This window comes from Phoenix dactylifera, chromosome 5 (genome assembly GCF_051530095.1).
Source record: "Phoenix dactylifera cultivar Ajwa chromosome 5, Ajwa_hap1_PhDact_Kaust_v1.1, whole genome shotgun sequence".
Classification (NCBI taxonomy): domain Eukaryota; kingdom Viridiplantae; phylum Streptophyta; class Magnoliopsida; order Arecales; family Arecaceae; genus Phoenix; species Phoenix dactylifera.
Window position 1 is genome coordinate 1,400,044 of NC_143194.1, and position 142,940 is coordinate 1,542,983.

Genomic DNA, 142,940 nt, shown 5'->3' on the forward strand with positions numbered 1-142,940 from the left:
ATCGACATATTGAATGTATGTATGTATGTATGTATGTATGTATGTATGTATGTATGTATGTATGTATGTATGTGTGTATGTATGTATGTATGTATATATATATATATGTATGTATGTATATATATATATATGTATGTATGTATGTATATATATATATATATATATATATATATATATATATATATATATATATATCTTATGCTGGTGACCTATATAGGATTTCTTGGTGTTAGCTCATGCTATGATTATAACTCTCTTTTCAGAGCCACAGGACATGTAGCTTATGGGATCGATCCGGAATTTTGACGGGAGAGTTAGTTAGACAAGGTACCTGATACTAGATATATCTAAATCTTGAATTTTGAACATTAATTTATTAACAAAATATTTTATTTATCTTAAATTCACATCTATTGGTAATAAATGATTGATTTAGATCTGTGAATGGACTCTAAAGTTTTATCTTAGGGAATATGCGTCGACCGTGTTACAAGCCCCACCCCAGGGGTGGATTCAGGGTACGACACAAAGATAAAACTAATAAAGTTAAATAAGATAAGACTTATCGTAACCCGCGTGAATTTGCTCCTGCTAACACTTTCTTGTATGGGTAATCAATCAAATTGGTGTATGCATAACAGACATGGGCATCAAAAACTATTACAACTCTAGAATGGCTTAAGCAGTGTAACCTTCGTACTTCTAAGGACTCATTTGATTTGTGGAAATAATTTTTGCTTATTAAAATATTTTTTATGTAAAGTTGATATTTAGATATATGATATTTGGAAAAGTAGTTTTTGCATATTTGGTTGACTATGAAAAATTGGCACATTTCAGAGTAGCTTATGTTTGGTTGAGCATCTATTTTTCTACAGAAAATTATGTAAAATATTTATTATGACCTTAAGATAAATTTTATTTCATTCTATCTAAAAACATAAGAGTATTTTTTAAAAAAAATATAATAATTTTTAGCGGACAAAAATTAAATTTTTTCATATCCTATGTATATATTCCTTCATATAAAATATAAAAAATTTATTCACATAAAAAAGATAATTTTTTTTCTAAAAACTTCAACCAAATATAAAATATTTTTCGATTTTCTATGGCCATACTTTTTTTTTTTTTTTTGGACCATACTTTTATTATTTCTTTCTAGCAAACCAAACGAATCCTTTATAAGCTCTACGCGGGGTCAAGCGTCAACCCAGAAAAGTTTAAGGTGATGAATGCTGAGTTCAGCGGGCTCGAAAAGCATGCGCGTAGCGGCGGCTTCAAATCTTCTTTCCCATTTTTCTGTCCCACTCTATGTTCCACCTTTAATTAAATGACAAGTGTCAAAATTTAATAAATGGGACAAAAGAATTTATTACGACACACAAGGCATAAACGTCCTCAACCCAACTACAGTAATTACCAAGAAACCTTCACGCCTCCTGAGATGGCACCTAATAAATTCTTAGGAAGCCCCACAGATATTACAAGATGGATACATGAAACTGCAAACTTTCTTTCTCAACCTCAATCAGTTGTAGTAAAAATTATTCTTAGGAAGTGTTGGGGGGAAGAATAAGTCGACACACTAGCATGAACGTCCGAGTAGACCTTCTGACCGGAAGGTGTCCGAGCAGACCTTCCGACCGGGAGCCGTCCGAGCAGACCCTCCGACCAGAGGACCTGAAGGCGCCCGAGCGGACCCTCCGATCAGGAGACCTGGAGGCGCCCGAGCAGACCCTCCGACCAGAAGACCTGGAAGTGTCCGAGCAACGCTACCGACCCAAAGATGCCCGACTCACGCGCTGTGGACACATCTCTCCGCAGCGCGACCGAAAAACTACGCCAGGCCTTTGTCAACAATCAATGCGTATGATTCCTACAGGCACTCAGTTTACTCAACAATTAAAGCGTATGGCCCCTGCAGGCACTTAGCTTACTCAACAATTAAAGCGTATGGCCTCTGCTGTCTACGGACATCGAGCCCCCTACGACAAGCCTGCTTAGCTACGAATGACTCTACGTTAATTTAAAAGCTTCGGCCTGATCTCCTATAGTAACAGCATTGATTCACACGATCGAGCATTAATTTCTATTGCATGCCCAATCATACGATAGACCGTTTGTACCGTCACATCACAGGTAACTCAGCCCCCCTCTATAAAAGGGAAACTTCTCCATTTTGAGGGGGGGAGGGGAGAAAAAACTCTGAACACTCACTACACCGTTCATACACTTGCCCCCTCTGACTTAAACATCGGAGGGCCGGCGCCGGGAACCCCGGCCACTAGCTTCTTGCAGGTTTTTCCGAGGACGCTGCACCCCGCCGGACCGCCGCTCGCCGACTCTCACCAGAGCTCCTCCTTCCTAGCCCAGTGGTCGCCCCCGAGTCCAAATTCCAGCAACAGGAAGTAAAGTAATGGCAGGAATAACAAGTGTACTAAGGGCTCGTTTGGTTTGCGGGAAAAGAAGGGGGAAAAGTGTGGTCAACGGAAAAGTAATGAGATGCCTCTTGTTTGGTTGGAGTTTTCAAAGAAGAGAGATGGGAAAGTTGTATTCCCATTAGAATATGATTCCCACATTTCATGGAAAAGTCTTTCCCCTGAGAAACATGGGAAAGTATGAGGTGGGAATCACTTTATTTTTATTTTTTCCCAGAAAATCTTCAAAATTAAAAAAGCATTAAAGACCTAATTTTTATTAAAGACATAATAGGAATTATACATAACTTTTCCAGAAAAGTGGATGGCCAACCAAACATAAACACTTTGGAAATTTGTCACTTTCCCATGGTCAACCAAACATGCCAAAAGCACTTTTCTGGGCATCCTCTTTCTAGAAATCATATTCTTAGGAGGAAAAATGCTTCATACGAACCAAACGAGCCCTAAGAGTTTCATGGAGGTTAAGAAAAGAAAGCAGCATCATTGAATTCTATATACCTGGCATCATATTTAATACTTTGGAGCCCATTCTTGGTTATTAAAGTCAGAGCATATATCTCCATAATAATCCTTAAACCATTGGATCATTCACACAATCCATGATAGGATCCACTGGAAACTCCACGGAGGCGAAAGAATCGAGGAAAGGAAGGTCGGTGAGCTCCCCCACTCGATCTTCTGCTTGCACGACTGATTCTGAAGAACTATTATTACTCGGTCCTCCATCGGCCGACAGCGTCTTAGCCTTTTTGATTCTTTCCACAGCTTGTATCATTCCTTTTGTAATCCCGAGTCTTATAAATGACACAGAGAGCCAATTCATCCACTGATCCACATACAGGAAGTCAAAATAATAGGACGTGAGAAAGACTTGCCTATTGGCCTATCTAGCTTGCATCTTGAGAGGGCCTACCCAAATTCTAGCTTTTGGGCTGCAGGAAGAAAAAAATACCTCAAATGGTTCAAGAGAGCCTACCTAACTTGCATCTTCAAGGTCTTTTTTTTTTTTTCTTCCCACAGGATTTAGGCTGGGAGGTATTTGGTTGATAGAGCCATGTTTAAATGGGCTACCCAATCCACAAACCCTGTAGAATTTTCAGGCCAATCTTATAAGGATAACCAAATAGATCTGTTTGGAAAATCCAACATGATTGGGTCGAATTTTCTATTAGATTCATAGAGTTGGCAGTCTATTTGGTTAGAACCCATGCAAACACGTACCTCCCTCAGCCTGAATTCTGCGGGAGGGGGGGAAAAAAAAAAAGGCATCCATGGCTCTTTTTTGTCTTCTCGCAGTCCAACAAGCCCACAAATGGAATTTAGGCTAAGATTAGGATTTTAGAAGAATAAGGTTGGGAAGGCCAATAGGCCAGATTCCTGTAGGAAATCCCGCCCAAATTTGCTGGATTTACTAAATAGGCCCTACATAATCAAGGATTCGTGCAGTTATGTCTCTTCTATTTTTGATCGGGAATTCAAGACCCAGTCTATAGAGAAAGTGAGATGAGTGATACAAAAGTAGCTGTTTCGACAGCAAACAAAATGTTAAAAGTCAAGGTAAACCATACTTCTCACAACACTACTAGTATATGAGATTTTCATAATATCCACAACATGTGTACACCAGTTGTTATGTTGTTAAGGTTTAAATGTATGTAATGCCCCACGTAACATTTCTACTATAGATTTCGAGCTTAGTTGCATTATTATATGTAAAATAGTTGTTAAATTTAAATTAGTATTAACTTGCAATGCACTTGTGAAATTGCAATCATCACTGATTAAGAAATGAGTAATATAACATATATTCTCATGCACATGCTTAAAATCTTTTGATCCAAATCAAAATAGACTTAAAAAAATCTGGATCTCATCCTTGGATAAGGGAAGTTATGATCGCAAAATTGGGATCCATATCATCAATCTTGTAGTCCCATGGATCAATAAGATTCAAATTGAACATTTTATTTGCATATTAAACCATGCAGAATCCTTTTTCTTTAGTTTAATTAGAATATTTGTCTTTTAGAATCATTTATTTATTACAAATAAGCCTCAGGTTTTGGACTTCTAAAATGCAAATAAAAAGAAATTTTGGAATTCATGGATTTAAATGCAAGAGGAAAATTTTGTCTTTTTTGTAACCATCTGTTACAACTATTTAAATTTTGTTAATATTCTACCTAAAACAATAATTGAACTTTTTTTTTTTGCAGTGGAAGCATATAAATATCTTGAATTACCAAAGATGATGTTTGTTTTATTAGACATGCTATAAAATTGGCTTCTAGTGAAGAAACTATATTTCTATAGGCATGACCTTTCATTCTTCACTCACTGAGTCATGCTCCTCTGCTGAAGCTGAGTATCGCGCCTTAGCCTCTACCGCATGTGAGCTCACTTGGCTCAAGACCCTTCTCCATGATCTTACTGTGCCTCATCCTCAACCAGTGATCCTTTCTTGCGACAATCAAGCTGCTCTCCATATTGCTCAGAATTCTGTCTTTCACGAACGTACCAAACATATTGAGATTGACTGCCATATCGTTCGCAAAAAATTACGTGCTCTCCTCATACCTACTACTCATGTTCCTACCGGTCAACAATTTGCCGATATTTTCACAAAAGCCTTGGGTCGTGAATATTTTCAACATTTACTGCGCAAGTTGGGCATTATGGATCTTCATGCTCTAACTTAAGGGAGAGTATTAAGAACATGAATGCCAAAAACTTGAACATACAAACTCTATAAAATTTTAGTGCAATCTTGCAAGAAGTTCCTAGCAGGGAGAAAATGCTTATTGTGGATGATCCCATGCAACTCCAACTGTGCTGCACGTAGAGAGATTTCAGAAGTGCATTGCTCTAGCAGATGTGCCCATGCAGAGAGCACATGCGGCTACACATACCATGCATCTCAGTAAATGATGCCTTGCTGGCATTGCATGCATGGGATTATAAAAAACGATTGGAGACAGTCATACATATTTTCCTGTTGGCCTGGCCACGATATACAGGTACAGTCTTATATATTAACATATCAATATTTTTTGTTTTGGAAAGAAAAATATTAGCAGAGAAATAACAAGGTGAGTTTGATCTAATATGACGTCAATCTGGTGGGCTCAATTTTCTTTTTAAAAAAAGGAAAAAAAAATCTCCAAAATGGTCCATAGTTAAGATCATTCGGTTTTTAGAACACAAGCTTCAAGGTACGTACTCATCAATTTGTTTTAGAGCAACTTGATTCATATATAAGATTTAATATGATTGATTTATTAAATGCTGCTAGAATTTTGTAATTTATTAATTCGAGATTTATATTTGTATTACTTGCATGTTTTAGCCTCTATATCGATATATAAAAACACCACTCATGTACTTCATCCCTCTCTATAATTAATTGATTTCACACATAGTAGAGTGGAATTAGTAACACAGCTAGATGTAAATAACGATGGCATATCCAGGTATGTACTCCCTTACCCCATGTGGAATTCGGCTGGAGGCTGGTGTATACTCTTTCATTGCCCACTTTTTTCGTGTCCCCTGGGCCCCTGGCATCCTCCCTGGAAATAGATTAGATGCTGTATAAACCCAAACTCCCTCTTTTCGAGATCTCTTATCTCTAGCTTCCCATCAGTGACCAAACTCGCCCTTATGTTTCCGCATTCCGGAGAGATCCTTTGGGAGTCCGTAGTAGATTTACCATTCTCATTGTACTTTTTAGATTCTTGTGACTCAGCAGGATGTACTTATGTTAGAGCTATATGAATCGCCGTTGCGTCTCCACGCACAAACAGACACGTATGTTTCAGTTCATTTGGTGCAACGACGGCAAAGATAGAAAGATGGAGAAAGGAGGAGATCAAAGACCACGAGGTTCTTTTGAGATCAAAGGCCATGCGCCTAAGTTCTTTTCATCACCCAGTTCTTTTGAGAGGAGGAGGAGGAGGAGGATTATTAATGAATACTGACTCACCGTGGAGCTCCTCGGGCTTATAATTAAAGAGATCATTCAACTGTCTGCCTTCGTCGAGGCTGCTAAGCAATGGCCTTCCTGACACCTTGTTCTCCAGGTGATGAAGATGCTCTCTATGCCTGTTAAGGAGCCACGGTTTTGGGCAGCCGCGGGGCTTGATCATCTTGGGGGATTGGTGTATGTCTTCGTTAGAAGAGGCAAGCAGTGAGGTGAATGGTGTTGGTTATTAAACTTGTTTTTTAATGTTAGTAACTAATGGTTTTATTTTATGTAATTGCAATATATTAGTATGGTAAGGAGTTATATATATGTCTTTTGGGTTTTTAGTCATATGGAAGTTACATGTCTTTTGGATTTTTAGTCATCTGGAAATTACATAGAGTTATAATGAATTTATTTAAAGAGAGTTATTTGAAATTTATTCGGGGTTATGTATGGTCAATTCAATTAGAAAGGTTAAAAGACCATCTAATGATGCCTATAAATGTCCATGTACTCTAGTTGTTTTTCAAGTGAGTGGAATACAAGTTATTCATGTGTGCCTAAAATTCTCTCCACTTTTTTTCGTAGAATAATTTGTGAGTGTGAACCCTCTTGATTTCCATAGAGAAGAATGAAACTTGGGAGCTCACCACTCTTCCGGAAGGGCAAAAGGCAATCGGAGTCAAATGGGTGTACAAGGCAAAGAAGAATTCAAGAGGAGAAGTCAAGAGGCACAAGGCAAGACTTGTTGTCAAGGGATACAACCAAAGGCCTGGGATCAATTATGATAAGCTATTTGCACCCGTTGCTCGTTTGGAAACTGTTGGACTAATTATTTTTTGGCGGCATAAAACAATTGGAGAATCCAACAAATGGATGTGAAGTCCGCTTTTTTGAATGGTTTTCTTGAAGAAGAAGTTTATGTGAAACAACCTTTGGGATATATTGTGAAAGGGCAAGAAGACAGAGTTTTGAAATTAAAGAAAGCCTTGAATGGCTTGAAGCAAGCACCAAGAGCCTGAAATACCAAAATTGACAAGTATTTTCAAGACAACAAGTTCACCAAATATCCTTATAAGCATGCCCTTTACACAAAGGTCAATGATAATGGAGATATATTCGTAGTTTGCTTGTATGTAGATGACTTGATTTTTACCGGCAACAATTCTATTATGTTTGAAGAATTCAAGCAAGCTGTCTCAAGAGTTTAAGATGACAGACATTGGCCTTATGGTTTACTACCTTGGCATTGAAGTGAAGCAAATAGAAGATGGAATTTTTATCTCTCAAGAAGGTTATGCTAAAGAAGTTCTCAAAAGGTTCAAGATGGATGATAGCAACTCGGTGAGCACTTCCGTGGAATGTGGAGTCAAATTATCAAGATATGAAGATGGAGAAAAGGTAGATTCTACATTCTTCAAAAGTCTTGTTGGAAGCTTAAGATATTTGACTTGCATAAGGCCGGATATTCTTTTTGGAGTTGGACTTGTTAGCCGGTATATGAAAGCTCCTACTTCATCTTATTTGAAGGTGGCCAAGAGAATTCTCCGCTACATCAAAGGTACCCTTAATTATGGCCTATTCTATTCATTTGTTGATAACTTCACACTTGTTGGATATAGTGATAGTGATTGGGCCGGAGATGTGGATGAAAGAAAAGGTACGACGAGATATGTTTTCTTTATGGGAAGTGTGGCTTTTACATGGTCTTCCAAAAAGCAACCTATTATTGCACTTTCTACTTGTGAAGCGGAGTATGTTGTCATCTCAAGTTGTGTTTGTTAAGCCATTTGGCTAAGGTATTTGTTGAAGGAGCTTCATGTGTTACAAGAAGAACCAACGGAGATTTTTGTGGACAACAAATCAGCAATAGCATTAGCCGAGAATCTGGTGTTTCATGAGGGAAGCTAGCATATCGATACAAAGTATCATTTCATTAGAGAATGCATGGCTAAGAAGAAAGTGAAGCTCAAGTACATGAAGTCTTAAGATCAAATTGCCGATATTTTCACTAAGCCCCTCAAGAGTGAAACTTTTTGCAAGTTAAGGAGTTTGCCTGGAATTGCAAAACCAAGTTTAAGGGGGGATGTTGGTTATTAAACTTGTTTTTTTAATATTAGTAACTTATAGTTCTATTTAATGTAATTGCATATTACTTTGGTGAGGAGTTACATGTCTTTTGGATTTTTAGTCATGTGGGAGCTACATGGAGTTATAAGGAATTTATTTAGAGGGAGTTATTTGAAATTTATTTGGGGTTATGTATGGTGTAATAACCAATTCAATTAGGGAGATTAAAAGACCATCTAATGATGCCTATAAATATCCATGTACTCTAGTTATTTTTCAAGTGAGTGGAATACAAGTTATTCATGTTTGTCTAAAATCCTCTCCACTTTTTTTTATAGAATAATTTATGAGCATGAACCCTCCTGATTTTCAACAAGTGGGAGTTTAATAGATACATATCATGCATGCCAGTTGTTCGTGTATTTCTAGTCAGCGCAACTCGCGGGCGAGTCGGTGAAGGGAAGCCCCTCGCCGTCAAACAAAAGGGAAATGGCGGCACGAAACAAAAAGGGCTCGTTTGGTTCGCGGGAAGTATTTTCCCTCCTAGGAATATGATTCCTGGGAATCAGATTCCTAGGAAGAGGATACCTAGGAAAGTACTTTTGACATGTTTGGTTAACCATGGGAAAGTGACTAATTTCCAAAGTGCTTATGTTTGGTTGACCATCCACTTTCCTAGGAAAGTTATGTATAATTCCTATTATGCCCTTAATAAAAATTAGGTCTTTAATGCCTCTTTAATGCTTCTTTAATGCTGAAGGGTCTTTTTGGGAAAAAATAAAAAAGGAGTGATTCCCACCTCATGGGAAAGTAACTTTCCCATGTTTCTCATGGGAAAGACTTTTCCATGAAATGTGGGAATCATATTCCCATGGGAATACAACTTTTCCATCTCTCTTCTTTGAAAACTCCAACCAAATAAGAGGTATTTCATTACTTTTCCGTTGACCACACTTTTCCTCCTCATTTTTCTGCGAACCAAACGAGCCCAAAGGGAAGCGCGGGGATGGGGTTTTCTCGCTTCTGACATTGAGGCCCACATGCAGGACGTGCTATTAGCTCGGTGGTGGAGCGCGAACATGTGAATGATCGTACTGGCACTGTCCACATCCCGTCTTAATACTTCCGTAATCTTGACTCCACCTCTTCCCTTCCCCAAGGTAAAGGCCTATTAATGTTGGTGGAGACAAACAAACCCTCTTGCCACCGTGCTAACGCAAAGTCAATGCAGGCGCATTGACTTCTTTTAGTATTTGAATGTACATCATATCCGTACTTCTTATCTTTATGCATTGCATATTATATGGTAATATCTTTTAAAATAAAATAACAAAGGTCAGCTGGGCCAAATGCTGCTGGATGCATCGGCAGCGGTCTACAGAAACTGTATTTCATAGAATTGAAAGAACTAGAATCTCGCACTTGCGTTGCATGTGCTTTTGCTTGAAACAATATCTCCTGATGTCAGACCCCTCCGCCGAATGTAAGGGAAGCTGCAGATATGATCAGGCCTTTGCTTCAGCTTCTACGGGTGGCGTGCCACAGAATCCAACATGCCTTCCACAATGAATTAGGCCATGTTTGGCACTGTTGTCAGCGGTAAAGTTTGTGTTTGTAGAGCTTTGAATAGTAGAATTTTGAGGCCGGCTTTATACGGATTCTTGGGTCTCTCTCTTGACCTCTAGATTTTCTGCCTTTGCAGCTTTCGAACTATTCTTATCCTGATTGATGATATCCATGTTGAAGAATGTTTTTCGTTAAAAATTTATTTATTATTTGATAATTATAGTTTTTTAGGAGTTGTAAAATTTGAACATCTATTCGATAACCAAACTAATAAAATAGTTTTTAGCATGAGGAGATAATGACAAAAGATATTTTGTGCGCTTTACTTATTTAATTATTTATACTATTAAAAATATTATTTTGAAGTATTTTCTATTTTTAAATTACTTATTTTTATGTTAAATCTAAATAATATGATAAGTAATAAAATTTTAAATTTATTATAAATAGAAAAAAAAATTTATATCATATTATAGTATTATAATAATAATGTGATTATTATTAAAAATGATATTATTTTAGTATGTTATAATAGTATTATAATTAATCTGGATACTATAATAGTAATGATGATAGTTATATTATATTATATTATATTATATTATATTATTGTACCATCAAAAGTTATTACCAAGTATTTTTAATCAATTTTTGTAAATAATTTTTTAAAAAAAATTATTGTTAAGACTCGAATCATGGTTTTTCAGGACAAAATAGCTTCCAAACATGAGCTTTTGCCTGAGTTATAAAGTCCTAATAGCTTTTTTTCACTTTTTGGAAGAGGGATAAAGCTATTTCAAAATTTTTATCTACTATCTGAAAAGCATCCAAAAGTGCTTTGAAGAGCGCTTTTAACCATCCAATAGCGATGTCAGTCCTAGTCTGTTATTGTTTAGCAATTCCTGTGCCGGTGGTGGGTCAGTAGAAGGCAATTAACAATCAGTTGCTAGCTCAGTAATATTATGATGGACTGACTTGATGGCATCTGAGCTGCTCTCTGTAATGCATTGTTGACTGCTTGTTCTGATAGCATGAATCTCTAAACAAGGGGTATATGCTCTCACAAGATTGCAAGGGATGTTGGTGTATTTTTGCCGCTTTACCAGGTTGCAGATATAGTTCAACTCCTTCTAGTGTTGTTGCTTTGAGAGCCTTTGATGTTTGCTAACGGAATCAGGTCTCCAAGAATCCAAACTATTGTCGTCTATTAAAGTCTGGTCTCTGAAATATATGTAAATTAAACTTTTAAGACATCATGGACAAGTGCTCCTTGTCAACACAGAATCAATTGACTTGGAATTAGAATGACAGGCATTCAATCTTTCATCTTTTAGAAAAGATCCCTTGGGAAATTTGTGCTACTGAACTTCTAGCAAAAGTGACCTATGCAAGTTAAAATCGGCGGACGAGCTACTTCTCAAAAATCAAAATAAGAAACAAATTAAAAGCAATCTAGGGTGCAAGGGTGACTCACATTATTCCAAGTGCTATGCACACATTCTGGTCCCTTTTACTAAATTATTGTGATCGATGCAATAAACCTTCACCCTTGAGATGTGGGTAATTTCTGGGGTATTCATAGCAGCTTGTTTGTTACAAGAACAATTTAACAACTTGGCTGGATCTCATTGTCTTCTTTTCCCACGGATTGGATTGATTCATTTGGTAGAACTTTGGCCACGCTGGCTCCATGTGGGAGAATGGGGGAGAAACTTCTAAATATTGGGAGATCAAGACAAGTTTGCTTATGTTTTTTGTCATAAAGCCAAATCCTATAGGATGTGTGACTATTTGTCGTATGTTTGACTTGTGCCGATAGGTTAGAGCCCAACGCCTTGAGCTATCCTTGTTAGTTAAAATAAATAGAATTCATAGAACGTGTCCCCCAACCTGCTCAGTCTTACCTTCGCAGAATCCTAAATCCTATTATACCTAAACTCAAATGAAATCTGCTTCACTCTCCTATGCCTTGGAAAGAATCTAAGGGCTCGTTTGGTTCATGGAAAAAGCAGAGGAAAAAGTGTGGTCAATGGGAAAGTAACGAGATATTTCTTGTTTGGTTTGAGTTTTCAAAGGAGAGAGATAGGAAAGTTATATTCCCATAGAAATATGATTCCCACATTTCATGAGAAAGTCTTTCCCATTAGAAACATGAGAAAGTTACTTTCCCATGAGGCGGAAATTACTCTTTTTTTATTTTTTTTCCAAAAAGACCCTTCAGCATTAAAGAGGCATTAAAGACCTAATTTTTATTAAGGGTATAATAGGAATTACACATAACTTTTTCAAAAAAGTGGATGGTCAACCAAACATAAGCACTCTGAAAATCTGTCACTTTTCCATGTTTAACTAAACATGCCAAAAGTACATTCCCAAGCATTTTCTTCCTAAAAATCGTATCCTTAGAAGGAAAAATGCTTTTCGCGAACTAAACGAGCCCTAAAGATCAGAAAAATGGAGGGCGAGGGGCGATAGTACTCCTCCAAAACATGTCTTGCAAGCAGAAAGTCAACTAGCTTGGACGACAGGCCTTCCTTTCCCTGATGGGGTTGCATCCATGGTCTGACTATTATTGCGAAGTTAGGTACTTTAGCTCCGACGGCCATGATTTAACTCCAAACCATTCAAGGAGGTACGACGCAGGTATTCCAATTCAACGAAGCCATGCGCCTCCTCATGTTGACCTTCATTAGAGGAATTATTCTTTATCCCCGCCTTGGTCAGAGTTCAGAGTCCAAGCCCCGAGGTAGACCGGGCCCCTGCTTGCAGAACCGAGTCTCTGTTAATTCGCATTCTTGGCCTGTCCAAATTGAATTTTCTCGACGTAGTGATCATATTCTGAAGGTTAATGGTCCATTTTCCACACACCATCCTTTAATTAATCCGTCCACTTTTAAATGCCTTTTGAGCCTGTTGAACCCGGCTTTCAAGCTTATTGGATAGGACGAAGGACAGGCAGCGATTTCCGGCCGTTTGAGCGTACTGCTTCTCTATTTAACAAGCAAGAAGCTTACGGCAGCCCTAGCCGAAGCAAGAAGCAGACAATTACCGCAAGCATATAGAAAATAATTAACACCAAACAATTTGGAATACTGCATAATTGTTTAACAGAAAAAAAAAAGAGACATCTCGAGTAGCCGGTTACGATGAAAACAAGACGTATATAATTTGCCGACTTTAGGCTGAGATGCAGCACTATGATGTTATCGACTAGAGATTAAAATCTAGTATGCGGTGGTCATCACGAGCAAAGTTGCAGCCATAGCTAGCTCAATACAAAGAAATCTGGCGTTTGGAGCTAATTGGTCGATGATAGAAATGTGATATATACGATTTGATAGCTTCAGGCTGAAATATGGTACTATAATGTTGCCGACCATAGTGAAATTATGGCGTGTTTTGTTTGGCATTGCTATGTAACACTAATTGGTAAATAAATATTTAGTTACTAATTTTTTGGCATAAGAATTTCATAGGAGCAGCATTTTAGTATTAGATATTATTGGGTTATTGTATGTATGTGTGTGTATATATAGGGATTTCTTATTGCTAGCTCATGCTATCGCTATATCTCACTTTTCAGAGCCACAGGACACGTGGCTTCATGGGATCGATCCAGAATTTTGGTGGGAGGGTTACTTAGACAATGTGCCTGATATTGGATATATCTAAATCTTGTATTTTGCACACTAATTTATTAACAAAATATTTTATTTATGTTAAATTCTCATCTATCGGTGATAAATGATTGATTTAGATAGCATGGACTCTAAAGTTTTATCCTAGGGAGTATGCGACCATGTTACAAGCCCCACCCCAGAGGTGGGTTCGGGGTGCGACACAAGGATAAAACAAACAAAGTTAATCAACTTAAATAAGATAAGACTAACCCTCTTGAATTTGCTCCTGCTAGCAGTTCCTTGTATAGGGTAATCAACCTCATTGCTGTATGCATAACGGACACGGGCATCAAAAACTGTTACAACTCTAGAACGGCTTAAGCAGTGTAAAACCTTTGTACTTCTAACAACTTGTTTGATTTGCAGAAACAATTATTATTTATTAAAATATTTTTTTCTGTGAAGTTGATATCTGGATATATAATACTTGTAAAAGTAGTTTTTGTATGTTTGGTTGAATATAGAAAAATGACACATCACAGAGCGGCTTATGTTGGTTGAGCACCTACTTTTTTACGAAAAATAATGTAAAATATCTATTATGCCGATAAATCTTAACCCATTCTATTTAAAAGCTTAAGAGTATTTTTGGAAAAAAATTATTTCAATTTCCGGCCGATGAAAATAAATTTTTTTTATATCCTAGATTTCTTTTCCTATAAAATATAGAAATTTTATTCACATAAAAAAGCTCTTTTTTTTCTAACTACTACTTTCTCGATTTTTTCTGACAATACTTTTTTTATTTCTTTCCGGCGAACTATACGCGGGGTCAAGCGTCAACCCAGAAAAATTGAAGGTGATGAATGCTGAGTTCGGCGGCTTCGAAAGGCAGGCAAGTGGGAAAATGGGCAACGCACATCAGACTACACGTGTCCCCATACCGTGTCTAATCTTTTACTCCACAGATATTACAAGATGGACACATGCGACTGCAAACTAACTTTCTCAACCTCAATCAGTTGTAGTAAAGATTATTCTTAGGAAGTAAAGTAATGGCAGGAATAACAAGTTAAGCGTACTAAGAGTTTCATGGAGGTTAAGAAAAGAAAGCAGCATCATTGAGTTCTATATACCCGGCCTCATATTCAATACTTTAAGCCCATTCTTGGTTATCAAAGTCACAGCATACATCTCCAAACCATGGAATATCGTTCTCCAAATCCATGATAGGATCCAGTGGAAACTTCACGGGGGCGAAAAAATCGTCGAAACTTAGGTCGGTGAGTTCCCCCATTGGATCTTCTGCTTGCACGATTGGTTCTGAAGAAGTACTCGGTCCTCCATCGTCCGACGGCGTCTTAGGCTTTAGCTTCTTTCTACAGCTCGTCTCATTGCTTTTATAATCCCGAGTCTTATAAATGACACAAAGAGCCAATTCATCCACCTACAGGAAGTCAAAATAAAAGGACGTGAGCAGTCTCATGGGCTAAATTTAATGACCATGGTTAGTCGTTTGGTGCAAGACATGGGGGTACTCTACTCGACACTTTTAAATCTAAAGATGCATAAATAACATGAGCACTGTTTCCTAGGCTTCTCGTTGAGGCTCTTTTTGCACTGGTATGGCAGTGCATGCATATGTTGGGACTTGGGAGGGAGGATGTCGATTATTCATATGCTGGCATATATATTAGCTTGTAAAGTCAATGCTTTAATCTCAGGGATAAGGTGCTTAGTACGTAAAAATATATAATTCTTGGTCTCGAAGAACATAAATGCCAACAACTTGAAGGTACAAACCCTATAAAACTTTAGTGCAATCTTGCAAGAAGTCCCTAACAGGGAGAATATCTTATTGTAGATGATCCCAAGCAACTCCAACTGTGCTGCACTTGGAGAGATATATGTGCCCATGCAGAGCGCATGCGGCTACACATACCATGCATCTCAGTGAATGATGCCTTGCTGGCATTGCATGGGATTATCAAAAACGTTTGGAGACAGTCATACATATTTTCATGCTGGCCTGGCTATACTATGTACAGGTACAGTCTTATTAACATAAGAATATTTTGTTTTGGAAAGAAAAATATTAGTAGAGAAATAACAAGGCTAGTGAGTTTGATCTAATATGAAGTCAACCTGGTAGGCTCAATTTTCTTTATAAAAAAAAGGAAAAAAAATCTCGAAAATGGTCCATAGTTAAGATCATTCGGTTTTTAGAACACAAGCTTCTAGGTACTCAATTTGTTTTAGAGCAACTTAATTGATTCATATATAAGATTTAATATGATTGATTTATTAAATGGTACTAGAATTTTGTAATTTATTATTTCGAGATTTATATTTGTATTACTTGCATCTTTTAGCCTCTATATAGATAAAAACACCACTAATGTACTTCAACCCTCTCTATAATTAATTGATTTCACAAAAAGTAGAGTGGAATTAGTGACACAGCTAGATGTAAATAACGATGGCGCGCATATCCAGTTATATACTCCCTTACCCCATATGGAATTCGGCTGGAGGCCAGTGTATACTCTTTCATTGCCCACTTTGTTCTTGTCCCTCGGCATCCTCCCTGGAAATAGATTAGATGCTGTATAAACCCAAACTCCCTCTTTTCGAGATCTCTTATCTCTAGCTTCCCATCGCGCGCATCCCAGCGACCAAACTCGCTGCTACGTTTCCGCATTCCATTAACCCAAATGGGACTAGTGAAGTAAAGTCTTTCCTCTCCTTTATCTGGAACACCTGTCACGTCTCCACACACAAACAGACACATATGTTTCAGTTCATTTGGTGCAACGACGGCAAAGTAGAAAGATAGAGAAAGGAGGAGATCAAAGACCACGAAGTTCTTTTGAGATCAAAGGCCATGCGCCTAAGTTCTTTCCAGCACCCAGTTCTTCTGAGAGGAGGAGGAGGAGAAGAAGAAGGAGAAGGAGGAAAAGAAGAAGAAGAAGAAGAAGAAGCAGAAGCAGAAGAAGAAGAAGAAGAAGAAGAAGAAGAAGAAGAAGAAGTAGAAGAAGAAGAAGAAGGAGAAGAAGAAGATGGAGGAAGAGGAGGATTATTAATGAATATTGACTCACCGGGGAGCTCCTCGGGCTTGTAATTAAATAGATCATTCAACCGCCTGCCTTCGTCGAGGCTGCTAAGCAATGGCCTTCCAGACAACTTGTTCTCCAGGCGATGAAGATGCTCTCTGTGCCTGTTAAGGAGCCACGGTTTTGGGCTGCGGCGGGGCTTGGCCGCCACCTGCTTCCAGATTTTGCAGACGGAGCGGGCCGTGCGGAAGGCTTTGTGCGGTACGCGGAGGAGGCACTCCCGAGCAATTTCCTCCTGCAGGCCTGGTATTAGATCCTCCATCGTCCAATAGAGAGACTGGGGAGAAAATTAATTCTGAAAGGAGAAGATAGATTAGAAGAAGGAGGAGGAGGAGGAGGAGGTTGGAAATTTGAGTGAGAGATTTGGAAGTGCTTGTAAAATGAGATGCTAGGGTGTCTGTGATCAAAGCCAACCCTTGGCTTTTTCTAATCATGAGTATTCGATATGTCAAAGCTGATTTTGTGGGTTTGAGATAAGATAGTTAATTAGACTAAGGTGATTAGAATAATGTATGGATGAGCAATACCAAAGATGAGAAGTAGGTGTAAGTACGTTATCAAGACATTTTTGGTAGAATGGGCCTACAACAGGGTTCAGTTTTATCTCTCAATCTATTTACACTTGTCAAAGCAAGTTAATTGATGATACTCGTGTTTTATTGTGGTCTACTTGGTTTGCCCAGACCCAATAAATTGTAGGATGGGGGTTAGGATGGAGATGCAAGAGGGTGATCCTTGGTGCAATGATAAGGCTGTTGTGGGGTCACCTGCGGCCATCTTCGGTTGCCTTTATTAATTTAAAGAAACAGGCACTCGTAGCGGCTATTAGTGCTCGTAAAGCGGCGCTTCCCAGCTCTCGACTTATATATTATTGAGTGATCATTTAGCTTGAGATCACATTCCACTTGTTCCTCATCCTGTTTGGTATATCTATTTAGCTTGAGATCTGATCATTTAGACGTTCATTTAGCTTTGACGAAAACCTACGCGTTGCAATCCGAATACAGTGCAAAAGCGTATCCAGTGGCCCCTACACGTTGAGATCGGACTGGCACTCTCACACAACCCGTCTAATCTTGAGTCACACCTCTCCCCAGTGTTGGTGGACTCTCTTTCCCAAGGTAAAGGCCAATGGTATTATAAACTTGGAAAATAAGGATTGAGTTGCACCATATATTAAAGAATATACAATAATGATGTATTTGGTGAATCAAATACATGGTCCAATAACGAACCGAACTATTTTAACATAACATTTTAATTAGTTGATAATATTAGCTGAATATTTTTTGATGGACTCTCTTCCCCAAGGTAAAGGCCAATGTTGATGGACTCTCTTCCCAAGGTAAAGGCCAATGGTGGTGGACTTTTAAGCTCTTTTTAGCGAACCTAACACTCGTTATGTCCCACTTGGTTCCTCATCATGTCTGGATGTAAGGTAACCATTCATTTAGCTATCACGGTACCTTAATGGATGCGAATCCTTCTAAGTACTGTGTGAACGGAGATGGATCATTTAGCTTGAGATCAGAATTCACTTGATTCCTCATCCTGTTTGGTTTATCTATTTAGCTTGAGATATGATTAATTATTTAGGCGTTCATTTTAATTAGCTTTGACGAAAACCTACACGTTGAAATCCGAATGCAGTGAGAAGCGTTTCCAGTGCCCTCTACACGTTGATTGTTATTGGAAGAAGACCCGGTGCATTCCGCACTCTCCACATGCAGCCTGTCCGTCTTGTTCCCTCTGTGAATCTTAAGTCCACCTGCCCCCAGGGTTGGTGGATTATCTTCCCCAAGTTAAGGGCCAATGTTGGTGGGCTCTCACGCTCTTTTGACTGGGCTTTCAGCGTCGTGACATCGAGAAATTATAGCCTGCATCATTCATATCAGCGGTGCACTAGAGAAACAAACCGTCTGCCCTCGTGCTAATGTAAAGCATCTAGTGGACTTTAATTGTAGCTATGTATGAGAACGATAGATATCTGGGTTAGAATATGCTAATGCATGAGCATGCCTTTTTTTAATATTTAAATCTACATCATATCTGTGCCTCTTATCTTTATGTTTTGTATGTACGGTAATCTCTTTTAAAATAAAAATAATAAAGGTCGGTTTGACAAAATCCTGCCGAATCCACCGGCAAAAAGGGCCGCCATCGGCCAATCTCAAGATCTTTCGGTTTGGCTTTTAATCTTCTGTTGTTAAGAAATTATATTCTGCACCACGTGCACCACGCCTGCGGTGCACTAGAAAATCATAACTGCAAGGGGCGTAGGGTAGCAATATAAGATGAGCGCATAATGCATGAGGTTTATAGAAATCGAGATGCATGATTGATACAGTGCACCACCATACACGTGGTGCCCGATATAACATATTTCCGTCTTTTTTTTTTTTTTTTTTGGTGAAAACGGCAATTTATATAGCTCTAACGTGAGTACATCCTGCCAAGTCAAAAGAAAGTAAAGAGTACAATGGGAGCGGAAGCTCTGCTATATATGGACGTCCACAAGAACTCCCCGGAATGTCGTGCAACATAGGAGGCGACCCAGTCTGTAGCCCTGTTTGCCTTCCGAAAAGTATGCGCAACCTGATGCTCGCCCAACTCAACAACCAACCTGCGTGTGTCGCGTATCAGTGGATGACCATCCCTATACCTGTCTGCACGCCGTATCCACTCGATCACCGTCGATGAATCTCCCTCGATGTACACCCGCTCGGCACCGAGCACCCGCCTCGTATATGATATCACTTCCCAAGTAGTCCGAAGCTCTGCCCCAACTACGGTAAGACCTGGTGCATGACGACCCCCTTCTGCAACCAGGCTGCCACGATGGTCTCTGATCACAAATCCAACCCCTCCTGACCTCCCATCCGCCGCCACACTACCATCAAAGTTCACCTCGAGAAAACCAGAGGTTGGGGGCACCCAAGAAACAAAAGTAAACCTGGGCGTTGTAACAGCGAAGCGAGTACCCCATATGTCCCCGGCCGTCCCAAGAGAACACATAGCAGCGCATGAGATCACCTCTCCAGCCTGAAGCACTGCTCTAACCACCACCAACCTCGGCGAGGACCTCCTGCCCTCAAACAAGCCCGCATTCCTGTCCAACCAGATGTGGTAGGCCAGATATGCTCTAAGAACCCTTGCCTCAACAGAGCCGCCGGAATGAATCTTTCAACAACTGCAGCAGATCCTGTATCGACACCACCAACTGGGGAAGAGAGACAAGAGACCTCCTCCATATCTCTCTAGCCCTCTACCGCCCCACTAATGTAACAAATGGCTAAGCATCTAGTAGATTTTAATTGTAACGTTGGATGGTTATGTAAGGAGGGTTGGCTTTGGAGTCCGAGTTAAAACAGATGGCCATGGAAGTGCCATTGTGTGATTGTGTCTTGCACCAGAGAAGAAATTAAGCTAACAAGTTACTGGCTTGACCAGCACAGATGCCAAAATTAAACCCTCGGGTCTGGACCGGGTTCGGGTGGCTCGAACCCAATGAGTGTAGATCCTTCCGCATCACAATGTGTATATCACGTGATGGCTGCAATTTTTTTGTTTTTTGTTTTTTTTTACACTTAAACCCCTCCTTCGTCCCTCAACTTACCTAATAGCTTTCGGTTCTAGAGTGGGTTTGGGACCTTGTAGGATTTCTCATCTCTCGCTTCTTTCTCCAGGGTTCTCCTTCCCTTCCTTCGCTTCTGATTGTGGGCTCCTGATTCTAGGGTTTCGATCACAGCCGCTCGAGGGATTCTAGGTTTGCTTCTCCTTCGTCTCGAGTCGATTTGATTGGATTCCTGTGGGGGAGTGGACGGCAAGATGGTGTTCCAGATGCAGCCGTACGGGATCCAGGCGATGCTCAAGGAAGGGCACAAGCACTTGTCGGGGCTCGACGAGGCGGTGGTCAAGAACATCGATGCTTGCAAGCAGCTCTCGGTCATCACTCGCACCTCCCTCGGCCCCAATGGTGAGGGTCTCCACCGCTTAAAATCTCATTAAATGTTAAATTTTCTTGGCCCAAGATTTGATCTTTTAGGGATTTGTTTGGGGTTTCGAGGTCGCATTGTTACTTTCATAGTGATTCTATGAGTGCATTGTACTTGTTCTGTGATGAGGTTTCACTTTTGTCGTGGTGTAATCTGCACGGTTTCTGTTGTCTTTAATCACTTGCAGATATGAAAGTAAATCTAAAGAGAATCGAGTTCCAAATAATGTAAAGTTATATTTTTTTTTAAAAAAAAATCTTTTCAAGTTGTTGGGCGCATGCATTTGTAAACCTGAGTAGATGCTGGAAGCTTTATTTTTTGGGTTTGTATATATTCTATTTCCAGCATTTCTTGTGGAACTTACTTGAGCTTCGGACGAAGGCAGCTTATATGATTTTTGCTTTTTTTTTTTGAAGATTGTCTAGTGAACGAATACTGTTGTACTTGATTTGATACCTCAGAAGCTTGTCTTTTCTCTTAATTTTTGGGTTGGGTTTGCTGGTGGAGGGAATGGTTTATTATTGATGAAAAATGTTTCTTCTTTATTTATTTCCGGATCTTTACTATCCAATTCAAGAATTTCTTATGGAATTTATTTGGCTTCTACATGCTTAACTTTGCTTTAGAGTAACTTATTGCTTCCTGTTTTGCTGGAAAATTGGGAAGAAAGCTGGTAGTTTTGGTGGTTTAGTGATATTTCATGTGTTGTTTTCTTGAATTTTTGCATGACATGCAGAGCAGAAAATTTTGAAGACTATTTTGAGTTTTCCCAAATTTCATGAATGGTTTCATCCTTGGTGTGGATGCACGTGTATAATGGTGTTCTGTGATTATTGCTGGCCTGATTATGGATGTACTATGAGTTGGGTTTATGGTTGTATCCATTAATTTTTTTAATAATTTATCCAGGCATGAATAAAATGGTTATCAATCATCTGGACAAGCTATTTGTAACAAATGATGCTGCCACTATCGTGAATGAGCTAGAGGTCCAGCATCCTGCTGCCAGGATTTTGGTGCTGGCAGGAAAGGCCCAACAAGAGGAGATTGGTGATGGAGCTAATCTTACAATTTCTTTTGCTGGTGAACTCCTTCAAAATGCGGAGGAGCTTATCAGGATGGGGCTGCATCCCAGTGAAATAATTAGTGGCTATACAAAAGCGATCAATAAGGTTCTTGCTGCTTTTGTGAAATGTTAATGCTGTTAATTCAATATATCTAAGAACCGTGGTGCTCATATGTGCATTTTATATCTTAATGCTCAGACGGTGAAATTATTAGATGGGTTGGTTGAGAAAGGATCAGAAACCATGGATGTGAGAAACAAAGATGAAGTATTTTCTCGAATGAAAGCTGCTGTTGCTAGCAAGCAGTTTGGGCAAGAAGGTATTTTGTGTCCTCTTATTGCTGATGTGAGTACCTCAACACCTGAGCTCATCCATTATTTTGTTGGTTTTATCATTATTATGAATGACATGTTGCATGTCAGGCATGCATCCAAGTCTGTCCAAAAAATCCCGCAAACTTTAATGTAGATAATGTTCGAGTTGCAAAGCTGCTTGGAGGTGGCTTGCACAATTGTACGGTTGTTCGTGGGATGGTCTTAAAAAATGATGCCATCGGAAGTATAAAGAGAATGGAAAAGGCAAAGGTAAATAGTATAATTGTTTCTTAATTAATTTTGCCTTTTTTGGGTCTTTTGATGTTACACATATAGCACCTCTCGAAATGTGGTTTATTTTCTGGTGATATTTGGTCTAAGATCATACCATGGGCATGGGTGGCAAACACGACAATTACTATTCATTTCTGTCGCTTCATCATTTTCTTTTCTAGAGTAATTGATTAAAATGCTTTAATATCTCCATTTGATTATGTAAACCTTGAGGTGTACATAACATCCTAAAACTACATAACTTTGTTATTTTAGAGTGCAAGACATGTAAAAATTTATGAGATCATCTCTTCATTTCTGTTTCTTATTGAAACAATCAAAACCTAATGCTCTTGTCATAGTGATGCAGATAATGTGTTGTTATGTAGAAATTTACCTGTCAACCTTAAGGGGTTTTTTTTTGTTGGCCTTTTTTGGGAGAGCCTGGCTTTGAGTTGTCAGTGTAGGTGAGCTCCAAAAAAGCCTTTTTGTAAAGGATGGGACGAAACCCTGCTGTCCTGACTCATTATAGGGTTCCATGCATGCAATGCAGGTGCAGGGAAGAATCCCTATGGAGCCTGAGTCTAGCTATAGATAAAAAGATAAAGCTATTACTTCTATTTTTCCATGCTACTTAGGGAAAACATGAAACTAAATAATAAAAAAAATACGATCTAGCATGTTTTGTTGATTTTAAGTAGTAGGCTTTGAAGTCCAGCATGCACTAGACTCTTGACCTTATTTTAGTATGGCATGGGAGGCCTCAAAGCCTAGCATGCATGTGGTGGACTTCAAGGCTTTCCTATCAGACATATATATGAGTTGCACTACATGCTTTATGTTAACTCCTTGAAAAATGATTGATCATTCAAAATCAATGATAGTTTATCTAAATTCAAGATTCAAACCATTGAACATGTTCCATGCTATAAAAAAAGCCTACAATTCAAAATTCTTGTGTTTTGGTGTTTTCTGATCTAATCATCAAGTTGGCGTCAAAGTGGATGGTTTAAATGGCATGATATTGTGTTTTACTATGATCAAATCATCAAAACCTAGTGGATTTAAATATAGCTGTTTTAGCATATGTAGATTATTATTTCAACTTGATGCATAGGTTAGAGAATTCAGAAATATGAATTTTTAATTTTAGGCAATTTTTTTTAGTATAGATTATGGTCAATAATTTGGATCTACAATTTGGATGAGCTATCATTAATTTTAAAATCGTTATGTCCTTTTTACAAGGAATTAACCTAAAGTGTATAGTCCAACTCTATATGTGTATGCATATGTATGTATATATGTATATAAATCTATATTATATATATATGCATATGTGCATATAAAGATATGATCTGGTTCATTCTTATGGTAATTGAGTTCTTTTTTTGATAAAATGGTATTTGAGTTCTTTAGTTGGTCTTGACATGCTAGTATGTGATATTAACAACTGTTTGCTACAAAAACATGCCTCCTTAATAATCATTGTCGCATTTGGTAGTCGTTGAGCGGGAAAATTGGGTCTGAATTGTTCAAGATGTTATAGATATTTGCTTGAAAAGATGCAAGCATCAATTCAAAAGCATTATTTTCCTCTCTTTGAGGGAACTTGGTCTCCTAGGGTACAAAGAGAAGTATATATTGCATTCTTGTTGCTTGACATGCCCACCTACTGTTGAGGTAATGGTGGCAATTTTTGACCTGGCCCATTTACCCGATCGACCTGCCTAACCAGACTGTTGGGTTTGTGGGCTAGGTACTGGTTGGTCAATCTGTACTCACCAGCAGGTTGTATCGGGTTTGGATCAGGGCCCTTGAACCTATTGCATGTCTGTTTTTCCTTTTATTGGTTTCCTATGACATAAGTAAGAATTAGATTACAAGCTCTGACATGTAATGCTTAATTGCACACTTCAGGGTTGTGCAGTATGTGTTTCTTAGCAAGTTAACTTTACATAGTCCAATTGTATGTATTTGTATCTGTTTTATGCTTTACTTGTGGTTAGGTGTTGTGCATGTTGTCATATCCTTTTGTACCAAGCCTGTTATCTCTATTGGAGCACTAGTTCATTATCTTAGCATAAAAAATGGGATATCCTACTTAACCTACGAGACTAGATATAGTTAAATGGGAATCTAGGAATCTAGCAGTTTAATAACCATGAGACTACAAGTTAACTACCATAGTTCGCCGTACTGGCTAGCACCGGATGGTATGGGGCATACCGTACTGTACCAATTCGGTATCGGTATCCGGTATGGGTGGTGTACCAACATTCAGTAACCAAAAAGATTCCGTACCGTACCATACCATACCAATATAGTGATAGTGTGGCACCAGTACGGAGTTCGGTACCAAGATAGCGAACCTTGATAACTACCTTCTCTTTAATCCTCTGACATTGTTTTCTGATATTTAAAGCATTTATTCAACTTCTTTTGGTGCTTAGTCTGCTTACATAATCATTTTAATGATGCATTCTTTTTGTAGATTGTGGTGTTTGCTGGAGGTGTTGATACATCTGCAACTGAAACAAAGGGAACTGTTTTGATTCATAATGCTGAACAGGTAGTATTTTGACCAAGGATTTAAATACCAAATCTTGCTGCTTCATACTGGGCATAACATACCAGACATGTAAAGAATTGAAACATGGTATTCCCCTTGTACCAAGTGTCAGTGATGTGATGTAATGTATTGGCTCTTGGTACTGCCTATATGGGTATTGTTGTTCTCCCATTTCTATATTTTTTCAGTTTTTTTTCACTTTTAAAAGGTGTAAGAAAAGTTTTTAAGTACTACATGCGTATTATGGGTCAACCAGCACTGATGTAGTCACATTTGTTTGTTGTAAATTGCCTCTCAAAACTTTGGAAAGTCTTAGACGGGTGTTCTTAAATACCATTGGTGATTCTATCTAGATACTTAAATCTCAATTTTTCTTTGTTATTGTCTGTTATTGCAAGTTGCAAATGACCCATTTAACTTGGTGCTTTCTTTAATAAATAAGCAATTATCTATTATCTAGCTTAGATTTTTTGAGGTAGTAACAAATTGAGATGTGAAATTGCATAATATTGATTATTCCAAGCGAAAAACTAAACTATTTACTAACTAATATTTTATATCACAAAGCAACAATATTCGTGTATTGATGCTCTATCAGGCTATACATGTTGATACTCTATGATATGATATTATCATTGGTATAGTAAGGCATGCCAATATAGGTAGACAACATATTAAAAAGCCAATATATATTACAATCGATCAATTTCCTATTGTTAGAAAATTTAAACATCATATCGTATTCTTTTGTGTGCCTAATATGAGAATGCTCATTCATATTGTACATATCGTAGATGCATACCTTGTCAACAGGTTATCGGCATGATATAGGGGTGTTTACCTTCATACCATGCTAATGCGTATGATCGTGTCAAGTGCATTGCTTAATACTCCTAGATATGTTGGTGTGATATCTCAACTATACTAGTTCCCCCATGTACCAATGTTGACACATGTACATGTGCGGATGTGCATAACATGTTAGCAAAACCAGTTAACCTTGCTTTTGAGAAATCTAAGAAGCCAAAGGCAGAGGGAGAAGGAGGGGTTGGGGGGGGGGGGGTAGAAAGAAAAAGGTTCAAAGGGTGAAGGGGCGGGTGTTAAAGTGGGAGGACGTTGGCCATTGGTGGGATGTGTTAACTTACCAAGCATAGAGTTCAAGGGTACATGGAGGAGGCTTGCTGTAGACATGGTATCTCGGAGGTAGCATGGCACTTGAGCGGGTTACTGCAAGAGATTGGGCATGTGACGAAGGAGAGGTGTTTAATCTGGGCATTGAAAAATGGATTTCTTTTTTCATTGGAAAGTCCTTGGGTTAGTTTCATTCCACTGAATCTCCTCAGGATAAGAAACTTAGTTCTTCTCCTTAACTTAAAAAATGGGGAAATGAGAGATACCAAGTATAGTTACAAGCAGTTTCGATTGCATATTCTGCTAATAGATGAGCAAAATTGTTGGTTATCGAAGGAGCTCAGATGATGGAAAATGGGGAAGGGGGATTGGTGTGGTTTAAGGGTTATTGTGATTAACGAGGGATAGACCATTGGTGGGGCTCCAAGTTAATGCCTGGTAAGTGAGGCATAGATATCTTCATGAAAACTACTAGTCTAGCATTGCGTTTCTTCATTAAGGAGCATTATATGGATGGTTGTCATCCATCAGCAAGATTCCCTTGCTGTGGGTTACAAGCTCATTTTCATACTAAATGTGGAGTATGGCTTTTATGCTAAGTGAGTATATTCACTCAAAAAGACTGTACATGCAATATGGAATTATGCCCAAGTTGCAGTTGTCTGCCCAATTTTATGATCCTTTTTAGATGGCTCCTTGTATCCCAAAATTTGGGGGTAGGGTGTGTCCAACTCCTAGACACACCCATAACCAATGGTTGTAGCTGAACCCACGTAACATGCATGATAGCATATGCTTTTTTCATAATTTAAACCAATGTTTCAAATATAAGGACTTGTTTGGATATTCCTACGGGATTGGGCTGAAAATTCTATAGGAATCATGCCTATTGGCCTATCTAGCTTGCATCTTTAGAGGGCCTACCCAAATTCTAGCTTTTGGGCTGTAGGAAGAAAAAAAGACCTCAAATCAAGATCCGCCGTACCGGGTCCGGTAGGCGTACCGGTTGCCTACCGGACCGGTACCATTCCGGTTCGTACCGAAATCGGACGGTACGAACCGGAAAGCTCTTCCCCGCCGGAGCCGGGGAAGACGAAGAGAAAAAGAGAGAGCGCGGGGAAGAGAGGGAGGGAGAGCACCTTCGGCCGCCATCGAAGAGCCGCGGAGGGGCGTCGGAGGCCGGCGGGGGGCGAGGGAACCCGCGGGGGCGCGGCGGAGGCCGAGGTTTTTAATTTCGAAATAGTGGACGCGGTTGCGGCCTCGGCCTCCGCCGCGCCCCCGCGGGTTCCCCCGCCCCCTGCCGGCCTCCGACGCCCCTCCGCGGCTCTCCGATGGCGACCGAAGGTGCTCTCCCTCCCTCTCTTCCCTGCGCTCTCTCTTTTTCTCTTTGTCTTCTTCGTCTCCGGCACGGAACCGGCCTGTACCGGTTTTCACGGCTCCGGTGTACCGGTAGCTGGCCGGACCGGTTTGTACCGGCCCGTACTGGCCGGTTCGGCATACCATGCCTCAAATGGTTGAAGAGGGTCTATTTAGCTTGCATCTTCAAAGTCTTTTTTTTTCTTCCCATGGGATTTAGGCTAGGAGGTGTTTGGTTGATAGAGCCATGCTTAAATGGGCCACCCAATCCGCGAAACCTGTAGGATTTTCAGCCTAATCTTATAAGAATAACCAAATAGATCTGTTTGGAAAATCCAGCATGATTGGGTCAAATTTTCTATTAGATTCATATAGTTGGCAGTCTATTTGGTTAGAGCCCATATAAACACATACCTCCCTCAGCCTGAATCCTGTGGGAGGGAAAAAAAGACATCCATGGCTCTTTTTTTTCTTCTTGCAATCCAACAAGCCCACAAATGGGATTTAGGCTAAGATTAGGATTTTAGAAGAATAAGAGTTGGGAAGGCCAATAGGCCGGATTCTTGTAGGAAATCCCGCCCAATTTTGCTAGATTTACCAAATAGGCCCTAAATAACCAGGAATTCCTGCAGTTATGTCTCTTCTATTTTTGATCAAGAATTCAAGACCCAGTCTATAGAGAAAGTGAGATAAGTGATACAAAAGTAGTCATTTCTACATCAAACACTAGTAGTATATGAGATTTTCATAATATCCACAGCATGTGTACAACAGTTATTATGTTGTTAAGGTTTCAATGTATGTAATTCCCCACGTAACATTTCTACGATAGATTTTGAGCTTAGTTGCATTCTTATATGTAAAATAGTTGTTAAATTTAAATTAGTATTAACTTGCAATGCACTTGTGAAATTGCAATCATCACTGATTTTTAGGATGCTTTTTGATCCTAAGTTTATGTAAACTAGTTACAAACTATATTTATTTGTTGAAAACAGTCTGTGAACTTGTATTAAGAAATTAAAAAAAATAGTTGTTAAAGAAATGAGTAATATAACATATATTCTCATGCACATGCTTAAAATCTTTTAATCCAAATCAAAAAGACTTAAAAAATCTGGATCTCATCCTTGGATAAGGGAAGTTATGATCGCAAAATTGGGATCCATATCATCAATCTTGTAGTCCCATGGATCATAAGATTCAAATTGAACATTTTATTTGCATATTAAACCATGCAGAATCCTATTTCTTTAGTTTAATTAGAATATTTGTCTTTTAGAATCATTTATTTATTACGAATAAGCCTCAGGTTTTGAACTTCTAAAATGCAAAAAAAAAAAAAAATTAGAATTCATGGATTTAAATGCAAGAGGCAAATCTGTCTTTTTTGTAACCATCTGTTACAACTATTTAAATTTTGTTAATATTCTACCTAAAACAATAATTGAACAATTTTTTTGCAGTGGAAGCATATAAATATCTTGAATTACTGAACATGATGTTTTTTTCATTAGACGTGCTATAAAATTGGCTTCTGGTGAAGAAACTATATTTCAATAGGCATGACCTTTCATTCTTCAGTCACCTATATTTCAATTAACTCGCTTTTTTAAATTTCACATTTCTTTAATAGTTGTATATTTTTTGTTTTTTGAAGGAACTTGGTAAAATCTCATGATCCAAGATTTGATCCTTGATCCAATTAGATACAATTTAAGAGCTCATCCTGACCCTAAGAACATTTTTTCATGTTCAACACTGTAATGTGTCAGCCTTGATCAGCACTGTAACGAGACATGATAGTTTTGTCCTTGTTTCTGGAACTACAAAATTTTAATTTGTAATTGCAATAGTAAAGAAAAATCTCTCATGGACTATACAACCCACTTGCATCACCAATAATTCTTTTGAATAATATATAAATTCCGATTAATTAAAAGTAATTTTTTGTGTAAATCAAGAAAGCCCATTGATTTGCTGGATTATCTGGGGTTAGATGAATAAATACTATGTTCTATTAAATAAATAGTTTGTATCTTGTGTTACAAGTGTGATCTCAGCATGATAAAAGCTTCAATTGCAGAGGAAATACATTGTCAGTCAATTTAACTATTTGTGCGGTTGCCAAATATAGTAGTATGCTTATTTGAATATAAGTTGTCACGTTCACGTGTTCTGCCTTTTTCCTTGGACACTAAAAAAAGGGAATCTTATTAGATCTTTGGTTCATGCTTATGAAATTTTAATGCTATATCTTTTCCATTCACGATAAATTTCTTCTTTTTGTCTGACTGCCAAGCTGTTTCGCGTGCAGTTTTCCTTTTTTTGAAAAAAGTAAATACCCGCAAACCAATGATGTGTGCTATTTTTTTTTAATAGTATGTTTTTTTTCTGTATAACCTCTCCGCACCAACCCCTTTCATTTCCAACTTCTCTGCTTGGTTCATCTCTCCCTTCTCTGACTATTTCAAACTTGATCTAATGCAATCTGGTCAGTTCGTCTCCTCCCCACATTAATGGACCAGACTTGTGACTGCTGCAGTTGTTGTCAGCAGGGTATGTGGCACTCCACGAGTTGAGTAGTGCTGAGCCAGGAGATCGCTCTCGTCTTCTTCTCCTTCTTTCTCCATGGCCATGCCCTACATTTTTCCCTTTGACCCTTCTTATCATTTCTCCTTCTTCCTTCCAAAGGAGTGTTTATTGTATGCTGGTCAATTTCCGGACTGATCTAAATAGAAATCCAATATGGTTAATGGCAAGATCCAGATAATGATGCTTTTTCTGTTCTTTATTTGATTTTGGTAAATATGAATCAAAACAAGTTGAGAGGTTTAATGATTCTTGTAATGCGTTGCTTGTCATGACAATTTGAGAACTTTAGTATTCAGTCATTTTGTGCGATTTATTTTTGCTATGGTGATAGGAATTAAAGATTTTAATGTGCTTGTAATTGTTTTTATGGAGATCATCTCTGCATGTGAATATTTATGTTTCTGCTTATTTAACATGTTTTTCTAGGTTCTGCTATAAAAAGTTGGAAAATGACAATGACTACCAAACATGAATCTTTTGCCAGAAGTTTAGGAAAAGAAGAAACATGTGTTTTTGGTTTCATTTTTTAGAAAACAGAAAAATGACAACAATGCCAAACATAAACCTAGTTTCTAAGTTCCAAGGTTTAAAAAGTAAGCATTTTTTTTCTCAAAATAGTTGCATATAACCATTGGACATGTGACAATTGGATGATGATGATGGTGGTGTTCGTGGTTGGTAAGTGATAACCTGACCTTGATGGAAAATATGAATGCTGTTTGCAGCTAGAAAATTATGCAAAAACTGAAGAAGCCAAAGTCGAGGAGCTCATTAAAGCAGTTGCTGACTCAGGTGCTAAGGTGGTCGTCAGTGGAGCTGCAGTTGGAGACATGGCATTGCATTTTTGTGAGCGCTACAAGTAAATGAGCTCTTCTTCTCATACTAAATGTCATTTATACCTTACTAGCATACAATTTTGATGGAACTATCTCTTGGATGAGCAGTGTTATCTAATTTCTATAGAATAAAATTTATTTTTTTAAAAGAATTTTCCCTTCTGTTTCTTGCATTTCTTTTTTCTTTTTATATCAATCTGGTGATTAATCTCAATACATGGACTACTGTGGCAGAAATATGTTCCGATCGTTTTTACTTCTTAAAATTCATGTAAGTCCTACATATAGCTAGTAGTCTAGTGCCAATATACATTGGTTTGTCTTATTTTCATTATTCAGCTGAGACCTGTATGCTTTAAGGTTGTATTTTCTTGAGTGCCAGGGAAGTTTATTCTGCTATTATATTTGGCCTTGGAATATGATTTTTCATTTTTAGTTCCTTGTCATTGTATGAGGTTGATCAATTACTATGTGGGTTTGTGTGGGTTTAGTGTATTTCCCATCTCTTTCTCTCTTCCCCCCTTTTCCTCTCTCTTGGTACATCATTTTGATCCCAGGTTTTCAATTTCTTCGTCATTTCTTGCCTGATCCTATTTCATTAACTTTCGATATTTATGCCTTTCATACCTATGTTTGAATGCTTGTTTGCATTTGCAAATGAGAATTTCTACATTGTAATCTAATTGATAGCAAGGTTCAGAAACTTGATTTTAGTTTCAGTTTCGTTTGAGCCTGGCCAAATGAATTTTTTCAGTGTAGATGGTTTTGACAGTTAACTTTAGTTTTGGCACACCAGTCCCAGAGATTATAGAAAATCCCAATGTCATGAGAGTTTTGGGAAATATAAATGTTAAAACAAGCAAAAAAATAAATTAATATTTGTTTTGGAGCATATTGTGTTATCTGGGATCTTTTGGTATATCACAATTGTATCTTCTTCTGTGAAATGATCAAAGGGTTGCACTTATTTAAAAATAAAATGCTCGAATAAACCTTTCACATTGTTTGTGGCAACTTAAAAGTTTGACAATCTACATAATTGGGTTTTGTGCTTTGGGTTACACTATTTAAAACAAGTTTCTTGTCAAAATCTCTTGATATCCTTGTCTCAAAAACATCTTTAAATTGGAATCTTGATTTTGGCAATAATGCTTCTTGGAATTCAGAGAAATGAGGAAATGACAAAATTAGCACAAACTCCTATATCTAAATTATATTTAGCATGTTAGTTTCAGCATAAACTCGGAATCAAGCCTGCTTTAAGATCAGTTAAGCCCAAGACTGAAAGGTCATGATCTCAATTTCCAATTTTCTGCTGAAAGTTTAAACCATGTTTGTTAGGCTTGTGCATTGTGCATTTTGTTTAGACCTGTGCAAGTATACTTGCATGACTATATTATTGTGAGAATTTTCTTTTTTTCTTTGTGTTAAACGTGGTACTGCGTAGGTGAAAATAACCAAGTAAAACAAAAACAAGAGGGCTAATCTCATCTACATAATCCTATATCTAAATTAAATTTAGCATGTTCGTTTCAGCGTAAACTTGGAAGCAAGCCTGCTTTCAGATCAGTTAAGCTCAAGACTGAAAGGTCATGATCTTAATTTCCAATTTTCTTCTGAAACTAAACCCATGCTTGTTAGGCTTGTGCATTGTGTATTTTGTTTAGACCTGCGCAAGTATACTTGCATGACTATATTATTGTGAGAATTCCCTTTTTTATTTGTGTTAAATGTGGTACTTCATAGGTGAAATTAACAAAGTAAAACAAAAGCAAGAGGCCTAATCTCATCTACATAGATGAGTCAAAGGAATATTTTATCAGAGTTTTATAATGTTTAAAAATCAGTTGTTTATTTTGATTTATGCTTTCCTCAGATTCTTTTGACCTAGATGACTTAAGCAACACAAGGGCCTGCATGAGCTTAGATGGTTTATTTGTGCATATGGAGACATTTTCTCATGCATTTTCCTTTGTATAGTGAGTGTGTGGCTCATATGAGACGTCACTGGAATAGAGCTTTTCTTTTTGGTGCAAAACATCAAAGCTCTGACTTGTAGGTATCTGATGATATATGAAGCCAATGTTACTAATTTCTTCCATCTCTTACAGACTCATGGTTCTAAAAATTAGCTCAAAGTTTGAATTGCGGAGGTTTTGCCGTACAACTGGTGCTGTAGCTCTTGTAAGTTTCTTTCTTACCTGAGAGTCTTTTTCTTTTTTAATTATATAAGTAGATGGTGCTTACTATCACATGTAATACTTTGCTTTGATTATAAACACAGCTGAAACTTAGCCAACCAAATCCTGAAGAGCTGGGATACGCTGACTCTGTTTCAGTGGAAGAAATTGGTGGTGTTCGGGTATTGTTGCCATATCTACAACAGCCATCATCTTTATTAATGTTTTGAAAGTTCTTTTGGTTAGCTTGCTTTCTTAAACATCAATTGTCTCGCCTTTTATTTAAATAGGTGACTATTGTGAAAAATGAAGAAGGTGGAAACTCAGTTTCTACCGTGGTCTTACGAGGTAGTACAGATAGTATATTAGATGACCTTGAAAGGGCTGTTGATGACGGTGCTAATACATACAAGGTGAATCTTGAAATATAATTTCTTTTTATGGTAGGAACTTCAGCATTAAGATAACGAGAAGCAAGGGCATAAGTGATACATCTTATTTGCATTTTTACACGTTATGTAAGTTTGACCTTTTTCACTCCTGCTAACGCAGTCTTTCCATCACTCAACAGGCAATGTGCAGGGACAGTCGCATAGTTCCTGGGGCTGCTGCTACGGAGATAGAGTTGGCAAGAAAGTTGAAAGAATTTTCCCTTAAAGAGACGGGGTATTATTTCTTATTCTGCTCTAATCTTCTTAAATATGCTGAAAGACAATCTGATGGAATGTATAATCTAACAAGTGTTGTTGCTTTTTATTATCCTTTCTTATCAAATGTTTTATTTTGTGTTACTGTCAATATCCTTCTTTGGGATTTCCAAGTTTCCTAGCACTGTAATGTTTGATTTGTAATTATGTATGATAATGATATCTCCAGATTAAATATAATTACTACCAATCGTTAGTTATGTTTATATCATTATGCAAGCCTACACATAGTTTAGAGTAAGGAAATGATGTACCAAAATATGCCTTGAAGGCTTGAACGATGGCATAAGATAAAAGGATTAGGATGGTCTTGGTTTTATAGGATTGTCCTTTGTGCCCTTTAAATGTCTTTTTTATGTTGAAAAGACACCAAAAAATTGTGGTAATAAGATTAACTACTGAATGGGGGAAAAATATCTTGTGATGGATTTCACCTCCATACTCGTCCCTCTCTTTTTGTTTCTCCATTTTCTTTTGCTCCTATTTTGTGTCTTATTCTCTCTCCTGAAATCAAAATCCTGTACCTTTTATGAATGCTTTGTGGGTTAAGGTGGCATCTTGATGCCAATAAATTCTCTCATCCTCCCTCCCTCTGGTGGTGTCTCTCACCTTGGGAAGAGAAGAAAAACCCTCTTTAAAGTTCTTCATATGCAACTTCCAATGCGATAGTTAATTCTGTATTTTTGTTTTGTTTTTTGGCAATGGTTCGCAAAGGCAAGCAGAAAATTTTCACATGCCAGTGGTCCTGAAATTTGTCAATTCATCTAGTAATTTTGATTCTTTTGTTGCAGTTTGGATCAGTATGCAATTGCAAAATTTGCTGAAAGCTTTGAAATGGTACCTAGGACCCTGGCTGAGAATGCTGGGCTGAACACTATGGAGATTATTTCTTCCTTGTATGCTGAACATGCTGCTGGAAACACCAAAGTTGGTATTGACTTGGAAGAAGGTGTCTGCAAGGATGTCTCAACCTTGAATATCTGGGATCTCTATCTCACCAAGTGAGCCTCTTCTCATTGCTTTTGGAGTCATTGAGCATTCTTTTGGTTTGCTGCAGTTGATATCTTGGCTTTCTCCTAATCATGTTTTTTAAAACTTAAAATTTTATGCCATCATGGAACATCTGCTTTTAGCTGTCTGATTAAAACTGCAATTTCTTAGTAGCTTTTTTTTTTTGTTTTCTTTAGTTAATTTAGGATTTACGTGGACACTGCCTAATCAGTTATTGATGCAATCATTTTAGAATAATTTAGATGGTTTTGAATGCATTTCCAGTATTGATTCTTCCGATTGCCACAATGGTGTCAAATTTACTCGGTAAATGTATAACTGGGATTGTCAGATAGATGGCTAAACTAGGTGCATGAGGTGACCGCAAGGAGGCTATCATTGTTAGAGTTTGGTATGTCAAAAGCAATTGACAATTTCATAGACACAGATGTGCTGCTTTTGGAGAAGTGGCAACAAGAAGTCGTTCTTTTAGATGCTTTCGGTGGTGAGACAGAGATTCATTTCTTTCTTATCTAACCATTTGCTGTAGACATGATCAGTTCGGATATTACGAGTGAAATGTGTCTTTGGTTTATCTGAATGAGCTATTCTTTGAGTCAGAAAGAAATCTTGATGGTAGTTATATTCAAAAAATGTGCCCTCTGTGGTAAATGGGAGGCGCTGTCTAGGCATGTGGGCAGGGGAATCCTCGTCTTCTCAAAAAGTGGTTGTTTACCTTGGAAGATATTTCATGTCAGATTTGAGGTTTGCTATCTTCAGCATCTCTTAAATATATAAATGATCCAGAAGTGACCAAGGAAGGCATGAGGGGTACTATTGCTGTGAGTTTGATAAGATTTTTAAGGTAACCGTTGGGCCACATGTATCAATTATATTAAGCTGATGCAAGATACATTTGCTACATACGGATGCTTTTGAAAATAAAAATTTCTTATTCATATTCTCACAGACTTACCTAGAAGGATAATTCCCTACTTATAATTTATATTGGCTCTTCTCTATATATATTCTTTCACAGCAATCGTTTAATTGTTTGATTATTTCACTTTTTTTAATTATGTATATATGGATATATTATGCTTGTATTCTGAGCTATAGCTTTGTGCTTGTACTGAAGTAGAATATTTTTGTAGCTTTAGTACATAGTACTTGGTATAGGCGTCTAGTAAAATTATCCGATCCTTTGGGCAGATTCTTTGCACTCAAATATGCTGCAGATGCTGCTTGTACTGTTCTCCGGGTTGATCAGGTGAGCTCTGTTCCTATTTCAAAGTTTCCTTATGGTATCATTTTCTATATTGCAATTATTGTCTATTCTAACTGCTGCTGTTTCTCCTCCTGCGCCTGCACCATATATATTGATGTTGAAACATATTTTCCTTGGGCAGATTATAATGGCAAAACCAGCAGGCGGCCCAAAGAGAGACCCACCGGCCGGGATGGATGAGGATTAATGATGTGCATATGGGTTGACTAATACCAATTCGCCAGCTATGTAGTAACTGTAAATGGTTTTATGTATTTTAGTAGGTGAGGACGGTAGCAAATTTTGATTCCCATCCAGGGAAACCTGGTACATGAGCAGCTCAACAAGCCAACCACTTGCAATGTCAATGTATTCTGAATCACTTTTAGTCTGATTTTTGCAGTTCTATTTTTCACATTACAATGCTAGATCTTCAAGGTTGGGATACTTCATTCTTTAACACATGCATCAGTTTCGAACGTGAAATTAAGTGATATTATTGGTTTTTTCTCTATTTTTTTTTGCTTTGTGGTTGATATAGGTACATTTGCTCATCGACTGTCATTTGATGCCATTTTTAGCAGTAAGAATATGCCCTCTATTGTCGGAGGCATCCTGTATTTTTTCCAAGGCACACTTAAATCTCATTGCTTTTGCTAAACTTGATGTGATTGAGCTGCAGTAATCACTCCAACAAATCTTCCACAGTTTGTGGTCCACTTCATGGATCTTAATTTGCCATTGGTGCATACTCAAATTTTCAGGAATGCAATAATCCTTTGCTTTTACAACTCGCATATTTGTTTTGGCACCCTATACTCTGGAGACCTTTGCACGCCGAGATACAGTGTATATTATAAGTTAAAATTGTGGTTGCATTCAGTTTTAGCTATGCTAGTCTTAAATGATATATAAATTCTCTTGTAGCACCTATCACTCAACAAGTAGCTTGGTAACCATCTCTGTGGCTTGTGAACTTTGAGTTTCGGTGTCATCCCTAACTTTTTCTGAAATTAGAAACATTTCTTAAATGAAATTAAGTGAAGTTGCCTCTTAGATGTTTTATTCATAGTGTAAAGGAAAAGGCCACTGATCCTGGATCGTTAGATTGTGTACTGGAAAACACACGGCATAGGCTAGCTGATACTTTCACGACACCAGATGACCCACCCAGACTAGCCAGCACAAAGCCAAAAAGACTCCAAACAGTAAACAACCGCAGCAAAACAACGTTAACCCCCACCCAAAGACAAGCAAACAGCAGCAGAAACAGAACATAGCAAACCATCAGCACAGAATAATTAAAAATCATCATGCCAGACATCACCTCCAACATCCCAAAGTACCTTACCTGAACTCACCGTCGCCAAGCGATGCCTACAGAAGGCTTCGTTCTCAAAACATTTTTTTCTGGCTCTCGTGCCTTCCCATTTTAGCAATCAAGACCTGAACATCATAAAAAATTTGACATTTGAAGTATCCTCAAAGATTAGAATTCCTTTGCAAATTGGGTGTGACCCAAAAGCTGCACCCTTTCGGTATTCTCATCTCAGGATTTTTTCTCTCTCTATTTCAAGGTGTTAACTGCTCATTTTCTTCGAAATTACCAAAATTTTCAGCATTCCATGTATGCATAAACCGATTTTCTTGAAGAAACCAATGGCATATTTCTTCATGTGATTTATTAGATAAGAAGTTAAGAACCAAAAACCGAAGTTTGCATTGCAAAGGCTGCTATAAAGAGATCAAGTGCGTCACTTGGAAGATATTTGAGGTAACCATCCGTTGCCTGGCGTGGTGAGGTGAACCAATAAAATTGTTACAAGTGGCCAACTGATATTTGAACAAAAAAGAGAGAAGGCCTGGATAAAGACAAGGACGCAAACTATCCTGAAGTGAAGATATGAGGCCCCTGTAATGTGTGGAGGGAGAAGAGAAGTCTCTCATGGCCTCTCTGCTCTCCCTCCATCTCCCCAAGCCCAATCCCCATTCTCCCATCAGGGCCTCCTCCTCCTCCTCCTCTCCTTCCACCACAACCACCACCACCACCCCAGCTCCTCCACAGAGTCTTGAGAAGAGGTTTGGCCGGAAAGGAATTAAGTTCACCGAATCCGGCGATGTCCCCACCGTCGAGCTGAGAGTAAGAAACGGGAGCTCGCTCCACCTACGCATACCTGATGGGCTTATCACATCCTACAAGCCGAAGGTCTACTGGAAGGATGAAGGATTCGAGGAGGTGCTTCACACTGTTCGCGGCGGCGGGTCGGATGCCGCTAGCTTGGTGAAAGGTGGACTTGGTTTGGTTCTCAATGACGTATCAAGACTGAATCCTGATGGTTCTCCTTGGAGCGCTTCCCAGTGGGCTGTGAAGGATTCCGACTCGGATTCCATTGATGCAGTGCAGGTAGCAATATCCTGTTCTAATGCTAGTTCAGATACTGCTCCTTTTTTCTGATGGAAGATATTGTTTTTCTTATAAAGTATGTTCTGTAATTTTTGATGAATTTGAAAAATCTGAGCCCATCTTTTTTCGCGCTCTTCTTTTTCTTTTTTTTTCCTTTTCTTTCTTTTATCTTGATATTAATATTTTTGAGAGAATATTTTGATATTAATAATTGGAAAAATTCGATCTAACAGTTTAAAGCAACAAGAAGAGCATGACATTCCCCAGGGACTGTCTCAGAGAATTCCACAAAAAAAAAAAGATTGATTATGCTTAGGATAGTGCTAGAGATTCTGAATTTAGAATCTTATTGCTCAAAAATTTCTTCTCCATGTAGAATGTCATTTCCCTTTGCTTGGATCATTGGCTGAGTTTCGGTGCTTTAGCCTGTTAGCTAATTCTTTATATCCTTATCATCAAGAATTTATTAAAACAATAATTGCATATTTATTATGGTATACTTCATAATTTTATAACTTTTGGGTAAGTATTATCAGGATATTACCTCTTGTGGATAGGAGCTCCATTAGAGAACATGGTATATTGCAGCCTTGCCCTCTGTGGAGTGATAGAAAGATGGGCAGGATCTTAAGATTAATGAATGCAGGGATCCGATCTTTTCAGTCCTAATGCCCTTCTAGTTACAATTTGATTATTGATGGTGTTGTCAAATATTTTTTATGTTTAATCTGTTTTGAGGTTTGGATTTGTTCCATTGCTATTGTTCTCTTTGCAGAATGAATAGTTGAGTCGAGTGGGAACCTCTTTTTCTTTGGCCATCTTTTGCAGGTTGAATTGAGCTGCACAAATGGAGATGGCTCACTCCATATAACATACATTGTATCTCTCTATCCCCTCAGCATGGCAACCGCAGTCGTCGTAAAGAATAAGGGAGCAGAGTCTGTAAAGCTCACAAGTGCCATATTGAGCCATCTCAGGTTTAAAAGCCGGTATGGCTCTGCAGTCGAGGGGCTCAGGGGCTGCTCCTATTGTGCACACCCACCTCTGTCTTCTAGCTTTGGTATCTTGTCTCCAGCTGATGCAATGGAACCTGAACCTCCCAGTTGGTACTCCTTCCTGGGTTCTGCTTTCAGCAAGGATATTGACAAGGAGGTCAAGGATTCATGGACTGTAGAGGATGATTTGTACACCATCTTGAGGGGCAAGCTTAGTCGAGTCTATACTGCACCTCCAATGGAGAGACTGAAGCGTATATATAGAACTCCACCCTCCAAATATACAACTATTGATCAGGTATTGTTCCTCTTCTCATCTAGGATTTTTTTTTTTATCTCTTAATCTTCATTTTTTCTCTGTTAAAATTATTGAAGTAGATAAAACCCCCAATAAGAGTCTAATATTTCGGTAATTAGTTTCTAATACTGAAGATATTAATATCTTTGAAATTGGTTCTCTGTGATATTGAGAACTAGGACAAGAGGAAGCATGGCCAAATCTGGTGAGGACAGGATTCTAACCCGGTTCACTGGTAACTAGCACTCAATGACTTCACTGAGCAAGTTGACACCTAACTGTGAATAAATAGCATACCTTAAAATATATAACTAATAAAATTGTAGACAATTTTAGAGGACTATTATGTACTACATGATTAATGTATGTGCAACAGTAGCTATATCAAAGCCAATTAAAAAAATAGATGCAGGGTGTGAAGTATGAAACATTGTGTCTGGGAAAATGTAGAGTAAGCACAATCCATCTATTGCCATGGCAAATTTATAGAGACATGGTCATCGTATAATAGAGAACTTCCATTATTAATCTATAAAACGTATCCAGAAATTGGTTTGCTTGGATTAAGATCATGCATGCATGAGCTATGTATCGCTTCTGCAAACAAGTTTTTCCTTTAATTATTCTTACATAATAAAATGGTTGCTTTTATGTTGTGTGTGTCTAAATGAGGCTAACTTTTTGCCTTCTTTAAACCACAGAACATGACTGGATTCTAAAATCAGAATAATACTCAGAAGCCATAGTACCATCTGACTCTCTTGTATTGTCTTTTCTTATTATATGACTAATATATTTGTAGACTAGCAGTTGTTACCTCAACCTCTTGTGATTTTCAAAATGATCTACTGTTTCTTTCTAGTAGAATCATCTAGTGAGTAGGCAGGGAGTGTTAGTTTGAGAAAAAAATTAATAGAGAGGAAGGTACTCCTGAACTATAATTCTAACATCTAACCCTTTTAAGAAACTAAGAGGAATCTCAGATCGCTTCGTTGCATTTCTTCACAGAATTCTTGAAGGATAGAATCGTTTCATGCACAAATAGACTAATATAAGAACACTCTGGACATGTTGACTATTATGTTTAACCAAATGAGGGTATGCGTTTTCTGTCAATAATAAAGTACATGAACATATTTTACAGGGTAGCGGTCTTGGATTTAGGGTGATAAGGATGGGGTATGATGACATTTACTTATGTAGCCCTGGTTCTCTCTCTCAAAGATATGGGAAAGACTACTTCATCTGCACTGGTCCTGCTTCAATGCTAGTACCTGTGGTTCTGAATCCTGGTGAGGAATGGAGAGCAGCACAGGTCATCGAGCATGATAATTTGTAATATTTTCTATGAAATTGTAATATAATGTCTTTGATTTAGGGTTGGTTATTTTCTATTACCAACACAAATTGTATTTATTACCTCCAATGAATAGTAATTGTAATATGATACTACTTTCTCATGGTGCGACTTAATGGTGAGTGTAATGGCACAATGATGACTATATCTTGCAACAACATGTTTTCTTATGAGAATTATTCAACATTATGTGTATGGATGAATGAAATTTGATATTTGTGAAGATCAAAACAAATTTGGGATCATCAAATCCTTTGAGGAGGGGGGGGGATGCATTTGGAGAGTGAACCTTGATGGATCAAGCAAAGTCATCAGTGACAAAAGGGAAGATTCCTTCTTTTCAGTTCCTCAAATTATTTCCTTTTTGATGGGAAATCTGGAGTTCAGGCCATGATCCCTTTAGTGTATTCAGTAAATTAAAATACAGTACTTAAGAGTTACATTGTGGAGCTGAGGAGTCAGTGGACCACGTGCTCTTCCAGTGTATATGGGCGAGATCGACATGGCAGTGGGCTGGGATCCCGCAGGGGGCCCGGAGTGCGCGGCTACAGTTTCTTAGGATGATACGGCAGTGGCTAGCCAGTTTATGGACACGCGAGGAGGGCATTAGAGCTACTTGCACAGCACTTCAGATCTGGCTGGCAAGGAATGCCCGTACTCTCGGTGAGCGCAGGGTGTCACCGAGGTTTGCGGCAGAGTTTGCTCGAGCACAGGCCTCGGAGATCAGACCCGCCCCTTATACAGATAGACCTTTGACAGCTCGGGACACCTCGGGTTCCCCCCTTGCTTCGGCAGCTCCTCAGTTGGTGTTTTTTACCTGGGAGCCCCCACCCCGAGCTTCCTCAAGGTCAACTTTGATGGGTCGGTTTTGGATGGCGGCACGCGAGGCGGTGCAGGCTTTGTCATACGGGGCCCGCATTCTAGGGTAGTGGCCGCAGGAGGCTGTCAGCTGTTCGATATATCGGTTCCTGGAGCAGAGCTGCGTGCAGCCTGGGCAGGCCTTCGACATGCGCGGGTAGTATTGCGGGCCAGCTCGCTTATTTTGGAGGGTGACTCGGCCACTGTCGTCTGGTGGATTCAGAGGGGATTGGGGGGTGAGGGCACAGACCACCCCTTGATTCGCGATATTGTGATGATGATGAGTGAGGGGGGGGGGGGCATTCTGGCCAAGCATGTATTCAGGGAGGCGGGGCAGCCGATTGGGTGGCTGCCTACGCGGCCCACCACTCGAGGTATGCCCTCTGGTCGGGGGAGGCGGAGCTGCCATTGGCACTCCGTGAGGTATTGTATTTTGATCTTATTGGGTGTATTCGTACCCGTACTGTATGAAGCACCCGTATTCAGCAAAAAAAAAAAAAAAGTCATTTTATCCTTGAAATTTAAGTAGCAAAAATTAGTTTTCACCTTCCAAATCTTTTGAGGCCAAAATCTTGGTAATATCCTAGAACCCATCCCTGGAAAAAACACCTCTTTTTGCCATGGTGGTATTGAACTGCCTCATTATCAACTATTTCATGGTCCTAGTTTTAATTATTCTGTACAATATTCCATAGAATTGGAGCTTTTATCCGGTGCTCCGGAGAACATGATGGAAGTCAAATTCTTGGTATTCTTGGTGACACTGCATCAAGATCTCCTAGGCTTGGAGTTTACTGTCACTGGAACCAAATCATCAATCTCTCCAATTGTCAGGCTCTGTTATAAGCCACCTCAAAGCACACCTAATGCGACTTATGCTGTTGGGCTGCAAGATTCAAATTACCATAGCAAAGAGCCAATGATGTCAGAATTCACCACCAGCAGAAAAGGATCCTTAATCTCAAGCCAATAATTAGCTCAGAAAGCACTTCAAGCATTGTTCTCTAGTCAGAAAACTAATGATGAGAAGGACAATGAACAACAAACCAATGAATTAAGGATTCAAAACAGAAGAACCGGAGGGAGAAGAAGATGATGATTTTGTACAGATGACAGAAAATGAGTAGGATCTACACCAGTGCATCAAGAGAGTTAACAATCATTGGTAGTGTTCACAATCTGATTAGTTTTATGTTTTCAGCCCTGGATCAAACCATGGATGCTATGCTCGATATGCATATGTCTGCATAAGCCCACCTGCCACATTTATACCTATAGTTCAGGGTCCTAGAGGCACATGGAGGGGAGCTCGGCACTTGCAAAAACCACAACCTCTAATCAAACAAGACAATATAGATCGCAGGGGGTCTTCTTCTGTGTAAAACAAGGCTGCTGTCTAATTACTACGAAAATTTATGCGTCGTTTGGAAGGCTACTTATATGTTCAGTATTTTCATTACAAAACTTACAAGTGCTCATAATTTTTTTATCTTCATTTAGATTGAGCAGTGAACAGAATTTCTCATCATTTGTGAGTAGATTTGAGAAAAAGGGTCAATTGATTACAAGGGGGGAAATTTGGGAAACTTGAAGTGCAAATGAGATCATACTAACATGAAATAAAGTGAGAGTTGACAGGACAAGAACTGCAGTTAGTCTCAACATTTACAAAGAATAGATAAATAGAGAACCTGGAATTGCATCATGTTGTGTAACTAAAAGCTATTAAATCTTGGAGATTAACGTTTACTATAAGCATCCTGGTAGCTTGACATTTGGGACAACACATCCTGCAGGGGTTGCTACTGCAGAGTTTCAACCACTAATGAATGGTTGGTTCTGTATTAAGACAGAAGTAACATTTATTTTGCTGGAAAATGTTAAATGCAACTTGCATCATTATTCCTTATCCTATTCAGAAGAATCAAAGATAATTTAACAATAGATTGATCCCTGCAAATGTGGCTATTGCATTGAAGAAAGGGATAGCTATGACAACTTCATTTTAACAGATATTCTTTGTAAACATCACCAATTATTCTAAGCCACAAGAACTTGAAAATAAAAGTGCCAATAAAGGAACCATGTACAAAGGTAATGCAATAGATGATTGAGTTGTGTCTGGATAACTGCTCAAGCATTTCAAAAAAGATATTATTTCACTAACTGCTTTGCTCTTCGTAATGCTTGAAACTTTTCAACGCCAGATTAGGAGTAAATTGCTTATAAGCAACTTCAATGGGTGAAAAGTTTTTAAGAAATTAATATATTGAGTCTTTCACTTGTCATGTAAAGCTCCAATACGTTATACATGCCTTCCAACTGTTAGAGTCAGGACTTCAATTCTATCTAGATGCAGTTCTACAATTATGTCAAGTGCACAAGTAATGCATTTAGCCAGTCTAAATTACATAATCATCAGTCAGAATTGTTCATTAATCTCAGCATACAGCGAGAGGAGCATGAAAAAGATAACATAAAGCCTACAAGGAGATATTATGTCGGAACAACATCAAAGAAAAGCTCATCATTTTCAGTTCTCAATGCAGACAAAATAACAGCAACAAGAATCAAGAAAAGGCTCCAAGTAAATCCCATAGCTGCTATTCCATACTTTAGACTTTTCTTGGTTTTCACCGAAACCTTAAAATTATCTTCGTAGTCTTCTCTGCATATTTTGCAAGCACTATTTTCTGTAACATCACCAGTGGATGACACTGATTCAGTGCCATCCGGCACAAGTTCTTCATTCAGAGTAAGGGTATGCTTGCCCAACAACATCACTTTCTCATTATTCCTTTTCTCTGCTACCTCGGATTTTAAGTTGTGAGTATGACTATCTCCATTTAATGATACCATTGGATTCAATTCCACTTTACCTGAACATGGACTTGCAAGAATCTGATTATGTTGTTGGTCAGGGCCTCCAGAGCTGACATTAGCTGAGTTTTGAAGAGAACGCATAAGCTTCCGTGGAGTTGTGTATATTTTTACATCATCAATGGTGAGCTGCGGCCGAGACCTCTGGAACACCATCAATATCATTACACGAAGTTTAAGTTTATGTCAACATAACACTGTTAATCAGAAAAATCATTATGCTTCAACTCGCATACCTGAGGACTAGGGGTAGTATCTCTTGTTACTGTGCTTGTGGCACTGCCCTGTATAAATCCAGAAAATGCCTCTGATTGTTCTTTATTTGTGACACCCAGGTTGCCTTTACTAGACAGCTCTAGCTCAGCTTTTGCATCACTACTTTCCGAGCAGGCTTTGATGAAAAAACCGTCCTTCAGAGATATATCCACCCCACCACCATCATTGTTCCAGAGTCGCCTGTTAGTACGCCTACCACATTCAAAGTTACAAGAAGACTGCCCGACCGACAAAGGTGAATCAGTGAACACTTCATACTTAATGCAAGAATCGATAGTCTGCGACTCTGGAGAAGCAAATTCAGAATGAGAGCCACTGCCCCTGGTACCAAATGGACTCTTATCATTTCTCTTACGAAAATTTGTTTCAGGGATGGGGCTTGAAACAATTTCATGTCTAGAACCTTTCTGTCCAGATATCATCTTTGCAGTCTGTAATGCCTCAAACGCTGCACCCCTGACAAATGGCATGCGATCATTTTGACAATGCTCCATGACATCGACTACTTTAGCAAGTTCTGAAGAGATACTCCTTGGATCCACACACTTCATCAAGAAATTAACCATCTGAATGGCGGAGAGACGCTTCTGGGAATTACTCTCTGCAGCGCTGATGGATAAAATCTGTAAACCAGACCGCACAAGCGACCTTGCATAAGCTTCAGCTATCAGACCATTGTGTTTCACCAAAGCCATCACCAGGCCCATATGAGCATTCGTTTGGGTCACCTTCTCCTCCAGAGCCCCAGCAACTTTTAGACAAACATCATTAACCATATCATCCAAGGCAAACCTCCAGTTATTTGATTCCACAAGAGCCTTCAGACATAGCGCCGCGCCAGAGGCAGTACTTTCTTGTCGACCCATCAAGGAATCGGATAGAGGCTTACACAGAGAAGAAATTATTCTCGTCTTCTCATCATTTGGGGTTGAAGGATCAATCCCATACCGAGCAATTGCAGGGACAACTTTGGAGCAAGCTTGGTGCAGTGGAAAGGATCCTCCACTCGATGACAATGTGCGCATGATGGTGGACATGATGTTGCCAATCTGTGGCACGATGTTACGGCCATGAACTCTGGCCAGAACCTCATAGAGGGATATGGTGCATTCCCCAGAGGATGAGCCAGGCCCCTTGGTGTCGGAGACTTCAGCAAGGAAGTGAGGGATGGCCTTGGAATCCAAATCCTTGGCATAGGACTTTAGAGCTTTCATGGCAGATCTACGGCTGTCAGCATCCTTGTCGAGGTTTGCCAATTCTTGTCGAAGCAATGGACTAAGGCTTCTGCCCATTGACGAAGCTATGAGGCAAACACAAAGAGAATTAATTAATTGATTCAGTATAACCTTAAGTACTTCATCCTTCTGTTGTTAGCTGAAAAAGATGAGCATCTAAGAATGATCAAAGATATGAGATGGGTCATCAAGAATTCAGGGAGAAGAACAACAAAAGAAGCAATTCGGAAACAAGCAAGTTACACGTGAGCAACACATCTAAGTATCTAACTCAATAAATTGAACTGAGGATTACCTCAGTGGTCATTCCCCCCTGAATCATAACTAGAGGTTCAGGGTTCGAATTCTCGAGATTTCAGACCCATGTAATATATTACAGACGTGCTTCCCTCCCTTTCTCTCAAAGATTCAGCTCAAGAAGGGATTGCGCGGTCACTGAAGTCAATAACGAAACCAAGCCTTAATTTTTCCCTGTGCGCTCATGTTTAGCTCAATTAAACTTGAATTGTAAAGCATATGTAGATCAAAACTATTTTTTAGATTTAGTTATTAAAAACCAAAATTTATTGGTACAATAAAGTCATTAAAAACTTAGATCTTAACCTAACAACGAAAGTTGATATATATATATATATATATATATATATATATATATATATATATATATATATATATATATATATATATATATATATATATATGAATTTTCTGAAACACATCAGTTTATGTTCCCATGGGTTTCCCAAACAAGATCTTCTTTCTTCTTCTTCAAAGCTGAGCTTGAGCAGAGCCCTGCTTGCGCTCGCTGGAGCTCAGCATTTTTGCAGCTTTAAATGGGATGGGACAGAGAAAGAAAAAAAAAAAAAACGGAAACTATCTTCGCAAATGGTTTTCAGATGTCTGATCTCTTCTCCTATTTAAAAAAATCCCATGCACAAACTGATGTATGAGAAATTGAGAGGGTAGATGAAACAAATAATTTGGGCTTCAATAGACCCAAGGATACTCAAACTTATACAAACCTAGATCTGGCAAAACAATGAATAACCAACAAAGAATAAATAACTATTTCTGTAAACTACTGACCTGATTTGGAGATCAAAAAAGAGCACAGAACTTGGTATCTTTTTTTCTGTTAATTGATCATAACTTATCTTCAGTTTTGGTGCTCAGATTTGTGGATTGTGGGAAGAGGAATAGCTGAGGAGACAACGGAGAGATGGAATTAGGGTGCTTCAGATCTGGGTAAAAAGGGGTTGAGAAGAATTCAAACGAGATGGGTAAGAAGTGAGGAAGCAATTTATGAGGGCTAGCTGGGTTTTAATTTAGAAAAAGAGGAGGAGGGAAGGTCCAGGTTTGGTATCCGAGGGAGGGTACCATGGCATTTGAATTTTGGCCACGAAATTACCCCGCCATCCCCTGTCTGAAAAGCGCCGATATTTTCCAAACCGTTGACTTGGAAATTTCCAGCTGGTAATTTTCATCGGACCTTCCGATTCGTGCGCTTGACATGATCTTAGATCAGGACCCGCAGGAAACGTTCTTCGGATTCTCCATATAATTCCCACGTTGGCTTGTTTCTTAATCACAACTCGGCCACAGAAATTTCACTGGGATACTCAAAAGCATTTTTATTTTTATTTTAAGATAAACATGTTGATATCTTTTCAAATGTCCTTTGCACAAGAAAAATGGTGCTAGACTTGGATCCACTCATCATTTGTCATTCAAACATGTCTCATGTGCAAAATTATTAGGTATGTTTGAGTGTCGAAATTCTTTTAGCATGATGGAATATTAATGCTAATAAAACATCCGGCATTGCAAGAACCATACTGATTGCATAGATTCAATATGTATAGACTGTTATGTACTTATATCCAAATAATCTAAAAATAATTCCTTCCATATAATAGAGTAATATATAAAATTGTAAATGATGCTTGATAATTAGATAGTTGGTCGAAACAGAGCAAATGCAACCTATATTAAAACTAATACCCCAATAGATAATTGGATAATCATTTATATTTACATTCATGAATATATATTCCATCGTTTCCTTATAGAAATCTCATACAACTTTTTTTTTGATAAAATAAAATTTCATACATGTTTAGCATAATAAATGTACTTCATACTCATATTTTGCATGCCATAATATTTGCATACTATATTTTTGCTTCAAATGTAATATGCAGCTTAGATATAATTAGAATCTAGTATTTCTATAGAAACTATAGCAGTTGATTCTTAAAGAACCATAATGTAGAGAATTAACATGTTTAGTTATTCAGCTAGAAGGTTCATCACTTCGAATTTATTTATGCCCAAAAAAAGTTGGGGAAAAATATAAATTTTAATAACATAATAAACTTATCAAACATTTGATTATGGATTTGAATTGATCAGATATGATCCTAACCCAACCCTTTTATATCCTTGCTAATATAGTAAGATGAAAAGCGATATTACTCTCCTTACAATATATTCTATAATATCTTTTGTTATCATTGTCATTTTGACTCGCCTAGCTAGTTCAAAACTTTTTGATAAGTTTTGAGTCAACAAAAACATGCAAAAAAGAAATCACATTTCAACTCCAAATAGCAATCAAAAGAAGGTCGCTAGATACGCACTTTATGGATAACTTGCCTTCATCTCAAAAGGAAGCTCCCTTTTCTTCCTCTCCTTGAGAGAGAGAGAGAAAAAAAAATGAAGGGAGGCTTATGTTACTCGAGCATAAGTATTTTGGATGCATCACCCGGGATTCAAACCATCATTGGTTACTAAGCATAGAGGTGTAAGTGTGTGACCATAGGGACAAGCATGAATTTACCAAGAGAAAGCTTTTATCACCTACCAACACTAAAGTTCTTTATAACAATATCATTGCCATTATTTTTTAAATGATGCGAAGAAGGCACTCTCTTTTTTTGGTTAATATTATCATACACTAGCATTTAGCATGTGTGATGCACATGAACAATCTAATTTGGTGTCTATAATAAATATTATGATCTTTAAAATGAATGGAGGAACAAAGATGTCCCAATCTTCAATGCAATTTTTTCAAGACAAATGAAGAATAAAGAATAAAGGAGAAGAGGTTTGCAGCCAAATTTAGACTACTTAAGTTAGAGATTGGCTACTTTGCTTAGAAATGATTTATCCATCTTGTATGCAGAAAATGATGAACTACAAAAATATCTTGTTTCTTCATAATTTGCAAGATGATATGTAAATCAAGTTACCTTAATTGTAAGCAATCTAGTTTAGATTTACTTATTTGTTGATAATAATACGAGTTCGACTGAGATACAAATTCTTTGTTGTTGAGCCCAATGGTAAATGAAGAGTGTTTTTCTTTTTTTTCTTTTTTTTTTGTGTGTGTATCTATCAAGTGGAGGGTCATTTTGAAGTTTTAAGGGGGAGGGCAAGGATAACCAATGTGGAGAAGGTGGACTCCAAGATCAGGGAACTTCTTTTTCACTATTATTATTCATAGCTACATACATTTGTGTATGACTATTATTAGATGGGGCAGCTCCTATTTTCTCTCCTATTAAGTAATGGATGCAAGCATGGTGGGCGCCACGATAGAGAGAAGTTAGGGATTAAGATGCACCCCTAGAGAGTTCCAATTATATGGTAATATATAGTTATTTATAGCACAATGAGACTCATCCATCAACATATAATGCACCAGCTTGAAGCCTTTATTTATAAATAAATATTTCATATATCTTCTTTTATGAATAAATTTATTTTTTAAATAATTCTTAATTATTATAGAACTAGTAGTAACAAATAAAGATATTTAAGCATCTTTATCTTATACTGTAGCTAATGTTAGACATATGTGATCGAATCTAGTAGAAGGAAGAATTTGCTCAAACTATTCAACTCAACGCTCTCAAAAAGATTTGGAAAAAGAAGATAATTTGATGAACGCAGGTTCTAGGACTCCTTTTCTTTTATTGATGAATAATAAATTGAGATACATCGCTTCTATTTATGCTAGTAAGATACGTCCTTACATAATTCAGGTTGAATTTATCTTTTAGTTCAAATAGGACTCTACTTTTCCAAGATAGGCATGATTAGTAAAAATTGAGAATGGTGGATCACAGCTTTTATATCAACTTTGCTTTTAGCTACTCCACTTAATTCATTCCTAATTACGATATATACCCAATCAGAGTCTTTCTTACAAAAAAAAAATAGTTTGACCAACTTTAAAGATGGCACTACGAGCTTAAAAAATTATCTGGCTTTTTTTAACGACCATCTCATTCAAGCATTATATGGCCAAGTTATGGCTTCTAAAAATTTAGCTCGAGATTTAGCTTTTTCATATAGTGGATCTTGCTCTGAAATCTTGTACAGTCTTATCTATAGTAGCAAAAGTAGTTCGCATCGAGTATAATAATCCTTCTTGATCAATATAAGTTGTAGGACAAGTATAGATAGTGAGGGCACCTTATTATTAGAGAAATTTACTATTAATGTTAGTTGACAAATATTCTCCAATTTTAGGAGGTGCATTCATTTTGTCTCTCTCTCTTTTGCATTGAGATTTAGATTGGATACATTTAGAGCCGTAGATATATTTGTTATATTTTTGTATATGCGAGTGGCTATAAAAGTGAAAAAAATGAAAGCATTCTCAATCCGTCTGTTCTCCAGCCTCCACATCGTACAGGGGAGAAGCGAGAGATGTGGAGGTCCAAAGCGGCTAGGGTTTTCCTTCTCCAATCCTCCTCCTTCTCCGTTCGAAGATTTCCTCGTCCGTTGCTTTCCCAATGCCCTTCCAAAACCCTAACCCAAATCCCACCTCCAACCCCGTTTCCATCCAAATGGATCTTTCCCACCAGATCGCTCCACCAAAACCCTAGATTCTTCTCATCCGGCAGCGACACGGAGTCCCGAGAGAAGATTGGAAAAGTCTCTACCTTTGATTTTGTGGAGTCAGGTGAGTCCGCGGTCGATCAAAATTCGGTTTTTGGCGATGAATCCGACGCTATTCCTTTGGATTCCAATCCCGGCTTGGTTTCGGGGGAATCAGAAAGTTCTTCGTTGGATTTTGGTGTGGTCAAGGAGAATGGCGAGGTTGAAGGAGAGAGCAGCCTGAGTTCTTTGTGGGAAGAAAGTGTCCGTGGTGACGATTCCGCGGATATATTTACGCCGGATGACACACTAGGAGGAGCTGAAGATGGGGTTGCAGAGATCGACATCGAGCAAGTCGAGAAGGTTCAATCTCTTCTCCAAAGTACTTCGCAAGAGCAATTAAAATCGGGCTTAAACAAGATGGATTTGAGTTTGAGCGAAGGGTTTGTGGCTAGGGTTCTGCAAACTCCACTTGTTTCAGCAGAAAATTTATTTGGTTTCTTCAGTTGGGCTTCGAGGAATGATAAATCGGTGAAAAGTTCGAGGAATTTGGAACTCCTTGTCAGAGGAGTTAGCAGTTGTGCTGATCTTAGCAAGATGGAAGCTTACATGTTGTGGGATTTGGTTAAGGAGATTGGATGTGAGATGGGATTGCTAAATACTCAAACTCTTAACCAGTTGATCGCCATTTTCTGGAAGCTAGGGAAGGCCAGAGCTGGTCTCGAGGTTTTCGACAAGTTTGATGAGTTCGGCTGTAATCCAGATGCTAACACTTACTACTTTACAATTGAAGCACTTGGCAGGCGATCCATGTTTGATACTGCTTGGCCTGTTTGTCAGAGGATGCTAAATTCAGGAAGCCTTCCTGATGGCGAGAAGGTCGGAAAGATCATTACTTTCTTCTGCAGGGGAAAGAAGGCGAAAGAAGCGCACTCGGTGTATCTGAAGGCAAAAGAGAATAAGATATATCCACCGAGATCTTGCTTGGAGGTATTGGTTGGTGGCCTATCTAGCAATGATGAAACCATTTTTATAGCTCTAGAATTACTAGAGGAATACTCGGGGGAGTCTCTCAAGTATGCAAATAGACCTTTTGCTTCAGTTGTTCAGGGCTTATGCAGGACTAAAAATCTGCATGAAGCAAAGAAACTGTTAATGAGAATGGTTAATTCAGGGCCTGCACCTGGAAATGCCGTGTTCAATTATGTTATCACTGCGCTATCTAAAGGAGGAGAAATGGAGGATGCGATAGCTTTGACGAAAGTAATGGAGCGTAGAGGACTGAGGCCAGATGTTTATACATACAGTGTCATCATGAGTGGCTTTGCAAAGGGTGGCCTGATGGATGAGGCCTATAAGATCTTCTGTGAAGCCAAAAAAAGGCATCCTAAGCTGAGTCCTGTCACCTACCACATACTTATTCGTGGTTATTGCCAGATGGAGGAGTTTGAGAAGGCACTTGAATGCATGAAGGAGATGAAGGAAGATGGGTTACAGCCAAACACAGATGAGTATAATAAAATGATACAGTCGTTGTGCCTCAAGGCTTTGGACTGGCGCACGGCAGAGAAGCTTTTGGCAGAGATGAAAGAGAGTGGTCTGCACCTTAAGGGGATTACGCGCGGCCTTATAGCAGCCATTAAAGAACTAGAAGAGGAGGAGATACAGTCAAAAGGACGAAGCCTTCAAGCGTAACTCGTCGTGGGATAGTCTAGGTCATTATGAGCCGAGGCAGCTGGAGTTAAATCCTGCTTTTATTCCTTTTTCAAGCTGAGAAAGAGTATTAGCTGTTTTGGTAAAATACAAAATCAATCTTTGGGCTGGAGTTGGAAATACTGAGCTAATTAGAAGCATCTTCTCTTTGGGATTTATTCTGTTTCAAATGTTTTCTTCTATATTATCACAATGGGTGTGTCCAAACATTGTTTTACTTTGTGTTTTCCAAATTCAGAAATTGCTGTTTTTTATTCACATTTTGTGTGTATTGTTGACTTAAGTAGTAATTAAAATATATTTATGATCGCATGAACACTCAAAAGACACTGGATGCTTAGTATCAAACATCTAAAAGTCTGAAACAAGCTATTTTTCACTCCATTGCTGCAATGCTGTAACAGAATTGCAAGATAATGATTGTGCTTGCTAATGATATTGATATTTCAGTGGCCATGCCAGCCAGAGGTCTTGATGCTGAGGTAATCACGTTTTCTTTTTTAGCTTCCAAAACCTCTGCTTTGGCGTGAATATTTTGTGATTTCTGAGTTCTTGAATAGAAATGCCCTATTTTCTTTAATCAGAGATTGGCTTCTAACAGATGATGAGTTGGATCCTTTGTATGATTGCTCTTTGATGAACCACACATGATTAGGTACACCATTGGAGAATAATGAGCATATAATCATCTGAAAAAGTAATCAACTCCCAATCATGCCCTTTCAGAAATTTATCATATTGCAATTCTGTGTTTAAATGCTAATTTAATTCAAGATTCATTCGTATGCTGATAAAAATATCCAGGTGTGGACAGTGAATCCCCTATGTTCATCTGGGAAGAATGCTGCAAATTCTACGAAATTTCTAGATTATCCAATCCAAAGTGCATACGTTATTGATGATGTTTGGTTCGGTAAGAGTTCATTTCTGAATAGAATGCAATCAACTTTTCTCCCCTCCCTTTTAGGAGAGTAAACTACCAACATTTATGTATTAAGAGTACCACTTGAAAATACTAGATTCTTTGCGGATACTCTAGCATAGTTGTTCATGTCTATTTTACACTATTGGAAGTGCATTATCTCAATGCTCCTGCCAAGAAGGCTGTTTTTAGAAAATCCTAGTAAAGATGACATGCACTTTCTGTTACTTCATTCACCCGACAAAAACAAGACGTAGAGCATCATCAAGAAGAAAAAGAAGAAGAAGAAGACCCCTTGCGTGTCATCAATGAGAAATCCTTCTCTGAGAAATGACAAATCTTTAAAAGTGTCTTGGTTTCATCCAATGGCCAAGGGCATAGCAGGCCTTTACTTTGGGAGTCCACCTCTACTTAGGAAGGAGGGGTATGGCGTTGGAGCAATATTGGGTGTTCAATTTTAAGGCTGTACCCAGAATCCTAGTTAGTGGGATGAGACGAGTAAGGGCCTCGCCCTTTCCCGGCTGGTGTGGAGGCAAATAGGGAGAGCAGAGATATCAAGAAAAAAAAGAAGAAAGAAATTAATGACCAAAAAAGATGGTGACCTGGTCCTTGAGGAAAGGACGGGTGCCCGATTCGCTAGATGGAGAGCTGACCGTAGGAACATGGAGGAGGATGGGTTATGTAGGAGAAGAGAACACGGAAAGATGCCGGAGTCGTTCTCACGCTCGCTGAGGAGAGGGCAGCGGTTTCGGATTGTTATCTTTCACTCGAAACGATGATCGATCTTTGTCCACGATTCGACCATTGGATCGCTCCATGCACAGATCTAAAAACATTCCGAATTCTCTCATTCACTGCTTGCACGGATCTCAAAATAACCATTTGGCGATCCAATGGTGGATTCGCACGAAGGTAGGTGATTCCTTCTTCCATGCGAAAGATGCAATCCCTGTCCAACGGGATGGTCTTCGGGTTCTACTATTTGTTATTTATACAGCACCACATGGGGTGAGGCGTGGTCCCGTTGACAAAGAATGCATGGTAGGTGGGTTGGGCTGGGCTGGGCTGGGCTGGGCTGGGCTGGGCTGCCTCTCCATGTGTTCGGGCTTAGCTTGTGATCGTAAACCCAGTCTACCGTTTTCGTGCCTCTCCATGGGCTGGGCTTAGCATGTGTTCCGCATTTCTCTCTCCCCGCTAACTAGGACTTTGGAGAGTCTTGCCGCCGCTTTGCCTCCAGACCCAGTTCTAGCTCTAGTATTCCTCCTCCCCTTCCCTTTACAATAAAAAATATTCCTCCTCCCCTTCAATTCGTAAAAAATTTTATTGGACTGACGTGCTCCGTGTCAATACCAATTTATTATTATAACTTGGCTTGATTTGGGCCTTACTCGACCCAGCTTAAACTGATACACCTGGTTAAATAGACGTAATTGTGCTTGCTATCGAGCAGCAGGACTAAAAATCGCTGTAATTAAGTACACAAAACAGTAGCTGACGCAAGAAAGAAGATAGAACTGCAAACATATTAATTATTATGAAATCACGGGGCCTACACAAGCATAGGAACAAAAAAGAGGATAAACTTAAACCACATCTTGGACCAGATCCAAAGTTAAACGACTGAACCTCAAAGTTTTGCATGACATGTTAAACAAGAACAACGTAAGTAACATAAATGGAGGACATCCACGGCAAGCTATCGATAGAAAGCTTTGTAACTGGCAATGTGGTCAGACCGGTCTACTGCCTCGAGCTTCGCTCCTCTTGGATTGCGCAGATGGCCTTCTGCACTCAATTTGAACCAAACGAAAAGGCAGAAACACCGATTAAAAGAGCTGTTAGGATGGTGCATCATAAACTAATTCATGTGGTAACGTTCTACTACCTTATTTTTGCCGCTCTTATTGGGACGAAGGGTGTACTCAGTCATGACCCAAGTCCTGGGGCCATCTCCTCGTGGAATAAACTTGAACGCCTGCCTGTACATAACAGCATTGCTCCCATGTCCATCTGCTATTTCTCTGCCGAAGCGCTGCCAGTAGCCAATACCATCGGCGACTTGCCGCTTTTCGGTCTTGAGGTTCTCGGCGCACTCAACGTAGTAATAAGATACACCTGAGCTGCCATGCGTGCACCCACCTACAAGAAAAGCTAGTGAAGAAGATTGCGGGGCAGCAGAAACAGAGTATCGATGCAGTCAGGAAGATTACCATGTAGTAGATCGGGCCGGCAATGGTAAGGATTGCGAACTGGATCAATCGCTCCCCACGACGACCGCTCGTGACCATGAGTGTAGTCGAGGAGGAACCTAAGAATCTCTTGATCGTTGAAGGGCATGCTCTGTTTCTTTGCCTATCTCTACAATGCTTGATGGAGAAATCGTGAAGGCCATGGCGGTTTTTAACAGCGAGGACAGGAGCCTCTGGGCTTGTCTCTCCCTGGGGAGAGGGAAATCCTGTGAGGAAGGGGCTTTGCTCTCCCCGGGGAGATGGAATGAGGGTGGTCGCTAGAGATGGAATGGCAGTCTCTGTTTATCGAGGAGGAGAGCAGTAGCTAGAAGTGGTCATCAGTGATGAGTTGGATTAAGGGTCTTGCCTCCTCCTTTGGAGTTGGGGAGTTGGGTTGGGGGTGGGGACTGGGGAGGGGGAGGGGTTGGGGGCGGCAAGAGATGACACCCGGGTCCTTGAGGAGAGGGCAGGGTGGTGCTAAGAGGGAGGCGCGCTCGCTAGCCAGAGAGGCGACCCCGTTCCTTAGATAAAGAGGATGGATTTTGTATGAGAAGAGGGATACGAGTCCCTCACTGTGAAGTGGGGTCGGGGGATGACCGGGTTAGAGGAGCCCTCCTTGTTCCAATATGTACAGTTATTATATATGAGTTTCTCCTGGCATATGCTTAATTTCATATTGATTATTTACCCAATAAATATTAAGTCCTTATATATGATCAAAAAATTTAAATAATACTATACATAAGTTTTAGATACTTGTACAAAATCAAAAAATATAAATAATATCTTCCTAAATAATAACTTGCGGTACGAGCCCTGATATGTTGCACACAATACCCCACCTGGCCTTCCCCACTCAGTGAGAGTGGGAAGAAAGTTACGCACCCGGGTCCCAGATCCACGTCCTTCTGAGGAAGAAAAAGGAGGAGCATACACGCCTACTCTGAACCTCACTCCTCAGAGAGAGTTGAGAAGACTTCGGCACATCACGATCCATCTAAGGAAGAAAAAGAAGGGTATACACGGGCCTATTCTGAAATAAAATCCACCTCTTTGATGCTTTCGTCACAGTTCCTCTGCCACCAACAGGGAGACCAACTCCCCTCTTCCCCAAGGAGAAGGGCTGCAGCTTGGTGCTCTGGATGAACGTGGGCGGCAGAATTCAAAAGACAACCACTCATCCAACCTAGTCATCCTCATTCCCCTTCCTTGAGGAGATTGGAATGCCTAGATATGTTTTTGATGCGAAGATGGGGAACGGGGAGGCCCTTGTTTTATTATATATGTTTTTGATGCGAAGATGGGGAGTCCATCACCAAGGAAGGGGAAAGCCTTTGCTACCACAAATAAGCTCTCATAAAGCCTACGTTCCCCCTCCTCCCCTTCCATCCATAAAAAGAACCGGAAGCTCCTGCAGGAAAGCAAAGATGGAGGGCCTTCCCCCTGGTGTTCGCTTCCAGCCTACTGATCAAGAGATAGTGCTCTACCTCTGCTATTATGCCGTTTTTGGCCAGCCTCTTGACAATGGATTCATTATGAACGGGGACCTCAGATATTTTCAGGTCGAGCAACCCCAAGGTAAATTCCATACAGAGCCAGCATTCACCCCAATATTCATTTGATTCGCAAACGCCTAACTCTTCCTCGATGTGGCTCCTGTAGATGTTCGCAGTTTGGGGAGACTGTACTACTACACACCGTGCTTCTACAGGCCGGTGCGGGGTCGGCCGACTCGAGATCGGCGCACCGTCGACGGGAAGGGCCGCTGGAAATCTACTGATGGACAAAAGACCATCTATCAGAGTAGCGAGATTGTGGGGTACAAGCAGGATTTCAGATTTCGCCGACTGACAGCTTCTGGAGGAGAGGTCTCAACAACTTGGGTCATGACTGAGTACACCCTTCATTCCAACAAGAGCAACAACAACAACATGGTAATTTCTCTGGTTTCATTTTTATTTTTCTATGTTTTCTATTTTCATTTTTATTTTCTTTAGTTTTTGGGAACAGTATATTTATTATGCTGCGATACATGAGACGGTGTCGTACCACTTGAACTGAACTCAAGAAGCTCAACTACTTATGCGGCAGGTCAGTGCTGATTTTTTTTCCTTCTTTCCATAAGCACAGATTGCTGCATGCGTGCTGCGTAACACAAGAGAAAGCCAAGGCCAAGGGACCACCCAATACGAAGCTGTTTGAGCTCTATCAGATTGCAAGCCTGGAGGCGATTGTTATGTGTTTCGTTGTATCTTTGGAACAGTTTATGTACTGTTTGCTTTTTCTTCTTTTTGTCCTTCTACGTGTCCAGATAAGCATATGGCCCGCATCTATCAGGCTCCATAAGTATGGTGTACGCTTGTTCCTTTTGCTATGATAGATAATGTGTAGCTTTGGTTCCGGGCTTGGATTTCCTGCAGCATTGGCAATTGTTCTATTTGTGGATGTAGGGTTGCTTGAGAATAATTTTTACCTTTTCCCATCAAAAGTAGCCTTTGCTGACTTCCTATTTATGGATTTCCATGCTTCCTGCTCAGTTGTTCTTGTGATAGATAATTTTGTCCTCTTCCTATGTTTTGAGAGTACTTCATCCACGGTTTCTGTACTAGATTATAGCTAATTTTTCTTTTCCTACCTCTTTTCTTATTGAGAGAGGAGGCGTCAATATGTCCTATCAGGACACGGGGCGATGACTATTCCTACTCCAACGGATGTAAGGCTTGGAATATTGAGCGGAAAATGACGTCTCCCTGAATCCCCTGGTGAACACACAGAATACATCCAAGCAAGAAATATGTAATGACATGGAGCAGTAATATGAGTTCTTTGCATCGATATCACCTGCTTATGAATTTCTAATAAGGGAAGTACAGGACATCTGGCTATAAGCATAGCATACACTTGAGAAAACACCACGCGGAACACAATGGGGAAACAAATTGGCTGATAGAAATTCAGACCCATAGATTCTAGGTAGCTGTAATTCTTAGAAAATCTCATGATAGCCTAAAGACAGAGTACCCAAAGGAACAAATTGCCTCGTGTATTTGCTAACAGAACTTCTGGAATACCTGCAAGGCTATCAAGATCATTCTAAGCAATCCTTGAAGATTTATATAAAAGATTCTAGAGATGGAAAGATCGGGCCCTTTCTTCTGAGAAACACAGCATAACAAATTTATGAACATAGAGGTCGAACAGAGATTCCAATGTTTGTCTGCTTCATTCATGGAGGCATCCTGTTTAGGAAGACAAGATAATAAAACCTGAAGGTAAAGCAAAATGAATTTCCAAGAGCTTGCTTCCATGATTGGCTTCATACTGCGATCCCAGAGGACCTTATAGATTTCTGAAGAATGGTTGTACTCACCTTCATATTACCTTTCACAGGACCTTATAGATTTAGATAACGGAGTTGATTTTTCTCATAGGACCCTCTAACTCAACGGAGCGTGGAGAATAGTTTTCTTATTGATTTATAGATTTCCGATATAAGGAGTGTTGTACGCATCAACTTGAAGAATGGCTGCAAATGGAGGATCTAGAACACCCACAAGATCCCCTCGCAGAGTACCACTTGCCATATAATCGGCTGCTTGATTAGCCTCATATAGACATGAGAGATGTAACACACCATCCTCGAAGCTTTCCAAGATAAAACGTGAGGATTCATGGAGGCGTGCGTTTAGTCTCATACCGGTTATTTGCTGGGTAGATATTGGGTACTATACAGAATCAAGGAATTCAAATAATATCTTATGGCTAGCCATTTTGGGTAAGGTCCTGGGTTGTTATGAATAATATCGCAGCAGATCCGGCCCATAACTTACGTGGATTGGGGGACACTGCCACATGGATCCATTGGGGCTGACCACGGGCTGATCATGGTGTTTGTGATTAGATTTGAATCCTTAGTCTGACGAAAACGCCAGGGCTTGAAACGGAGGAGTATGTAAGGATCCGTGCAGGCGTGTATTTAGTTCTATATCAGTTATTCGTTGGGTAGATCTTGAGTACTTATACAGGATCAAGAAATCTAAATAATACCTTCTGGCTAGCCATTTTGGGTAAGGTGCTGGGCTGTTATATAAAATATTCGACCCAATGGGATTATATTTAATTTTGCATGTGAAGAAAATATTAAGCCAAGAAATTACCGTAACAGAGTCACCTTTAAGCGATACATGCTCGGTGCATAACTCCATAACTATAACCTTCTAAGCCTAACCAAGCAGCGGTCAGCCTCGGCTATGGGCACTGATGAGGGCAGCAAAAGTTCGCCACTAGCTCGAATAAGTCGCCCCAACTCATTTCTAATCACAAAACCCGCTGCTGCCACCCGGGTCCTTGAGGAGAGGGCAGGGTGGTGCTAAGGGAGGGCGCGCTCGCTAGCCAGAGAGGCGACCCCATTCCTCAGACAAAGAGGATGGATTTTGTATGAGAAGAGGGATACGAGTGTCGCTCTCCCTCCCTGGGAAGAGGGGAAGGGGTGATGACCGGGTTCAATATCTAGTTATTATATATGGGGGATGCGAATTGGGTTGGGGACCTGAGATGCATTCCTCACCAACTCAACCAGGTCAATGGGCTAGGGCTATACTTCGACTTGGGCTGGCCCCGTTAAACAAACTATAGATCTGTAGCAAAAACAAAAAAAAAACAAAAAAAAACAAAACATGAAGTATGTCGTCCCACAGTATCCCAGTTTGCCTTCCCCACTCCCCAGTGAGAGTTGGGTTGGGATCGATATTCCCAAATAAAATCCACCTCTTTGATCCTTTCGTCACAGTTCCTCTCCCACGAACAGGGAGGCCAAGTCCCCTCTTCCCCAAGGAGAAGGGCTGCAGTTTGGTGCTCTGGATGAACGTGGGAGGGGGATTTCAAATGACAACCCCTCATCCAACCTAGTCATCCTCATTCGATCCCTTTCCTTGAGGAGATTGGAATGCCTACTCCTCCTCACTACCCTTCAACAAGGATCGGGACATGACGCTGGTTCCATTTTTTATTTTCCTTTGTTTTATATTTTCATTTTTATTTTGTTTAGTTTTTGGAAACAATACATTTATTATGCTGCGATACATGAGACAGCGTCATGTCACTTGAGCTGAATTCAACAAGCTCGACTACTCATGCCGCAGATTGCTGTATGCGTGCTGCGTAACACAAGAGAAGAGGTCTCAACATCTTGGGTCATGACTGAGTACACCCTTAATTCCAATAGGGGCAACAACAAGGTAAGAACAACTATGATCATAGTTTATGGCTAACAAGATGAACTAGATATTTTGAAAGAATTTAGATTTATGAATAAAATTTAAATTTTGAGAAAGATGGAATTTGATTTGTATAATGTTTTGATAATGCTATATATCTAGATTTAGTTTTGAACCGATGAAAATTTTATATGCTTATTTTTTATAAATTATTATTTATTTTATTGTCTGATTTATCTAGTTAAAGTGTTCATTATTTGCTAGGCTATCTAGCTCATTACTTGATATCTTACTATTTTTACAGATCCAGAGAATTAAGATGGAATGAGAATACGCTTCGAAATAGTGACTCGAAGCAGAGTTTTAGTCTCTTTATTTTAGATTAGAATTTTTAAAGTTTGATGTAAGATTGTTGGTTATTATTGAAATTTTATGATACTTTAAGTTTGGATTTTGGTTATTTAAATATTAGACTGACTTAATTGATTATTTATCCCACTATTACTTTATGATATTGTGATTTTTGTAGAGAGGGTTTATTTTTTTATATATATACGATAGTTACTGCAACCCAGCTCATGATTTCAGATTGAAGCAGGGAATGAGAGGGTGGACGAGAGTAAATAAGAGAAAGGAGGTGGAACAGAGAGGGGATGGGAGAGGGTAGTGGAGTAGAGGAGAGAGTGAGTTGCCAGCCAGATTGAAGGTGGACTAGAGAATGGAAGGAGAGAGGAGAGAGGAAGCTATAGATCTCTGAGATGGAGAAAATGGTAGAGAAAAGAGAGTAGCAAAGGCGAGAGGGAAATATGGGGAGAGAGAGCGAGTTGAGAAGTAAGCGAGGAGGAAAGAGGTAACATGGAGAGGGAAATGGATGAACCTTCTGAGGAACAGAGCACTGAAAATCTCCTTGCTCCAGCATATAAAACATAGCTTGCATGGTTTCTAATGATGAATACTGCTCCTGCACCGTTCTTCCACGAGGCATCAAAGCTACCTAAGACACACCATAGGGAGGAGAAACCCAAGAGACCAACAATGAAGTTGAAATAGATGAGTTCATGGAGCTGTCGGCACCCCACTGCTGCAGATCATTTGGTTCGAGTTCCTTTGACCTTTATGGAATTCCATTGCAAGATGTTGAGCAAGCGATAATGTGTAGTTGGGATTACTTAGTTGGGATCATTTCGTGCAGCCCTGATTCCCCAGCCAACATAAGCAGTAATAGTTCTCTCAAAATCACAGTTGGGGATCAGCACAGTGATCAATTAGGTTCTGCAGAGAATTGAGATGAGGAATCTGCGGGGAAACTTTTTCCAGATCATTCCAGACATGATATGCAAATGGGCACCGATGCAAGCAGTGATTGATATCTCCTGTAACTCTAGCACACAAGCCAGAATATGAGTTGATGTGGTGCAGTCCTTTAGTTTGTAGAACCTTTTCGTCTTTTTGCATGGTAATCTAACCCAGTTAACTTTCCACCATAACGTTTCTACTCTAAGAGCTACAATCATCTGCCATAACCAACTGAAATTGGTTGTAGTTTGATCTAGCATTCCTCCTTCCCTTTACATTAAAAAATTCTTCAATAATAAAACTTTTTATGGACTAACGTGCTCTTCTCCGTGTCAATACCAATCTATTATTATAACTTTGCTTGATTTGGGCCTTACTCCACCCAGCCCAAACTGATTCTCTGGTTAACCAGACGGAATTATGCTTGTTATTGAGCAGTAGGACTAAAAATCGTTGTAATTAAGGATACAAAACAATACCTGCCGCATGAAAGAAGATAGAACTGCAAACATATTAATTATTGCGAAATCGCAGGGGATACACAACTATAGAAAAAAAAAAAAGATAAACGACATCTTGGACCAGATCCAACGACCGAACCACAAAGTTTTGCATGACATGTTAAACAAGAACAACGTAAGTAACATAAATGGAGGACATCGACGGCAAGATATCGATAGAAAGCTTTATAACTGGCAATGTGGTCAGACCGGTCTACTGCCTCGAGCTTCCTTCCTCTTGGATTGCGCAGATGGCCTTCTGCACTCAATTTGAACCAAACGAAAAGGCAGCATCACCGATTAAAAGAGCTGTTAGGATGGTGCATCATAAACTAATTCATGTGGTAACGTTCTACTACCTTAGTTTTGCCGCTCTTATTGGGATGAAGGGTGTACTCAGTCAAGACCCATGTCCTGGAGTTGGGGAGTTGGGTTGGGGGTGGGGTGGGGAGGGGGAGGGGTTGGGGGCGGCAAGAGGTGACACCCGGGTCCTTGAGGAGAGGGAAGGGTGGTGTTAGAGGGGGCGGCAAGAGATGACACCCGGGTCCTTGAGGAGAGGGCAGGGTGGTGCTAAGAGGGAGGCGCGCTCGCTAGCCAGAGAGGCGACCCCGTTCCTTAGACAAAGAGGATGGATTTTGTATGAGAAGAGGGATACGAGTGTCGCTCCCGGTCGCTCTCCCTCCCTGGGAAGAGGGGAAGGGGTGATGGCCGGGTTCAACACCCGCGTTGTTTGAGGAACGCCCTTGTTCCACATCCTTCGAGGTGGAAAACGAAGGCGGATACAAGGGCCTATTGTCAACTGCGAGCGGGAAGCGCATCACAATTCAGTTTCACGTCCTCTAAGGAACGGGAAGGCCCTTGTTTTGTTATATATGTTGATGCCAAGATGGCGAGACCGCCACCAAGGAAGTGGGAAGCCCTGCTCTTATAAATCCTACCCTCCCCCTCCTCCCCTTCCATCCATAAAAAGAACCGGAAGCTCCTGCAGGAAAGCAAAGATGGAGGGCCTTCCCCTTGGTGCTCACTTCCAGCCTACTGACCAAGAGATACTGTTCTACCTCCGCTATTATGCCGAGGTTGGCCAGCCTCTCGACGGCGGATTCATTATGCAAGGGGACCTCAGATATTTCCAGGTGGAGCAACCCCCAGGTAAATTCCATACAGAGCCAGCATTCAACCCAATATTCATTTGATTCGCAAACGCCTAACTCTTGCTCGATGTGGCTCCTGTAGACGTTCGCAGTTTGGAAAGACTGTACTACTACACAGAGTGCTTCTACAGGCCGGTGCGGGGTCCACCGACTCGAGATCGGTGCACCGTCGACGGGAGGGGCTGCTGGAATTCTAGAGAGGGACAAAAGACCATCTATCAGAGTAGCGAGATTGTGGGGTACAAGCAGGAATTCAAATTTTTCTTCCGACCAGAACCTTCTGGAGAATACGTCTCAACATCTTGGGCCATGACCGAGTACACCCTTAATTCCAACAGGAGCAACAACAAGGTAAGAACAGATGCCCGCTCTGCTCTGGTTCCATTTTTATTTTTCTATGTTCCATATTTTCATTTTTATTTTGTTTAGTTTTTGCAAACAATATATTTATTATGCTGCGAGACATGAGACCGTGTCATACCACTTGAACTGAACTACTTATTTCCAACTACTTATGAGAAGCTCAACTACTTATGCCGCAGATTAGTGCTGATTTTTTCTCTTTTTTTTTTTTTCTTTTTTCCTCTTTCCCATGAGCACAGTTTGCTGTATGCGTGCTGCGTAAGACAAGAGCAGGCCAAGGCCGAGGGACCAGCCAATACGAAGCTGTTTGAGCTCTATCGGATTGCAAGCCTGGGGGCGATTGTTATATGTTTCGTTGTGTCTTTAGAACAGTTTATGTATTCTTTGCTTTTTCTTCTTTTTGTCCTTCTACGTGTCTAGATAAGCATATGGGCCGCATCTATCAGGCTCCATAAGCATGGTGTGCGCTTGTTCCCTTTGCTATGATGGATAATGTGAAGCTGTTGCTCCAGGCTTGGATTTCCTGCAACATTGGCAATTGTTCTATTTGCTTGAGAATATTTTTTACCTTTTCCCATCGAAAGTAGCCTTTGCTGATTTCCTATTTATGGATTTCCATGCTTCCTGCTCAGTTGTTCTTGTGATAGATAATTTTGTCCTCTTCCTATGTTTTGAGAGTACTTCTTCCACTATTTCTGTACTGTATTATTGTTAGAATAAGTGGCTCATATTAAGTAATATTCTTATTTGAGTGGTACACTAGTATTCTAACGGAGCGGAGCGAAGCGACGGAATATATTTATATTTAGGATAATTATGTAATATTTTATTTTACCAGGGATGCTAATAGGGATTGGGACTCTAGAATTAGGGTTTAGCTATAAATATCTTGTAACCCTTGTTATTTGGTTATAGTGAAAGTTACGACCGTTTCGCTTCCGTGGACGTAGGCACATTGCCGAACCACGTAAATCTCTGTGTTCAATTTCAATTTCTTTTTCTCTCTCAATTCTGTGCATTGTTCTGTTCGCCGTTTGGATTCTGTATTTTGCAGGACAATTATAGCTAATTTTTCTTTTCCTACCTCTTTTCTTATTGAGAGAGGAGGCGTCAATATGTCCTATCAGGACACGGGGCGATGACTATTCCTACTTCAACGGATGAAAGGCTTGGAATATTGAGCGGAAAATGACGTCTCCCTGAATCCCCTGGTGAACACAGGGAATACATCCAAGCAAGAAATATGCAATGACGTAGAGCAGTAATATGAATTCTTTGCATCGATATCACCTGCTTATGCATTTCTAATAAAGGAAGTACAGGACATCTGGCCATAAGCACGGCATACAGTTGAGAAAACACCACGCAGAACACAATGGGGAAACAAATTGGCTGATAGAAATTCAGACCCATAGATTCTAGGTAGCTGTAATTCCTAGAAAATCTCATGATAGCCTAAAGACAAAGTAAGAGTACCCAAAGGAACAAATTGCCTCGTGTATTTGCTAACAGAACTTCTGGAATACCTGCAAGGCTATCAAGATCATTCTAAGCAATCCTTAAAGATTTATATAAAAGATTCTAGAGATGGAAAGATCGGGCCCTTTCTTCTGAGAAACACAGCATAACAAATTTATGAACGCAGAGGTCGAACAGAGATTCCAATATTTGTCTGCTTCATTCATGGAGGCATCCTGTTTAGGAAGACAAGATAATAAAACCTGAAGGTAAAGCAAAATGAATTTCCAAGAGCTTGCTTCCATGATTGGCTTGATACTGCAATCCCAGAGGACCTTATAGATTTATGAAGAATGGTTATACTCACCTTCATATTACCTTTTGTTGGGGGAAATACAAGTCCCCCCAAAGCACGTGAGCCAGCACGTGATCAGAAGCGCCCGACCTCGGAAGCGCCTTACCTCGGACGCCCGACCAGGTGCCTGACCTCAAACACCCGACCTGGCGCTCGACCAGGCGCCCGACCTAGGAACTCTCGACCTCGGAAGCCCGACCTCACCATCCACCCGCCGCGGTCACATCCTTCTGCAGCTCGACCAGAGATCGTCCCCTGCCACCGCCACTAACAATTAATGCGCATGGTCTCTGCAGACCTCCGGCTTACTCAACAATTAATGCACGTGGTCTCTGCAGACCTCCGGCTTACTCAACAATTAATGCGCGTGGTCTCCGCAGACCTCCAGCTTATCCAACAATTAATGCGCATGGCTCCTGCTATCTACAGATCTCAAGCCCTCCACGGCAAATCTGCTCGGCTGCGTCTGATCAGCCATGACAACTCCTTGGCTCCGGCCTGATCTCCTACGGCAAGGCATTAATTCACACGATCATGCATTAATTCATACGACATGCTCAACTATATGGTAACTCTGCCCCGTCTTATCACGGGTAATCCAGTACCCCTCTATAAAAGGGGAACCCTCCCACCTTAGAGGGGGCTGGATGCTGAAACTCTGGACATATATTTTTTCTTATACATTCGCCCCCTCTGACTTAGGCATCGGAGGGCCGGCGCCGAAAACCCCGGCCACCGGCTTTCTGCAGGCCCTATGGAGGACGCAGCCCGCCAGTCCTCGCCGGAGCTCCTCCTTCTCAGCAGACCGGTCGCCCTCGGGTCCAATTTCCAACAACACCTTTCATAGGACCTTATAGATTTAGATGACGGAGTTGATTTTTCTCATAGGACCCTTTTAACTCAACGGAGCGTGGAGAATAGTTTTCTTATTTATTTATAGATTTCTGATATAAGGAGTGTTGTACCCATCAACTTGAAGAGTGGCTGCAAATGGAGGATCTAGAACGCCCACAAGATCCCCTCGCAGAGTACGTCTTGCCATATAATCGGCTGTTTGATTAGCCTCATATAGACATGAGAGATGTAACACACCATCCTCGAAGCTTTCCGAGATAAAACGTGAGGATTCATGGAGGCGTGCGTTTAGTCCCATATCGGTTATTCACTGGGTAGATATTGGGTACTATACAGAATCAAGGAATCCAAATAATACATTATGGCTAGCCATTTTGGGTGAGGTCCTGGGTTGTTATGAATGGTATCACAGCAGACCCGGTCCATAACCTACGTGGATTGGGGGACACTGCCACGCGGATCCATTGGGGCTGACCATGGGCTGATCATGATGTTTGTGATTAGATTTGAATCCTTAGTCTGACGAAGACGCCAGGGCTTGAAACGGAGGAGTATGTAAGGACCCGTGCAGGCGTGTATTTAGTTCTATATCAGTTATTCGTTGGGTAGATCTTGAGTACTTATACAGGATCAAAAAACCTAAATAATACCTTATTATGGCTAGCCATTTTGGATAAGGTGCTGGGCTGTTATATAAAATATCCGACCCAAGAAATTACCGTAATAGAGTCACCTTTAAGCGATACATGCTCGGTGCATAACTCCATAACTATAACCTTTTAAGCCTAACCAAGCAGCGGTCAGCCTCGGCTGTGGGCACTGATGAGGGTAGCAAAAGTTCGCCATTAGCTCGAATAAGTCGCCCCAACTCATTTCTAATCACGAAACCCGCTGCTGCCACCCGGGTCCTTGAGGAGAGGGCAGGGTGGTGCTAAGGGAGGGCGCGCTCGCTAGCCAGAGAGGCGACCCCATTCCTTAGACAAAGAGGATGGATTTTGTATGAGAAGAGGGATACGAGTGTCGTTCCCAGTCGCTCTCCCTCCCTGGGAAGAGGGGAAGGGGTGATGACCGGGTTCAATATATAGTTATTATATATGGGGGATGCGGATCGGGTTGGGAATCTCAGCTGCATTCCTCACCAACTCAACCAGGTCAATGGGCTAGGGCTATACTTCGACTTGGGCTGGCCCCGTTAAACAAATTATAGATCTGTAGCAAAAACAAAAAAAAAACAAAAAAATCATAGATGAAGTATGTCATCCCACAATATCCCAGCTTGGCAAGGCCTATGATTAACAAAGATTCCAGTAAACCCATAATTAATCTAGTAATTCAAATAGAGCAGTCCGACATGTCCAAATAAACAAATTAGTTCAATTACAAGATCTTCAAATGTTCATCGACATCAAAAAAGGACAACAAACTAACTAGCTAATGACTCTGATACTTGCACTCTGCGCCCATCCCATCCAAATCTAAGCATCCTGCAACTCTGATAAAAAGAAAGAAGAAAAGGGGATGAGCTTTACTGCCCAGTAAGAATCCCTATGCATCCACACCAACACAATAATAATATAAATCTGAAAATCACGACAAGTCGATGCACATATCATGAAGTCATAAACCGGCTATCAAAGCTCAAATAATCAATATAAGTATGTACATAAAATATTAATAAAAGTCCAGCCACACAAGAATGATATAGCATATGATAGCTCATAAACCTGTATTATAGTTTCAATGCCTTTTCTTCAACTTGATTTGGATTAATTATCTTTCCGACTTTGGGTCAAATCTCGGTCACATTTCTCAGCCTGTGGTGGGGCAACCAAATTATCACATTTTCAGCCTGTGGCAGGGCCTGCACAATATAGTTCCACATTTCTAGCCTGTGATGGGGCCTGCCAAAGTATCACATTTTGAGCCTGTGGCGGGGCCTGCACATTATAGTTCCACATTTCTAGCCTGTGAGGGGGCCTACCAAAGTATCACATCTTCAGCCTGTGGCGGGGCCTGCACATTATAGTTCCACATTTCTAGCTTGTGAGGGGGCCTACCAAAGTACCACATTTTTCAGCCTGTGACGGGGCCTGCCATAATAACAAGATAAACCCAAAGTCCCTTCTCATACAATCCAGTTTACATCCACACATCAATTCATTTATATTTATTTTCGGCTTTAAACTAACCACGGTCACGTTTCCAGCCCGTGACGGGGCAACCAATATCACATAGTTAGTTTAGAGCACCACATCCATCAGTCCAATTATGTAGGTGTAAGTTATGCGCATGCATGCATCCATCATAATACCAACCACAAGCGAATACGATCATAATATCAACCACAAGCCAACACGATCAAAATATAATTTAATATAAAACTATTTTTGATTTATCTGGATTATAGCATATCATACATATCTAGATATAAAAATATTATATCATGCAGGATTGGCATACAAGGATCCTTACCTTTGTTGAAAATTTAGACAACCAATCACCCGCCCTCACGGCGATAAAGAACCGGAATGCACAGAATCCTGCTCAACGTCCTCTCGTCCAACAGATTGTTCCCCTACAGAACCAAATCATCATTAAAATTTACTCAAGATATATGATAATCCAGGACCCCTGTTTAATCTTCTAAAGGGTCCTCTAAAATCTAGTATTCCAAGACTATCCAACAATCCATGATCTCCCTGAATTAAACTAGAGAGAAAACAGACTAATAAGAGACAGCATCTAGAGGGAGAAGATAAAATAACAAAGAAGAGAGAGAGTCGGCTCTCTCTCTCTCCCTCTCTTCCTTCTTCTTCCCGTAAATAAAACAACAAAGAAGAGAGAGAGCCAAAGAGTTGGCTCTCTCTCTCTCTTCCTCTTCCTTCCTCCTTCCCGACGGAAAGGAGGAGAGTGCTTGGTAGCCGGCGGCCCATGGCCGGCGACGCCCCATGGTGGTGCCACACCCGGCGACGGCCGGCCGGAACGGAAGGGGAGAAGGCCGAACAGAGGCTCGGCTTCCCCATCAGCCCGGCGGCTTCCCGGCCACATCCCCTAGGAAATAATAGCCAAAGACGAAGGAGAAGAAGGAGAAGGTGCTCACCTTGCCTCCGGCCAGCTCCTCCCGGCCGGATCGACGACGACCGCTCCGGTTCCTCCCGCGGCAAGGTAAAACCCAATCTCCCTTCTCTCTCTCTCTCTCTTTTTTTTTTGTGTGTGTGTAAGCCCTCGGTTGATGCCCTAGGGGAGGAGAGAGGGGAGATCTTCCTGATTTGGTAGGATTTATCACCCTATTACCTCTCTTCCGGTGGATTCGGGAGGAGGGGAAATACTTCCGAAACAGGGGAGGGAGGCATTTCAATCGGGAGACTCCCTCCCCCTTGTACGTGTTGGGCCGCCCTTGTTCAAAGGCCGGCCCAACTCAAATGTGGGTCTTCACATTCTCCCCTCCTAAAAAAAATTTCGTCCTCGAAATTGACATACCTGAGGTTTCAAAAAGTTGCGGATACTTGACTTTCATCTCTTCTTCGAGCTCCCAAGTAGCCTCTCTTTCTGTATGATTATTCCATTGTACCTTCACGAAAGGAATGGTTCGATGTCGTAGTACCTGATCTTTTCTATCCACAATTCGTACCGGGAACTCTTCATAGGTTAAATCCTCCTGAAGATGTAATGGTTCATATGCTACCACATGACTCGGATCTGGGACATATTTCTTCAACATTGACACATGAAAAATATTGTGCACACTAGACAAAGCCGGTGGTAAAGCCAGTCGATACGCCACCTCCCCAACTTTGTCCAAAATCTCAAACGGACCAACATATCTAGGGCTTAATTTGCCACGAACCCCAAATCTCATCACACCTTTTGTAGGTGACACTCTCAAGAAAACATGATCTCCAATTTGAAATTCCAATTCTCTCCTTCTATTATCAGCATAACTCTTCTGGCGACTCTGAGCTGTACGAAGTCGTTCTCTGATCATTTGCACCTTATCAACAGTCTGTTGTACTATCTCTGGACCTAATAATTTCCTCTCGCCCACATCATCCCAACAAATAGGAGATCGACACTTCCGGCCATACAACGCCTCAAAAGGAGCCATTTGTATACTTGCTTGATAGCTATTATTGTAAGCGAACTCTATTAATGATAAGTGGCCATCCCACGCTCCTCCTAGATCCATGACACAGGCTCTCAACATGTCTTCCAAAATCTGGATGGTTCTTTCTGACTGTCCATCGGTTTGGGGGTGAAAAGCTGTGCTAAAGCTCAATTTGGTTCCAAGAGCCTTATGAAGACTCTTCCAAAACTGTGATACAAATCTACTGTCTCTATCTGACACAATGGTAACTGGGACCCCATGCAACTTCACAATATGCTCTATATATAAACCTGCCAATCTCTCTATGGAGAAACCAACTCTGAAAGGTAAAAAGTGTGCTGATTTAGTTAGCCGGTCAACAATTATCCACACGGCATCATTACCTCGTAGGGTTTTAGGCAAGCTAGTCACGAAGTCCATGGTGATATGCTCCCACTTCCATTGAGGAATAAGTAGAGACTGTAATGGTCCCGCAGGTCTCTGATGTTCTGCTTTTACCTGCTGACATACTAGACACTGAGCCACAAATTGAGCAATATCCTTTTTCATACCACTCCACCAAAAATGTCTCTTTAAATTCTGATACATCTTTGTGCCTCCTGGATGCATTGTATAAGCCGAGCTATGAGCCTCCTCTAAAATTTCATTTCTTAGTTCTAAAATTTTTGGGACACACAATCTGCTACCAAATCTTAAAGAACCATCCTCATGCACATGAAATTCACTTTGGACACCAGTTTCTACTGTTCCCCTTACCCTCTGTAATTCTGAATCTTCTTTTTGAGATGACTTAATTCTCTCAATCAAGGTAGGCTGTACCATAAGATTAGCAAGTCATAACTGAGGATCATGCAGTCGTACTTCAATCTCATATCTCTCTAGGTCAAACAAAATGTTTCTTTGTGTAGTGATCAAGGCCGCTAATTTATTTGAAGATTTCCTGCTTAGAGCATCGGCCACAACATTTGCTTTTCCCGGATGGTAATTAATAGTTAAGTCATAATCCTTTAATAGCTCTAGCCATCTCCTTTGCCTCAAATTCAGCTCCTTTTGAGTATAAATATACTTCAGGCTCTTGTGGTCCGTAAAAATTTCACAATGTTCACTATATAAATAGTGCCTCCATATTTTTAAAGCAAAGATCACAGCTGCTAATTCCAAATCATGAGTAGGGTAATTCAGCTCATATGGTTTCAACTGTCTAGAAGCATAGGCTATCACCTTCTCATTCTGTATAAGAACACAGCCAAGACCTTTGTGTGATGCATCACTATAGATGCTGAAGCCTCCTGTTCCAGATGGAAGGGCCAATATCGGAGCTGTCACCAATCGTCTTTTCAACTCCTGAAAACTTTGCTCACAATCCTCCTTCCATTCAAATTTTACTTGCTTTTGGGTTAGACGAGATAGAGGCATGGCAATACGAGAGAATCCCTCAACGAATCTCCGATAATATCCCGCCATTCCCAAAAAGCTGCGCACCTCGGACACATTAGTAGGTCTACTCCAATCAACTACTGCCTCTACTTTCTTTGGGTCGACAGAGATGCCATCCTTGGAGATCACGTGCCCGAGAAAGGTGATACTGTTTAACCAGAACTCACATTTCTGCAGCTTGCCATAAAGCTTGTTTTCTCTAAGAGTTTGTAATACTATCCTCAAATGCTCCTCATGCTCTTGTGGACTTTTGGAATAGACTAGAATGTCATCAATAAATACTACCACAAATTGATCCAGGTAGGGTTTGAACACCCGATTCATAAGATCCATAAAGGCTGCTGGTGCATTTGTTAACCCGAAGGGCATAACCAAAAACTCATAGTGTCCATATCTAGTTCTGAATGCTGTCTTTGGTATGTCTTCAGCCTTTATTCTCAACTGGTGATATCCGAAGCGTAGATCAAGTTTTGAGAAGATTTGTGCCCCTTGCAGCTGATCGAACAAATCATCAATTCTCGGTAAAGGGTATTTGTTCCGCACTGTTACTCCATTTATTTCTCGATAATCTATACAAAGCCGGAAACTGCCATCTTTCTTTTTCACAAATAGTAGAGGAGCACCCCAAGGAGAAACACTAGGCCTGATGAAACCCTTGTCCAACAGCTCCTGTAGTTGTTCTTTTAGCACTTTTAATTCAGCTGGAGCCATCCTGTATGGGGCCTTAGAAATCGGTCCAGTGCCAGGAATCAAATCAATGGAGAATTCAACCTCTCTATCAGAGGATAATCCTGGCAAATCCTCTGGAAAGACACCAGGAAATTCCCTCATAATAGGAATGTCTTCTAGTTTGAGTTCTTCCAGCTGGGTGCCCATTACCATGGCTAAGAATCCTTCATCACCTTTTCGAAGGAGTCGCTTAGCCTGTATGGCTGAAATTACTTTTAGCGGAGGTAACATTCTGTTGCCATTAAAAGTAAACTCTGGCTGACCAAAAATTTAAAATTTTACTGTTTTCTCGAAGCAGTCAACAGTGGCATGATATGCTGCCAACCAGTCCATCCCAAGGATCATGTCGAAATCCTTCATCCCTAGGACTAGTAAATCTACTTTCATTTCCCTGCCTTCAATATTCAGGATACAATCTTTGCAGACAAAGTTAACTAAGATTACATCTCCATTAGGGATGGAGACACACAATTCAGTCTCTAGTGGCAAGGAAATCAATGTACTATTTCTTCCAACAAAATCAGCAGATACAAAAGAATGAGTAGCTCCAGGATCAATCAAAATATAGGCATTCATGGATGAGATTTCAATTGTACCTATCACCACGGTGTTAGAGGCGTCGGCATCGTGTTGTGTAAGAGCATAGACTCGACCCTGAGTTCTAGGCCTCTGCTGTCCTCCTCGTTGTTGTTCATTCTGAGATACTTGATTTGCTGGAGCTCCCGAAATAGGCTGAGACGTTTGTCGAGCCTGTTGCTCACTGCGATTAGGACATGTATTTGCCCTGTGGCCCTGCTGGCCACACGAAAAGCAATTCCCATTGAACCAGTTGCAATCGCTCTGATAGTGGGGTCCGCCACATCTATAGCATTTCACAGTATCCTTGCGCTGAGCCTTATCATTCACAGTAGTTTGTTTCTTGGGCCTGAATTCAGTATTTTTGCCATGCTTATTTTGTAACTCAGCTTGCCTGTTTCTCTTTTTCAAAATTCTTTCCCTCTCTTCTTGAGTGTCATTCAAGCCCCTTTCAACTACCAAAGCCTTGTTAACCGCATCCTTGTAGGAAGAAAGCTCGAAGGTAGACATCTGTTGTCTGATTCGGGCTCTAAGTCCACTTTCAAACTTTTCAGCTCGTTCTCTTTCATTCTCCACCTGTCCTGGGGCATACCTGGTCAGTTCCTCAAACTTTGCAGCATACTCTGCGACCGTCATATTCCCCTGCTCTAACCGGGTAAACTCTCGAAATTTCTGCCGTCTCACGCTTTGGGGAATATACTTATCACGGAAAAGCTTCTTAAATCCTTCCCAAGTCAAAGATGTAGCATTCTGTCCCATTTTCCTCTTTCCACATTCCACCAAATATCCGCTTCTCCCAGCAGCATAAATGTAGCAAAAGTGACCCTATCCTCATCAGGGCATCTCAGGGCATTGAAAACTTTTTCCATTTCATTCAGCCAAGTCTCAACCTCTAAAGGGTCAGAAGTGCCTTTAAAAGCTGAAGGTGCAAACTTTTTGAATTCTGCCAAACTGACATGATGCTCTTGTCGACTTGTGGCCCCCTGTAGATACTGAGGAGTCACCTGCTGCTGCTGATGTTGTAACTGTTGCTGCATAAATTGTAGCTGCTGTTCCATGAAGCGTTGTTGCATCTCCATCATTCTCATCATGTCTGAACGGGAAGTAGCTTGTTGTTGCATCATTGTTTGCATCATCTGAGAAGCACTCAGTGGTTCATTAGGCTGAATTCCAGGCTCACCCGAGGTTCCTGTCCTTGGAGTTTCCGGGGTTCCCATTTCCAGAGCACTACCAACAGGGTTGACGTGGTGTTCCTGCGGGTGCATACTCCTGGCTGGCGAGGGTGGAACACCTTCTTGTTGTTCGGAGGGCGTCCAAGCAGCGGAGCCATCGGCAAAGTGAGTCGGCCTCCTATTACGCCCACGTCCACTCCCTCGTGCCATATCAACCTACACAAGTTACTTTAAACATTTTAAGATTGCAAAGAAAATGTACCTATGGGGTACTTTAGTAAGTCATTTAATATTCTTCTCCCCATTCACTCTCACCTGAACCTAAACCCTAGGATACCTTAACCTTTAGCTCTGATACCACTCTGTCACGCCCCGAACCCAGCACCCGGGTTCGGTACGCGACCGGCCGCATGAGCCCTAGAGCAGTGCCCTAAAGATCATGCAAGGCCTATGATTAACAAAGATTCCAGTAAACCCATAATTAATCTAGTAATTCAAATAGAGCAGTCCGACATGTCCAAATAAACAAATTAGTTCAATTACAAGATCTTCAAATGTTCATCGACATCAAAGAAGGACAACAAACTAACTAGCTAATGACTCTGATACTTGCACTCTGCGCCCATCCCATCCAAATCTAAGCATCCTGCAACTCTGATAAAAAGAAAGAAGAAAAGGGGATGAGCTTTACTGCCCAGTAAGAATCCCTATGCATCCACACCAACACAATAATAATATAAATCTGAAAATCACGACAAGTCGATGCACATATCATGAAGTCATAAACCGGCTATCAAAGCTCAAATAATCAATATAAGTATGTACATAAAACATTAATAAAAGTCCAGCCACACAAGAATGATATAGCACATGATAGCTCATAAACCTGTATTATAGTTTCAATGCCTTTTCTTCAACTTGATTCGGATTAATTATCTTTCCGACTTTGGGTCAAATCTCAGTCACATTTCTCAGCCTGTGGTGGGGCAACCAAATTATCACATTTTCAGCCTGTGGCAGGGCCTGCACAATATAGTTCCACATTTCTAGCCTGTGATGGGGCCTGCCAAAGTATCACATTTTGAGCCTGTGGCGGGGCCTGCACATTATAGTTCCACATTTCTAGCCTGTGAGGGGGCCTACCAAAGTATCACATCTTCAGCCTGTGGCGGGGCCTGCACATTATAGTTCCACATTTCTAGGCTGTGAGGGGGCCTACCAAAGTACCACATTTTTCAGCCTGTGACGGGGCCTGCCATAATAACAAGATAAATCCAAAGTCCCTTTTCATACAATCCAGTTTACATCCACACATCAATTCATTTATATTTATTTTCGGCTTTAAACTAACCACGGTTACGTTTCCAGCCCGTGACGGGGCAACCAATATCACATAGTTAGTTTAGAGCACCACATCCATCAGTCCAATTATGTAGGTGTAAGTTATGCGCATGCATGCATCCATCATAATACCAACCACAAGCGAATACGATCATAATATCAACCACAAGCCAACACGATCAAAATATAATTTAATATAAAACTATTTTTGATTTATCTGGATTATAGCATATCATACATATGTAGATATAAAAATATTATATCATGCAGGATTGGCGTACAAGGATCCTTACCTTTGTTGAAAATTTAGACAACCAATCACCCGCCCTCCCGACGATAAAGAACCGGAATGCACAGAATCCTGCTCAACGTCCTCTCGTCCAACAGATTGTTCCCCTACAGAACCAAATCATCATTAAAATTTACTCAAGATATATGATAATCCAGGACCCCTGTTTAATCTTCTAAAGGGTCCTCTAAAATCTAGTATTCCAAGACTATCCAACAATCCATGATCTTCCTGAATTAAATTAGAGAGAAAACAGGCTAATAAGAGACAGCATCTAGAGGGAGAAGATAAAATAACAAAGAAGAGAGAGAGTCGGCTCTCTCTCTCTCCCTCTCTTCTTTCTTCTTCCCGTAAATAAAACAACAAAGAAGAGAGAGAGCCAAAGAGTTGGCTCTCTCTCTCTCTCTTCCTCTTCCTTCCTCCTTCCCGACGGAAAGGAAGAGAGTGCTTGGTAGCCGGCGGCCCATGGCCGGCGACGCCCCATGGTGGTGGCACACCCGGCGACGGCCGGCCGGAACGGAAGGGGAGAAGGCCGAACAGAGGCTCGGCTTCCCCATCAGCCCGGCGGCTTCCCGGCCACATCCCCAAGGAAATAATAGCCAAAGACGAAGGAGAAGAAGGAGAAGGTGCTCACCTTGCCTCCGGCGAGCTCCTCCCGGCCGGATCGACGGCGACCGCTCCGGTTCCTCCCGCGGCAAGGTAAAACCCAATCTCCCTTCTCTCTCTCTTTTTTTTTTGTGTGTGTGTGTAAGCCCTCGGTTGATGCCCTAGGGGAGGAGAGAGGGGAGATCTTCCTGATTTGGTAGGATTTATCACCCTATTACCTCTCTTCCGGTGGATTCGGGAGGAGGGGAAATACTTCCGAAACAGGGGAGGGAGGCATTTCAATCGGGAGACTCCCTCCCCCTTGTACGTGTTGGGCCGCCCTTGTTCAAAGGCCGGCCCAACTCAAATGTGGGTCTTCACAGGCTTCCCCACTCCTCAGTGAGGGTTGGGTTGGGATCGATATTCTGAAATAAAATCCATCTCTTTGATCCTTTCGTCACGGTTCCTCTCCCACCACCAGGGAGGCCAAGTCCCCTCTTCCCCAAGGAGAAGGGCTGCACTTTGGTGCTCTGGATGAACGTGGGAAGGGGGTTTCAAATGACAACCCCTCATCCAACCTAGTCATCCTCATTCGACCCCTTTGCTTGAGGAGATTGGAATGCCTACTCCTCCTCACTACCCTTCAACAAGGATCGGGACATGACTCTGGTTCCATTTTTTATTTTCCTTTGTTTTATATTTTCATTTTTATTTTGTTTAGTTTTTGGAAACAATACATTTATTATGCTGCGATACATGAGACAGCGTCATGTCACTTGAGCTGAACTCAAGAAGCTCAACTACTCATGCCGCAGTTGCTGTATGCGTGCTGCGTAACACAAGAGAAGTGGTCTCAACATCTTGGGTCATGACTGAGTGCATCCTTAATTTCAACAGGAGCAATAACAAGGTAAGAACAACTATGATCATAGTTTATGGCTAACAAGATGAACCAGATGTTTTGAAAGAATTTGGATTTATGGATAAAATTTAAATTTTGAGAAAGATTAAATTTGATATGTATAATATTTTGATAATGCTATATATCTAGATTTAGTTTTGAACCGATGAAAATTTCATATGCTTATTTTCTACAAATTATTATTTATTTTATTGTCTCATTTATCTAGTTAAAGTGTTCATTACTTGCTAGGCTATCTAGCTCATTACTTGATATCTTACTATTTTTACAGATCCTGAGAACTAAGATGGAATGAGGATACGCTTCGGAATAGTGACTCGAAGCAGAGTTTTAGTCTCTTTATTTTAGATTAGAATTTTTTGAAGTTTGATGTAAGATTGTTGGTTATTATTGAAATTTTATGATACATTAAGTTTGGATTTTGGTTATTTAAATATTAGACTGATTTAATTGATTATTTATCCTACTATTACTTTGTGATATTGTGATGAGATACCTTACATATTTGTAGGAAGGGTTTTTTTTATATATATACGATAGTTACTGCAACCCCGGCTCATGATTTCCGATTGAAGCAGGGAATGAGAGGCTGGACAAGAGAGTAAATAAGAGAAAGGAGGTGGAACAGAGAGGGGATGGGAGAGGGTAGTGGAGTAGAGGAGAGAGTGAGTTGCCAGCCAGATTGAAGGTGGACTGGAGAATGGAAGGAGAGAGGAGAGAGGAAGCTATAGATCTCTGAGATGGAGAAAATGGTAGAGAAAAGAGAGTAGCAAAGGCGAGGGGGAAATATGGGGAGAGAGAGCGAGTTGAGAAGTACGGAGGAGGAAAGAGGTAACATGGAGAGGGAAATGGATGAACCTTCTGAGGAACAGAGCACTGAAAATCTCCTTGCTCCAGCATATAAAACATAGCTTGCATGGTTTCTAATGATGAATACTGCTCCTGCACCGTTCTTCCAAGAGACATCAAAGCTACCTAAGACACACCATAGGGAGGAGAAACCCAAGAGACCAACAATGAAGTTGAAATAGATGAGTTCATGGAGCTGTCGGCACCCCACTGCTGCAGATCATTTGGTTCGAGTTCATTTGACCTTGCTTTATGGAATTCCATTGCAAGATGTGGAGCAAGAGATAATGTGTAGTTGGGATTACTTAGTTGGGATCATTTCGTGCAGCCCAGATTCCCTAGCCAACATAAGCAGAAATAGTTCTCTCAGAATCAGACAGTTGGGGATCAGCACAGTGATCAGTTAGGTTCTGCAGAGAATTGAGATGAGGAATCTGCGGGGAAACTTTCCCCAGATCGTTCCAGACATGATATGCAAATGGGCAACGAAGCAAGCAGTGATTGATATCTCCTGTAACTCTAGCACACAAGCCAGAATATGAGTTGATGTGGTGCAGTCCTCTAGTTTGTAGAACCTTTTTGGCTTTTTGCATGGTAATCTAACCCAGTTAACTTTCCACCAAAACGTTTCTACTCTGAGAGCTACAATCATCTGCCATAACCAGCTGAAATTGGTTGTAGTTTGATCTAGCATTCCTCCTCCCCTTTACATTAAAAAATCCTTCAATTCATAGAACTTTTTATGGACTAACGTTCTCTGCTCCGTGTCAATACCAATCTATTATTATAACTTTGCTTGATTTGGCCCTTACTCCACCCCGCCCAAACTGATTCTCTGGTTAACCAGACGGAATTATGCTTGTTATTGAGCAGTAGGACTAAAAATCGTTGTAATTAAGGATACAAAACAATACCTGCCGCATGAAAGAATATAGAACTGCAAACATATTAATTATTACGAAATCGCAGGGGATACACGACTATAGAAAAAAAAAAAAAGATAAACGACATCTTGGACCAGATCCAACGACCGAACCACAAAGTTTTGCATGACATGTTAAACAAGAACAACGTAAGTAACATAAATGGAGGACATCGACGGCAAGATATCGATAGAAAGCTTTATAACTGGCAATGTGGTCAGACCGGTCTACTGCCTCGAGCTTCCTTCCTCTTGGATTGCGCAGATGGCCTTCTGCACTCAATTTGAACCAAACGAAAAGGCAGCATCACCGATTAAAAGAGCTGTTAGGATGGTGCATCATAAACTAATTCATGTGGTAACGTTCTACTACCTTAGTTTTGCCGCTCTTATTGGGATGAAGGGTGTACTCAGTCAAGACCCATGTCCTGGAGTTGGGGAGTTGGGTTGGGGGTGGGGTGGGGAGGGGGAGGGGTTGGGGGCGGCAAGAGATGACACCCGGGTCCTCGAGGAGAGGGTGGATTTTGTATGAGAAGAGGGTGGATTTTGTATGAGAAGAGGGATACGAGTCCCTCACTGTGAAGTGGGGTCGGGGGATGACCGGGTTAGAGGAGCCCTCCTTGTTCCAATATGTACAGTTATTATATATGAGTTTCTCCTACAGTGTAAGCATCCGTGTGGATATATGTTTAATTCCATTTACATAAGATCAAAAAACTTAAATAATACTGTGCATAAATTTTGTATACTCATACAAAATCAAAAAATATAAATAATATCTTTCTAAATAATAACTTGCGGTTAACTATTTTGGGCGGGGCCCTGAACACAATACCCCACCTGGCCTTCCCCACTCCTCAGTGAGAGTGGGAAGAAAGCTACGCACCCGGGTCCCAGGTCCACGTCCTTCTGATGAAGAAAAAGGAGGAGCATACACGCCTTGTCACGCCCCGAACCCAGCACCCGGGTCCGGCACGCGACCGGCCGCATGAGCCCTAGAGCAGTGCCCTAAAGATCATGCAAGGCCTATGATTATCAAAAATTTCAATAAATCCACAATTAATTTAGTAATTCAAATAGACAAATCCAACATGTCCACACCAGATAAACAAATTAGTTCAATTACAAGATCTTCAAATGTTCATCAACATCAAAGAAAGATAAACAAACCAACTAACTAATGACTCGGGTACTTGCACTATGCGCCCATCCTGTCCAAATCAATGCATCATGTAACTCTGGTAAAGAAAAAGAAGAAGAGGGGGTGAGCTTTACAGCCCAGTAAGAATCCCTACGCATCCAAACCAACACAATAATAATATGAATTTGAAGGCCACGACAAATCGATTCACATTTCATGAAATCATAAACCGGCTATCAAAAAGGCTCAAATAAGTATGTACATCAAATATCAATGAAAGTTCAACCACACAAAAATGATATAGCATACGATAGCTCATAAATCTTCATTAATATTTTCAATGCTTTTTCTTTCCATTCTATATTAACTTGATTCGGATCAATTATCTTTCCGACTTTGGGCTACATCCCGGTCACGTTTCCGGCCCGTGACGGGGCAATCGATAGTATCACATTTCCAGCCTGTGACGGGGCAATCGATGGTATCACATTTTCAGCCTGTGATGGGGCAATCGATAGTATCACATTTCCAGCCTGTGACGAGGCAATCGATAATATCACATTTCCAGCCTGTGATGGGGCAATCAATAATAACGAGATAAGCCCAAAGTTCCTATTCATTTAATCAATTCATAAACACACATCCATTCCCTTTTCCACTTTATTTCCGACCGAGACTAACCATGGTCACGTTTCCAGCCCGTGACAGGGCAATCAATATAATATGATTAGTCCATACCGCCACATCCATAAATCCAATTATGCAGGTATAGGTTATACACATACATGCATCCATCATAATACCAATTACAAGCCAACACGATCAAAATATAATTTAATATAAAACTATTTTGCTTTGTCTGGATCATAGCATATCAAACATATATAGTGCAAAAATATTTATATCATGTAGGATTGGCATACAAGGATTCTTACCCTTTGTTAACTCGGACAGACTAATCACCCACCCTCACGGCGATCTATAAATCCAGATATGCAGAACCCTGCTCAGCGTCCTTTCGTCCAACAAATTGTTCCCCTATGGAATCAAGTCATCATTAAAAATTATCTAAAATATCTGGCAACCCAAAAATCTTTATGGATCCTCTAAAGGATCCACCAGTATCTATCACCCCAGGACCAACCAACAGTCCATGATCTCCCTAAATTAAACTAGAGAGAAATCATAGCAATAAGAGAGAGTAACTAGAGAGAAAATAGACTAATAAGAGACAGCAACTAGAGGGAGAAAATAAAATAACAAAGAAGAGAGAGAGTCGGCTCTCTCTCTCTCTCCCTCTCTTCCTTCTTCTTCCCGTCAATAAAACAACAAAGACGAGATAGATTGGCTCTCTCTCTCTCTCTCTTCCTTCCTCCTTCCCGACGGAAAGGAGGAGAGTGCTTGGCAACCGGCGGCCCATGGCCGGCGACGCCCCATGGTGGTGCCACGCCCGGCGACGGCCAACCGGAACGGAAGGGAAGAAGGCCGAACAGAGGCTCGGCTTTCCCCATCAGCCCGGCGGCTTCCCGGCCACATCCCCAAGAAAATAATAGCTAAAGACGAAGGAGAAGGAGGCGAGGGTGCTCACCTTGCCTCCGGCGAGCCTTTCCGGCTGGTCCAACGGCGAGCAACCCGAGCTTCTCCCACGGATCGCCTAGAACTCCAAATCCCTCTTTTCTCCCCTTTTTTTTTTGTGGAAAGACTCTCGGTTGATGCCCTAAGGAAGAGGGGAAGAGATTCTTTTTTTATATAGATGTAAATTGATTCAAATAAGGTAGGATTTGATCCCGTCTCCCTCTCTCTTTTTTTTTTCTTTGTTTCCTCTTCCGGTGGATTCATGGGAGCAATAGAAACAGGGGAGGGAAGACTCTATTCGGGAGTCTCCCTCCTGTTTCAGGTGTGTCGGGCTAGCCCAAGCCCCAAAAAATGTGGGCCCTTACATTCTCCTCTCCTAAAAAAAAATTTCGTCCTCGAAATTTATACACCTGAGGTTTCGAATAACTGCAGATACTTGACCTTCATCTCTTCTTCGAGCTCCCAAGTAGCCTCTCTTTCCGTATGATTGTTTCATTGTACCTTTATAAAAGGAATGGTTCGATGCCGTAGTACCTGATCTTTTCTGTCCATGATTCGTGTTGGGAACTCCTCATAGGTCAAATCCTCATGTAGATGTAATGGCTCATATGCTACCACATAGCTCGGGTCTGCGATGTATTTCTTCATAAAATACATCGTGCACACTAGATAAAGTCAGTGGTAAAGCCATTCGATATGCCACATCTCCAACCTTATCCAAAATCTCAAACGGACCAACATACTTAGAGCTCAATTTAGTGGGTGATACTCTCCAGAAAACATGATTCTCCAATTAAAATTTCAGTTCTCTCCTTCTATTATCAACATAACTCTTTTGACGACTCTGAGCTATATGAAGTCGTTCTCTGATCACCTGCACCTTATATATGGTCTGTTGCACTATCTCTGAGCCTAATGATTTTCTCTTACCCACATCATCCCAACAAATAGAAGATTCATGTTAAAATATTCCAAGTCTAAGACCAACCAAGGAATCATCAACCGTTAACGCTAAATTTAAGATGCCCAAGTTTCTTCCAAAAGTTGTCAACAAAGGAAGAACCACTGGTGAAAATTACATAGCTACCTCTAGATCATCCATAGAATCAACAACATTCTCCTCTATTAGAAACTAACTCAAGTGTTCCATCATAATACCTTTTAGATCAAATATTAATGTCCTTAACCAATTTCAAAATAACTCAAACCACCACACTTCTGCTGCGTACTCTGATTTAATTCAATACTCTAGAGCCTCTAAATGATTTAAGACCGAATTATCGCTTTGCATCGGGAGTAAGAAAATCTAAATTTCAAAACTTTAATTGAGCAGAACCTCCAGATCTCTCTATCCTCAATTTATGTAGAGTATACTAATCATAACTAACCCTCAAGCCATTAATCAAGTTCAAGATTACTATATAATCTTCACAACCATTTTAGAATTCAAAACATCTAGATTTAATTTAAAATAAGTTAACCTTGGATTTCCTTAGCAATTCGATTAGACAATCTACGTTGATCTTCTTTCCAAAAAAAAAGATTTATTTCAAATTCAATGGGTTAGAAGTCATTGAGCCAATATTACTATGAGTAGAATTAACTCCATTATCCTCCAAATCTTTCTTCACTAAGATTCTTAATGTTTAACATCAATGCTACATGTGATAACTCATATAAGCATCTCGAAATCGAAATCTCTACCAAATATTGTATTTAACAAAGATTCCTGGTTAGATCATAAATCTAGACTTGCGTTCAAGTTAACACATCCAATAGTCTCCAACAATTATGAAAAAAAATTCAGTAGCCTAATCTGAATATACAAATTCAAGTAATTAGAATTCTCCACCAATTTGCATGCTAGCCTTAAGAATTTAACCCACCAATAGAAATACACCTATTAAAATATCCAAACATGTCAATACCAAATATAATCTCATATACAGATTTAACCTCGAACAACAATCTGCTTTAATATTATGAAAAATCGTTCTTAGCTCACTCCAATGCTATGATAGATCCATGCACAAACTCTACTCTAATAATTACCAACAAAACCAAAGGTGCTATCACATCTACACCCATTTTATGTTTGAACTTTCAGGTCACCTACCCAACATCTGAACATGATATAACCGATATGCCAAGGCTAACTTTCCTATACTTGCCTTAGGTCTAATCCTCTTTTATCATGATCAAAGACAATTTATCCAGTCCTTCTATACTTGTCGAATATCAAACCCAATACATATATTTTATCACAATGCCTTGTGATCTTATACATAAGCATTGAATTTAATTCTACTACTTTCTTCATGTCCAAAGTGATCATAACCTTAAGCTATAATACATTTCTGCCGCAACCCCAAATGATCTTAATCTTATGCTTTGGTTTAATTTCGTCACTAATCCCAATGATCTTAAACCTCAAACTCTAATGCTACTAAGGCCACAGTCCCTAGTGGTCTTAAACCTATGATTATAATATCATTTCTGTTACAATCTCAGGTGTTTATAAACCAAGGCTCTGATAGTTTTCCTATCATAATTCTCCACTCATACTCACCTGAACCTAAACCCTAGGATACCTTAACCTGGCTCTGATACCACTCTGTCACGCCCCGAACCCAGCACCCGGGTCCGGCACGCGACCGGCCGCATGAGCCCTAGAGCAGTGCCCTAAAGATCATGCAAGGCCTATGATTATCAAAAATTTCAATAAATCCACAATTAATTTAGTAATTCAAATAGACAAATCCAACATGTCCACACCAGATAAACAAATTAGTTCAATTACAAGATCTTCAAATGTTCATCAACATCAAAGAAAGATAAACAAACCAACTAACTAATGACTCGGGTACTTGCACTCTGCGCCCATCCTGTCCAAATCAATGCATCATGTAACTCTGGTAAAGAAAAAGAAGAAGAGGGGGTGAGCTTTACAGCCCAGTAAGAATCCCTACGCATCCAAACCAACACAATAATAATATGAATTTGAAGGCCACGACAAATCGATTCACATTTCATGAAATCATAAACCGGCTATCAAAAAGGCTCAAATAAGTATGTACATCAAATATCAATGAAAGTTCAACCACACAAAAATGATATAGCATACGATAGCTCATAAATCTTCATTAATGTTTTCAATGCTTTTTCTTTCCATTCTATATTAACTTGATCCGGATCAATTATCTTTCCGACTTTGGGCTACATCCCGGTCACGTTTCCGGCCCGTGACGGGGCAATCGATAGTATCACATTTCCAGCCTGTGACGGGGCAATCGATGGTATCACATTTTCAGCCTGTGATGGGGCAATCGATAGCATCACATTTCCAGCCTGTGACGAGGCAATCGATAATATCACATTTCCAGCCTGTGATGGGGCAATCAATAATAACGAGATAAGCCCAAAGTTCCTATTCATTTAATCAATTCACAAACACACATCCATTCCCTTTTCCACATTTCCGACCGAGACTAACCATGGTCACGTTTCCAGCCCGTGACAGGGCAATCAATATAATATGATTAGTCCATACCGCCACATCCATAAATCCAATTATGCAGGTATAGGTTATACACATACATGCATCCATCATAATACCAATTACAAGCCAACACGATCAAAATATAATTTAATATAAAACTATTTTGCTTTGTCTGGATCATAGCATATCAAACATATATAGTGCAAAAATATTTATATCATGTAGGATTGGCATACAAGGATTCTTACCCTTTGTTAACTCGGACAGACTAATCACCCACCCTCACGGCGATCTATAAATCCGGATATGCAGAACCCTGCTCAGCGTCCTTTCGTCCAACAAATTGTTCCCCTACGGAATCAAGTCATCATTAAAAATTATCCAAAATATCTGGCAACCCAAAAATCTTTATGGATCCTCTAAAGGATCCACCAGTATCTATCACCCCAGGACCAACCAACAGTCCATGATCTCCCTAAATTAAACTAGAGAGAAATCATAGCAATAAGAGAGAGTAACTAGAGAGAAAATAGACTAATAAGAGACAGCAACTAGAGGGAGAAAATAAAATAACAAAGAAGAGAGAGAGTCGGCTCTCTCTCTCTCTCCCTCCCTTCCTTCTTCTCCCCGTCAATAAAACAACAAAGACGAGATAGATTGGCTCTCTCTCTCTCTCTCTTCCTTCCTCCTTCCCGACGGAAAGGAGGAGAGTGCTTGGCAACCGGCGGCCCATGGCCGGCGACGCCCCATGGTGGTGCCACGCCCGGCGATGGCCAACCGGAACGGAAGGGAAGAAGGCCGAACAGAGGCTCGGCTTTCCCCATCAGCCCGGCGGCTTCCCGGCCACATCCCCAAGAAAATAATAGCTAAAGACGAAGGAGAAGGAGGCGAGGGTGCTCACCTTGCCTCCGGCGAGCCTTTCCGGCTGGTCCAACGGCGAGCAACCCGAGCTTCTCCCACGGATCGCCTAGAACTCCAAATCCCTCTTTTCTCCCCTTTTTTTTTTTGTGGAAAGACTCTCGGTTGATGCCCTAAGGAAGAGGGGAAGAGATTCTTTTTTTTATAGATGTAAATTGATTCAAATAAGGTAGGATTTGATCCCGTCTCCCTCTCTCTTTTTTTTTTCTTTGTTTCCTCTTCCGGTGGATTCATGGGAGCAATAGAAACAGGGGAGGGAAGACTCTATTCGGGAGTCTCCCTCCCGTTTCAGGTGTGTCGGGCTAGCCCAAGCCCCAAAAAATGTGGGCCCTTACACGCCTACTCTCAACCTCACTCCTCAGTGAGAGTTGGGAAGACTTCGGCACATCACGATCCATCTAAGGAAGAGAAAGAAGGGTATACACGGGCCTATTCTGAAATAAAATCCACCTCTTTGATGCTTTCGTCACAGTTCCTCTGCCACCAACAGGGAGACCAACTCCCCTCTTCCCCAAGGAGAAGGGCCGCAGCTTGGTGCTCTGGATGAACGTGGCCTCTTTTCAGCTTAAGAAAGAAACAGGCCTGGCCATTTGACTGGCCTGGAGTTTATTTTTGGGCGTGCCTGGCCTCTGTGGCTCGACTTGGTGTCTTAACTAGGGCCCAAAGGCAGGTTTACAGAAGAAAATAAATGAAATTCTTAAACTTAGCACTTGTATCTCCATGTGCTGGGGAGGAGATAAACTCCCGATGGGAGTCATCTTCCTCCTCGACTCCTTGTGGGAGCCCGATGCCGATAGAGTCTTGGGTGTTTGATCTCGGTCCTATTTAAGTCCTCCGGCATTCCTTCAACTTCCACTACCAAACTCGGGCCTCAAGGGTTGCTGTTCTTCCTTCTTCTTTATCCCGAATGCTGCCCACCATCGTCACTATGGTCGTGGCTTGACGTCGCAGGAACAAGGTATTGAGACTTTGATCTTGGAATTTGTCTACCTCCCAATCTTCCTTAGCTTCTAGATCTTAGATTCTGGCTGGATGGTCACTGGATTTGGCTCAGAAAGGGGTACCTTATTAGGGTTTTAATTCCCCTGTTTTGGTTATTCACCAGAAAATTTCGGATTTGATAGGCTCCAACCATGGGTCTGTAGCCTCGCCGAGCCTTCTCACAGCGTTGTGGAGTGACACAGGCCTTGTCGCTGGCTAAGAGGTCTTTATAGCAATCTTAAGATGATTCAAGCAGCTGGATTAAGCTCAGTTTTCTCCTTGGCCATTTCACTGCCATGCTTGGCTGCCATGTCACGGCCAGATCCCAACGCCTTTGCCTTCTTCTTCTACCTTCAAAGGCATTAGGAGTCCTATCCTCTCATCCATTCCATTGTTAAAGGAAAAAAAGAAAGAAGAGGGAAGAAGAATTCCCTACATCTCTTTTTCTCCCTAAGTTCTCTCTTTGTCTCTCCTCCTCCTCTCTTTACCGATCTATGGATCTAGAGGGGTGGTCCTGAGCCCTTTGCTTTGAACCCCAGCTGACCCTAGTGAATGGGCTTTAAACCGTCTTGATGGTTGGGCAACTTATCAGCACCACTCTGGTCTTCGTCGAGCATCATGGGTTTTAATCTTCATTGATACGTACAAAGCCTTTGTATCTTAGGGCTCGTTTGGTTCACGAAAAGCAATTTTCCTTCTAGGAATATGATTTCTGGAAAACAAATTTTTAAAAAGAGAATGCCTAGAAAAATACTTTTGGCATGTTTGGTTGACCATGGGATAGTAACAAATTTCCAAAGTGCTTATGTTTGGTTGGCCATCCACTTTCCTGAGAAAGTTATGTATAATTTCTATTATGCCCTTAATAAAAATTAGGTGTTTAATGCCTCTTTAATGCTTCTTTAATGCTGAAGAGCCTTTTTGGAAAAAAATAAAAATAAAGTGATTCCCACCTCATGGGAAAGTAACTTTCCCATATTTCTCATGGAAAAGACTTTCTCATAAAATGTGGGAATCATATTCCCATGGGAATATGACTTTTCCATCACTCTCCTTTGAAAATTCTAACCAAATAAGAGGCATCTCATTACTTTTCCGTTGACCACACTTTCCTCCCTTCTTTTCCCGCGAACCAAACGAGCCCTTAGTCTGACTTGATCAAATGAATTATTTTGTTCCTTCTCTACCCCTTTTCATCGTACTTTTCCATCATTGTCCTAATTTTCCATCGATATTCTCTTATTATTGGAGTGGAACCCATGTAAGGCTAAAATTTTCTTGATAAGAATATATCCAGCGAAGAGATACTACAATATGTTCTATAAATTGAGGATTTTGAGAAAAAATTTTTGAAATTATTTGAATTTATTAGGGTGCTTGCAAAATAAGTAATATAACCTCTTGTCTAGATCTATCGGCAAAATATAAATTATTTAATCTATTAAATTTTGAGCCGTATTATTTCTGATTTATGAACTTGAAACATAGTATTTTATTATTGAATATGTCTTATTATGGATTATTATTTGATGGACGATTGAAGGCATTGATTTTGTTATGGGTGATGATCGATTGAATTCGATGCTGCGTGACATTATGTATTTTGTTAATTTGGAACATGAAACATGTTTTGTGAAAAAGATCTTTGACTTTGAGATGGATTTGGACTCTCAACATGACCATGTCAAGAACCCTGACCATGAGTGTTATGCGTTGACAATTAATTAGTCCTGAAGAGTTTACGTTGTAAGAAGATGCACGCGATGCTGCAAGTAGGTATGCAGTCCCAAAGGACTTTGCTACAAGAAAATATGCGGCACACCGCAAGAAGATGCGAGGTATTATAACCCTACTATAAAAAAATTATGATCATAGTTTATGGCTAACAAGATAATCTGAGAGGAGTTGGATTTATGAATAAAATTTAAATTTTCAGAAAAATTGAAGTTGGCATGCATAATGTTTTGATAATGCTACGTATCTAGATTTGGTTTCATGGGCTAACTTTCTCTGCTCCGTGTCAATACCAATCTATTATTATAACTTTGCTTGATTTGGGCCTTACTCCACCCAGCGCAAACTGATTCTCTGGTTAACCAGACGGAATTATGCTTGTTATTGAGCAGTAGGACTAAAAATCGTTGTAATTAAGGATACAAAACAATAGCTGCCGCATGAAAGAAGATGGAACTGCAAACATATTAATTATTATGAAATCTCAGGGGATACACAACTATAGAAAAAAAAAGAAGATAAACTTAAACGACATCTTGGGTCAGATCCAACGACTGAACCCCAAAGTTTTACATGACATGTTAAACAAGAAGAACATACGTAACATAAATGGAGGACATCCACGGCAAGATATCGATAGAAAGCTTTATAACTGGCAATGGGGTCAGACCGGTCTACTGCCTCGAGCTTCCCTGCTCTTGGATTGCGCAGATGGCCTTCTGCACCCAATTGGAACCAAACGAAAAGGTTGCATCAACCATTAAAAGAGCTGTTAGGATATGCATCATAAACTAATTCATGTGGGAACCTTCTACTACCTTATTTTTGCCGCTTTTGTTGGGATGAAGGGTGTACTTAGTCATGACCAATGGTAAGAAGAGGTCTCAACAACTTGGGTCATGACTGAATACACCCTTTATTCCAATAGAAGGGACAACAACAACTTGGTAAGAACAGTTGCTCGCTCTGTCATCAAGCTTGATTGGGATTGGATTTCAGATATTAGAGATTAGAAGGGTTATAGCAGGAGTGGATTTGAGTTTGGGTGAAGGATGTGATGTTGCCAACATTGTCGGAATAGGAATTTTTGATATGAGAAGAAGGGCAGGATTCACAGATGCTAAGATGGCTCTGATACAATAAAAAAAGTTACAATATGTTGGCTAATATCTCACTAGATTGGTTGGTGTAAGAACAGGCTCCAAAAAAGGGCCGAAGCCGGCAGGTCCAGCAGACTTCAGCCTAGGGCTCAAAAAAATAAAATAAAAAAAACAACCACGACCATCGACCATTTTGAAAAACAGCCACGATTACGGCCAGAAAAATGCACAACTCCCTCACCGAGGGGCTTCATCACCTCTCCCACCGCCTTCCTCTCTTTTCTCCCAGCGGCGGCAGACCACTCGGATCCGCCACCGAGCCGTCAGCGGGAGCGCTCTCATCTCGCCACCGCTGCCGAGCCGTCGGTGGTAGCGGCCCAAGCTGCCGGAAGAAGTTCCCCATCTTCCCCTCAGAGCTAGGTAAGCCCTTGATCCCTTTATTCATGCTCTCTTAGATTAGATCTAGCCTAGCCATGAAACAAAAACAGGAAAAGGAAAGAATTAAAACAAAAGAGAAGAAGGGAGGCTGAAGAAAGAAGAAGAAGAAGAAGAAGAAAGAGAGAGACCTGGCCGCGAGCGTTGCCGGCGCGGGCGCGGCCGAGGGCGCTGCGGGCCTAGCCGCGGGCATCGCCGGCCATGGCCCGGCCCCTTCCCTTCCCTTACACCAAGTTTGAGCTCTTGCTCATTCAAGTAGGATCTTACCCGCCGCACCATATCCTACTCAGATGAGTATTCCTCTCTTGTCTCAACTGTTAACTAAGATGAGGTGTCTCTTATTTCACATGTATCATACTTGATGCTAAGTTCTCCAAACGTGTTTGAAAATCTTTGGATTTGGTTTATAGCCTCGTCCTCAACATGTACACTAAAGTAGTGCTAAAAAAAGGTTAATATATTAATTTATTTTGAAAGAGGCTATAAATTGTACCCTATCGACCAAATTCTCTTACAAAGAAACAAACACTATATTATAGGTCTGTTCTAGTTCTCTTTTGATTTCTCAAACTATATATTATTCCAATAAATTATTATCACAATTCGTTAAGAACTTACTAATCTATATGATTCTTTTAATAAAATTTATATTATTTTGAAAGAGGCTATAAACTCTACCTTATTTTCCAAGTTCTCTTACAAAGCAAAATATGTGGAAAACCCCATATTATAGGTCTGCTGTAGTTTTCGTTTGATCTCTCGGACGATTGATTATTCCAATATAATTAATGGCAGACTAGGTTAAGAACTTACATATTTATATAATTTTTTGATAAATTTTTATAATGTTTCTCAGTGCCCATTGGAAAAAAAGTTCTAAACAACCATTTACCATTTTTCTTCTGGCCGCTATACTTGTTTTCTGGACCGCATAATTAGTTAGTCAAGGGTGCGGTGGCAGAGTCCCTATTGCTTGGACTAATCTAATTTTTTTAGAATATCTCTATTTTTAGGATCAATGCACAATTTTTCTTTGAATCAATAAAAAAAATAATCACAAATTCGATTTACAACGATGAAACAAATCGAGAAGAAATTGATGAAACAGATCAAAATACAATGAACTTTATTTCGATTATAAAAAAATCATTTTATAATACTAATATCCGTAATAATAATTCAAATATTTATTATTATTCAAATATTTATTATTATAATTATGATTTATCCTCCAGTTCAAGTCTAAATCGGCATTTTTGGTAACTCTCAAAGAAGAAAATAATTGTTTGTTCTATAGATCACGTGTAATTGGAGGTTAGGGTTTGAAAGAAAATTTTGTACTCTATAATCTTTAATTTTCTATAATAAAATTTTTGCATCATCTTTTTTTTATGAATGTAGATTAATAAGCTGAATCATAAATATTGTGTATTCTTGTTATCTCCTTTTTTTTTTCTTCTTGTTTTCTTATTCGTCTTGCCTGCTGCAGCAAAAGATCAGAAAGACATTGAATATAGAGATATTTAGTGATAACAAATTGCCCAACCTCTCCATTGGTGTCCACTCCTCCCCTCCAACTCTGACTTGACTTGGATGGTCCCTCTCAGCCTCCACTAATGTGGCGCTTATCTCAAGATGATGAAGAGGAAATGCAGCAATGAAAGGGAGGAGACTGCAGCCATGGGTTGAGGCAGAGGCAGAGGCAGACATTGAGGCCCAAGGCATAGGCAACATTGGAAATTTGGAGGCGAAACACCTAGGCCCAGTTTGGACCACCTAGGTCTCAGTTTGGACCATTTGTAAGTTGGTGTTGTTCCCTTAAATAAACAGAGGCAAGAACCTTGTTTCTCTTTATGCTCTCTCCCCGTCGCCTCTCGCATACCTTCCAATGTGTTTATAAAGCCTCACCAACATGTATCTCCCATCTCCCTCCCCCTCTTTCTTTGTTATTCTATCTCTCCCTCCTATCCTTTATCGCTCTATCTTTTACACTAACATGAGCTAGAGCCTTTGCCTTTCCTTCATTTCAGACATGGGTGCTACTAGGTCTCGCCGCCCTGGTTGCCAGTCATTCACCACTAGATCTAACGTCTGGAGGCTGCAAGTGTTGTTTCTCCTTGCTAGATTTCACTAGCAGCAGCCTCATATTTGGTTACTAAGGTGACAACCACTCTAATCTCTTTTATTTGTGATTAAGTAGTCTCATTTTAAGGAATCGATAAGTGAAGAAGTTATGATTGAATATTTAGATTAACATTAGACAATTTTAGGGTTGGATTATAGTAGCTTTTAGCATTGAAATATTGTTTATAAGCTTTGTTTTCCTTTGATAATACCTATAAGTTCTTGGAAATGAATCACGAAAAATTAATTAAGGACTTGGGAGTATTTAAAAATTATACCTATCTTGATATATTTGTATTAATATTAATTATATGCAAAAGAAAGTGCAAATTACTAAAATTATAAATTTAATTGCCTGAGATATTTTCAATTATATGAATTCAATTTTTGAATTTACTACTATTAGATTTGTTTTGCACCTAATCTCAATTCATGATTAGTGAACATTAAACCATATGTTTTAGCTTAACTGCATTGTTTCTGTATATTGTTGGACAAATCTTTCTTGTATTTACATAAATTGGATCAAGTGAGTAAAACTTTTTATTTGTTGAAAATTCTTTTGTAAATCAAGTGGCATGTTTAGAATATAATTGTAAATTTCTGCATACTTTGGAAATATTGAACCTTGGGAAGAATTTCATTTTGAAAATACTTGGGCTATCCTAAAAATTGTAAATGTTTGAAAATAAATATTTTAATTAATGGGATTTGTATGTGTGTATGTGTATCTGGGTTTTTGATGCTAGTCTGGCTATGTTTTGGTCCCCATAAATGGGGATCACACATTAGCACTTTGATTGCTCCAAAATTTGAATAATCTATGGTCTCCTTTGTAGGGTTAAATACGATATTTTAGCTTTGTCATAGGGTTTATATACAACTGCAGTCTTATAAACTGTAGAGTTAAGATAGATTTAAAATTTGATATTTATAAATAAATATTTTAATATAAGTACTGTTCTAAATATGAACCAGGTAAGAAACCATAACGAAAAAAAAAAAATGATTGCTGCAATCCCTTCCTTTTTAATTAAATGCCAGAAGTGCTGAAAGAAAAAAAAAATTGGAAAGCCATCTGTGGCCGGTGCCTTATCAGGATGCATGCTTTTTTAGGCTTCATGAATCTCTTCTTCAATAATAGCTTTAATGAGAGAATCAATTTGCTCAGTTATTAAAGAACTTGTTTCAATAATATGTAGATCTGTATCTCGCACATGCTGATCAACCGCCCATCTTAATTGAAAACGATGCAGCAACATAGATTGGATTGCATCAGGGTCTTCAACATAGTCTCCTTGATTATTAATGAAAAAGTAAATTCTTTTCTTTCGTCTCCATAACATAGTGGTTCTGTGAAAAAAATGTGATTGCATACCCCTCTCTTAGCCAAGTAGTGTGTACTTTTGCTGCCGAAAGATCTCTTGCAAAAACAAGTTCTTCTGGTAAGCACATAGAAGAGCAAGGAGATGCATGTCTTGCTGATCCGTGAGGCTACTATTTTGTGCTTCCTCCATTTGAATTTGATAATCTGATCATTAAGTTGCTGCCCTTGACGAAATTAGCGTCCTACACTTCATTTCCACTTTTTAATGGCTTTCTTGTATTATATAATAGCATAGATAACTTGATGATTGGCGAATGAATCCCATCACATTTTCAGGCTTGTTGTACCACCTCTTGAATGCTATCACACATCAACCACTACATCTTCTCAAAATGGAAGGGCATCGGTCCTATTTATTTTTGATCAGAAGTCGTGAGCAATAAAGAAAAGTGATCTGAAGCACATATGCAAAATAGTGGATTCAGATAACAAATCTAGCCATTATCAGAGGCAAACTCTAGCCAATCCTAAATGACTGTTGCACCAGGTATAGCATGGCCCCTGATGCCTTAAATCAATGAGACCAGTTTGTCTCAGAAAGGTCATAAATTTTCGAATGTCCCGCTCCATGCAGAAAGGCTTACACCACTTCTTATCTTCAGCATGCAAAATACAATTAAAATCACCAACCATAAGTAAGGGAATTAGGCCCAAAGAAAGAACAAACTTGATTTCATCCAAAAGATTTCGACGCTCAAACCCGAAGGTTCTAGCATAAACAGTTCCCAAAACCCTGGTAGGCCCATTCTGTATGGTTATAATGCCAAAAGCCCCTTGCCTGTCTACATGTGTAAAATGGACATATCGTAACTTCTTTTGCCAAGCAACAGTAATAACTCCGGACAAACCCCTACCCAGCACCATGTACACATCCCAGACGGCCTCATGAACCTACGGATGCGAGGTAAAGCCAGCTCAGAGAGTCTAGTTTCAAAGAAACAACATACATTAGGGTTGTAGTGCCTGATCATAGTTTTACCATAATTTACATAAGGAGGTTTTGCTGCCCCCCTACTGTTCCAAGCAAGAACTTTCATTCAGTAGTAGACTATGCACCTTCTAAACCTTGATCAACCCCCAAGAACTTTCATTCAGTTGTAGACTACGGACCTTCTAAACCTTCTCACTTTCCTGGGGAGAGGGCAGCGGGTTCGGGTTGTATGTTTCGCTCGAAACAATGATCGACCTTTGTCCATGATATCGAGCATTGGATCGCTCCATGCACATCTGAAAGCATTCCCAATTATCTCATTCGCTGCTTGCGCGGATTTCAAAGTGACCATTCCACAATCCAATGGTGGATTCGTGTGGAGGAAGGTGATTCCTTCTTCCGCGCGAAAGATGTAATCCGTGTCCTAGGGCAGCGGAATGGTCTTCAGGATGGGGTGAGGCCTGGTCTCATTGGCGAAGAATGCATATTAGGTGGGTTGGGCTGGGCTGGGTTACATCTCCATGTTTTTGGGCTTTGCTTGTATTAATACACAACTATCATAAACTCAGTCCACCGTTTGTGGTAAAATTATTGCTTACGCTGCATGCACCATATTACGCTGTGCACACAGCCAATCACAGCTGCTTTTTCATTTAAAGATGCACCGAGATAAGTGCTTCATGAATGGGGCCTACAAAACCAAATCCAACGTGCACCATCTAGTTTACCTGACTTCGACCGGTTGCCATCCTGACTCCCGTTCTCATTGGGGATAAAAACGCTGGCATCCATGATCTAACACAAAATCCGTTCTCCTAATGCCTTGGAAACAGTTATCCGCATCTCAAACCCAAAGATCTATTGTGGCAGGAATTAAGCTAATAGACTAAACCATATCTTTTCCCAAGGAGAACTGTATCTTTGGTGTTTTCCTTGATCTCCCTTATTCCAAAGAGGTGGTCGTGTTCCCTGCACCCCATGATTCCCCTCTCAACTAGGAGGAGCTGGCAAGGTCCGCATTTCTCTCTCCCCGCTCACTAGGACTTAGGAGAGTCTTGCCTCCACTTTGCTCCAAACCCAGTTCTAGCTCTAGTATTCCTCCTTCCCTTCACAATAAAAAATATTCCTCCTCCCCTTCAATTCGTAAAACTTTCTATTGGACTAAGGTGCTCCGTGTCAATACCAATTTATTATTATAACTTGGCTTGAGTTGGGCCTTACTCGACCCAGCTTAAACTGATAGACCTGGTTAAATAGACGTAATTGTGCTTGCGATCGAGCAGTAGGGCTAAATATCGTTGAAATTAAGTATACAAGACAATGGCTGCCGCATGAAAGAAGATAGAACTGCAAACATATTAATTATTACGGAATCACAGGGCATACATGGCCACAGACAAAAAAAAGGGATAAATTTAAACCACATCTTGGACCAGATCCAAGGACCGAACCCCAAAGTTTTGGCTGTTTTGCATGACATGTTAAACAAGAACAGCATAAGTAACATAAGTGGAGGACATCGACAGCAAGATATCGATAGAAAGCTTTATAACTAGCAATGTGGTCAGACCGGTCTACTGCCTGGAGCTTCCCTCCTCTTGGATTGCGCAGATGGCCTTCTGCACTCAATTGGAACCAGACGACAAGGCAGCATCAAGCATTAAAAGAGGTGTTAGGATGTGCATCATAAACTAAGTCATGTGGCAACGTTGTACTACCTTATTTTTGCCGCTCTTATTGGGATGAAGGGTGTACTCAGTCATGACCCAAGTCCTGGGGCCATTATCTCGTGGAACAAACTTGAACTTCTGCTTGTACATAACAGCATTGCTCCCATGTCTATCCGCTATTTCTCCGCCGGAGCGCTGCCAGCAGCCACTATGATCGGCGACTTTTCGCTCGTCGGTCCTGGGGTTCTCGGCGCACTCAACGTAGTAATAAGATACACCTGAGCTGCCACGCGCGCTCCCAGCTACAAGAAAAGCTAGTGAAGAAGATTGCGGGGCGGCAGAAACAGAGTATCGATGTAGTGAAGAAGATTACCATGCAGTCGATCGGGCCCGAAATGGTAAGGATTGCAATCTGGATCAATCGCTCCCCACGACGGCAGAATGTGACCGCCATCGTATCCTTTGAGGTACTTTAGGAGCTCTTGATCGTCGAAGGACATCCTCTGCTTCTTTGCCTATCCCTGGAATGCTTGAGGGACAGATCGTGATGGCCATGGCTTGGATCTGATCGATATTTATAGCAGCCTCTGGGCTTGTCTCTCCCTGGGGAGAGGGAAATCCGGTGAGGAAGGAGCTTTGCTCTCCCCGGGGAGACGGAATGAGGGTCGCTAGAGACAGGGCAGGCATTTCCTTCGACAGTCTCTGTTTATCGAGGAGGAGAGCAGTAGCTAGAAGTGGTCATCAGTGATGAGTTGGATTAAGGGTCTTGCCTCCTCCTTGGGAGTTGGTGAGTTGGGTTGGGGGTGGGGAGGGGGAGGGGGAGGGGGAGGGGTTGGGGGCGGCAAGAGGTGACACCCGGGTCTTTGAGGAGAGGGAAGGGTGGTGTTAGAGGGGGCGGCAAGAGATGACACCCGGGTCCTTGAGGAGAGGGCAGGGTGGTGCTAAGAGGGGGCGGGCTCGCTAGCCAGAGAGGCGACCTCATTCCTTAGACAAAGAGGATGGATTTTGTATGAGGAGGGATACGAGTGTCGTTCCCAGTCGCTCTCCCTCCCTGGGAAGAGGGGAAGGGGATCAAAGCAAAAAAAAAAAAAAAGAGGGGAAGGGGTGATGACCGGGTTCAATATATAGTTATTATATATGGGGGATGCGAATCGGGTTGGGAACCTGAACTGCATTCCTCACCAACTCAACCAGGTCAATGGGATATACTTGGACTTGGGCTGGCCCCGTTAAACAAATCATAGATCTGTAGCAAAAAAAAAAAAAAGAAGAATAAACAAATCATAGATGAAGTATGTCATCCCACAGTATCCCACCTTGCCTTCCCCACTCCTCAGTGAGAGTTGGGTTGGGATCGATATTCTAAAATAAAATCCACCTCTTTGATCCTTTCGTCACAGTTCCTCTCCCACGAACAGGGAGGCCAAGTCCCCTCTTCCCCAAGGAGATTTCAAATGAACGTGGGAGGGAGATTTCAACGTCCCTCATCCAACCTAGTCATCCTCATTCGATCCCTTTCCTTGAGGAGATTGGAATGCCTGCTTCTCCTCACTACCCTTCAACAAGGAAGGAGGCCCTTGTTTTGTTATATATGTTTTTGATGCGAAGATGGCGAGTCCGTCACCAAGGAAGGGGAAAGCCCTTGCTACTACAAATAAGTTCTTATAAAGCCCTTGCTCCCCCTCCTCCCCGTCCATCCATAAAAAGAACCGGAAGCTCCTGCAGGAAAGCAAAGATGGAGGGCCTTCCCCCTGGTGCCCGCTTCCAGCCTACTGATCAAGAGATACTATCCTTCCTCTGCTATTATGCCGTGTTTTGCCAGCCTCTTGACGATGGATTCATTGTGGAAGGGGACCTCAAATATTTTCAGGGCGAGCAACCCCCAGGTAAATTCCATACAGTGCCAGCATTCACCCTAACATTCATTTGATTCGCAAACGCCTAACTCTTCCTCGATGTGGCTCCTGTAGACGTTCGCAGTTTGGGGAGGCTCTACTGTTAGTCATAAATAATAACATGTTAAGATTTAGAATCACAATAATGTCGTATTCAAGTTTGAGAGATATACCTGCGGAAGACATATTGAATACGTTCTTCAATCACCTGGAATAATAGCGGCTGGATCTTCCCTTCCTTGCTCCTCACAAAAGATAGCCGTCAATGGGGCAAGCTATCAACCATATGGAGAGGAGAGGGGGACCTAGCCTATATATAGGAAACATAGAGGAGCCTTCCCATTAAAGGCTCCAAAACCCTAATTGGGTTTCCTGGCCTACATACCAAAAGTACCACAATAAATAGGACTCAATCCTATACATCCAAGGTGCACCAAAGCCCATAAAACAAAATGATCACACATCATATTGGGCTTAATCATAGTACCATTCTGAGCCATACGTCTAACCCGTTTTATAAAACAAAAATACGCAATCAGTGTATGCCCATATTTTGAAATTATTCTAACATTCTCCCACTTGGGCGAACACGGATTGTCATATTAATTTAAAAACTTTGTTTTGAAAACGACTCTCGGGTTAGACTACAAAAGTGGCCACACATATAGCTCAAATGATAATCACCTTGGATACATGATCCGGTCCAACAAGAACATCAACATTGAACATGGAAGTCGTTACACCATTTAATCGATGTAAGACCACTCCACAGCTACAAATGCTAACATCCTTATCGACATGGATCCCCATCCTCCAACCAATGTGGTAGTATGTAGTATGAACTTAGCACCAAAATGTGATCAAAGGTGTGCTAATTCATATTGGTCCTCATAAATGCTTCAAAAGAAGCTACATATCTCAAAAGAGACTCACATCATGTCTTTATGCATTATATCTCGAGATCAAAATGATATCATAATAAAAGACATATGTGAAATGCATGCTCAAACATAATTACAATTTCTGTGCACAAAATACAGAATTATAAATAGGAAAATAAATATTATTATTATTGGAAGAGGCTGTACCCGAAGCATATGGGTTGCTTACGTACCCTGTAAAGGGGATCAAGCTAAAACATAATTCTTTTACATAAATAACTCCCACTAACCAAAAATATCAAAGGTTTCCACAATGCCCATATTTGCAATATGTGTCTTAAAGACTTTTGGTGCGAGTCCTTTAGTCAATGGGTCTACAATCATTGCCTCTGTATTTATATGTTCTATTTTTTTCTGCCCTTCTTTAACTTTATCTTTGACCACTAAGTACTTGATGTCTATATGCTTAGAGCCACCAGAACTCTTGTTATTCTTTGAAAAGAATACCGCTACACTATTATCACAATAGATGGTAATTGGTCTCGAGATGGAATCAACAACTTTCCGTCCTGAAATAAAATTCCTCAACCAAATGGCTTGGACTGTAGCTCCATAACATGCCTCAAATTCAGCCTGCATGTTAGAAGAAGCCACTAGAGTTTGCTTAATACCTTTCCCAAAAATAGCACCACCAGTCATTATAAAAATATAACCTGAAGTTGACTTCAGATTATCTTGACATCCTACAAAATCAAAATCTGAGTAGCCTACCACCTCAAGATGATCTGTATGCTGAAAGGTAAGCATATAACCTTCAGTCGTTTTCGATAATCTCAAAACTTTCTTAGTTGCTTTCTAATGCTCTTGTCCTGGATTCGATTAAAATCTACAAAAGACACTCACTGCATAGGCTATGTCTGCTCTAGTGCAAACTTGAGCATACATCAGGCTCCCTACAACACTTGCATACGGTATGTTCTTCAAAGATTTCCTTTCAAGTTTATTCTTTGGACATTGGGATTTGCTAAACTTATCCCCTTTTACAATAGGTACATCACTAAGTGCACACTTTTGCATATTGGAACTCTCTAGGATACGTCGTATGTATGTCTTCTGTGAAAACCAAACAAGCTACGGTCTCTATCACACTGTATTTCAATTCCAAGTACAAAATAAGCTTCCCCAAGATCTTTCATTTCAAAATTAGCAGATAATATTTTCTTTGTCTCATGAAGTAACCTTAGTCACTACTGGCAAGTAAAATATCATCCACGTACAAAATAAGAAAAATGAATTTTCTCCCACTGATCTTGAGATAAATGCATTGGTCCACTGTATTTTCAACAAAAACAAGAGAAGCACAACTTCATCAAATTTCAAATACCATTATCGGGATGCTTGCTTGAGCCCATATATGGATTTGTTCAACTTACACACCAAATTTTTCTTTTCTTCTACGACAAAACCTTCAGGTTGCCTCATGTAAACTTCTTCATAGAGATCTCCATTTAAAAACATTGTCTTAACATCCATTTAATGAAACTCCAAATTATAGTGTGCTACAAGTGCCATGATAATTCTAAAGAAATCCTTGGATGAAACCGGTGAAAAAGTCTCATTATGGTCGATGCCCTCTCGACGAGTGAACCCTGCAACCAATCTAGCTTTTTGTGGTTCAATATTCCCTTTTGAGTCTTACTTGAATTTGTAAACCTATTTGCAACCTATGGCCTTAACATGTGGTGGAAGTTCAACAAGTTCCCAAACTCCATTTCTCTTTATAGAAAGCATTTCATTTTCCATGGCATTCAGCCATTTATCTAAATCAGGTCTTGTTAATGTTCATTAAAAGAGACAAGATCAATATTATGCCCAATATTAAAATCACTCTCGAGTAAGTAGACATTATAGTCATTAGGCAAGGCAGACCTTCTTTCTTTTTGTGGTCTCCTAACCTGTGGTTCAAAAAACTAACTCAACCACTGTTGAAGGAGGAACGTGAGGCTCTTCTTGATGCCCACGTTCTTCATGAACCGTGGCAATCAGCTGAAAAATAACTCTTTCTTGTACAACGAAAATTGAAACCACAACTTGACTCGGTTCTGTAAATGTTTTCTTTAATACAGAACTCCCACTAGTACCAAGTACAAGAAAGAAATTTCTCCATAATGGACTCAATAATTTTGGTGCCATGATTAGGACTATAGAACTTATAGCCCTTTGATCTATAAATTCTGGTGTAGATTTGGGATCTAATTTCTTTTCAGTAGGATTATAAATCCTAACTTCAACTGGGCAGCCCCAAACTCTAAAATGGGCTAAATTGGGTTCACGTCTTGTCTACAATTCAAAAGAAGTTTTCTCAACAGCTTTACTAGAAACCTTGATGACCCAAAGATTGATTCATAGATTGATTTTGATGATCACAAAACCTTGAAGTATAGATACTAATGTTTATGTTGCAAGGAGAAAGATATTTATTTTGCAAGGAACATAGCAAGTTGGGAGAACACAAGAAGGCCTCCAAAGCTCTCAAGTTGGAAGAAAGCTACAATTTATTGGCCCAAGCTTAAAGTTCAAAGGATTCAAATTGGAGGAGTAAAATCAAAGAAAAAATTCAAAAGAATAGTCTTCGAGTCGACTCCTGAGGAATTCGAGTCGACTCCAATGTTTACCGAGTCGACTCCGGAGAAGTATGAGTCGACTCCTAGGAGTCACAGGCAGAAAAGTCAGAGAGCAGTTTTCGGGTCTGAGATTCGAGTCGACTCCAGTGGAACGCGAGTCGACTCCGATGGTTGGTAGGTCGACTCCAAAGAAAGCAAGAGTCGACTCTCAGCGGAACACAAAGAAAAAGTCAGAGAGCATTTTTGGGACTCTGAGATTCGAGTCGACTCCCGCATTGCACGAGTCGACTCCGAGACTCCGCGACCATCAACAGACAGAAAAACCAAGTTACTGCCTCTGAGATTCGAGTCGACTCCCAGACAGCTCGAGTTGACTCCAAGGCAGCGCTACACCAAGATGGCAGAAGGCTGTGTTTCGCAAACTGAGAGCCGAGTCGACTCCAAGGAAGTTCGAGTCGACTCCAAGACTGGACGAGCCAAAAGACAGAGGATCGGGAGTTCGGGCTCTGAGATTCGAGTCGACTCCCAGGACAGTCGAGTCGACTCGAGAGGACAAAATTCAAAATTGGATCCACGGACTTCAGTGGATGAGCCGACTCCGAAATTGCCAAGTCAGCTCCAGAAGTTGGCGAGTCGACTCCAGGTTAAGACGAGTCGACTCCCAGTCGAGGCAAGCACATTAATTCAAATTTGGAACAGTGGCCGAGTCGTCTCCGGTAAAACACGAGCCGACTCCTGCAACAGGCGAGCCGACTCCTGATCGCGCGAGTCGACTCCGATCCCAACGGTAACATTGTCAGGAAATGCAGACTGTGTCTAACGGCTCTTTTTCTTGTCTCTAACGGCTATATTCTTGTTTCCACGCCATCTAAAGCTATAAAAACAAGAAGAGAGCTAGGGGAGAACTCATGGAAGTGGGAGAGATCATCTAGGAAAGAGATCTCAAAGAGATTACAAAGGAAATCTCCCATAAGCACAAAAGGGCCATCCAAAACGAAATAGAGAGAAGAAGAGCATCCTAGTGAATCCGAAAGCTTCCTCTCCATCCGTGTGCTGCCTCGGGGATCCTCTACTTCATGCCAAATCAGAGGAGGATCAAGTAAAGAAGAAGCCGAGCTCCTCCATCTTCAAAACTCGTTTGAGGGCTTCTCTTTACTCTATTTGTTTATATTGTCATATCTGCTTGTTTAAGAAGCTTTGATTTGTTTTTATTCTTTGTTTTAATATCTTGTAACTTGATTCAATCAAGGGATTGAATCAAGGGGTTAAAGGTTTGTTGGTGAGCCAAAGGCAAAACCAACGGTGTAAGGTTTGTTGGTGAGCCAAAGGGAAAACCAACGGGATTAAGGTTTGTTGGTGAACCAAAGGGAAAACCAACGGGGTTAAGGTTTGTTGGTGAGCCGAGGGTAAAACCAACGTGTAAGGGTTTGATTGTGAGCCCGGGAAAACAATCGGAGTGGTTCTAGTCGGTGAGCCTGGGAAAATCGACCGAGTTCGTTGTGCGCTCGTAAAACAACAAGTTGGGTTGTGAGCTTGTAAAACAACCGGCTGTAATCGGTAGGATTATAGTGAAATTTCCAAGAGGTCTTGGGGAGTGGATGTAGGTGCTGGGGTGCACCGAACCACTATATGTCCTTTGTGTTTGTAATGCCTCTAGTTATTGTCTAACTAACACACTTACTTACTTAGATAAATTGCTTGCTTAATTCTTATCCGCACATCTTTTAGTTGCAAGCATATTTAATCAAGTCGAAGTCTATACATCAAAACCTTGCTAAGTTTAACTTTCACTGTGTATCTATACAACTTAGCATAGTTAATCAAAAAGTTTTAGAAGTAGCATAAAAGTTTTAAAAGACCCAATTCACCCCCCCTCTTGGGTTGTATCTACTGGGCAACAAGTGGTATCAGAGCAGGTGCTCAAATATTATTTGTAGTCTTAACCGACTAGAGCCAAAGATCATGACAACTCAAATAGATAGTTTTCTAGGAGAAGGACAATCAATTGATACACCTCCACTGTTTAATGGTATAAACTACCCACATTGGAAAATACGCATGCGCATCTTCATTCAATCACAAAACTATTATTTATGGAAAATCATAATAAATGACCTTCATACACTCTCTAAAACTATTAATGAAAAGGACTTAGCACAATTGAATGCTAATGCTATGAACATATTATATTGTGCTATTCATGAAACGAAGTTTAATGAAATTTCTGCATGCTTATCTGCTAAGGAGATCTGGGATACTTTAGAAACTATTTATGATAAATCTCAGATTAGCTCACATGTGCTTCAATTGCGTACTAACAATGAGATTGCAGAATCCTCCACAGTAGCCGAGTCGACTCCCAGTTCGTCCGAGTCGACTCCTAGAGAAGAACAGTCTGAAAGGCAGAGACACAGTCTTGAAGACCCTGTGAACGAGTCGACTCCAAGTAGTTCCGAGTCGACTCCCAAGCTAGCCGAGTCGACTCCAATAAGGTCCGAGTCGACTCCGAGGCAAATCAGCTTCCTAAAGACAAGGAAAAAGAGAAAGCAAGAAGAAAGGAAGAAAGAGATAAAAAGGAAGAAAGCCTTGACCAAGAAAGAGTCAAGCCAAAAAATAAAGGTTAGGAGCAACAATGATGATATTAGCTCCAAGAAACTACAAGAGGTAACTGACTTGTGCTTTATGGCACAAGAAGACAAGGTAAAATCTGAATCTACTCTTACCTCAAATGATTTTCAAGAAGAATTCTCTTATGATGAATTATTAAATGCTTTTCATGAGTTGTATAGTGAATGTAGAAAATTAACTGTAAAGAATAAAAATCTTAAGAAACTAAATTCTGAAAATGAAAGCTTAAGGTCATTTTCAGAAGAATTGATTCAGAAAAATCATAGCTTAATTAAAGAAAATCAAAACTTACGCGAAGAAATTAATCAATTAAAATCTTGCATTAACAAATTCACCGTAAGCTCAGAAAGATTAAAAATGATGTTTGAAAGCCAACATGCTGATTTTGATAAATCAAAATTTAGCTTGACTCCTTCACTTAGCCATAAATCTCTAGAGAAAAAGGTTATCAATTTATCAAGCAAACCATTAAATAAGATAACTTATTTCAAAAATGAAAAGGATGGGAATAACAACTTTACCTATCGTTCTAGTATAATTAAATTAAATGGTAAAGTTATTACTATTAAACAGATATGGGTTCCAAAAGGAACCATATGTCCTAACTCTCAAGGACTCAAGCAAGCTTGGGTACCCAAAATGAGAAAATGAGGATGGACACATAGGTGTACCAAGGTACCCATGGAACATAAAGAAACTTAAAAAGTTATTAACAAAAAAATAATAATGAAATCAGTAATTCTCGCATCCTCTCATACTGAAATTGTTTTATTAGTTGATTAAAACACATCTTGCAAGTATTAATCATTCTTTTCTTGTGATATAAGTGATATTTCTGATATGAAAAGAAAATATATCCAAATCACTCCATCTTTCTAGATTATGCTTTACTTATAGATGGATAATTTGGTAAATCAATTCTCCTAAGAATAACTCAATGAATTCTCTATATGCTTGACTGAGAGTTTTTATCCATGGCATTATTGTTCATTGATCATAGATATGAAAATGTGTACTTGGTATATCTTTGAATATATGTATTATAAATACTATGATCAAAGAATTCTTTTTGGCATATAAAATTAACTTATGCTAGTATGGACCTAATCTCAAAAGATCTTGTCATTGGTTTACTTAGAATATCTTCTGCAAGGTCAAAGTTTACTATGCATGTTAACTAAGGAAACAAACAAGAATCAATTTCTAAATCTAAAGATGTTGTTTCCATCACTAAGTTTTCACAAGCTTACATTGGATTTGTTTTTGGCAAGTAAAATTAAAGTATTTTCTGCATTTGCTAAATCTTGTGAAAGGGATCAAATGAAAAAGGTTTGCAAACTATGAAAGTAAAAGAAGTATCATGGCATAGTGTTGAAAACCAATTTTGTATTAAGTTGTGCACAGAAATAATATTGAATACAATTATTTCTGCACCAAAGAACACCATAAGTAAAATAGGGTTAATAGAATCCTTGAAGAAATGAAAAAGGCAATGTTGTACGATAGTCATTTAAAAGCTATCATCATTGCTTGTCATATATATGGTTTCTATTAGGTCTATATTTGATGAAAACTCCATTTGATCTTCTGAAAAATAGAAAATGAACTACTGCATATCTTTCATATTTTTCAGTCGTACACGTTATACCTGATATATTCTTATGAAAATAATGCCAAATCTGATAAAGATATTTCTATCCTTGGATATCATTCATCAAGCAATGCATATAGAATATTCAATGAAAAGATTCTAGTTAAAGAAATATCAATTCAGTTTATTCTTTATGAGACTAATGATTTATTATCAAAATACTAAAATCAAATTATATGGTTAATCTTTTACATATGCACTTAATGAAGAAAAATTGATGACTACTAAAAGACTAAATCAAGAAAAGAGGAAATAGATCTTGATAAAGATTCTTGCATGATTAGAAGTAAAGATCATCATTATCATGTGCTTGCTTCATGAGCTTTATATTCTGTCAAATGAATGTGTAGAAGTCACTCCTATGTGGTTACTTCATTAAAAAGGAGATCTATGAAAAATAACCACCATATTTAAAAATACACATTACATATATGATAAAGCAATATGTGATTTAGAACAAGCATCAAAAGCATGATATATAAAAGCTTAAGCAACCTTTTTGATAGAAAGTAATAGTGATAAATCTATGCATCAAAAAGATGAATTTGTGATATCTTATTTGCTCAAAGTATGCATTGATGACATCATTTTTGGTTCTACTAATGAAGAGTTATATTGCAAAGTGAGTTTGAAATATGATGAATGAATTAACATCTTCTCTCAAACTCCAAATTAAGACAAACAGGAAAGGGGATCTTCATTGACCAACGTTAGTCCACAAGAAAACTCTTATAGAAGATTGGCATGAAGAAGGTATATCTATGACCCCATCTTGTAGAATTTGAAAAGGATGAGCAAAGTAGATCTATTGTGTTAAAGCTGTATTGAAGCATGATAGAATAATTATTTTACAGCTAGTAGACCAGATTGTATGCTTATTATGTGACCTTGTGCAAGACTTCAATCTAACTTTAATTAATCATATTTTATTGATAACAAATAAATCATAATCTGAATTTTGATAGAAACAAATGTTTAAGATAAATTGATTAAAACATAGTTAACATATCTTATTGATAATTATCTTAAGCAAATAGAATCTAAACTAAATTGACTTAAACTATCTTGGTTAATGAATCTATCTCTTTAGTTCAAATGATATGTGCTTGCTTATATTTAGGCAATCTCTTGAGTAAAGTGACTCAACATGCAACTATTGTCATATCTTATATTGAGTCATCTAGTTAAAAAATATATATGTTGGATGAATGCTTTGTATCTTAAAGAAACTAATGACCTTCCTTCAAGAAAGAAAAATGAGAGATTTCAACTTGAAGGATATCTTCATGTAAGATACACTAAACATTTACATGCAAACAAGAGAGAGGATCTTCTTCAGCCAAAAGTTCACACATAAGAAATCTAGTTTGGCTTGAAGAACATATAATGAATAGGTAATTTAGATACCTTTCTCACAAATTAGTTGAGCAAAGTCAGTAACTTAAATCTTATTATGGCATGATTAAATTCTTTAATTATTAATTTTTGATATCATGTCTATATGTGTATTGACTGACTTATACTTTTAGAAATTATTTCATGGTTTGCCTAAACTAAATGATTTCTTTGCCTATATCATAACCATGAAATACACAAGTATATGCTTAAAAGTTTGATGTAAAATAACTTGTGAGAAGTTATGAATCCATGAGCATAATAAAAATGTTGTTTGCATGATATACATATATATGATACACAAGATTAATTCTTTATTCTGCTCTTTCATGTAAATTACTTGAGAATAACAAAAAGAAAGAGAGATAAAGAAAAGAAAATGAATATTATTCAAGAGATGAAAAATCTGAGCAAAGGCAAGTACTTCAATCTTAAGGAAAAGCAAAACAAGCATAATATATTCGGCACACTTGGAAGGGATAAAATTCATAATTAATTACACTTAAACAGGGAGAATTCGAAGCAAACATTTTAATCCTTCTATATTGCTCATCATAGGGATGGTGCCAATGGGGAGGCTAGTGGTAGTACCCGGCACTATTTGACCCAACTATTCGGTGTAGGGCATATTAGGGACGGCACAAGAGGGAGGCTAGTGGTAGTACCTCGTGCCCCTTCCCAACTCCACCGGACAGGGAGCAAATAGAATATAAAGCATAAGAAAGTTGAAAATGAAAGACAAAGTAAATGAAAATATATAAGAAGAATCAAGTCTAATTATTAGTCACTTGGAAACACACCATAAGGATGAAGTCAATGCAAGATGATATTTAAATAGGGGGAGTGTATTTGAAAAGAATTGACTTTGATCCTTGACATGCTTGTTATTATTATTTTAATGCATGACTTAACACTTAATATATTTTGCATATAGTATGATGTCTTGATTTATGGGTTCTCAATATTTTGTAATGTTTCATACTTGGACAATTTGATTGAATGCATGAATTGCTACATAACATCTTTTGTTTAGTTTTATTGAAAAGAAATTTCAGATTTGTCATTCACAATCATTGTTAAAATCTGAAAGCTAAATAAAATTGTAGAAAGGAGAAGAGAAGAATATCTCTATTTAGGGAAAATAAATTGATTTTGATCTATCCTTCTACTCGCCTAACTTTGATACATAATGTCCTAATACTTGTTAAAATATCCTTTATTTTGTATCGAAACTCAAAATTAAACACAAAGATTCTGAAAGTGCTTTAATGGTATTGAAATATGTATTTTTCAATCATAATAATTTAAGATGAGCCACAATGTGAAAGATACATATCTCAAATTATGACTTAAAAGGCCTCTATTGAAAATCTTTATGAAATTCAGAATTTGATTTTGTATAAAAGCTTAAACTCCATATGATTACTAAATAAAATGTTAATGTAAGAAAAACAGAATTTATTTTGATTGCTCCGATACGCATCCGAAACATATCTTTTCTTATCATTAAAATGTACCAATATTGGTCTAAATGATGTGTCTTTCGATGATCTTGATTGCAAACAAAAATTTCTAAATATATAATTTTATTTTGATATTAAAAAGGAATTTATTGTGTTTCATGTATACATTGCTGAAAAACTGTGATTAAGTAATTGAGTTCTATAAATCTATATACCTCAATGATCATCTATATGTTTTTCTCTCCTACATTCTTCAAGACTTCCATCAGAATATATATAGAGTGAATGATCTTAAAGCTAGAAATATTTCAGCTCACTCAAATGATTCTAAGAGAAAGAAAATGTAAATGCTTTTGAAAGAAACTGAGCTTAAAATGAATCATTTTCTGTTTAATATTTCTATACATTTTCTCTAAGATTAAGAGAAAGCATAACTTGTTCTTGAAGGATTAGAAAGAGTAATTGCCACAAATTTTGAATAATACTAGATTACTCTACATTCTCGATATCATAGAATTTCAGTCTTATTCACGTTTATCATTAAAATCTGAAATTCAACAATAGAAAAGAATGATTAAAGAAGAATGCATCTTTTGAGGGGGAGCTTCAGATATTCAGTATCTTTTTTATGGATTGTTTTTAATGAACCTCCTTATATTGCACGACTTGCTTTAATTATATAATGAGTTTATACCTTGAGATGAGTTCTATAAAGGCTGTCTTATCTCAAACCTTGAATGAGCTGAAACTTATAGAAAATATATTTTTGAGATTGACAATTTTATTGAACATTATCTTAGGATTCTAAACTCTTAAATGGAATGATCAATTGAGGGGGAGAAAGAAAATTTTAGAAGAAGAGGTCTTATGGAACTTAATCGCATAAATCTATAACTAAAGGAGAGAGAAAGAACACTAAATGAAAAGTGATTCTAATACTCTCCAATATGTATCATCTGAAATTTAAATCTGAAAATCTGTATGATACATCTTGAGGCGTGTTATTTGGTTAGTATATCTCATGCATCACTCTCGAACCAAATTGCAAATCGTAAGAGCCTCTAATTTAATGAAAAAGGGGGAGAATAATGTGTTAAATTTTCTTGAGTATCTCTTAGAAAATCTATTTTTGGAACTTCACTAATGAGCTCTAATTGACTTGCTTTTTGGAACTTCAATTTTGTGCAAATTCATTATTTTATATATCAAATTGTGCTTATTTTCTAAAGAAATAAAAGAAAGTCTTTAAAAGAGCTCTAAGATGTATCAAAAATTGCATGAATGTATATTTTGATATTTGTGCCCCAATGCTCCTATTATCATAAAAGAACTTTGAAGTCATTAAGAAAATTAATTAAATTGCTCTCATGGTTGATAAAATACTTAATAGATTGGGCAAAAGGTCTTAAATGAACAAGCTTTCATACTCAGTGAAGAGAGGTTAGATTTCCACTCATGTTTTTCCTTGGATATCATTTGTAGTACTTCTTGAATTAACCTAAGGAAGATTCCACCTACACTTGATTAGAAAACTATCTGTGGTATCAAATTAGAAAACCTCTTGAATTCACACTCGATGTGTTCTGCTCTGATCTTTGTGCTTAATGTTTCACTATCTTTTTGATGTTGTCAAAAAGGGGGAGAAATATCTAAGTATATGCTATATACCTCAGAATGCTTTATTACTTTGAATTGAATACAAATCAACTTAATTTAAATATGTTGATTGTGTTAAGCTGATTAAATCTAAAAGCATTATCATGAAGTATGTTTTAAATATACATGTCTTCTACTTCATGCAACTTAGCTATGTATTACTTCTAGAAAACAATATCTTTTATATTGCATATACTCCAAGTTTTGTCATCATCAAAAAGGGGGAGATTGATGACCCAAAGATTGATTCATAGATTGATTTTGATGATCACAAAACCTTGAAGTATAGATACTAATGTTTATGTTGCAAGGAGAAAGATATTTATTTTGCAAGGAACATAGCAAGTTGGGAGAACACAAGAAGGCCTCCAAAGCTCTCAAGTTGGAAGAAAGCTACAATTTATTGGCCCAAGCTTAAAGTTCAAAGGATTCAAATTGGAGGAGTAAAATCAAAGAAAAAATTCAAAAGAATAGTCTTCGAGTCGACTCCTGAGGAATTCGAGTCGACTCCAATGTTTACCGAGTCGACTCCGGAGAAGTATGAGTCGACTCCTAGGAGTCACAGGCAGAAAAGTCAGAGAGCAGTTTTCGGGTCTGAGATTCGAGTCGACTCCAGTGGAACGCGAGTCGACTCCGATGGTTGGTAGGTCGACTCCAAAGAAAGCAAGAGTCGACTCTCAGCGGAACACAAAGAAAAAGTCAGAGAGCATTTTTGGGACTCTGAGATTCGAGTCGACTCCCGCATTGCACGAGTCGACTCCGAGACTCCGCGACCATCAACAGACAGAAAAACCAAGTTACTGCCTCTGAGATTCGAGTCGACTCCCAGACAGCTCGAGTTGACTCCAAGGCAGCGCTACACCAAGATGGCAGAAGGCTGTGTTTCGCAAACTGAGAGCCGAGTCGACTCCAAGGAAGTTCGAGTCGACTCCAAGACTGGACGAGCCAAAAGACAGAGGATCGGGAGTTCGGGCTCTGAGATTCGAGTCGACTCCCAGGACAGTCGAGTCGACTCGAGAGGACAAAATTCAAAATTGGATCCACGGACTTCAGTGGATGAGCCGACTCCGAAATTGCCAAGTCAGCTCCAGAAGTTGGCGAGTCGACTCCAGGTTAAGACGAGTCGACTCCCAGTCGAGGCAAGCACATTAATTCAAATTTGGAACAGTGGCCGAGTCGTCTCCGGTAAAACACGAGCCGACTCCTGCAACAGGCGAGCCGACTCCTGATCGCGCGAGTCGACTCCGATCCCAACGGTAACATTGTCAGGAAATGCAGACTGTGTCTAACGGCTCTTTTTCTTGTCTCTAACGGCTATATTCTTGTTTCCACGCCATCTAAAGCTATAAAAACAAGAAGAGAGCTAGGGGAGAACTCATGGAAGTGGGAGAGATCATCTAGGAAAGAGATCTCAAAGAGATTACAAAGGAAATCTCCCATAAGCACAAAAGGGCCATCCAAAACGAAATAGAGAGAAGAAGAGCATCCTAGTGAATCCGAAAGCTTCCTCTCCATCCGTGTGCTGCCTCGGGGATCCTCTACTTCATGCCAAATCAGAGGAGGATCAAGTAAAGAAGAAGCCGAGCTCCTCCATCTTCAAAACTCGTTTGAGGGCTTCTCTTTACTCTATTTGTTTATATTGTCATATCTGCTTGTTTAAGAAGCTTTGATTTGTTTTTATTCTTTGTTTTAATATCTTGTAACTTGATTCAATCAAGGGATTGAATCAAGGGGTTAAAGGTTTGTTGGTGAGCCAAAGGCAAAACCAACGGTGTAAGGTTTGTTGGTGAGCCAAAGGGAAAACCAACGGGATTAAGGTTTGTTGGTGAACCAAAGGGAAAACCAACGGGGTTAAGGTTTGTTGGTGAGCCGAGGGTAAAACCAACGTGTAAGGGTTTGATTGTGAGCCCGGGAAAACAATCGGAGTGGTTCTAGTCGGTGAGCCTGGGAAAATCGACCGAGTTCGTTGTGCGCTCGTAAAACAACAAGTTGGGTTGTGAGCTTGTAAAACAACCGGCTGTAATCGGTAGGATTATAGTGAAATTTCCAAGAGGTCTTGGGGAGTGGATGTAGGTGCTGGGGTGCACCGAACCACTATATGTCCTTTGTGTTTGTAATGCCTCTAGTTATTGTCTAACTAACACACTTACTTACTTAGATAAATTGCTTGCTTAATTCTTATCCGCACATCTTTTAGTTGCAAGCATATTTAATCAAGTCGAAGTCTATACATCAAAACCTTGCTAAGTTTAACTTTCACTGTGTATCTATACAACTTAGCATAGTTAATCAAAAAGTTTTAGAAGTAGCATAAAAGTTTTAAAAGACCCAATTCACCCCCCCTCTTGGGTTGTATCTACTGGGCAACAAACCTTTTTCAGAATGTATACGACAGATTTCAATGCTTCACCACATAAGAATTATGGAAAATTTGTTTTACTAATCATACTGCTAACCTTATCCTTCAGAGTCCGATCATGCTTTTCAGAAATACCATTTTGCTCAGCTATTCCTGGTATTGTGTATTACGGAACTATCCCACATTCTTGTAAAAATCTCGCAAAATCACCCATGTTTTGACCGGACTCATCATACTTACCATAGTATTCACCACAACGGTCAGATTTCACAATTTTAATACTCTTCCCACATTGCTTTTCTATTTCCATTTTAAATATCTTGAATTTCTCAAGAGTGAAAGATTTATCATTACTCAAGTAAACATAACTATAATGCGGAAAATCATCAATGAAGGTTATGAAATATTTGTTCCCACATATAGTAGAAAGTAACGGTCCACTAATATCGGTGTGAATTAGATCCAAAAGACCATCGCTTCTACTGGATCCCTTTCTTGTAGTTTTAGTCAGCTTCCCCTTATGCAATCTATGCAAGTGTCAAAGTCCGAAAAATTCAAAGAGGGTAGAATCTCAACTTTCATCAATCTCTCTATTCGTTTTTTTTTTTTTTTGAAATGTGCCCTAAATGCTTATGCCATAATATAGAGGAACTTCTTACCAGCCAATATGGGAAGCCAGCAGAATGGCATTGTATAATATAAGCAATTAAGTTTTTTTTTTTTTTTTTGTTTCTAATGATTAGATGCTAGGGTTGTTACCACTATTAGTTCTTGTAATTATTAGGGTTGGGCGGTCTCCCTTTGATTACCAAGACTAATCAAATTCCCTCTAGAAGTTGGTGACTGCAGAGGTTTCATTGCAACAACCGCACCCTTCTAAGCTAAAATCCCAAAACAAAAGGGTATCCAAAGGATTACAAAAAAGGCCCTTTTACCATGCAGTAGTAGTAATCATATCAGTCTTAATTCTCTCCTTATGATGTACATATTACTAGCTGAAGGGTCTTGTTCATCCATTCATTACCATTTATGCCTCGGTTATAATAAGATGACACAAATATAGAAGAGGTATAGGTTGTAGGACTCATATAGTACATCCACGCCATTCTTACTCACAGCAGATGGTGGGTCATTGAGCTGCACCCTTCAGTTCATGTCATGAACTAGAGAGACTCCGGACTGGTGAAGGTTGTTTTGGTAATCTAACGTTGGGCACATTAAAAAGCATTCTTTCTTTGTGAGCACTCTAAAGTTCTACTGACCCAACGCTAGGGACAACCGAGTAAGGCCCATGCTTGAGGAAATAGGACACCAGTGTGCAGTATCCAGTATTCAATGTTCAACGTATGTCACCTACTCAATCTGTCCACTAGCGAGTCTTAAACGAGTAGCAAAGGGATGGGTGCCGTTCTTCCTCATCCAGCATTCTGCATGGAAACTTTTCTTCTTGCCTTCAGCATTTTCTTAATGTTGCCAGGGCTTCCAGCAGGCACTACAAGGCATTTTAAGTTTGATGCATATGATGTAGCTAGTTTCAATTGGAGATCGGTGAGCTATAGTTATGCTAAGCTAATAGAGCATAATTCAATATCTTATCTCACGACGATTTGGTTTCACAGGTTAGGATGGTGCTATCTTCCATCTCACATAATTATTTTCAGTCAAGGTTTCAATAGCAGACAATTGGCTTGAAAAGAGAAGAGGCATTCAAAACTGCGGAAACAACATATTTTATTTAATATCATCCAAATATGATGCATGCAATCAATGGATGATAACATATCTATCTAATCAACTTGGGCTATTAATTAGATAGTCCGTAATCAACTTGAAAAACATATAAGTCTAATTACGGTAAGAGCCTTGGTGCATCATTGTAAAGTCACCTTTGGGCTAACAATACAACACGCTATAAGGTACTCTTAAAACATATCATGAAGCCAATTAACAAAGTCATATCAGCTTTCGAAACACCATCGCCTTTGGGCAGAAGAATGATTCTAAGCTAATGCAATCCCATTAATCACTTCATGTCATTTTTCTAAATCATCATACACAATAACACCTTCGGGCAAGATATTGCATGCAATAATCTAAAAAAAATGCAATGCTACCCCTTTTTTTTTTTTGAGAAAATTAGATAAATATCAGTGAGTGTGCCACTTTGGTGGCTACCACCCACTTCAATTTCAAAATATTCTCTTAATGGAAAAATAAGGATAGTCTTTATGCCCAACAAATTTTAATCACAAAATGATAGTTATGTGACAAAATCATAACCATTAAACATGCTATAGTCATAATCAAAATCATATGTGATTTAAACAAAAAATATTAATCACAAAATTCAAGGCATATATGGTAGCAAGATATGTCCAAAATATATGCCCAAAATTTAACACTTCAATAATCAATATGCATGAGGGCCTAATTCAAATTATTCAGTATTTAAATAATAATTAAATGGGTTACTAACTCTTTGCCCCAGGCCGAAGCCCATTCTGATCCATTAAGATAAAATGCAAATGAAATAAACATGGGCTGACTAAATAAAAGGCCCACCTGCAATCATGGACTTATTCAGATTGGGCTTTGCAAGCCCAAAACCAAAACCCAAGCTTAAGCCCAAGCAAAAGAAAAAAAAAAAACCTAAGCTATTCTCTCCCTCTCCACCTTCTTCCTCTTCAGTCTTCACGGCCGCCGCCCCTTTTTTTTTTGGGGGGGGGGGGGGGGGGGGATGGAAGCAACCCGTGGCTGCCTCCCATGGCAGCCACTGTGCCGGCCACCACCCGTGGCCGGCGACCCCCCCGCCGGGCCGCCGCGACGCCCTGAGACGCGCGGCCGGCCGTGGGGTGGCCGGGAGAGGGCCCCCACGGCCGAGCCTGGCGGCGTCCCGGCGAGGCCCCACGGCCTGCGGCCGGCCGTGGGGTGGCTTGGGACGCGCCCCCGGCTTCCCAGCCGCGGGACCATGCCGTCCGCCTCCCGGGGACCTGACGGCGTCGCCGCGAGGCCCCACGGCCTGCGGCCGGCCGTGGGGTGGCTTGGGACGCGCCCGCGGCCCGCAGCGGCGGCGGCGTCCGCCTGCTGTGGCGCCGTAGGGCGGCCGTCCGCCCGCGGTGGTGGCGGGCGAGCCGCCTCGGCCTCCTTCCGCCGGCCGTCGCACGGCACAGAGGCGCCGGCCAGCGGCGAGGAAGGCCCCTTGCCATCCTTCATCTTCTTCTTCTTTTAGCCCATGAAGAGAGGAGTTGTAGAACGGGAAGAAGATGAAGGATGTATGCGGGAGAAGGAAAAATTAAGTTTTTTTTTTTTTTTTAATCCGAAAATAATATACAATGGCAGATTTAAATTAAAATCAAATCTGATATTTGATTATCAATAAAAAATCTGTGTATGCAGATCTATGCAGAAGATCCATTCACCAATGCATAAAATTAATCTGTAAGTCCAGATGAAATCATAATTGTGTATGAAGGACTCTAATCTTAGCATGGAGGCTCTGATACCAATTGTTAGTCATAAATAATAACATGCTAAGATTTAGAATCACAATAATGCCGTATTCAAGTTTGAGAGATATACCTGCGGAAGACATATTGAATACGTTCTTCAATCACCTGGAATAATAGCGGCTGGATCTTCCCTTCCTTGCTCCTCACAAAAGATAGCCGTCAATGGGGTAAGCTATCAACCATATGGAGAGGAGAGGGGGACCTAGCCTATATATAGGAAACATAGAGGAGCCTTCCCATTAAAGGCTCCAAAACCCTAATTGGGTTTTCTGGCCTACATACCAAAAGTACCACAATAAATAGGACTCAATCCTATACATCCAAGGTGCACCAAAGCCCATAAAACAAAATGATCACACATCATATTGGGCTTAATCATAGTACCATTCTGAGCCATACGTCTAACCCGTTTTATAAAACAAAAATACGCAATCAGTGTATGCCCATATTTTGAAATTATTCTAACATCTACTACTACACACCGTGCTTCTACAGGCCGGTGCGGGGTCGACCGACTCGAGATCGGCGCACCGTCGACGGAAGGGGCCGCTGGAAATCTACTGCTGGACAAAAGACCATCTACGAGAGTAGCGAGATTGTGGGGTACAAGCAAGATTTCAGATTTCGCCGACTGGAAGCTTCTGGAGAAGAGGTCTCAACATCTTGGGTCATGACTGAGTACACCCTTCATTCTAACAGGAGCAACAACATGGTAAGAACAGATGCCCGCTCTGCTCTGGTTCCATTTTTATTTTTCTATGTTCCATATTTTCATTTTTATTTTGTTTAGTTTTTGGAAACAATATATTTATTATGCTGCGAGACATGAGATGGTGTCATACCACTTGAACTGAACTACTTATTTCCTGATTTTTTCTTCTTTTTTTTGTTTTTATTTTTCCCTTCTTCCCATGAGCACAGGTTGCTGTATGCGTGCTGCGTAACACAAGAGCAGGCTAAGGCCGAGGGACCCCCCCAAAACGAAACTGTTTGAGCTCTATCAGATTACAAGCCAAGAGGCGATTGTTATATGTTTCGTTGTATCTTTGGAACAGTTTATGTACTCTCTGTTTTTTCTTCTTTTTGTCCTTCTACGTGTCCAGATAAGCATATGGCCCGCATCTATCAGGCTCCATAAGCATGGTATGCGCTTGTTCCTTTTGCTATGATAGATAATGTGAAGCTGTTGCTCCAGGCTTCGATTTCCTGCAGCATTGGCAATTGTTCTATTTGCTTGAGAATAATTTTTACCTTTTCCCATCAAAAGTAGCCTTTGCTGATTTCCTATTTATGGATTTCCATGCTTCCTGCTCGGTTGTTCTTGTGATAGATAATTTTGTCCTCTTCCTATGTTTTGAGAGTACTTCATCCACGGTTTCTGTACTAGATTATAGCTAATTTTTCTTTTCCTACCTCTTTTCTTATTGAGAGAGGAGGCGTCAATATGTCCTATCAGGACACGGGGCGATGACTATTCCTACTCCAACGGATGTGAGGCTTGGAATATTGAGCGGAAAATGACGTCTCTCTGAATCCCCTGGTGAACACAGAATACATCCAAGCAAGAAATATGTAATGACATGGAGCAGTAATATGAATTCTTTGCATCGATATCACCTGCTTATGAATTTCTAATAAAGGAAGTACAGGACATCTGGCTATAAGCATAGCATACAGTTGAGAAAACACCACGCGGAACACAATGGGGAAACAAATTGGCTGATAGAAATTCAGACCCATAGATTCTAGGTAGCTGTAATTCCTAGAAAATCTCATGATAGCCTAAAGACAAAGTAAGAGTACCCAAAGGAACAAATTGCCTCGTGTATTTGCTAACAGAACTTCTGGAATACCTGCAAGGCTATCAAGATCATTGTAAGCAATCCTTGAAGATTTATATAAAAGATTCTAGGGATGGAAAGATCGGGCCCTTTCTTCTGAGAAACAGAGCATAACAAATGTTTGAACATAGAGGTCGAACAGAGATTCCAATGTTTGTCTGCATCATTCATGGAGGCATCCTGTTTAGGAACAGAAGATAATAAAAACTGAAGGTAAAGCAAAATGAATTTCCAGGAGCTTGCTTCCATGATTGGCTTGATACTGCGATCCAAGAGGACCTTATAGATTTCTGAAGAATGGCTGTACTCACCTTCATATTACCTTTCATAGGACCTTATAGATTTAGATATATGAAAAATGAATCCACCCGCTCTGATACTTCGAGATGCGTGCAAGTAATCTGATCTGCAGTCCGCGGTCAACAGAAATTATCAGGATGAAGGGGTGCACCAAACATGGTCACACCGTCACTGCTGTGAAATTACTTCAATTACTTCAATGCCTAATCAGGATGAAGGGGTGCACCAAACCTCGTCACACCGTCACTGCTGTAAAATTACTTCAATGCCCTCCTGATTATCAGGATGAAGGGGTGCACCAAACGTGGTCACACTGTCACTGCTGTGAGACGAGTGTGGTTCTAATTAAACGGGATTCAACAAAATAATCTCCCCCTCCATCCATATATAAAAAAAAGGGGAAGCTCCTGCAGAAAAGCAAAGATGGAGGGCCTTCCCCTTGGTGCTCTCTTCCAGCCTACCGATCAACAGATACTGTTCTACCTCGACCATTATGCCGAGGTTGGCCAGCCTCTTGACGGCGGATTCATTATGCAATGCGACCTCAGAAATTTTCAGGTGGAGCAACCCTCAGGTAAATTTCATACAGAGCCAGCATTTGAGCAGTAGGACTAAAAATCGTTGTAATTAAGGATACAAAACAATAGCTGCAGCGTGAAAGAAGATATAACTGCAAACATACTAATTATTACGAAATCGCAGGGGATACACAACTATAGAAAAAAAAAAGAAGATAAACTTAAACAACATCTTGGGCCAGATCCAACGACTGAACCCCAAAGTTTTGCATGACATGTTAAACAAGAAGAACATAGGTAACATAAATGGACATCCACGGCAAGATATCGATAGAAAGCTTTATAACTGGCAATGGGGTCAGACCGGTCTACTGCCTCGAGCTTCCCTGTTCTTGGATTGCGCAGATGGCCTTCTGCACCCAATTGGAACCAAACGAAAAGGCTGCATCAACCATTAAAAGAGCTGTTAGGATGTGCATCATAAATTAATTCATGCGGTAACCTTCCACTACCTTATTTTTGCCGCTCTTGTTGGGATGAAGGGTGTGCTCAGTCATGACCGATGTTGTATCGATGTAGTCAAAAAGCTTACCATGCAGTAGATGGGGCCCTAAATGGTAAGAAGAGGTCTCAATAACTCGAAAGCTTACCATGACTGAGTACACCCTTCATTCCAACAGGAGCGACAACAACATGATAAGAACAGTTGCTCGCTCTATCATCAAGCTTGATTGGGATTGGATTTCAGATTTTAGAGATAAGAAGGGTTATAGCAGGAGTGGATTCGAGTTCGGGCGAAGGACGTGATGCTGCCGACATTGTCGGGATAGGAATCTTTGATATGAGAAGAAGGGCAGGATTCGCACAAGGAAGACAGTGATGCTAAGATGGGCTCTCATACCATAAAAAATTTACAATATGTTGGCTAATATCTCACTAGATTGGTTGGTGTAAGAACAAGCCCCAAAAACGGGCTGAAGCTGGCAGGCCTAGCAGACTTCAGCCTAGGGCTCAAAAAAAAAAAAAAAAAAAAACCACGACCATCGACCATTTTGAAAAACAGCCACGATTACGGCCAGAAAAATCCACAACTCCCTCACCGAGGGGCTTCATTACCTCTCCCACCACCTTCCTCTCTTTATTCCTAGCGGCGGCAGACCACTCGGATCCGCCACCGAGCCGTCAGCGGGAGCGCTCTCATCTCGACACCGCTGCTGAGCCGTCGGTGGTAGCGGCCCAAGCTGCCGGAAGAATTTCCAAGAGCTTGCTTCCATGATTGGCTTGATACTGCGATCCCAGAGGACCTTATAGATTTCTGAAGAATGGCTGTACTCACCTCTTTTTTGTATCACTACACTCGGCCCTCAGTACGCTCAGAACAGTCACCATACAAAACACGATCTAGTGCCTACGACATGGGATCAGAGATCCCCTATAAGATGGCTCTGGAGCGATGTACTGCAAGGAAGGCGACCCAATCCGCAGCACTATTCGCCTCCCGAAGCACATGCGTGGCCCGGAATGAATAAAACACCCCCACAAGGTGGCAAATATTCCGGACTAATGGGTGCAGATTTGACCTGGCATGCCCGCTCCGGATCCAACTGATTGCCATGGTCGAGTCATCTTTAAGGAATATTCGCCGAGCACCCAAGTGCACTCTGGCATGGACGAGGCCCTCCCACGCCGCGCGCAACTCCGCCACTCGGACAGACTCATCAAATATGCGTCGTCCTCCAACTGCAATCAGCCTGAAGTCCTAGTCTCTGATCATAAAGCCCACGCCGCATCTACTGTCGTCCTCTAAAATGCTGCCGTCGAAGTTTGCCTTGAGGAAACTTGGGTGTGGGGGCTCCCAGGATACCATCGGCATCATCGCATATCTAGGCGCTGCAGGAGCCAAAGTGGAACCCTAGATGTCCCTATCATCTCCAGGTGAAATCTTAGCCGCAGCGCTCACTGGCTCGGTTGCATGTGCAAAAGCTCTATAGACCATTGATCTCGGGTAGAATCCTCGACCCTCAAAAATCCCCGCATTTCTGTCCAGCCATATATGGTATGCCACATATGCCCATACAACTCTCCTCTTTGCCATACCTGGTCTCCGAGCTGAGTCCCTCAACTGGCTCAGAAATATCTCCGTGAAAGTGAGGGTTTGCTGGCGGGTCGAGGCGAGGCCCCAAAACTGAAGGCCCCACGAACATGTAAACAAGGCGCGGCTGATGGTCCCCTCCTCCTTCGGGCATCCCTCACAATCAACAAGTATCTAAATCCTCTTCCTAGCCAAGATCCCTCTAGTAGGTAGAATACCTCCATGCTCAAAGGAGGACCGTGGTGTCGCGGTCCCCGCTTGAGCCCGGACCGCGATGCCGCGGTCCACGCTCGAGGAGGACCTCAGCGTGGACCGCGATGTCGATGAAAAAAAAAGGGATGGATTTCAGAAGGAACGGAGAAAGAAATTAATTTTTTTTTCCTCAAATGTGATCCAAAAGATGCATACAAAAATAGAAAACAAGAATACCTTTTCTTGCACGGACTGATCTACGGCTAGGGTTCTTTGTTAGGGCTTAACAGATTTTTAGATTTATAAAGGGACAAAGTATATAATTGTTATATTTTATTATGGGTATTTTGGTCAAAAAAATAACTTTCCGACAAAACTCAAAATAGCTTTTTGGAAAAGCTCTAAAATGACGCTTCTCCCAAAAAGCTGTTTTTAGTTTTTTGGAAAAACTAAGACAACTTCTCAAAATTTTTACCAAACATCCTTTTTCATCCAAAAGTGCTTTTGGAGGGCCAGAAAATGCTTTTTGGCCCACCAAAAAGTCCCCTAAATGGGGCCTAAAAATCGTTGTAATTAAGGATACAAAACAATACCTGCCGCATGAAAGAAGATAGAACTGCAAACATATTAATTATTACGAAATCGTAGGGGATACACAACTGTAGAAAAGAAAAAGATAAACTTAAACGACATCTTGGACCAGATCCAACGACTGACCCCCAAAGTTTTGCATGACATGTTAAACAAGAACAACATAAGTAACATAAATGGAGGACATCCACGGCAAGATGTCGATAGAAAGCTCAATAACTGGCAATGTGGTCAGACCGGTCTACTGCCTCGAGCTTCCCTGCTCTTGGATTGCGCAGATGGCCTTCTGTACCCAATTGGAACCAAACGAAAAGGCTGCATCAACCATTAAAAGAGGTGTTAGGATGTGCATCATAAAATAATTCATGCGGTAACGTTCTACTACCTTACTTTTGCCGCTCTTATTGGGATGAAGGGTGTGCTCAGTCATGACCCATGTAGTATCGATGTAGTCAAGAAGATTACCATGTAGTAGATCGGGCCCGAAATGGTACGAAAAGGTCGCAACAACTTGGGTCATGACTGAGTACACCCTTCATTCCAACAGGAGCAACAACAACATCATGGTAAGAACAGTTGCTCGCTCTGTCACCAAGCTTGATTGGGATTGGATTTGAGATATTAGAGATTACAAGGGTTCTAGCAGGAAAGGATTCGAGTTCGGGTGAAGAATATGATGCTGCCGACATTATTGGGATAGAAATCTTTGATATGAGAAGAAGGGCAGGATTTGCACAAGGAAGACGGTGATGCTAAGTTGGGCTCCAATACCATAAAAAAGTTACAATATGATGGCTAATATCCCACTAGATTGGTTGGGGTTTCTATGAGTATGTATTGAATATATATAGAGCATGTACAAGAGTGATTATAGGAGACAAATAAGGAGAAGATTACAACAATAATTCAAATTCAAATTTGAATTTGAATTTGAATTTGAATAAAGAGAAAGTAGGAGAAAAATAAGGAGAAGATTACAACAATAATTTGAATTCAAAAATGGAAATTGCATTCAAAAATGAAATTTGAATGTAGAGAATTTAAGGTATGTTATTAAGCTTGATCGATAAGAACAGCTATACAAGAGTGGCTCTGTTGAGCAGTAATGGTACAAAGAGACTTTGTACGGAAGCATGAAGTTAAGATTGTGGTATTGCAGAGCTAATGAGTCAATAATCATCCACTCCTTCTGGATTGGGTCATTTAGGAATTAAGGTAATATATGTTTTTATCCAAGAATCAGGTAAGAAACCATAACGAAAAAAATATTTGATTGCTGCAATCCCTTCCTTTTTAATTAAATGCCAGAAGTGCTGGAAAAAAAAAAATGGAAAGCCATCTGTGGCCGGTGCCTTATCAGGATGCATGCTTTTTTAGGCTTCATGAATCTCTTCTTCAATAATAGCTGTAATGAGAGAATCAATTTGCTCAGTTATTATAGTACTTGTTTCAATAATATGTAGATCTGTACCTCGCACATGCTGATCAACCGCCCATCTTAATTGAAAACGATGCAGCAACAAAGATTGGATTGCATCAGAGTCTTCAACATGGTCTCCTTGATTATTAATCAAAAAGTAAATTCTTTTCTTTCGTCTCCATAACATAGTGGTTCTGTGAAAAAATTGTGTTTGCAAACCCCTCTCTTAGCCAAGTAGTGTGTACTTTTGTTGCCGAAAGATCTCTTGCAAAAACAAGTTCTTCTGGTAATCACATGGAAGAGCAAGGAGATGCATGTCTTGCTGATCCGTGAGGCTACTATTTTGTGCTTCCTCCATTTGAATTTGATAATCTGATCATTAAGTTGCTGCCCTTGACGAAATTAGTGTCCTACACTTCATTTCCACTTTTTAATGGCTTTCTTGTATTAATAGCATAGATAACAAATCTAGCCATTATCAGAGGCAAACTCTAGCCAATCCTGAATGACTGTTGCACCAGGTATAGCATGGCCCCTGATGCCCTAAATCGATAAGACCAGTTTGTCGCAGGAAGGTTATAAATTTTCGAATGTCCCGTCCATACAAAGAGGCTTACGCCACTTCTTATATTCAACATGCAAAATACAATTAAAATCACTAACAATAAGTAAGGGAAGGTGTGAGGACCCGTGCGGGCGTGTGTTTAGTCCCACATCAGTTATTTGCTGGGTAGATCTTGGATATTTATACAGGATCAAGGAATCCAAATAATAACTTCCGGGTAGCCATTTTGGGTAAGGTCCTGGGTTGTTACAAATGGTATCAGAGCGGATCTGACCCATAACTTATGTGGACTAAAGGACACTGCAGCACAGATCCATTGGGGTTGACCACGGACCGATCGTGGTGTTTGTGATTAGATTTGAATGGATTTGAACCCTCAGCCTGACGGACCCGTGCGGGCGTGTGTTTAGTCCCACATCAGTTATTTGCTGGGTAAATCTTGGGTATTTATACAGGATCAAGAAACCCAAATAATAACTTCCGACTAGCCATTTTGGGTAAGGTCCTGGGTTATTGCAGAATGCCCAAAAAAGATCAAACTTTATTTCATCCTAAGGTACTAACCAAAGTTCTAGCACACGAAAATCGAAGTATATACTTTATTCGATACAAACTCTGTTTTTTTGAGGATCCACTGTGATAATGAGAAAGATTTCTACATATAGCCCATTCTGTATAGTGATAATGCCAAAAGCCCCTTGTCTATCTACGTGTATAAAATGGACATATCGTTAACTTCTTTTGCCAAGCAACAGTAATAACTCCTGACAAACCCCCACCCGGCATCATTTACACATCCCAGATGGCCTCATGAACCTACGGATGCGAGGTAAAGCCTGCTCAGAGAGTCTAGTTTCAAAGAAACAGCATGCATCAGGGTTGTAGTGCCTGATCATAGTCTTACTATAATTTACATTAGGAGGTTTTGCTGCCCCCCTACTGTTCCAAGCAAGAACTTTCATTCAGTAGTAGACTATGGACCTTATAAACCTTGATCAACCCCCAAGAACTTTCATTCAGTTGTAGACTATGGACCTTCTAAACCTTCTCACTCTCCTGGGGAGAGGGCAGCGGGTTCGGGTTGTATGTTTCGCTCGAAACAATGATCGGCCTTTGTCCACAATATCAACCATTGGATCGCTCCATGCACATCCGAAAGCATTCCGAATTATCTCATTCGCTGCTTGTGCGGATCTCAAAGCAACTATTCCACGATCCAATGGTGGATTCGTGTGAAGGAAGGTGATTCCTTCCGCACGAAAGATGTAATCCCTATCCTAGGGCAGCGGAATGGTCTTCGGGATGGGGTGAGGCCTGGTCTCGTTGACGAACAATGCATATTAGGTGGGTTGGGTTGGGCTGGGTTACATCTCCATGTTTTGGGGCTTAGCTTGTATTAATACACAACTATCATAAACTTTGTCCACCATTTGTGGTAAAATTATTGCTTACACTGCATGCACCATCTTATGCTGTGCACACAGCCAATTACGGCTGTTCTTTTATGTAGATGTACACCGAGATGAGTGCTTCATGAATGGGGCCTACAAAACCAAATCCAACGCGCACCATCTAGTTTACCCGACCCGACCGGCTGCCATCCTGACTCCCGTCCTCATCAGGGATAAAAACACTGGCATCCATGATCTAATACGAAATCCGTTCTCCTTATGCCTTGGAATCAGTTATCCGCATCTCAAATCCAAAGATCTATTGTGGCAGGAATTAAGCTAATAGACTAAACCATATCTTTTCCCAAGGAGGAGGACTGTATCTTTGGTGTTTTCGTTGATCTCCCTTATTCTAAAGAGGTGGTCGTGTTCCCTGCACCCCATGATTCCCTGTCCACTAGGAGGAGCTAGCGAGGTCCTCATTTCTCTCTCCCTACCAACTAGGACTTGGGACAGTCTTGCCGCGACTTTGATCCAGACCCAGTTCCAGCTCTAGCATTCCTCCTCCCCTTCCCATTACAATAAAAAGTATTCTCTCCCCTTCAATTAATAAAACTTTCTGGGACTAACGGGCTCCGTGTCAATACCCATTTATTACAGTAACCTTGCCTGATTTGGGCCTTACGCCACGCAGCCCAAACTGATACTCCTGGTTAATTAGACGGAATTGTGCTTGCTATCGAGCAGTAGGACTAAAAATCGCTGTAATTAAGTACACAAAACAATAGCTGCCGCAAGAAAGGAGATAGAACTGCAAACATATTAATTATTACGAAATCACAGGGGATACACAACCGTAGACAAAAAAAAAAGAAACAGATAAAATTAAACCACATCTTGGACCAGATCCAACGACCGAACCCCAAAGTTTTGCATGACATGTTAAACAAGAACAACGTAAGTAACATAAAAGGAGGACATCGACGGCAAGATATCGATAGAAAGCTTTATAACTGGCAATGTGGTCAGACCGGTCTACTGCCTCGAGCTTCCCTCCTCTTGGATTGCGCAGATGGCCTTCTGCACTCAATTTGAACCAAACGAAAAGGCAGCATCACCGATTAAAAGAGCTGTTAGGATGGTGCATCATAAACTAATACATGTGGTAACGTTCTACTACCTTAGTTTTGCCGCTCTTATTGGGATGAAGGGTGTACTCAGTCAAGACCCATGTCCTGGAGTTGGGGAGTTGGGTTGGGGGTGGGGTGGGGGAGGGGTTGGGGGCGGCAAGAGGTGACACCCGGGTCCTTGAGGAGAGGGAAGGGTGGTGTTAGAGGGGGCGGCAAGAGATGACACCCGGGTCCTTGAGGAGAGGGAAGGGTGGTGTTAGAGGGGGCGGCAAGAGATGACACCCGGGTCCTTGAGGAGAGGGAAGGGTGGTGTTAGAGGGGGCTGTATGCATGCTGCGTAAGACAAGAGCAGGCCAAGGCCGAGGGACCACCCAATACGAAGCTGTTTGAGCTCTATCGGATTGCAATCCTCGAGGCGATTGTTATATGTTTCCACTACAAGAAAATTCATCTTTTCCGATACTTTTTATGATCTTTACCGACGCTTATAAGCGTCAGCTAAAGTTCCCACGACGCAAACAGAACCGTCGCAAAAGCGTCGACGATACCGGAGTGGCAAAAGTTTATGCCGACGCTAGGAGAAAGCGTCGGCAAAAACAAGAATTTTCCGACGCTAATAAAAGCGTCGGTAAAAACGAGATTAGCCGACGCTTTAAAGCGCCAGGAAAGCCCAAAGGATCTGCAATTCTGGATTTTCGCCGACGCTTTAAATGCAGTTATGGCTAATTAGCGTCGTCTATGGTTGACGCTTTTAGAAAGCGTCGGCATATGTTGGGGTTGGACCGAAAATCGCCAACGCTTGTAAAAAGCGTCGGCAAAAAAGGGTCGATAAAATCCCATTTTCTTGTAGTGTTCGTTGTATCTTTAGAACAGTTTATGTACTGTTTGCTTTTTCTTCTTTTTGTCCTTCTACGTGTCTAGAAAAAATGAATGAAAAAGAAGAAAAGAAAAGAAAAAAAAAGAAGAAAAAGAAAAAAAAGAAGAAAAAGGAAAAAAAAAAAGAAAAGAAAAAAAGAAGAAAAGGAAAGAAAAAGAACACTTAACTGTGTGGTGCATAGAACATTTAATTGTGTGCAGAGAAAGAAAGAAAAAGAAAAGAAGGAAAGAAAAAGAAGAAAGAAAAAGGAAAGAAAAAGAAAAAAGGAAAGAAAAAGGAAGAAAAGAAAAGAAAAAGGAAGAAAAGCAAAGAAAAAGAAGAAAAGGAAAAAAAGAAAAGAAAATAAGAAAGAAGAAGAAAAAGAACACTTAACTGTGTGATGCATAGAACACTTAATTGTGTGTAGAGAAGGAAAGTAAAAGAAGAAGAAAAAGAAAATAAAAAGAAAAAGGAAAGAAAAAGAAGAGAAGGAAAAAAAAGAAAAAGGAAAGAAAGAAGAAGAGAAGGAAAGAAAAATAAAAAAAGAAAGAAAAATAAAAAAGGAAAGAAAAAAAAGGAAAGAAAAAGAGGAAAAGAAAAAAAAAAGGAAGAAAAGGAAAAAAAGAAGAAAAGAAAAGAAAAAGAACACTTAACTGTGTGATGCATAGAATACTTAATTGTGTGCAGAGAAGGAAAGAAAAAGAAGAGAAGGAAAGAAAAAGAAGAAGAAAAAGGAAAGAAAAATAAAAAAGGAAAGAAAAAGGAAGAAAAGAAAAGAAAAAAGAAAGAAAAACAAAGAAAAAGAAGAAAAGGAAAAAAAAGAAGAGAAAATTAAAAAAGAAGAAGAAAAAGAACACTTAACTGTGTGATGCATAGAACACTTAACTGTGTGCAGAGAAGAAAATCAAAAGAAGAAGAAAAAGGAAATAAAAAGAAAAAGGAAAGAAAAAGAAGAGAAGGAAAGAAAAAAAAAGGAAAGAAAAAAGAAGAGAAGGAAAGAAAAATAAAAAAGGAGAGAAAAATAAAAAAAGAAAGAAAAAGAAAAAAAGAAAGAAAAAAGAGGAAAAGAAAAGGAAAAGGAAGAAAAGGAAAAAAAGAAAGAAAAAGGAAAGAAAAAAAGAAAAGAAAAAAAAGAAGAAAAGAAAAAAAAAGAACACTTAACTGTGTGATGCATAGAACACTTAACTGTGTGCAGAGAAGAAAGTCAAAAAAAGAAGAAAAAGGAAATAAAAAGAAAAAGGAAAGAAAAAGAAGAGAAGGAAACAAAAAGAAAAAAGAAAGAAAAAAGAAGAGAAGGAAAGAAAAATAAAAAAGGAGAGAAAAATAAAAAAAGAAAGAAAAAGAAAAAAGGAAAGAAAAAGAGGAAAAGAAAAGGAAAAGGAAGAAAAGGAAAAAAAGAAAGAAAAAGGAAAGAAAAAAAGAAAAGAAAAAAAAGAAGAAAAGAAAAAAAAAAAGAACACTTAACTGTGTGATGCATAGAATACTTAATTGTGTGCAGAGAAGGAAAGAAAAAGAAGAGAAGGAAAGAAAAAGAAGAAGAAAGAAGAAAGAAAATTAAAAAAGGAATGAAAAAGGAAGAAAAGAAAAGAAAAAGGAAGAAAAGCAAAGAAAAAGAAGAAAAGAAAAAAAAGAAGAGAAAATAAAAAAAGAAGAAGAAAAAGAATACTTAACTGTGTGATGCATAGAATACTTAACTGTGTGCAGAGAAGGAAATCAAAAGAAGAAGAAAAAGGAAATAAAAAGAAAAAGGAAAGAAAAAGAAGAGAAGGAAAGAAAAAGAAAAAGGAAAGAAAAAAGAAGAGAAGGAAAAAAAATAAAAAAGAAAAGAAAAAGAAAAAAGAAAAAAAAGAAGAAAAGAAAAGAAAAGGAAGAAAAGGAAAAAAAAAAAGCACACTTAAGTGTGTGATGCATAGAATACTTAATTGTGTGCAGAGAAGAAAAGAAAAAGAAGAGAAGGAAAAAAAAAGAAGAAGAAAAAGGAAAGAAAAAGAAAAAAGAAATAAAAAGGAAGAAAAGAAAAGAAAAAGAAAGAAAAGCAAAGAAAAAGAAGAAAAGGAAAAAAAAGAAAAGAAAAAAAAGAAAAAGAAAAAGAACACTTAACTGTGTGTAGAGAAGAAAAGAAAAAGAAGAGAAGGAAAGAAAAAGAAGAAGAAAAGGAAAGAAGAAAAAAAGAAAAGGAAAAAAAAAGGGAAAAAAAGGAAAAAAAGAAGGAGAAAAAAAAGGAAAGAAAAAAAAAAACCACTTAACTGTGGATGCAGAGAACACTTAGCTGTGTGCAGAGAAGATTTAAGTATGTGCAGAGAAGATTTAATTATGTACTGATGCACACAGTTAAGTGTTTAAGTATTCTCTGAACACAATTAAGTCTGTGTGCAGAGAAGACTTAATTGTGTACAGAAAATATATATTTTTTTTCCTTTTTTCCATAAGCACAGATTGCTGTATGTGTGCTGCGGAACATAAGAAAAGGCCAAGGCCGAGGGACCACCCAGTACGAAGCTGTTTGAGCTCTATCAGATTACAAGCTTGGAGGAGATTGTTATATGTTTTGTTGTATCTTTGGAACAATTTATGTACTTTTTGCTTCTTCTTGTTTTTGTCCTTCTACATGTCTAGATAAGCATATGGGCCGTATCTTTCAAGCTCCATAAGTATAGTGTGCGCTTGTTCCTTTTGCTATGATATATAATGTGTAACTGTTGCTCCAGGCTTGGATTTCCTACAGCATTGGCAATTGTTCTATTTCTGGATGTAGGGTTAGGGGTGGCAAAATATGACCCGACCCGCCAACCCGACCCGTGTTCGACCCGCCATAAACAGGTTTGGGTTTGGCCTAAAAAGGTTCGGGTCGTAAACAGGTCGACCCGTTTAACCTGTTTATTAATTGGGTCGGATACGGGTTTTAGATGTCTGACCCGTTTAACCCGTTTAACTGTTGGGCAGGTTAAACAGGTCTAAACAGGTTAAACGGGTTAAACAGGTTAAACGGGTCTAAACAGGTCGGGTTGGGCAGGTTAAACAGGTTGGGTTGGACAGATTAAACAGGTCTAAACAGGTTAAACGGGTCAGGTTGGGCAAACAGGTTAAACAGGTCGGGTCGGGTTGGGTAAACAGGTTACCTGTTTATTAAACAGGTTAAACGGGTCGGGTCGGGTTACCTGTTTAATAAACAGGTCAGGTTCAGGTTTGCAATTCCTGACCCGTTTAATAAACAGGTCGGGTTCAGATTTATAGTTTTCTGACCCGACCTGTATTTGACCCGACCTGTTTATGCTTGACCCGACCCGATTGCCACCCCTATGTAGGGTTGCTCGAGAATAATTTTATACGTTTTCCCATCACAAGTTGCCTTTGGCTGATTTCCTATGGATTTCCATGCTTCATGTTCAATTGTTCTTGTGACAGTTAATTTTCTCTTCTTCCTAAGTTTTTTAGGGCACGTCTCCACGGTTTGTAATTATACTAGTTTGTCTTTTCCTGCCTTTTTTTCACTTGAGAGAGGAGGCGTCAATCGGGCGATGACTCTTCGTACTCCACGGGATGAGAGGTATGGAATATTGAGCGGAAAAATGACGTCACCTCTAGAGAAGACTCTTCCGCATAAATGAGCTTGGACCCACGCGGCTTTTAATGTGCTTTTTTTTTGTGTTGACTTTTTTTTTTTCTGTAGAAAGAGGTGCAATAGTAATAGTACGGGTGAAGCCTTAGAGACATCAATATGTTTTTTTTCAGAATAATACAATATAGATACAAAATATGATGTCACCACTCGATCCAAAGCTAAAACATGGGATGCGTATCTGCTCAAAGGGATTTAATACGATGGCTAAATCCCATTTGATTGGGTGGAGTATCTTATTGAATATATATAGTATCGTTGAGGGAATGCAAGTTCCCCCGAGTACATGAGAACCTTGCCGGTACGGGACCGGATGACGGCCGACCTCGGGCGGCCGAACTTGATGCCTGACTTCGGAACGCCCGACCCGAAGGGCGCCCGTCCTCGGGAGTCGGACTCCACCAACTGTCCACTGTGGGTACTTTCCCCTACGGACCAACGCAGGATCACGCCTTAGGTGGCTTATTCCACAATTAATACGCCCAACCTGGCGCCCCACCAAGCGTCTAGCTTCAGGGCTCTTGACCTCAGAAGTCCGACCTCGCCGCCCACCTACCGCGGTTGCACCCTTCTGAAGTCCGGTCAGGGGCCATACCCTGCCACTGCCTCCAACATTTAATGCGCATGATCTCTACAAACCCCCGACTCACTCAACAGTTAATGTATATCTCCGGCTCACTCAACAATTAATGTATATCTCCGGCTCACTCAACAATTAATGCGCGTGGCTCCTATTATATACGGATCTTCAGTCCTCCACGGCAAATCAGCTCGGCAGCGTTCGGTCAGCCGTGACAACTCTCTGATCCCGGCCTTGCCTCCGACATCAAGACATTAATTCACCTGGTTGCGCACCAACTCAAGCGACGTGCTGAGTCGTACGGCAACCTCGCCCCATCACATCACAGGTAATCCGACCCCCTATAAAAAGGAACCCCTCCTTCTCAGTGGGGGGTTGGACTCAAAAAAACTCAGCAGAATATATCTTCCTCCTCTCTCCTTTTCCAAAATTAAGCCCCCCTCTGACTTAAGCATCAGAGGGCTGGCGCCGGAAACCCGGGCCACCGGCTTTTTGCAGGCCCTCCACGGAGGACGCTGCTCGCCGACGGATCGCCGCCCGCTAGTGTTCGCCGGAGCTCCTCCTCCTTAGCCGACGGCCGCCCCCGGATATGGAGGACGCTGCTCGCCGACGGATCGCCGCCCGCTAGTGTTCGCCGGAGCTCCTCCTTCTCAGCCGACGGCCTCCCGGGTCCAATTTCCAGCAACAAGTATGTACAAGAATAATTAGACGAGCAAAATAAAGAAAAGATTACAACAGCTATTAAAATTTTAGATTTGAATTAAAAAAAGTAGGAGTAAAAAAATAAGAAGAAAATTACAACAAATGGAATATGTGATGCATCCAGAACAAGCTGCTTCTTGGCAGTGTCAATGTTCGGGCTGAATTAAATCTGTTTTGGTTATATATTATTTGTGAATTGTTTTCCAAGTATAAAGGGAATGGAACTTGTTGAATATTGCTACCTATACGGGACTTGAGCCTAAGCGCATGATTCAAACGTGGTGAGTGCTGCATGGAATACGAGTTCAATTACGCTTGAGCACAACTTGTAGGTTCAACAGGCACTGGAATTTTGGCTGCTGGTATCTGGACACGACAAAATCCTTAGATGGGCAGCACCTGGATCTAAACTTGTCCTTAGTCCGGTTCTAAGCTGGGAGATACTTAGTCCACTTGACCTAATTACTTGACATCACTTTTTGTCATTAAGATGAATGTTTACAAAGAGATTGGATCAGCCTCCTTCCGCTGTCGAACTAGTAGGAAATAATTTAATTTAATCTCAACTGAAACTCCCTGTATCAGCACTGATATCATTTCTGTCGCATTCCGAACCTATCTCTCGAGCCGAGATTATGACATGACTGCATGCCCCTTAGAACATAACTCTAGGGCGTATCAAGTGCCCCTGATTTCGATGCTGGAGGAGGGCCAACCCTCCCCTCTTAGCTAACCAAACCTTGTCCGGTCCCGTTGGATCGACCGGTCATTATAATTTACTTGAGATGCGATTGCATATAGAATATCGGGTGATGTGATCTGAATTGAAAGTGTCCTACGTCTACTAGTATGCTATTTTCTGTAATTCTTCTTGTTTTTAGATAGATTTCCTTTTATGGAGTTAATTATCTTGTTAATATAATTTATATGTCCATTTCAATCGAGCTTTCTAACCTTAATTATCAGAACAGCATAAGTGACATAAATGGAGGACATCCACGGCAAGACATCGGCAGAAATCTTTATAACTAGCAATGTGGTCAGACCGGTCTACCGCCTTGAGCTTCCCTCCTCTTGGTTTGCGCAGAGGGCCTTCTGCACTCAACTGGAACCAAACGAAAAAGGCAGGATCAACCATTGAAAGAGCTGTTAGAATGTACATAATAAACTAATTCAAGTGGTAAGCGTTCTATTTATAAAAGTCGTGCATGATCTCCTTCTCTCACCTTATTTTTATCGTTCTTATTTGGATAAAGGGTTTACTTTGTCATGACCCACGTCCAGGGGACATTTCCTCGTGGAAAAAACTTGAGCAAGATAGTAATAAGACAGTAGTAAGATAGAAATAAGATAGTAATAAGATAGTAATTAATGTGTACTTTGTCACCTTATTTTTATCTGCTATTTCTCTGCCGAAGCGCTGCCAGTAGCCACTACCATCGGCGGCTTGCCGCTTTTCGGTCTTAGAGGTTCTCGGCGCACTCAACGTAGTAATAAGATACACCTGAGCTGCCATGCGTGCTCCCAGCTACAAGAAAAGCTAGTGAAGAAGATTGCGGGGCAGCAGAAATAGAGTATCGATGCAGTCAAGAAGATTACCATGTAGTAGATCGGGCCGGCAATGGTAAGGATTGCGAACTGGATCAATCGCTCCCTACGATGGCCAAATGTGACCCCCATCGTATTCTTTGAGGTACTTTAAGAGTCTCTTGATCGTCGAAGGACATCCTCTGCTTCTTTGCCTATCCCTGCAATGCCTGACGGACAGATCGTGATGGCCATGGCTTGGATCTGATCTATATTAATAGCAGCCTCTGGGCTTTGTTCCCCGGGGGGAGAGGGAACTCCGGCGAGGAAGGAGCTTTGCTCTCCAAGGGGAGATGGAATGAGGGTCGTTAGAGACAGGGCAGGCCTTTCCTTTGACGGTCTCTCTTTATCGAGGAGGAGACTGGAGAGCAATAGCTAGAAGTGGTTATCAGTGATGAGATGGAGAAAGGCGGGGAGAGAGGATTAAGGGTCTTGCCTCCTCCTTTGGAGGTTGGGTGTTGGGGTGGGGGTCGGGAGTGGGAGGGGTTGGGGGCGGCAAGAGATGACACCTGGGTCCTTGACGAGAGGAAAGGGTGGTGTTAGAGGGGGCGCGCCCGCTTACCAGGGAGCCGACCCCATTCCATAGACAAAGAGAAGAGGGACACAAGTGCTGTTCTCTGTCACCCTCCATGGGAAGAGGAAAAGTGGCGGCGACCGGGTTCTACCCTTCATTATTTATAGTCCTGGAAGCTCCTGCAGGAAAGCAAAGATGGAGGTCCTTCCCCTTGGTTTTCACTTCCTGCCTACTGATCAAGAGATACTGTCCTACCTCCGCTTTTATGTCGACGTCGGCCAGCCTCCTCATTATGGATTCATTGTGGAAGAGGACCTCAGATATTTTCAGGTGGAGCAACCCCCAGGTAAATTCCATACAGAGCTAGCATTCACCCCAATTTTCATTTGATTCGCAAACGCCTAACTCTTCCTCGATGTGGCTTTTGTAGACGTTCGCATGTTAGGCAGTCTGGGGAGACTGTACTACTACATAAATTGCTTCTACAGGCAGGTGTCGGGTCGACCGACTCGAGATCGGCGCACCGTCGACGGGAGAGGCATCTGGAAATCTACTGATGGACAAAAAATCATCTATGAGAGTAGCAAGATTCTGGGGTACAAATAGGATTTCAGATTTCGTCGACTGAAAGCTTCTGGAGAAGAGGTCTCAACAACTTGGGTCATGACTACACCCTTTATTCCAACAGGAGCAACAACCACAACATGGTATTTTTATTTTTCTATGTTCTATATGTTTATTTTTATTTTGTTTAGTTTTTGGAAACAATATATTTATTATGCTGCGATACATGAGACAGTGTCATGCCACCTGAACTGAACTCAAGAAGCTCAACTACTTTGTTTTTTTTTTTTTTTATCTTCTTCCCATAAGCACAGAAAGCTGTATGCGTGCTGCGTAACACAAAAGAAGGCTAAGGCCGAGGGGCCACCCAATAGGAACCTGTCTGAGCACTATCAGATTGCAAGTCTGGAGAAGATTGTTACATGTTTCGTTGTACCTTTGGAACAGTTATGTACCTTTTGTTTTTTCCTCTTTTTGTCCATAAGCATAGTGTGCGCTTGTTAATTCGTTTTTGTTGTGATAGATAACGTGCAGCTTTTGCTCTAGCCTTGGATTTCCATGCAGCATTGGCAATTGTTCTATTTGTGGATGTAGGGTTGCTTGAGAATAATGTTTTCCTTTTCCCATCACAAGTAGCCTTTGCTGATTTCCTATTTGTGGATTTCCATTCTTCCTGTTCAATTGTTCATGCATCAAATGCCCATACATACATATGTATGTATGTATATATATTTATGTATGTATGTATGTGTGTGTGTATTGCATGTGAGCCTTGAGATAAAAACTATATAGAAGATAGATATCCCAGGCTTTTTAGGCCAGGATCCCGCAGATTGTATTATATATATATACATATAAAACTAGACTAGTATCTGATCGTCCGGTTTTGAAGTCAGGCAAAGGCTGCTTGCCTTATTTTATCCCATAAAGGCATAAACAATGGCGTCTCTATACTTTTTTTTTTTTTTTGGCTAATACGGGTGGATCATACCTGACAGGTACGGATACACTCAATAAAATCAAAAAATAGGATACCTCAGAGTGCCAAAGGCAGCTCCCCATCTTCAATCCACAAGGTGCCTCTGGAATGACGAGCTACATACGCAGCCACTCAATCCGCAGCACCATTGGCTTTACGGTAAATATGCTTGGCCTGAAAGGCCCGTCCGTCCCTCACCATGGCCCAGATTTCCCGGAGCAAGGGATGGTCGCTACCGTCATCCCTAGGACCCCCCGAATCCAACTGATAATGGTAGCTGAATCACCCTTCAGGATGATAGACCTGGTCTGTAACACACACCGGGCGTGGCGAAGGCCCGCTCCAGCAGCTCTCAGCTCATACCGCTCCCCATAACGTTTTAGCTTACTAGTTCGGAAAGCTCACTTCTTGGATCCCATCACAATATGAAACTCTCCAACTCGCATTTAAAACCAAGTAAATTGAAAAAAACTAGGTAAATTCGTTTACGATTTCCTACATTGTACTGGTGCCCTTCACCAAGGCACATGTTTCTTGTGCTCATCCACAAATCAAAATGCTGTCCTCGGAGAAGGGAGCGAAGGGCACTAAATAGATTTTAAATATTTATACAAAATTAAAAAAATTAAATAATATTTTAGCTTTTATTTTTTTTGAAGAGATCCTAAGTTGTTATAAATGGTATCAAAACGGATATGACTCATAGCTCATACAAACTAGATGACAATGCAACATAAGCCCAATTAAGCTGATGATGAGTTGATCATGGTATTTATGGTTTGCTTTGTGGAAGTTGGACCTTTAGCCTATGAAAGACGCGAGAGCTTAAATAAGGAGAGTGAGGACGAATGCTGGTGTATGTTTAGTCCCGCATCGGCTATGCATTAGGTAAAATTTAGGTACTTATACAGGGTCAAGAAATCCAAATAACACTTTTCGGCTAACCTATTTGGGTAAGGTCTTGAGTTATTATAAATAATATCAGAGCAATCTAACCTATGACCTATGTAGATTAGCCTGATTAGGGGACACAACATGGGCCCATTGAGGCTCACAACGGGTTGATCGTGGCGTTTATAATTAGATTTGTGGTACTTGTGATTAATTTTGAATGAATTTGGAGCCTCAGTCTAGTAAGGATGCTGAGACTTAAACAGGAGGAGTATGTGAGTACTCGTGCAGGTGTGGATTAGTCCTACATCAATTATGTACTAGGTAGATCTTAAGTACTTATATAGGGTTAAGAAATCGAAATAATATCTTTTTGTTAGCCTTTTTGGTAAGATCCTCGGTTGTTATAAATGGTATCAGAGTGGACTCGGCCCATGGCTCATATGGACTAGAGGACACCGCAGCATGGGCCCAATTAAACTGACAATGGGCCGATTATGGTGTTTATCATTGTATTTGTGGGATTTGGATTCTTAGCCTAACGAGGACGTCTGGGCTAAAATTGGAAGAGTATGTGAGGATCTATACAGCATGTGCTTAGTCCCACATCGGATAAGCATTGGATAGATCTTCTGATTAGCCTTTTTAGTGAGGTCCTACGTAGATTTTGAGTACTTATACATTCTTGCTCATCACACAGTAAATTACTGGAAGCTCTTCAAACACGTCAAACTACAAATACACGAATAATAAATTTCTAAGCCTATAACTCTAATAGTCTATAGAATGACACACTACCCATAGTAGATCGTAGAATGTAGACCAACACCAATTAAATCAAGCAGAATAGTGGAAGAAAATTTTGGAGAGAGAAATAAATTACTTAAAGAAAAAGAAGGGTTAAAATAGTGGTTCTATTCCCTTTTACAAAGATGTCTACAAAATAATAATAATAATAATAATAATCTCCCCAACTCCACTTCAAGTAACTCTCTCTTCCTCTTAATAAAACCACAAATCCCCTTCCACCAAAAGACAAAACATCCCTAATCCCACTTCAATTAAAAACCAAGCTCAAGTATATCAAGCCTAAGGCTCAACCTAATTTAACATGGACCAGAATCATAATAAGATTATGATTTTACAATAAATCTCAACATTTGAATTTATGTATTGGCAGGTATTTATAATAAATAAATATTTGAATCTATAAATGGCAAAGTTTAAGTACAATAAAGGTAGTTGTGATTAAATATTCCAAAAATCTCATTAGTTCTTTGCTCATGTGAAATAATAACATTTAGACAACATGTTTAGATATTTTTGCAGGAATTTCCTCAAGGAATTCAACTTGTTAGCCAGCTCATCCCACATGTTCCATAGGCCTATCTAACTTACAGCCTAAATTTCAGTTTGTGGGCCTGTTGACCTGCAGGAAGAAAAAATATTCATGAAGATCTTTTCTTTCCTTTCCACATAATTCAAGCTGAGAGGTATTAGGTAGATACAAGCTTCGCTTAAATAGGCAGCCCAATACTCGATTCTATCTGGAAATTCAGCCTGATCCTCTTGGGTTACCTATACGTACAGATCCCGAAACTTTTCTTTTTCCAGAGAAAGAAAGGCTAAAGAAAAATAGGGAAGAAAACTTTGATCCCCCGACAATATATTATAGTCCACAGTATCCATAACCTGGTTACCTGGCCATCTAGTATTGGTCTTTTAGAAACAAAGATCAAAATTATATCATATTGCTAGCAGGTAATTCAGCTAAGAGATCCATGTTGATGAAAAAGGTTTCAAGTCTTAGACCAAACTAATCTATGTCTGCAATCCATCACACTTGATTATGGTTATGGAAGTGGATTTTTAGTACAAATTGATGTAACCTAGAAATTTAGCAAGCTTGTATGGAGAAAGTTTTTCTTCTTTTTTTTTTTCATGATGAGATGGAAGGAGGTTACAAAATTCCTGAAACAGTACTGAAAGAAGAAGTTAGGCCTAGGCCTGTATATACATAACGCCTAACCGGCCTGCAGTCATTAGATAAGCTCTGTCAGGATGAATCGGATCCTGCTAAAATGCTGAAATCACCCTAGCTAATAGGCCTGAGCAGCTAACCAGTCCGCAGCCTGATTCCCCTCTCTACAAAGATGAGTAACTTTAGCTGCCCGAATAGACATCATCCAGTGGCTAATAATATCCTGCAGCAAAAGAGATGTGGCATATTTAGAAGGAGTAGGCTTAATGATCCAGATTATTAGTGTTGTAGAACCGCCCTCAATCCATAACTGCTGAGCACCCAACTTCTGTACAGCAGTTTGGATACCATACCAAACAGCAATTAGCTCAGCAATGGCCACTGAACAACCTGCCAAACACTTACCCCCTGCTGCAACTAGCTGCCCCTGAGATTGAACTGATCCATCAAAGTTAGGTGTCAATACCCGAAGGGGTGGGGTAAGCCAAGAAACAAGTTTAGTATCTGTTGCATAAGCAGGACTGTTCAAGACACTACTACAGTACCTTGGTTGAGCATGAAACAAAGAAGTCCATTGGATCTGAAACATATCCATAACAAACACACAGGCCTTTCTTACCAGAGCTTCCTTTGAAGACATATGAAATTAAAATAGCCTCTCATTCCTAGCAAACCAAAACAGCCAGGTAAAATGGGCAACTAAAGCTCGCTTTCCCCCTCTCTACCAGGCCTCTAGAAGTATTGTCAACAAGAACCGGCAAAGAGGTAGGAAAAAAACCCTAAGCCACACGCATTAACTAGCTGTTGCCAAACAGTTACCGGGCATAGGAACAAGCAACTGTTACATGCTCACATTCCTCCACCTGGTGCAAACGTAAATCACAGTACTGAGCAGCTTGTAGAAGAATACCACGGTTGACTAGAACCAATTTGCAAGGAAGTTTAGAAAAACATCAATTTCTACCAAAAGATTTTTAACCCTTCGAGGAATTTGTAAGCCCAACAGCTACTTAAGATTAAGGGAGTTACCTGGCGAGGACAATGAAGCTTATATATCTTGCAAAGAAATATGACTGAACCAGCTGATGCCCCAAGCAAGCCGATCAGGCCAATTACCAAACGGCAAAGGAATGGCTAGAATGTTGGACATCAAATCAGCAGGGAACACAGCAGCTAAGAGGGACCGATTCCATGAACCCAAGGGAGAAATAAATGATGCCGCCTGCATATTTGAAACATCGATATCCATATTGATATAAGTAGGCCATAAAGAAAGTGGAATAGATGAAATCCATGGATCATGGAGCATATTGATGCTACAGTCAGTACCAACGGTCCAAATAAACCGATGTTGTACCACAAAAGCAGACATACAAATTTTTATATGGAGCACTGGTGGGGCCTTATGTAAGAATACCAGGAGCCACGAAACTGATATTTGGCACATAGTAGTTTAGCCCACAATGAATCAGGATGCAACACCAACTGGGCAGCCAATTTAGATAAGAAAGCCTGCTGTTTGAGAATAAGGGAATGGATACCAAGGCCTCCATGCGAGATTAAATGGAGCCCTCGACGTGTAGAGTCATGTCCCTACAAGAAAGCCCAAAAATATTTCTCAATTTGCCTCAATACAAAAGGAGGAATATAGATACAAAACATGCAATATAAAGAAATAGATGACAACACAGATTGAAGCAAGGTTGCTCGACCCGCCAGGGAAAGAGCCTTTCCATCCACGTTATAACTTCATCGATCAAAGAATGAAGATCAGATGCTTTAAGCCTCATACCTGATATTGGCACCCCAAGATATTTCCAGACCTCCTCACTGTAGTGCACTTTAAAGATATGACAAAACCTGGTCCTGAACTATTCCAGGAGTGGATGGGTTGAAACTGATGTGTGATTTAGAAATATTGACAGCTTGACCTGCAAATGAACAATAGGTATCTAGAATCAGTTTAACCCATAGACTATCTTTCACTGCAGCTCGAGCCATAATCAAACAATCATCTGCAAATAACACATGAGAAATTGCGGGTTTAGGTTGATAAAGCCTCAGTAGTTTGTGAGCCAGTATCCATTGGAAAGCACGTAAAAGTATTTTAGATGATAAAACAAATAAATAGATGGATAAAGGACATCTTTGCTGCAGCCCCATATTAGGTTTAAACCACTCCATGGCCACACCATGTACTAAAAGAGCAAACCGAGGATGAGAGACAAATGCCATAATCCATTGTATGAACCCACGATGCAAGCCAAAATGAATAAGGACTTGACATAAATAATATCAAAGAACTTTATCATAGGCCTTTTCCATATCAACTTTCAGCATCCTAAGACTCTTAGTCCGGGGTGCCCTAGCTCTGTAGGGAATGAATGATCTCCTCGGCTACCAAAATGTGATCCATAATACTGCGCCCAAGAACAATTGCCCCTTGACTATCAGAAATAAGGGATGGCATTGCAGGCTTTAGTCTAGTCATAAGAATCTTAGTAACTATTTTATAAATTGTATTACACAAACTGATAGGCTGGAAATCCGTGACTTCGATTGGATTTGATCTCTCTGGGATTAAAACAATATAAGTGTCCTTCTACTACAGAAAAAGACGGTTTTACCGACACTTTTTTGCTGACGCTTTTTACAAGCGTCGGCAATTTTCGGTCTAACGTCAAAATTTGGCAGCGCTTGTAAAAAAGCGTCGGTAATAGATGACGCTAATAAGCGTCGGCGTAGTCACCGGCCCAAGACGACGCTAAAAAGCATCGTCGGAGCCTATTTCGTACTAAGCCCTAACCCCTTTCTCCTCTCTCTCTCCGTCGCGC

At 40.1% G+C, this 142,940-nt stretch overlaps 7 protein-coding genes, 5 long non-coding RNA genes and 1 pseudogene across 19 annotated transcripts; 6 read left to right on the plus strand and 7 right to left on the minus strand.

The window, feature by feature from the left end:
• Positions 1-19,234: 19,234 nt before the first annotated feature.
• On the minus strand, positions 19,235-20,028 carry LOC148703298 (uncharacterized). The gene is made up of 2 exons (XM_088722922.1): positions 19,934-20,028; positions 19,235-19,886 (listed from the first exon to the last, which is right to left on the minus strand). The coding sequence occupies exons 1-2, from the start codon at positions 20,026-20,028 to the stop codon at positions 19,235-19,237; spliced, it is 747 nt and encodes a 248-aa protein (XP_088579048.1).
• Positions 20,029-20,321: 293 nt separating this feature from the next.
• On the plus strand, positions 20,322-36,574 carry LOC103720559 (T-complex protein 1 subunit theta-like). 2 transcript variants are annotated; one of them, XR_015986827.1, is made up of 14 exons: positions 20,322-20,430; positions 20,512-20,753; positions 21,682-21,944; positions 22,038-22,184; positions 22,262-22,423; positions 24,921-24,998; positions 30,806-30,939; positions 33,028-33,100; positions 33,201-33,278; positions 33,387-33,509; positions 33,668-33,762; positions 34,595-34,804; positions 35,948-36,063; positions 36,203-36,574. XR_015986827.1 is itself a non-coding variant. In XM_039129546.2 (14 exons), the coding sequence occupies exons 2-14, from the start codon at positions 20,606-20,608 to the stop codon at positions 36,266-36,268; spliced, it is 1,635 nt and encodes a 544-aa protein (XP_038985474.1). In that variant the 5' UTR covers positions 20,322-20,430; positions 20,512-20,605; the 3' UTR covers positions 36,269-36,574. The 2 variants fall into 2 exon arrangements, 1 of the variants encoding a protein (XP_038985474.1); XM_039129546.2 differs by having other exon boundaries at positions 36,006-36,063.
• A 1,373-nt stretch (positions 36,575-37,947) lies between these two features.
• On the plus strand, positions 37,948-41,272 carry PNSB2 (NDH-dependent cyclic electron flow 1). The gene is made up of 3 exons (XM_008810323.6): positions 37,948-38,464; positions 39,293-39,757; positions 40,902-41,272. Exons 1-3 carry the CDS (start codon positions 38,006-38,008, stop codon positions 41,094-41,096), a joined length of 1,119 nt encoding a protein of 372 aa, XP_008808545.1. The 5' UTR covers positions 37,948-38,005; the 3' UTR covers positions 41,097-41,272.
• A 1,319-nt stretch (positions 41,273-42,591) lies between these two features.
• On the plus strand, positions 42,592-43,474 carry LOC148703299 (uncharacterized). Its single transcript, XM_088722924.2, has 2 exons — positions 42,592-42,942; positions 43,160-43,474. Exons 1-2 carry the CDS (start codon positions 42,700-42,702, stop codon positions 43,352-43,354), a joined length of 438 nt encoding a protein of 145 aa, XP_088579050.1. The 5' UTR covers positions 42,592-42,699; the 3' UTR covers positions 43,355-43,474.
• An 886-nt stretch (positions 43,475-44,360) lies between these two features.
• LOC103720561 (ARM repeat superfamily protein) lies at positions 44,361-47,636 on the minus strand. 2 transcript variants are annotated; one of them, XM_039129545.2, is made up of 4 exons: positions 47,450-47,636; positions 46,659-46,798; positions 45,089-46,428; positions 44,361-44,996 (listed from the first exon to the last, which is right to left on the minus strand). In XM_039129545.2, the coding sequence occupies exons 3-4, from the start codon at positions 46,418-46,420 to the stop codon at positions 44,469-44,471; spliced, it is 1,860 nt and encodes a 619-aa protein (XP_038985473.1). In that variant the 5' UTR covers positions 46,421-46,428; positions 46,659-46,798; positions 47,450-47,636; the 3' UTR covers positions 44,361-44,468. The 2 variants fall into 2 exon arrangements, with proteins under 2 accessions (XP_038985473.1, XP_088577408.1); XM_088721282.1 differs by lacking the exon at positions 46,659-46,798.
• Positions 47,637-51,019: 3,383 nt separating this feature from the next.
• LOC103720570 (Tetratricopeptide repeat (TPR)-like superfamily protein) lies at positions 51,020-53,224 on the plus strand. The gene has a single exon (XM_026809801.3). It carries the CDS (start codon positions 51,083-51,085, stop codon positions 52,946-52,948), a length of 1,866 nt encoding a protein of 621 aa, XP_026665602.2. The 5' UTR covers positions 51,020-51,082; the 3' UTR covers positions 52,949-53,224.
• A 1,968-nt stretch (positions 53,225-55,192) lies between these two features.
• Positions 55,193-56,327, minus strand: LOC148703300 (uncharacterized). The gene is made up of 3 exons (XM_088723037.1): positions 56,099-56,327; positions 55,774-56,027; positions 55,193-55,673 (listed from the first exon to the last, which is right to left on the minus strand). The coding sequence occupies exons 1-3, from the start codon at positions 56,223-56,225 to the stop codon at positions 55,629-55,631; spliced, it is 426 nt and encodes a 141-aa protein (XP_088579163.1). The 5' UTR covers positions 56,226-56,327; the 3' UTR covers positions 55,193-55,628.
• Positions 56,328-68,629: 12,302 nt separating this feature from the next.
• LOC120111801 (uncharacterized) lies at positions 68,630-70,318 on the minus strand. Its single transcript, XR_005513197.3, has 2 exons — positions 69,783-70,318; positions 68,630-68,802 (listed from the first exon to the last, which is right to left on the minus strand). It is a non-coding gene; the product is annotated as an uncharacterized LOC120111801 (long non-coding RNA).
• Positions 70,319-73,851: 3,533 nt separating this feature from the next.
• Positions 73,852-76,936, minus strand: LOC149753430 (uncharacterized; annotated as a pseudogene).
• Positions 76,937-77,276: 340 nt separating this feature from the next.
• Positions 77,277-78,927, plus strand: LOC149753431 (uncharacterized). The gene is made up of 3 exons (XR_016413104.1): positions 77,277-77,658; positions 78,310-78,454; positions 78,738-78,927. It is a non-coding gene; the product is annotated as an uncharacterized LOC149753431 (long non-coding RNA).
• A 2,360-nt stretch (positions 78,928-81,287) lies between these two features.
• LOC149753432 (uncharacterized) lies at positions 81,288-87,700 on the minus strand. Of its 3 annotated transcripts, XR_016413107.1 has the most exons (4): positions 87,354-87,700; positions 86,701-86,803; positions 82,314-85,865; positions 81,288-81,475 (listed from the first exon to the last, which is right to left on the minus strand). It is a non-coding gene; the product is annotated as an uncharacterized LOC149753432 (long non-coding RNA). The 3 variants fall into 3 exon arrangements; XR_016413106.1 differs by lacking the exons at positions 86,701-86,803; positions 87,354-87,700 and having other exon boundaries at positions 82,314-82,416; positions 82,967-86,692; XR_016413105.1 differs by lacking the exons at positions 86,701-86,803; positions 87,354-87,700 and having other exon boundaries at positions 82,314-86,692.
• A 3,515-nt stretch (positions 87,701-91,215) lies between these two features.
• Positions 91,216-96,363, plus strand: LOC148703301 (uncharacterized). Of its 4 annotated transcripts, none has more exons than XR_015986829.2 (3): positions 91,239-91,605; positions 93,110-93,780; positions 94,947-96,363. It is a non-coding gene; the product is annotated as an uncharacterized LOC148703301 (long non-coding RNA). The 4 variants fall into 4 exon arrangements; XR_015986830.2 differs by having other exon boundaries at positions 95,408-96,363; XR_015986831.2 differs by lacking the exon at positions 94,947-96,363 and having other exon boundaries at positions 91,242-91,605; positions 93,110-93,534; positions 93,651-94,396.
• A 479-nt stretch (positions 96,364-96,842) lies between these two features.
• Positions 96,843-98,259, minus strand: LOC113462066 (uncharacterized). Its single transcript, XR_015987748.2, has 3 exons — positions 98,106-98,259; positions 97,781-98,034; positions 96,843-97,681 (listed from the first exon to the last, which is right to left on the minus strand). It is a non-coding gene; the product is annotated as an uncharacterized LOC113462066 (long non-coding RNA).
• Between the last annotated feature and the right edge of the window lie 44,681 nt (positions 98,260-142,940).

What these genes read in the sequence shown, in the direction of transcription:
- PNSB2 (XM_008810323.6), top strand. Translation starts at nt 38,006, where the DNA reads ATGGCCTCTCTGCTCTCCCTCCATCTCCCCAAGCCCAATCCCCATTCT. An exon ending in ATTCCATTGATGCAGTGCAG is followed by an intron (nt 38,465 to 39,292) that starts GTAGCAATATCC and finishes CATCTTTTGCAG; the next exon opens with GTTGAATTGAGCTGCACAAA. An exon ending in AATATACAACTATTGATCAG is followed by an intron (nt 39,758 to 40,901) that starts GTATTGTTCCTC and finishes CATATTTTACAG; the next exon opens with GGTAGCGGTCTTGGATTTAG.
- LOC103720559 (XM_039129546.2), top strand. Translation starts at nt 20,606, where the DNA reads ATGGTGTTCCAGATGCAGCCGTACGGGATCCAGGCGATGCTCAAGGAA. An exon ending in AGAGAATGGAAAAGGCAAAG is followed by an intron (nt 22,424 to 24,920) that starts GTAAATAGTATA and finishes TTCTTTTTGTAG; the next exon opens with ATTGTGGTGTTTGCTGGAGG. An exon ending in CTGTTCTCCGGGTTGATCAG is followed by an intron (nt 36,064 to 36,202) that starts GTGAGCTCTGTT and finishes TTCCTTGGGCAG; the next exon opens with ATTATAATGGCAAAACCAGC.
- LOC148703300 (XM_088723037.1), bottom strand. Translation starts at nt 56,225, where the DNA reads ATGCCCTTCAACGATCAAGAGATTCTTAGGTTCCTCCTCGACTACACT. An exon ending in CCGGCCCGATCTACTACATG is followed by an intron (nt 56,028 to 56,098) that starts GTAATCTTCCTG and finishes CTTTTCTTGTAG; the next exon opens with GTGGGTGCACGCATGGCAGC. An exon ending in ATAAGAGCGGCAAAAATAAG is followed by an intron (nt 55,674 to 55,773) that starts GTAGTAGAACGT and finishes AATTGAGTGCAG; the next exon opens with AAGGCCATCTGCGCAATCCA.
- LOC148703299 (XM_088722924.2), top strand. Translation starts at nt 42,700, where the DNA reads ATGATGGAAGTCAAATTCTTGGTATTCTTGGTGACACTGCATCAAGAT. An exon ending in GATCCTTAATCTCAAGCCAA is followed by an intron (nt 42,943 to 43,159) that starts TAATTAGCTCAG and finishes CAATCTGATTAG; the next exon opens with TTTTATGTTTTCAGCCCTGG.
- LOC103720561 (XM_088721282.1), bottom strand. Translation starts at nt 46,420, where the DNA reads ATGGGCAGAAGCCTTAGTCCATTGCTTCGACAAGAATTGGCAAACCTC. An exon ending in ATACTACCCCTAGTCCTCAG is followed by an intron (nt 44,997 to 45,088) that starts GTATGCGAGTTG and finishes ATGGTGTTCCAG; the next exon opens with AGGTCTCGGCCGCAGCTCAC.
- LOC103720570 (XM_026809801.3), top strand. Translation starts at nt 51,083, where the DNA reads ATGTGGAGGTCCAAAGCGGCTAGGGTTTTCCTTCTCCAATCCTCCTCC.
- LOC148703298 (XM_088722922.1), bottom strand. Translation starts at nt 20,028, where the DNA reads ATGGAGGAGGTCTCTTGTCTCTCTTCCCCAGTTGGTGGTGTCGATACA. An exon ending in ATTCCGGCGGCTCTGTTGAG is followed by an intron (nt 19,887 to 19,933) that starts GCAAGGGTTCTT and finishes CTGGTTGGACAG; the next exon opens with GAATGCGGGCTTGTTTGAGG.